General features: G+C 56.1%; 2 protein-coding genes across 14 annotated transcripts in view; one reads left to right on the plus strand and one right to left on the minus strand.

The window, feature by feature from the left end:
- The first annotated feature begins 3,686 nt into the window (after positions 1 to 3,686).
- DSCAML1 (DS cell adhesion molecule like 1) lies at positions 3,687 to 99,374 on the plus strand. Of its 4 annotated transcripts, none has more exons than XM_035346120.1 (33): positions 3,690 to 4,145; positions 11,618 to 11,935; positions 14,386 to 14,532; positions 70,884 to 71,030; positions 72,124 to 72,402; positions 73,170 to 73,445; positions 73,899 to 74,195; positions 76,343 to 76,615; positions 79,609 to 79,887; positions 80,060 to 80,179; positions 80,312 to 80,488; positions 84,783 to 84,982; positions 85,387 to 85,483; positions 85,666 to 85,794; positions 86,222 to 86,389; positions 86,525 to 86,595; positions 87,730 to 87,970; positions 88,714 to 88,860; positions 88,930 to 89,085; positions 90,129 to 90,268; positions 91,715 to 91,868; positions 92,044 to 92,161; positions 92,267 to 92,430; positions 92,508 to 92,606; positions 94,017 to 94,205; positions 94,621 to 94,908; positions 94,992 to 95,147; positions 95,291 to 95,321; positions 95,535 to 95,653; positions 95,918 to 96,070; positions 96,237 to 96,431; positions 96,702 to 97,013; positions 98,507 to 99,374. In XM_035346120.1, exons 1-33 carry the CDS (start codon positions 4,103 to 4,105, stop codon positions 98,956 to 98,958), a joined length of 6,135 nt encoding a protein of 2,044 aa, XP_035202011.1. In that variant the 5' UTR covers positions 3,690 to 4,102; the 3' UTR covers positions 98,959 to 99,374. The 4 variants fall into 4 exon arrangements, with proteins under 4 accessions (XP_035202015.1, XP_035202011.1, XP_035202012.1 ...); XM_035346121.1 differs by lacking the exon at positions 3,690 to 4,145 and adding an exon at positions 6,583 to 6,782; XM_035346122.1 differs by lacking the exons at positions 3,690 to 4,145; positions 11,618 to 11,935; positions 14,386 to 14,532 and adding an exon at positions 21,582 to 21,765.
- Positions 99,375 to 108,049: 8,675 nt separating this feature from the next.
- CEP164 (centrosomal protein 164) overlaps positions 108,050 to 138,233 on the minus strand; it is a 38,329-nt gene continuing 8,145 nt past the window's right edge. For 5 of the 10 annotated variants that reach the window (XM_035346126.1, XM_035346130.1, XM_035346129.1 and 2 more), the window contains 25 exons: positions 135,590 to 135,694; positions 132,831 to 133,271; positions 131,200 to 131,283; positions 129,449 to 129,532; positions 126,243 to 126,328; positions 124,477 to 124,626; positions 122,176 to 122,394; positions 120,828 to 120,959; positions 120,154 to 120,370; positions 119,477 to 119,554; positions 119,085 to 119,216; positions 118,702 to 118,824; positions 118,130 to 118,273; positions 117,839 to 117,922; positions 116,895 to 116,963; positions 116,362 to 116,540; positions 115,794 to 115,920; positions 115,307 to 115,374; positions 114,904 to 115,111; positions 114,377 to 114,484; positions 113,140 to 113,254; positions 112,548 to 112,901; positions 112,025 to 112,091; positions 111,375 to 111,497; positions 108,050 to 110,453 (listed from right to left, as the gene is read on the minus strand). In XM_035346126.1, coding sequence (XP_035202017.1) covers positions 110,354 to 110,453; positions 111,375 to 111,497; positions 112,025 to 112,091; positions 112,548 to 112,901; positions 113,140 to 113,254; positions 114,377 to 114,484; positions 114,904 to 115,111; positions 115,307 to 115,374; positions 115,794 to 115,920; positions 116,362 to 116,540; positions 116,895 to 116,963; positions 117,839 to 117,922; positions 118,130 to 118,273; positions 118,702 to 118,824; positions 119,085 to 119,216; positions 119,477 to 119,554; positions 120,154 to 120,370; positions 120,828 to 120,959; positions 122,176 to 122,394; positions 124,477 to 124,626; positions 126,243 to 126,328; positions 129,449 to 129,532; positions 131,200 to 131,283; positions 132,831 to 133,271; positions 135,590 to 135,694 — 3,597 coding nt within the window. In that variant the 3' untranslated portion in view covers positions 108,050 to 110,353. Of the gene's footprint in view, positions 110,454 to 111,374; positions 111,498 to 112,024; positions 112,100 to 112,547; positions 112,902 to 113,139; positions 113,255 to 114,376; positions 114,485 to 114,903; positions 115,112 to 115,306; positions 115,375 to 115,793; positions 115,921 to 116,361; positions 116,541 to 116,894; positions 116,964 to 117,838; positions 117,923 to 118,129; positions 118,274 to 118,701; positions 118,825 to 119,084; positions 119,217 to 119,476; positions 119,555 to 120,153; positions 120,371 to 120,827; positions 120,960 to 122,175; positions 122,395 to 124,476; positions 124,627 to 126,242; positions 126,329 to 129,448; positions 129,533 to 131,199; positions 131,284 to 132,830; positions 133,272 to 135,589; positions 135,695 to 138,233 lie in introns of all 10 variants that reach the window. The other 5 variants (XM_035346127.1, XM_035346128.1, XM_035346131.1 and 2 more) reach the window with 5 other exon arrangements.

Here is a 138,233-nt window from a genome sequence, read left to right on the forward strand (position 1 = left end):
GTAATAACACCGTGGGCAACCGGAGTGCCCTTTGCCTCGGGGAAGGCGCCCAGGTGAGAACGGCTGCCCCTGGGCACCGACTGTTTGCCAGCCTCTGGATGGAGAGGTGCAAGGGAGAGGGGCTCCGACCAGCTGCTTTTGTGCTTAATTCTCTGTAAACGCAAGGAGAGGCACCAGGACACGACAAGGAGCAGCAGCCGGAGATGCTGGCTGCTCATCTCGCCCTGCCGAGAGCCAGCGCTGCTCTGCCATCTCCGCCATGCCAGGGACGCAATTTGGCCTGGGAGGAAACGTGCAGCAAAATGTCTCCTCGTTAGTTAAAACAGGAGAGCAGCAAATGGTGACTAATGGAGCCAAAGAGGAACACTTGACGACGTGGGGAGATGAGGCCGGGCTGGCGGGGAGCCAGCCACTTGCCTCCTTCTCCCTTTGTTCGGCTCTCGGAAAAGGCAGCGCATCCATCAAGAGCAACGGAGCTGCCAAAGCAGCGGCTCTCCACGGTCTTAAATTATCCTCCCAAGTGAAGTAAATAACATCTCAGCCCCCGTTTCCCTGTTGCACACGCCCCGGAGCAGCGGTTACGGGGAGTCGCCGGTGGCGCCCTGTGCGCTCCGGGCACCCCGGGGTGGGCGCACGGGGCCGGGCCAGGGCTGGGGAGCCCGGGAGCATCCCCACGGGGCCGGGCCCTCCAGCTCCGTGCTCGGCCCGGCCGGGACGAGCCTCTCCGCTCTGCGACGCTAGGGGGAGGCAAAAGCCAAGCGAGCTGCGGGCAGGCGCCGAGCCGGGCCGGGGAAGGGCGACGGACCGAGCCCAGGGGGCCGGGGGTGGCGGCGCGGGGGTGCCCGGTGCCTGCTGCTGCGCCCTTGGCCCTGGAGGGGCCCTCGGGACGGGGCCGAAGCTGGGGACTGCAGCTGGATGTGGGTGCTCTGGGGGGCTGGCAGCACCCTCTTTTGGGCCGCTTTCTCCGATACTCCTCTGTGCCAGCAGCTTTTTGTTCCTGCGGGAAGAAACATCCCAAGGAAAGCAGCCGGTGAGCTAACAGGGTGCTGAGCTCTGGGCACCCTGCAATCCCCGGGGCTCCGGGGCACAGTGGGTTTGGGAGCTGAGTGTAAATGTGATCCAGACCCAGGGTAAAAAAGTTAGAGCCAGAAAAAGCTGCTTGGGCTAGAGCTACTGTGGGAGCATTGCTCCATGTGCTAGGACAGAGGCAGAAGTGTGTGGGGGAGAGCCCCTGCTGTGCTCGGGGCTGAGCGGGGACTGTCCCTTTTCCTGAAGGGAAGAAATCCGCCAGGGACCAGGACATGTGTTGCAGTAATTTCCCGTGGGTTTTGTGGAGTTTGGGCCAGGGAAGTAGTATCATGGTGTGAGCATCACCTTTAGCTAGCCGTGCAGCTGTGCATGCTGCTGGCTGTGGCAGGCTGCTCGCTCTCTGTTAGTGGCTGAGGGGAGTCTGACACGCACGTGTCCCAGTGTGTTGGTGCAGGTCGGAGCAGCCCCAACCATTCCTGCAATGAATTCCAGCCCTTCCCGATCCCAGCTGCACAAAGCCCATGATGCTCCCAGCCAGCTGACGGGGTGCTTGGTAGCAGGATAGCGGCTCTCCGGGCTGAGCCCTCATGCAAAGCAGATGCACAAAAGCTTCCTGCGAGCGTTCAGATGTGGGAGCTGTGGGAAGTCCAATGTCCCTAAATGGTGGCTGCTGTGCATGGAGCTGGAGTCCCAGGTGTGGGCTCACAGGAGCCAGCTCCGGGAGGGCCTGGCTGCCTGCCCTGCTGCCAGACCCGCGGGGCTGGTGCAGAGCGCGTCTGGCGCGGGAGGCTGACAAATGGCCTTGGCTGCACAATCAGTGGAGGAGCACAAGGGCAGGAGTGAACAGCACGGGCAGCTCGAGGGCTCGCCATGGCTCCCCAAGTGTGACCCAGGGCTGGTCATCTGCCCCACTGGGCTCTCCTCGTCTCCTCCTGAGCTCCCTCCAGTCTTGCAGGCAGGTGCTGCCTTCCCTGGGAGTAAGGGGCTGTAGGCAGGGTGAGGTTAGTGCTCTCGGCGTGGGCTAGGAGTGATGGAAACCCCCTGGGGGTGCTGAACAGCCAGGGGAGCTGACAACGAAGCACTGAGTGCATTCACTCCCCCTGCACGTGTGCCTCAGAGGGAGATCTGTGCGGTCCCATGGGTGCTGCTCCACTGAGCATCCTGCCAGCCCCGCACCCCTGCTTCATTCGGTGCTCAGCTCCTGGCCACGGTGTGCAGGCAGCAGGAGGCTCTGGCAGTTTTTGTAGCTGGAAGATTCCCGTTAGCAGGCTCGGCTGTGCTGCTGTCCTGCAGCAGCTGCTGGGGAGGGAAGGGGCAGATGCTTGGCATGTGGCTGGCACTCCCCAGAGCCTGGGACTTGCTCGTGGCCTTGGGAACGGGCCTGAATACCAATTTCCTTGCTAGGTGTCAGCTAACATCTGCGCATGGATGGAGCTGGCTGTTGACACCTCGCTTCCTGGAAGGGTGCGTGGGCGCAGGGTGGGCAGCACCCAGTGCTTCGTCACGTCTGGGGATGCTGGTGGCACGGCCCCAGCTGGGGATGAGCTGGCAGGGGAGGTGCACGTGCACGGGTGGGAGGGCTGCGAGCGGGGACACCCACGCACGGTGACAGAGCTGCTGAGGCAGCCCAGAACGGCTGTGTAGGGGGTGGTGATGGAGCTCGCAGCACACGGGAAGGTGAAGCACTGCCTCAGGGGGAGGAGGAGGAGGAGGAAGGGCTGTGGCAGCAGGCCAGCCCTGCACGATGTTCTGTCCCACCTCTGCTGTTGACTTCTTGGCACCGAGGTCTGGGTGGGCCTCATCCTGCTCACCAATAAAACAAGGATGGGGGAGTCTGGTTTTGGGGAGGGGGGAAGGGGGCTGTGGGGTGGGTGTGCTTCAGCCCTCCTGGCTTCTGTGTCCCTCCTGTGCAAAATGGCAATGGCCTTCCTGCACAGTGCAAAGGGCACCTCAGTGGCATGGTGAGGTCTTCGGCTGTTCCAAAGGACTCCCAGGTAGGAAGGACCCCAGTGAACCGGTGCAGGTTGGAAATGGCCAAGGAGGTGGGTTTTTTTCCTAGTTGTTTTTACTGAGAGATGAAGTTACGTTTTCAACCAAATCTAAACTTTTTTAAAAAGTCAGTACATTTTTTTTTCTATCATTGTTCTCTTTGAAATCAGAATACTTCAGTCTTTCTGTTCATTTTCCAACAAATTACTACTGAAAAGGTTGCTTTGGAAAGCAAAGCAAAACACTATAATCAGTTCACTAAAAGGCATTCTGAGCTCCTCTAATGGTCCAGACAAGTTGGTTTTGGTGTGAACATGACTCAAGGAGTATGATCCTAGGCTCGAATTAAGCCTTAGATAAACATACCCCAAAGTAAAGCATCGGCTGGTATTTGTTACCCACCGGCTGGAGCGATGCTTGCACCAGGAGGTCTGCTGGGCCCTGCGGGGAGCAGCAAGGCAGGGCTGGTGTCACCTCATTTCTGTCCCGGGGCTGCAAAGAAGTTTCCAGGAGGCCCAGGGCGGAGTGGTGCTGCACACCTCGGCTGTCCTGGGCACAGCACTGCACACACAGCCTGGAGGAGCAGCTCTGGTGCTAGGGCACAGCTCCCCGGAGGGAGCAGCCTCCTTGGCACGGGTGAGGTCCGGGTTTGCAGAGGATGGCCAGCGTACCTGGTGCGCTCCAGGCTCGGCTTCCCGGAGCGTGTCCGGCCCCAGCTGCCTCCTCTCGACCCCCGTGCGCGCCCCCGGCCCCTGCCGCCAGCCGGGGAGGGCTGAGGAAGGCTGCGAGCGGGCACCCCCCGTGCACGAGGGCCCGGGGGCGAGCGGCGGGGCGCGGGGCGCGGGGGCGGGCAGTGCGCGCAGCCCGGCCCACCCGCCCGACGCCACTCGCCGGGAGAAAGGGGGGGAGGAGGAGGAGGAGGAGGAGGAGGAGAGGAGGAGGAGGAGGAGGAGGAGCGGCTGCGAGCTCGGCTCTGGGCATCTCAACCTGGCTGGCAGCGCGGCGGCAGGGAGCGCGGCACGCCGGGGGCACCGCACCGTCCGCAATTGCGCCGCACCCCGGGGCCATAGGTGCTCTTTATGGCATGTGGCTGGTAACTTTTTTCCTGCTCTACTCTTTGCCGAAAGGTACGTGGCGCCCGGCAGCGGGGACGCGGCGGGCTCCCCCCGGTGCCCAGCACCCCCCCCCCCGGTGCCCAGCACCCCCTCCGTGCGCCCCCACGGGGCTCCGGGGCCACGGGCGCGGCGCCCCCCGCGGTGCGCTCCGGGGGTCCCGGCGGGGAGCTCGGGGTGCCGCCCGCCCCCCGGGGGGGCTCAGGGGCTCTCGGAGCCGAGCCCGAGCCCCCAGCGGTGCCGGAGCCCCCCGGGGTGCGGGCTGCCCGCTGCCCCGACGGGACCTGCCGGGGCTTGCGGCGGTACTTTGGAGAGCTTTGTTGTGGTGTCCCCGCTTTTCCGGGACTACTTAGAGCGATATCCTAATCCCATAAGACAGGCTAAACCCAGCGATGCTTTAAAAACCCCATCCTTTCCTCCAGGAGGGCTGTGTGAAGTGCAGCCCGGTGGTTTGGTATAAATCAGATCGGGTGGGAAAAAAAATAATCATGAAACAAGTGTGTCGAGGAGATGCACACCTAAAGATTAGGGATTAAATTAAAGTTGGAGATGGAGTGAACGCTACCCGAATCTATGGAGGTAATACTCTAAACCAAGTCTCCGCTGTGGATGCAATTAAAAAAGAAAGCCAAGGAGCTGCACGTAACATGCATAGTTAAATCACAGGGCGTTTGTTACAACAATCAATCGATGTTACATAAAGGAATCGCCCGTTTCCAATTCTGTGGGAATTTTTAATTATGTCCCTATAATAAATTACCTCTTTGTGTATCACCCGATCCGCAGATGTAGCGATGGAAGTGCCCACCTTTTGGAAAATTGTGTGCTCAGAGGATATAAGGTGACATTTGCCCTAATTATCTTTTTTGACATTTGAGAACAGCAAAGGGAGAATTTTAGGCAATGAGGAAAGAGAAATAAAAGGGAACAGAGCTGGCTCCTTACAGGAGACTTCTCTTGCTGTCTATTGAATTACACATCTATCCTAATGCTAATCCAATGAAAAATATTTACCAAGGTTTAATAGGGCATCCTGCCCAGTGGCATGGTGATGATCAATTTTTCCATCAATTATTAATTATGGAATAGCTGCTTTATTAGAGCTGGACTAAAACTGCATTTGGGAGCTTTAACCAAAATCGCTTTTGTTTAGGATCTGCTGAGCTGAACGTGCCAGCGTCTGCTTTGCTTACATTTGCATTTTTACTGTGCTAAAAGGAAAAAAAAAAAAAAAAAAAAAAAAAACAGCCAGCACCAAAACCGGAAACAAATGGCCATCGAGGACACCACAGTTCCCCTACCTCCACCCCCAGTAGTCAAAATAATAACCAGGTTTATTGCTTGTGCATGTTTTGAGCCCCAGCTTCTTTGGAAAAAGGCTCTCTTCCCACAGAGCTATCTCTTCTGAGAAGAGCAAATTAAAAGCCTCCATTAGCACAAGTCCTTGTGGCCTCATTTTTTCTTTTTTTTTTTTTTTTTTTTAAAGAAATAAAATGTATCTTCAGTATCGAGCCGTCTTGGTGATGGAAAGTGTTAAAGTGAAATGGTTCCAAAGAGAGGACAGCAATACAATGGAAGTTTCATTATAATAATAGGATAAAAAAAAATGAATTGCTTAATGCACGATAAACCTTTCAGATACTTAATATTTCTGGGCATCGAAGCACAACCTTTTAATATGTTCCTGCTGTAGAACAAGAGCTTGAGTAGGAACTAAAAGCAAATAAACATTTGATCCAGGGGACCACTGAAGTTTAGAAGCCTCTGAAAGGGCTGCATCTGCTTATTTCTGCCTTGTTCATAAAAACAAAAACAACAACAAAGGTGCTTGGCAAGCAAACGAGCAGGGAGTTGAGCAGAAAGAAGGTCTGGTGGTGTGAGTGTGAGCAGCCGCACCGAGGAGGAGGGGATGCGAGTGGCGAGCAGTGTGATGAAGAGCACAGTGGTCAAAACTGAGAGGCTTCGAGCTGGGAAAGCATCTCCCTGCATGTTCTTGCTGGGTCTCTCTGCCTGCTGATTTATATTGGCATTATATTTACATTATGTGCCTGTATTGGGTGCAGTGAACTATGCAGCTTGCATTTTTTAATCTCTCCCCATCTCGGCCCCCCAGCGTGGCACAGCGCTCGTTTCTCTGAAATGAAACATGGAAACCTCATTAAATGCACGGAGGAGAAGGCTGCAGCACTGAGCTCCTCGCCATGCCCGGCGTGCGTTTAGCCCGTGGATAGCCAACATTTCCCAGCACAAGGAGCCACGATGGCAACTTGCCCGGAGCCCTTACCTGCACCCGGCGTAGGCTTAGGGCTGCTCCTGCTTTTGGATGAGAGAACCGAAATAGGCAACCCTATATTTCTTGGTGCGTTTGCTCTCCGGAGGAGTAGAGACTGCCTCGCTCGGGTTGCGAGTGCCAGGGATGTGCTACCGAGCAGCCCTCGCCGGAGACGGAGGCTGGTTGGGAGCTGCAGGCTTAGGTCTGGGCAGCGATGGCACGGGGCGCGTTCTGCTGCAGCGCCCGCGGTTCTGCCCATATGGTCCGAGGTGGAGGGATGAGGAGCGCTCTGTCCTCGTTTGAAGCAGCTGACGAAGCGAGAGCAAGAATAAAACTGGAAGCGTGTCTTTGTGGCAGGAATCCTTCTGACATGGCAGCATGTGAGTTTTGAGCTGTGCCGTGGATAATATGAAGTCATCTCACACCCAAATAAGCAGGCTGCTAATGAGTGCGACTTCCTAGGAGGGCATGAGGGAGGAAGGTGTTTGGATGTCGCAGCAGCTACAAAGCGTGCTTTAATGGGAAGCATTTGCAGTGGCTGGTTCGGGTCCAGAATGTTTCTTGTCTTTGAAATCTAAATTATAGCCAGAGACACATTTTTGTGTTGTAATTCTGTGAGTTACCCTTCCCCTGCTCGGAGATTCTTTAGGAATAAACCTGAAGGCATACGATCTGCATATTGCCATCGTCACCTGCTAGCAGAGCTGTACCAAATATTTTGGAAATCCATTTCCTGACTTTTGCTAGCAGCAGCTGCCTCTTGGAAAGGCTGTTGGGTTTCGTTTCCGTGGGAGAGAAGGGAGCAAGCACAACTTAAAGGGGAAGGGATGAGGCGTGCGAGCTCCCCTTCACCGCTCGGTTTTACTGACCCGTTTCCCACATCTCTCCCTCTCCTGTCACCCACGGGGCAAAAATCCTTGTCTGTGCTTTTTAGAGTGAGCGTGCAAGCTGGGGTTTGCTGGAGCCCTGGGCTGGTGGCTCTGGAGGAAGGCCAGCAGCAGGTGTGCATGGCCACTGGTGCATCCCCCGTGCTGCCCAGCCTCCCTGGTGGCACCTTGCTGCGACCCACCTGGGCCATGTCCCTGCTGTCCCCTCGGGACCTGGACGCTGTATTCAGCACGGATGCGGCTGCTGCCTGCGGTCCCTGGGTTGTTCCCCACCTCCTGGAGGAGCTGAGGGAGGGTGAAGGGAGCTGGTGCAGAGCTGGGGACGCGTCCAGCCCCGCGGGGATGGGGTGGTGCCCGCTGAAGCTGGAGGTGACCCCAGCACCACATTCCTGGGGCCAAGCAAATCAGCGGGGAGCGCTGCTTTTCCACGCAAGGGTTACAGCCTCTGCCTGGGTGCTGCTGTAATAGCTGGAGGTGGTTCAGGCCTTCATTTCCATGCAGATGCATTAAGGAGCAGGCAGCAGCACTCCGAGCCCTTCCCTGCGGAGGACTGGAGGCTGGGCTCTCCTCGCTCCATCTATCCCCCCCCCCCCCCCCCCCAGACAAGGTGTCTGCGAGCTCGGAGGCTGCCCCAGGGTGGGATTTGCTCTGGGGCTGGAGTGCCAGGCCTGGGGAAGGTGCTTGGGTCACTGTCCTTGGGGTGCTGGGCTCCTGCCGAGTCCCCCTGGGTCATGTTGGCATTTTGGGGGCACTGCTGTCACCCCCAGCGGGGGTCCCTGGGGATGCTGCGTGGCCGGGGGCACGGCTTCATCCCTGGGGGCTGGAAAGGTGCTGGCATGGGGTGACACCCGTGTGGGAGAGCTGTGCTGCTGGCGGGGGTGCGCCTGGGCTCTGCGGGGTGTTGGAGAGCTTGAAGGGCACCAGCTGTGTGCTCATCCCCTTGCCCTGCTGCTCCTCTCCCCGGCCCTTCCGTGCTGCCCCAAGGTGTCACTTCTTGCTGCCAGCTCCAAGGTCACTCCCTTCGTTAGCAGAAAGGTTATTAAAGCCTCCTGAAGATGAGGGCTTGATGGAAGCTCGTTCCAGGGAAGGCCAAAGGCTGCCCCAGCACTACAAGTGTGCAGGCAGCGAGTGATGGAATTACTGCCCAAGCCTCCAGCAGCAGGGAGGAAAGGCTACGACTTGCCACCTACCCGTAATTCCCACCCTGCTGCGTGTGCCAGGCTTCAGTTCACCTTCCCCTTGAGCAGGGCAGGTGTCAACCACCCTTAATGAGGATAATAAACGAGTGATTAGCCCGCAGTTCTTCCCAGCCTGCCTGCAGCCCATCTCAGCCGGGGGCTGGAGAAGCCCCAGGGGCTCGTGGGGTCCCTTTGGCTGCCGCTGGGCTGCCTGAGGCCAGGAGGGACGGCTTGGGCAGGGTGCTGCTGGGGGGATAAAGAGAACTGAGAAAAAGCTCTGAGAAGCTGTGTTTGGGTTTGGGGACAGCTGAGGGGTCCTGAATGCTAACACAGGTGATGTGTGTGCATTGAGGGCAGGAAAAAAAAAAAAGCATCCTACTCCAGGAGAAACGTCTCTAATTGCACTCACGTGCAGTCGGTTGTTGTCTGAGAAGTCCTAAATCCACCTGGTGACAAAAGGACCAGCTCTTCTGTGAGGTTTGGGGGTGAGGAAGGGTTGCATGGCTGGGCTCTCGTCTGCGATGGCATTTCTCTGCTGCTGCAGCCCGTGCTGCCTCTCACGCAGGGCTCACACCTACATCTCAGCTGCCTCTCCCGAGGTACGTGACTTGCTGACAAACCCCGGGGTCAATTTATGGCCGCTCTGCCTGAGCCACTCGTTAGAGTAAATGAGCGCCTTCGGTGCAGCACGTGGCTCTGCAGAGCTGCGAGCGGCCGTGCTTCGGCTAGTTCTGGAGTTTGGAAAGTCCAGCCACCGAGACTAGTAAATATTCCTAAGGGATGATAGCGAAATGACTTGCTTCTCCCAGCTCAGAAAGAGATATTAATATTTCAATACCTCTAGGCTGCAATTTAGTACAATTTAAGAAGATTGCACTTTGATAACTTAAAATACCTGCCTTTCAGAGCAAGCCAGGCCGCGTCCGGCTACGTGGTGGGCTTGGTGCGGATCTGCCTCAGCAGCAGCCTGGGCTGCGGTGTCGGGTGCTGCGTGCCTGCCTCGCTGCGGTTCCCCCAGCAGAAACCATCGCATGTGGAGTCCTTCCCCTGTCGCTGCCTCTGCTCGGGCTCCTGTGAATTAATGCCCTCGGTATTTAGGTTAGGGTCAGCACATCTGACCAGATGTGAGCAGTGATTTCCGCTTTAAAAATATATTGCGGTGCTATTTCTAAATATTTAATCTCCCGGTGATTTGGAGGCAGTTTTATGAAACATGGAATTAGGATGGTGCTCAATGCTAAATGGTAAAGGAGATTATCTGGATTTAACTCTACGCGTCTGTCACATAACTATTGCCAATCCCATAACTTCCATTTTCTATTAAAAATCCCTTTCCCCCTTTGACCTGAAAAAGCTTCGTGGCTAAGCTGAATTGCTGTTTATGAGGTATTTTTCCACTCTTTTCCCCCTCCTACCTCCAAGCCCCCCGGGGGGTGCCTGGGGAGAGGTTTCCCTTTGGTGGGTGGCTGCTCTCCCATCACTGCCCCAGGACGGACCCAGGACCCCTCCGGAGGTGTGGGCGAGGGGTGCAGGATGGGTGCCCAGCATGCTCCGTGTGCTGGGACCCCTGTGCTCGCCTCGGGAGGGGGGCACTGCCATGGCCAGCCTATAAACGGGGTGTTTTGTGTGCGGTGCTGGTGCTGGGCCTCACTTCTTGCTGATCCCTTACATCCATGGCTTGCAGGGCCGCTCTGGCTGCGGTGTCCTTGGTGCCGTTGGGCTCTGAGCAGGAAAAGGAGGAAATTTGGCCGCTTTGGGTGACGGTTTAGTGGTGCTGACAGAGGCACGTGGACATCCAGCTGGTGGCAGGACGGGGGCTGTGTGCAGGAAGGGCCAAGGGGCTGTGGTGCCCATGACCTGGCGGAGAAGGGTACCGAGCACGGAGGGGACACAACAGGAGAGGGGTGTGCTCGCTGATTCCACCTGAGGAAAACAAAACTCTTTCCCTTGGATGTGGGCAGCTTGGTGCTGCGGCCAACTGCACCTCCAGAGCCTTTCCTTGTCCAGCAGCTGCGCTGCGCTGTCCCGGAGGCACGGCCACGAGGATGTTCATGGCAAGGAGACTCTTCCCTTCTCCCCCCTGCTCCTGTTCCCTCCTCCCCAAGTTGAGGAATCGAGGTCAGGGAGGGTCCCCGGTGGCTCGTTGGGAGCCAGCAGCGTGGTGTTATTTGCGTGTTGGCTCTGCGGCACCACGAGCGGTGCTCTCAGCCAGAGCTATTAATACACCCGCCGAGGGCCGCTTTCTATATCCGTGTCCTGCCGCCCACGCGGAAAAGTGTGGCTAAAAAAAGAAAAAAAAAAAACGAGCAAAGTGACTGGGGGCTGCCTCATCCATGTTTATAGGAGGCTTTGCTGGCTGCGGTGGAGAAGGGGAGCTCGTGGTCCTGGAGTGGGAAGGGGAGGCAGGAGGAGCTGGGCACAGCCATCCCCGTGCCCTGGGAAGCTTCTGGGCACCCAGGTGGCCGTGAGCTCCCCTCGGATGGCAGGGCTGGAAGCTGCTTGGCTTGGGGGGCGTGGGGATGCCTGGAGCAGGGCTGCAGCTCGGGCTGAGGCTGGGCTCCCCCTGTGACCCCAGGAGAGGACAGCAAGGCCGAAGGCAGTTTTCCTGCTCCTCTCCTGGGGCGGCTGCAGCACCTGGGGGAGCAGTGGGCTAGCAGCAAAGCTTCCTGCCCTGCTTGGCAGAGGCTCAGCTGGGGCTCACCAACATCCCGGCGCCTTCCCTGCAGAGCTGCCTGCAGGATGCCGGTGCCCCTGGGTGTTCCTGGCCCTGTGGGTGCCGAGGCACGATGTGGCCGTGTGCTCAGGGCCACCGGTGCATGCACAGCCCCAGCTGGGGCCGCACATCTGGCTGAGGGGCACCCATGCGTGGAGGCATCCTCACGCCGTCCCTTCTCCCCGCCGGGGGGGTGTCCTGGCACCCCGTCGTGCGTGCACAGCCCCCAGCCGTCCTGGTTGGGCACTCGTGGTCCATGATCCGTGCTGCCAGCAAGAGCGCTGGCCTGTGAAGGTGGCCTTTATGCTTCCAGCTCGTGCACCCATGTCCCTGCGCTCCCTCCTTCTGCTCTGCCGCGTGTCAGGGCTGGGCTCGGGGCAGCTGGCCCGGTGGGGAGAGGTATCTGTAATAACCCCCGGGCTCTGCTTCCCCCGCAGCTCTCGCTGAAGATGTTGGAACCAGCCTCTACTTTGTGAACGACTCCATCCAGCAGGTCACCTTCTCCAGCACAGTGGGGGTGGTGATCCCCTGCCCGGCCGCGGGGTCACCCAGCGCCGTCCTTCGGTGGTACCTGGCCACAGGCGACGACATCTACGATGTGCCCCACATCCGGCACGTCCATGCCAATGGGACTTTGCAGCTCTACCCCTTCTCGCCATCAGCCTTCAACAGCTTCATCCACGACAACGACTACTTCTGCACCGCGGAGAACTCGGCTGGCAAAATCAGGAGCCCAAACATCCGCGTTAAAGCAGGTAGGAGCTCGGGGTTCTGGGGGTTCTGATGAGGTGCTGGCTTCTCTCTGTTTTTCCGTGCTGTGTACCTGGTGTGGGGCAGTGATGCCTGGAGGAGTGCTGAGCCAGGGCTGCGCCTGCTGCTGCAAGGGGAGCAGATGGGAGCAGAAGGGGAAGGTGTGGGACAGATGGAGGCAGCCTGAGATGTGTTTGTAAAACTGCACCCTGCCCCTGATAACACCAGGTTCTGCAGCTCAGGTCTGCTGCCACCTCTGGAGCAAGCAGCAGGGCCATGGTGCGTGGCTTGGGTGCCTCCGGCAAGTGCCCGGGGTGGTGGTGCTGCTGCATCCTTGAGGTCACCCCTCGTGAATCAGCACTGTCACATCCAGCCACACTCGGGGTGTCCACGGCTGGGGGAGGACCTGGGCCACATCTGCTCGGAGCACAGAGCCCCCCTGCGCCCCACGGCCCCTCTCAAACCTGCCTGCTCCCACTGCAGCATCCAGCCCAAGCATGCCAAGGCCTATTAAGCAAAGAAAAAAGGAGGAATATGGCAAAGAGCTGCTTCCAGAAGCCATTATAGTAAATTATTGACCAGGCTGAGGAGGGCTAATAGCCCAGGAATGGCTTCATTATGTAACCTATTAAAAGTGGGGCTAGCAGAGGGAACATGACAGAAGTGACTACAGGGTTTTTTTATTTTAATACCTTGTACTGCAGAGTAAATTGTTATTAACCCCCCTCCCCGGAGTGAATTATTTACCAACATTATCAGGTTACCTATAAACCACAGCGGAGCGGAGGAGGGACAGCAAACGGTGAGGGTGTAATAAATGGGGACGTGCAGCAGGGAGCTGCTGCCCTCCTCGTGCCGGGGCTTTGGGAGGGTCCCTGCATCCCTGGGGAGCCTGGGGTGAAGCATGGTGCGAGGTGAGCCTGTGCTTCTGAGGTCCCGGAGCTGGTGAGCCTGGGCTCGGATTTGCTAAAAGTGGGGATTTTCTGCAAACTTGCCTGGCAGGGAGTGAAAGGGGGGCGGTGGCTGTGCAGGGCTCACACGTGAAGATGCTCTGGGGGTGCTGCAGGGGACACATCTTGCCCCTGCTCCTCGCCTGCCCCCCTGCACTCAGCCTCCGCTGCCCTTCCCCATGCTGAGGGCTTTTTTGGGATCGCAGCAGGCTGGTGGCAGGGCTGAGCCTTGGCTTAGTGCCCCCCTGTGAGCAGGCCTTCAGCTGGCAGCCTGGCCGGCTGTGCCCCATTAGCACGTGCAATTAGCAGGCACAATTAGCAGGCAGTTCACAGCGGGGCCACGTGCGGGGTGCTGGGGCCACCAGGACAGCCCGGCTGTGGTGGTTCCCGGGGCTTTGGCTTCATCCTGGTTGGAAACGGCTGCGAATGTCCCCCTGCTCCTGCATCCACCCAGCCTCGTGTCCCTGTTGCTCTCCCCTGCTTTGTGCTGGCCGTGCAAGTAAAGCCATTTAAAGCTGTATAAAGAAAGCAAATAAACCCCGATTCAAAACATGAGGAACTGGAAAACTCTCAAAGACTTGGAAAACATGGTAGTGAGCGCATGGGGTAAATGGGAAGCTTTCAGCGTGCCTGTGGGGGCTTTAACTCACCCCTGGGAGCAGGAGGCTCGGCAGCAGCGGGGGAAGCCGGGGCTGGCTCAGCACGGAGCTGGGTTTGGGGATGCTGGGGGCAGCGGCCGGGCTGGATGGTCCTCGTGCTCCCTGCTGGCCTTCAAAGCCTGTGAATAAGCCTCGGCTCCATGTGATTAAGGACGCTTTTGCTACTTAATCTGCTTCGGTGCTGATGCATCCCTTTGTGTGGGCTTCTCCCCTGCAGCCCCAGCTCCCTGCCTCCCCTCTGGGGCACCCAGGAAATAGCCAGGGAGCTGGGGGGTGGCACCCGTGGGGCATCTCCCTTTGTCTGCTGCTTTTCTTCTGGCGGTGGGGTGTCGTTAAATGAAGGAAATGGCTGTCCCCCTCGTGGTAACGATGCCCAGGTGTCCTACGGGGCACAGTTACTGTCCCCAGGTGGAGGCACCTGTGCCCCTGCGTTTGCATACTTGGAGTTCCTGGTGCCTGCTGTTGTTCTGGGCAGGGTGATGGTTTCTAGGCACAGCATTGCCTCTTTTGTGCTGACGAGCCTGGGGAAGACCCAGCTGCCCTAATGAGAGCTGCAGGAGGGTTTGTCACTGGGGAGCACCCTGCTGTTGGGGCGTGCATCACCCCGGGGGACTGGGCAGCTCACAGGCACCCCGTGACAAGGACGAGGCTCACAGCACCCCTCGGGGACTGGGAAGGTGAACAGCAGAGTTACCCCGTGCTGCCTCTGCGTGGGCCAAGCGTTGTGGATGGAAGCGGTTTATGGCTGGGTGGGTTTGTTTGTCTGGGAGATGTGGGATTAAAGCGAAAGGAAGCGTGCTTGCTCCCAGCGCCGTCACGCCACCAACCATCTGCTCTTCTCCGCAGTTTTCAGGGAGCCGTACACCGTCCGGGTGGAGGACCAAAGGTCGATGCGTGGAAACGTGGCTGTTTTCAAGTGCCTCATCCCCTCTTCAGTGCAGGAATACGTTAGTGTTGTGTCCTGGGAGAAAGACACCGTCTCTATCATCCCAGGTAAGAGAGGCACCGCTGGGAAAACGCCTCGTGCTCTTGGAACATCTTGGCCTGCTGTGCCACGTCGGGCTGAGCGTCGTGGAGAATGCTTTTGTGGCTTATGGTCTGTGCTGCCAAAGCCAAGGTTTTGTGGATGGACATGCTGGGGCTTCGTACTGGAGAAGCCTGCTGGTGCTGCCTTCGGGGTCCGTGGTGCTGCGGCTGTGCTCTGAGCATCGCCATGTGTGCAGGTGTCTGGTGTAAGCGTGGCAGCGTGCGTCCTGTCCTGGTGTCCCCCACGTGCCTGTGAGCCAGCTCACCTCGGTGGCTGTGTGGCACCTGGGGCTGGGGCAGCAGTGCCTGCCCGTGCTGTCGCTGTGCTGACCCGCAGCCAGCTGGCTTTCCCTGCCGTCAGTGGCACACAAGTCAATATCCCAGCCTTCCTCGTGTGTTTCCACAGCAGCTTCAGCCGTGGGAAGAGGAACTCTGTTAAAGGCATCGTGTGCCTCTGTGTTGGCACGGGAAGGCACTTGGCCACCCTGGCTGGCTGTGTCCCACCCAGCACCAACGCTGCTGCTGTGGTTTTGGGTTGGGGCCAAGGGAAGGAACAGCAGCACCTGTGTCTTTGCAACCCTTGGGTAGTTCCTGGAGATTTTTGGCAGGCACTGAGCACCCCGAGTCCCGGTGAGAGCAGAGAGCCTCTAAAAGCAGAGTCTTGCCCCAGCAGGTCCCCTGGGTGGGACGCGACCTGGACGCCTTGGTGTGGCCAAGCAGGAGGGGAAAGGAGCAGGGGACATGGGTGTGCTGTGCCTCTCCTGGTGTGCTGGGTCCTGCCAGGCTTGTCACAGGCTGAGAAGCAGCACCGTGACAGTACGGACAGGTGCTGAGCACTGCGTGGAGCCACCAGTGTCCCCATGTAGCGGGGTGACCTCTTGGCTCCCTCCCTGGCTGTATTGATGGCAGCGCTGGCTGCCCTGCGCAGCGCGTGTAAGCTATAGCAAAGCAATCGATGCCGCTTTCCCCAGGGGATCCAGAAAGAATTAAAGGATTTTGCCCAGAGTGAGTGCTCAGCACTTGATGTTTGCTCATAGGTCAGTAAGTCCCGATGCTCCTCTGGGGCTGGGCATCGCCACGCTGGCCATGCGGTGGGGACTCACCCAGGGGCTGGCACTGGGGGGCACGGGGGGGTGGCAGCTGGGGGGACAGCCTGGTGCCAGCCGCTGACCATGCAGGGGAGGGGATTTGCTTTAATCCGCCTTGCGGGGATGTTTCCTAAGGAGCTTAAGGAGCAAAGTGCTTCACCTGGAGGGGGACGAGCTTCCTGAGGGCTTCGGTGGCTCTTGCTGGTGGTGGCCCCTCGGGGCGCAGCCGACCTGTTGGCACAGCACTGCCCGTTCCTCCTGCCATGGGGCTCTGTGGGGTCTGTGCAGCACCGGCTAAGAGGTGAGACCCGGAGCGGTGCTGAGCCGGCGGTGGGGGCAGCAAGGACACCTCTCTGACACCCGCTGTGCCGGTCCTGGTGCTGGCACCGAGCCTGTGCCGGGCGGCAGAGCCGGGGCGCTGAGCCAGCTCCCTTGCCGTGGTCAGGAGCTGGGTTTATGGTGCCCCTCCTCCCCAGCAGTGACCCACTTCTGACAGTCTCGGGATGAAATATTGCATGAGACTCCTCGCCTCCGGAGCACGGTCTTCCCCGGGCAGGAGCTGGAAAGGATGCTCGTGCGTTGACGGGCAGCTGCTCCATGCCTGCAACAGCCTTTTGCCCAGGAAGGGAGATTTTGGTTTAGCAAATAGCCTCCTCGAGGTGGGGTTTCAGTGCCCTGATGCCACTGGCAGGGCTTGCGTGGGGGATTCTAGCACTGCCGTGCTGCTTTGGGTGCTCCCGAGGGTGCTGAAAACCCCAGGGACTCAAACGGCCGCCCCGAGGAACTTGCGCTGTGTGGTGGAGCTGGGTGGGCCATTTTCATGCCAGGTGTTTGTTGCTTCTGGTGGTTTCTTACACTGCTTTTAGTAACTAAATGAGTAGTGCTTGGCCAGGGCTGCTCAGCCCTTGTGTCCTCCAGCACCTCTCGGGAGGACGAGCGGTGGTTCCCGGGGCTGGAGCGCGCAGACACCTTGCAGCACGTCATCTGCTCGAGCCGCTGCCTGGGCTCAGTGCTGGTAATGAATCTGCAGGCTCTGCTGTACTGCAGCTCTGCTTTCAGGAGCAGAAGGCACAAAACTCGGGGCTTTGCTTGGCACCGTGTCCCTGTCCCCAAGCAGCTGGCAGGCACGGGTGGTGCAGACCCCGCCACCGAGACCCCTCAGCGTGGACCGAGCCCCCGGTGAGCCTGGTGCCGTGCTGGCATTCAGCTCCGGGGACGGATCCCCGTCCCAACAGCTCTGCCCTGAATTTTCTTCTCACCTTGCAGCCCCTGGTGCTGCAGTGCATTCCTGGCACGTGGGAGCAGTGTGGTGTCTGCTCTCCGTCTGAAGAGCAGCGCGTTCGTCACCCGGGCACCCGTGCGCTTGCATGATCTTAACCAGACTTGTTCCCAAGTTCGCTTTTGCGGTGGATTTTTTTAATATGATGATTTAATTAGAGTGGAACAATTTTAACATTCTAAAGCAATAATTACCCTAAAGACAGAACATATAAATCGTGTTACAGTGCAGAGTCAACACAAGCAAACATGTTTTGCTGTTGGATTACAAATATAGTATCTGCCTGAAGCTTATTTTTTTCTTGTGATCGCTAGAGCTAAAACTGGCTCTGCTGTTACCAAAAACATGCTCTCCTCCTGACCTCCGGTGATCCTTTGATTCTGTCCTAATTCTTAGCGAGGAAGGCAAGGAGGGGCTTCCTGCTGCTCCGAGCGAGCGGTTTCGGCTCGTGACCACGCTGTGCCGGGGTGCTGAGCGCTGCCAGCCCCCTCGCGCCAGAGGAGCGCTAGCACCGAGCGTGGGACCGACAGCTCTGCGTAGTGCTCCCCCAGCCATCCTCCGGAAACAAAAGGTCTGTGGAGGTACTGCAGCTCTTTCAGAAGTGAATCCAAGCCTTACTTCAGACTGGCTTTTTTTTTTTTTTTTCCCCTAAGATCGGTGCATGCAAGCCACTGCTTTCTGTGAAACTTTTGTCTAGGCTTGGTGCAGGACTGTGCATCCTCCTGCTAACCCACGGTGCGTCAGGGCACGCACAGTCCTAGCAGGCTCCGTAATAAATCCTCCATCCAGAGCACTCTGTGGCAGAAAACTTTCATTTAAATGACTATTTTCACCCGAGGTGCGTGCTTTCTGTAGTGTCCCAATTCCTCTCCCTGACCAAAACAACATTTTCTAGCCCAGAAATGGGGAAAAACCCTGTGTGAAAGGGAGGGCGCGCTTCCTGGTCTTGCAGGGGCAGCCCCGTCTCACCACGTGTTTCAGAAGCTTCATGGTGTGCTTTCTGTTCTTTGTGGGGGTACGGGGCTGAAAATTGCCCCGTCCCTGTGGGCGATGGGTGGGGGACTTCTTGGGGTGTGCCTGGGGCTGGTGTGGGCTGCGTGCTGCTTCCTGAGCGCTGCTCCTGGCGCAGCAGTGCGCTGCTTTCGGCGGGTGCCTCTGCCTGGCTTCCCTGCATTTAAGTTCCTGACAAGTCTGTTTTTTTTCCAGGAGCACCTCCTGGGTCTATTTCAGGAGGGATCTTAAAACAATTGCAGAGAAATGCCTCGTGTCTGTATTGCACTGCTGCAGTGGGGGGTTTTGGTGGGGACTCGCGTTATTTGGTTAACTTGGCAACACTGAAACTTACCCTGAAATCAACGATAAATTCTTTATAGAAGGTTATCCTGCACGTAAATCATCATTAGTGCAGCTCATTTTTGTTTAATGCCTACCTAACTGTGCCGTAGTCTAAAAATGTGTGTTTAGTGAAGTCAAGGGTTGCAGAGAAATTACAGGGTTTTCAAAAACCCATTTGCTTTGCTGGTGCTCACGTCCAAATCAATCTTGCCTCTCGTTCTCAGCCTGGTAGCACACGTGCAGCACCACTCACAGGATTCTGGCATTTAACGTGGGCTAGTGCTTATTCAGAATAAAGCAGCAGCGCTTACAGATTTGGGGGCTGTGTACAAGATTGCACTTCACGCCGAGGCTGTGATTTCAAACTCTGTTGCTATTGATGAATCTTGATGTATACTTGGGGGAGAGGGGTGGGAGGAGGCCGGGGAGGATGCAGCTGAGCAGCATGCTGCCCGCGTCCCTCTCCTGCTCCGCGGGGAGGCAGGGGGAAGCTGCTGCCACGAGCCACTCCAAGAACTCGGCATGGTGAAGGGCTTTATTTAAAGCCACATCTCCAGGCTGGGTGATGCCAAGTCCAGGAGCACGCGCGTGGTTTGGGTTTGTTGGAGATGTGTTGCACGTGCGGCCGAGGGTGCCGTAGAGTCACCGTGCACACAGGAATGGAGATTCCTGGCACTGAGTTGTCCTCGCTCCGGGTACTGCAGGAATGCAACTGGATTTTGGCACTGGTGGGCTCTGCAGGGCTGGGCACGCAGCAGTGCTGCTAACGTGGACCCGACGTAGGTGGGCACCATCGGGGTGTACATCCAGCAGCGGCTTACAAAGGCGGTGATGAGGGTAGCACATCTGAGATGCTACAAAGGGTACGTTTCTGAGAAACTGGCAGCCCTTCTCCAGCAACGAGCTCGCTGCTATTCCTCAAGTGTGCTCGCTGGAGCTTTGGCTGGCTTTTCAAAAACTTCATGTGTAACCTTGGGAGCACACGTCTGTGTGCAGTTATACCCAAACCATCCCCGGCGGGGTCGGAGGCGTATTTACACCTCGGTTTGCCTGTTCTGGCACAAATGTGTCGTCTGCCCAGGCTGTGCTGAAGCGTGCTGCTGGGTACGCTGGGCAGGAATGATGTGCTTGGATGTGCTGCTTTAGTCGTCGGAGAGCCACAAAGCCTTTTCTCTGAAAGCTGGACCATGAAGCTTGCCAGAAGGATGGAGCTGGGGAAAAAAATTCACAGTTTAGTGAAGTTTTAATTGTTTTTGTGAATGTTCTTGTTTGAATGACGGCCTGTTAGGAATCCAGAAAGTATCTATTGAAGCTGCTCTGTTTGCAATGGCTCAGATACGAGCTTAATGGAAGGAGACCTTGCCGTGCCACCTGCTGCAGTGTCTGACCCTGGGATTGTTGAGCTCACCCCAGCAGCTGGAGAAGTGTGACAGCTTTCTCATGGTTAAATTCGGCCATCCGCCCCAAAGCGTACGCTCTTCTCTGCTCCACCTTGCAGCATCGTCCACCCGTTCTCTGAAATATTAGAAGTGCAACCATACGCTAACTCCACCTGAATCTGTCCAAAGCACAATGAGTGCTGAGGCGCAGCGTGAGGCTACGGGCAATTAAAAGCCCACCGTATTTATGGGGGCACTGCTCTGGAGCTGGGCTGGGGGCTGCCAGTGCTGCCTCGCCAGCAGACGTGTGCTGCGTGATGGGGGCACGGCAGCTGATGCAGGAGGCCGGCCAGCCCGGACCTGGATAATCGAGCGTTGTCCTTCCATCAATGGCCTTGTGCTGGGGACATCCATCCCGTGTTACTGGGGAGGAGCTGGGGGCAAATAAACACGGCGAGGTGACAGGCAGCCCTTGTATGTGTGCTTATCTTTGTTGGGGGCAGGAGAGGAGATGCTGAGGACAGGTACGGGCTGTCAGCACTTTTGTTTGGTTTTGCTGAGTGCGGGATAAGCCCAGCTGGCTCAAAGTGGTCCAGGACCAGGCACTCTTTGGCTTGGCCATCGCTCAAGGCACAGCCCTGAGCCTGCAGCGGGCAGGAGCAGTGCTCACGGACCGCACCGAGACCTGAGCTGGGACCGCTGGGCTAAGGCCTGGCGAGGAGCTGGCCTTTTCAGCTGCATTTCCCAGCTTCTCCCTGGTGGAGCATCCTGATGTGATTCAGAGGAGCGTTGTCCGGCCCTGCTCTGGCTGGGGGTGCTGCGGGACCTTTTCTCCTGTCGGTCCCGAGATCTCCGGAGGTGTCCTGGCGTCCCCCCGCCCCTCGCCCCCTCGCTGGCTGCGACATGTGCCCAGACCTGTTACAGAGGGAAGTAGCTCCAGGCGTTATTCTCACCAAGTGGGGTGAGATTCTGTCTGAAATCATTTCATCCTTCCCCAGAGACTTGGCGTGAATTTTATCTAATCGCCATGGCAACAGATAAAAAAAGGTGTGAGCACATCTCCTTTTGCTGTGATAATTCAGATTTATATATTCAGATCAGATTGGAGTTAGAGATTTTAAAAGGAGCAGATGCAGCAGAAGGTGTGACTGCAAATAATGTGGTGCGAACGTTTGATGATCCTGCCCTTTAAGAGGGGAGAGAGCTTTCCTGCAGGTTTTTTTTCTGGAATATAATTATTCCATCAAATCCATTTTAACAAGGACTCATTATAGCCCTGATAATGCAGAGTCACGTTGGAGACGATCTCACACACATGCACACACGCACCAAAAAAAAAAATAATAATAAAAAGGGACTAAAACAAGTAAATAAAATGCATGTGGAGAGCGAGGGACGAGCACCCCATTGCCTCCAGATGCGCCGGGCTCAGCGGGGCTCTGCCTGCACCCGTGTGGCCACGGCCACCGTCTGCCCCACTGCTGTGTCCCCGCATGGGACAGCTGCAGGAGGTGGCTGAGGGTTGGGATCGCAGCCCCTCGGCCCCACAAGGCCCTTGAATCCCCGGAGTCCTGCGCAGCAAAGCGCTCAGGATGGGAGGGCAGGAGGGCTGCACCTGGCAGGGTTCAGCCGCTTCCCCTGGCTGCATCCTGACTTGGCAGAGCGGCTGTGGCTACCAGCCTCGCCTCGCGGATCTCAAATGCTGATGTTGCAACCAGGAGTTGCCTGAGAGCGCCTGAGCTGGGGCCATCCTGCAGGAGAGCTGGTGGCGGCTTTTGCCGTGCCGCTGGAGCTGCGCGAGGGTCGCTTCATCTGAGATCAGAGCAAGCGAGTCCTTGGCTGCTTTCTGGGCAGGGCAGGGAAGAAAGGATGCAGACGGTTGCCTGCGGAGAAAGGTGCCGTTGATCTAGCACCTGGCGTCCCATCCCCACGTGATGTCCTTGCCCCTGCTCCAAGCCCTGCGGGGTGACGGAGCGCGAGCCAAAGGCGGCTTGACAAGCTCCAAGGCGTGAAATACAGAGGGGCGTCCGTGCTTGGAGCTGCCATCTCTCTGCCTACCTGTGAGCGTAAATCTTCCGCCACCCCGAGGAGCCGTGGTGCTGGAGGGAACAGAGAAATGGTGCGTGCGGGATGGGATGGATGGCTGAGGGCTTGGAGCAGCAGCAGGAGGCAGGTGGGCTGCAAATCTCTGCCCGACGCCTCACCGCTGTGCCACTGGCACGCTCTGCCCCAATTCAGCCTCCACTGCTGCTGGCCTGAGGTTCGGGACAAGTTTCCAGGTGGGGGAGGCCCTGCTGGGTCCCTGCGGCGCAGAGATACTGAAGGAGCCCTCGCAGCCCCCCAGTGCCAAGCACAGCCCCTGGGAAGCCGCTGGGAGCGGTGGGGGGAGCATCTGCAGGGGGCTTCGCTCGCTGCCTCGCAGGGGAGCACCTGAGTGCAGCACCTTCCTGGAGGCTGCAGCCCTGATACCTGCTGGGCACAAACTTCCCACAATGAGTCTGGCACAAGGACGAGATGATTTATGTGAAAGAAATTACGCTGAAGTGGAGGGAGCAGAGGGAGGAGGAGACGCATGGAGGAGCACGGTCTGCTGGTGACAGCAGGATATGCTGCGCGGACTCTGCCGAGTCCCAGGGTGGCTCTGCACGCTGGTACAGATTTTCTTCCAGTTATGCCCTGAATTTCAAGTTGTCGTTTTGCAGGAAATTGCCAAGAAGCTGGGATGAGGAGCAACATCCTCTGGAGCAGCCCTGTGCTGGTGACCAGGGTGAACCTCAGGTGCTGGCACCGCGCTGGGCTGGGCTGGGGGAGCTCAGGACCCTTGGGCTGTGCGCTGCTGGTCTTTGGGAGGTGCTGCTGTGGGAAGCACAGGTTGGAACCACGGAAACCTTCCTGAAACGTCCAAGCCGGCTCTGAGAATGGTTTAGAGGGAGAGGTTTTGCTCCACCAGCTGTTTGCTGGCATGTTCTGCTTCAGTCTTTTTCCCGTTACACCTCCCTTTAATTGCCACCTAATGGAGTGAGGGTGGTGCTGGCTCAGCCCTGTGACCCCGAGGTCCCCAGGGAGAGCTGCGCCCACCGCGGCGGCCGGGCGCTAATTGCTGCAGCAGAGCCAAGCGATGTGCAGACCCTGCGGGTCAAAACTTCCCTTCAAGCCCCGTTTCCAAGAGCTCGAGCCCCCCGCCCTTGGGCTGGGGATGGAGAGGAGCTGAGGCTGCTCGTGGCAGCGCCGAGCTCAGCCCTGCCTCGTGCCACCCCTGCTGGCCTGGCCACGGGGAGACTCACACGCATGGGGACAAGGACACGGCCACTTTTGGCTGCAGGAGCAGGGCCGGTGCCCCCGGGGAGCAGCGGTGCTGGGGCTGTGGGTGTGCTTCTTCCTCCCCCCTCCGTGCGCACCCGCGCGCGTACGCAGATGCAGAAACAATCACGGTCATTATTCCTACCATGGTGACAGTGACAGTGGCAGAGATGCCAGCTTCCTCACACAGACGGCTTTATTTCATCTCCTCTGTTTTTCAAAGCCTCTTTCATTTTGTATGAGGAGACAGATGTGAAGGGCTGCAGGCTGATAAATTCTGCTGTCTTATGAAAAGAGAGGGTGGGTTTTTGTTGTGGTTGCTTCTCTTCCTCCCGCCCCAGCCCCCTTCCAGCAGCACCGCAGCATCCCCCTGGGAAGGATGCTCCCTCCTGGAGCGGGGCAGGGACGGCTGCTGCTTCTGGGGGCTGTGGGGCCAGGTTCTGCTATAGGGGGAGACCCTGGGGCTGTGGGGATGGCAGCAGGGGAGCAGAGATGGAGCCTGGTGCTGTGGCTGTGTCCCCTGTGCCTGGCCCTGAGATGCTTTGGGAGACCCTGGCTCCAGCTGTGCTCAGGAGGAGCTGGTCCCAGCTGTCCAAGCCCAGGTGAACCCCTTCCATAGGTTCACGACCGTTTTCTTTCCTAAAACTGCATTTGGACATGCATTGATGCTGAGAGCTGCTCCCAGCCCTGCCTGTCTGCTCCTGCCGGCCTGGCCGTGGCCCTTGTGCCTGCTCCTGCTCTGCTGACGATATTCCTAGTTTAAAAATAAATTGCTCCATCTTTAATTGTGGTTTAAATAACTGCTTCATTTTTATTTAAATGTGGCTCTGTAAGGCTTGGAGAACAATTAGGAGAAAATACAGGGCATTGCTCTGGTGCATGTGTTCAAGCATATAATTAATTTTTTTTATTATACTGATGTTTGCCGAATCTGGAAAAAGATCTTATTGTTCCTCTCGATTTAGTCACGCACCAGATCTCCAAATACACCAGCCATTTCGGGACTCCATTTCGTGAGCCGTGGTGCTGGGTGCTGAAGGTGGGCTCCTCGGATCCCTTGACCTTGCCACTGGGGCTGGGGTGGATATGCAGAAAACCATGGTCCGTGCACCGAGCGCTTGGCAGCCTTAAAATATGGGGATTTGCTTCCTTCCCAGCCCGGCAGTGGGGGCTCTGCACCTCTCCAGCCCCTGGATGTGGCCTCAGCCCCTCTGCAAGGCTTTTGGTAGCCCTGGTGCTGCTATTGCACCGCCTCGGCCGGCTGGCTGTGCTTTTTGTCGAGGAACGGTATTAAAAAGCTAATAAATGACTTGGGGATGTCGGGTGAAATCTCTGAAAGGCTCTACATGACCCAGGGACCTCTCTCACAAGTGAGCTGGCCATTCAGGAATATAAATCTCATTCAGAGTCGATAGGGATTAGGTTCCTAAGTGGCCAACACAGCTAAAGTGCTTCTGAAAATGTTGCTTGTTAGAGGGCTGCGGAGGGAGCCGGGTGGGGTCTGGCAGCTCTAAGCTCATCAGTCAAAGGTGCTTTGGGTGACAGGAGCCACTCGCGGTAAACAAGCTGCTGGCCCCTTGGACTGGCGACAGTTTTTTTTAACCGTTTATTAAAACAGCTCCCAACTCTTCTTGGAAATGAAATCTTTAATAGCAAGCATGGCGTAGATTTTTCACAGATGGCAGCACTGCCAAAAGCAGGCATTCAAGAAAACGTTCATCAAAAACATTCATTTCTTTCAAAAAGAAATTGACGTTTATAGCGTAGACAAATTTGGGACTCATTTGCTTTGCCTTTCAGTTTCTGGATTTTTAGAGGTCACATTTTTCTGCACCTCTGAGGGCTGGAAACGGGTGTTATTTTTAACTGGGAACTGAGATTCCTGCCTCGCCACGTGGCACCAGGGGCTGGCACTTGTGAAGGGGCTGTGTGGTGTGGGGCTGGATGGATGGGGAGAGGGGCTTGCCCCCACCTTGGGCGCTGTGCTCCGGGGAGAGCTCAGCCCCTGCCCAGTGCCTGGTCCTTGTTGTGGTGCCTGCCTGGCTCCCCTTTGGCCCCTGGGGCTGGCCATGGTCCTTTTTATGTTGGCGCATCAAGGGAAGATGCTGGGAGGGCACTTTTGCCCCACGCTGCTCCTGAGCCAGGACTTCCCTTAAGAGGGAGCAGTTGGTTCCCAGCTCATCTCCATTTCATCTGAAGGCTGCACCACGCTGGGCTTCAGCCTTGTTATGTTTCCTCCTGAGCAATACCTTCTCTTTCTGCCCTGTTTGATATTCGTTTCCAGAGCCCCCGTCGCCTGCTCTGGGTCTTTTTGCTGGGAGCAGCTCTGAACCTGCAGCCTGTCGCCGTTGGGCTGCTCCTGCTCCTTGCCAGTCACGGCCACCCGGTTCCCTCTGTGCTCCCACCTCCCTCTGCCCGGCTGCTGTGCCCCGCGTGTGGTGCTCAGCTCGGCCAAAACCCCTCGTGCTGCTTAACTCAGGGTCCAGCCTCGACCCTTTGCACAACAACCCAGCTGCCGGGCCCTGGGGATTCTGACAAGTCAACCGGACAGACCCGGCACGACCGCACCGAGACCTTTGGTGTGTCGTTACGGGGAAGCACAGGGCTTTTTGCCCCCGTTGCTGGGGAATTTTGGTCGTGGCTGAAACCAGAAGCGCTGTGCTGGTTATCGCCGGAGCCTGCTCCAGCCCCTGACTGATTACTTGTAGCTGCTTCCCCTTGCAAAGCAGCTCTCATTTGCATCTCGGAGGAGCAGAGCGCTGCAGGCACTGGAGGCTGGTGACACCACTGGAAATTGCTTGTTGTGTGTCATTTAATGTCCGCTTGCCTCGGATCTCTTGCATTCTCTTTGTGGCGTTACACGATGGATGTAATGGCATTATGCGCTAAATGGGGGCCTGGAATCATCGCGCAGTGTTTAACATTTCTGTCTCTTAAATGCTTCCCGAGCCCACAGAAGAGTTAATGCCTCTGTGCTGTTCTCCGTGCTCTGTGCAGCCCGGCACAAACCCTGCACAAAGCCCAGCGTCCCCAAGCAGCTCTGTCAGTATTTTCTTGGGCTCTCGATTTGCCTCCTGATGTAAGCAGCCATCCTCTCCCCGCTGGGGTGGTTGGGGGAGAAACCTGGAGTATTCACTGAGAAATGAGGACAGCGAGGTGTGGGTGCCCCGGGACCCTGTGGGATGCCCAAAAGCAGCCACAGCACACCCGCAGCCAGCCTTGGAGCTGTCCCTGAGCCCTGCCCGCTGTGCCCCGGAGCAGGAGGTGCGTGGCTCCCGCTGGCTCCCCCAGGTGATGTTGCGCTGCCTCTTGGCCCACTTCCACGTGCTTAGCGGCGCTCCCCGAGCCCTGCTGTTGTATAATCGATCAGGCATCCTGGCACGGCCCCTTGTTTAAACAAGAGCTATGGCTATTGCATGCAATAGACGTACGGCGCGCGTGGTGGTGTCAGGAATTAACTTCATAATCATCGCTGTGATCTCTCTTGGCAGAGCTCTGGCATAACCTGTCGTGTCGTATCTGGTGATTACACGTGAGTTATAGCTACCCCCGTCCTGCCTTGCTGGATAAGATCAATTGCAGGCGAGGTTTTATGATGGCTGTGTCAGGATTCCTCCCCGCCATCCGCCAAACGTGGGGGCAGCCGCTGGGCTTCTCCGGCGCTCTGGATGCCGAGGGCACCGGCTCAAGGTTGCAGCTGCATCGTGTGTGCTGGAAGCTCGGTGCAGGATTGCCTGCTTATGTGCTGGGAAGGGAGGGAGGCACAGTGCGTGCCCCAGAGCTGTGGACACCGAGCTGAGGAAGTGCTGCCTGCAGCCCTGCACCGTGCTGACTGGTGCCGTGTCCGTGTCTAAGCCTCTGAGACCTCCAGCACCACTTCCGTACCCTGAGCAACGTGGATCCAAATCCTTCACAGGTCCAAATCTCATTGCTAGAAGCCGTTCCACAGGCACACGCATTCCTCTTTCCCGTGGGGAGAGTTGTGCTGTGATTATGCTCGTTGTAGCAGAGACCAGGGTCAAGCAAATGCCCACCTCCACTGTGCTGGCAGGAGCTTCTTGCCCGGCCAGCATCCCACAGAAAGGGGGCGGCTGGATTTTTCCTTTATTTGTATGTATGTAGACAATGCATGAAACAAAGAAGTTAAAAATGATGAATTGCAACTAATGCTGCTGTGTGATGGAGATAAGACTGTAATTATTTGTTTGGGAAGCATAAATCAACACCAAAGGCCTGATGGAAAACCAGGCGATAATTTAAATCTCTTCGTGTGGGTCTCCTGGGCTGTGTGGCCAAGCATGAACTTGTGTCATGGGCTTGTATGGTTTGTGTTCACGCATGGTTAAAGCAGGTCATTTCGGTGTCACGTCCTGTGCTTGGGCCTGCGTCCTGGCTTGTTCCTGGCAGGATTTGGCACCTCTGCGCCGTCTCCGGCTTGGAAATTGGCTATTATCACTGCTATCATTAGTGCTGCAGATAGGATGGTCTGGCAGAAACAAACCGGTCCTGTCCTCCCGATGCAGGCCATGAAATCAGCTGGGGCTGCGTTATTCCAGCGTTAGCTCCTGCTGCCTGTCCTGGCCGTGCATCTCGCCCCGGTCCCTGGCTGGTGCTGCTGCCCCTGGCCCCGCGTCCTGCCCGGCCGGGGGTCCCTGCCCCTCCTGGCCCTGTTGGCAGAGATGAGAGGGCAGTGCTGGAGGTGTCTCAGCTGAGGGTGCATCTCTACCCGTGTCAGAGGCTGTAAATTTTTACGTTCATTATGTTTGCTTTGTTTCAATTTAATTAATTGATCAATGAAACCCTCTCGAGCTCTGACCTCTCTTGCAGCCGCCATAAATCAGCTCCTGCTGCTGGCGGAGGGGCCAGCCCCAGCCCTGGCTGCCTCGAGCCGTAGAGAAATCCTTCCTGGCCACCTTCGAGATTCCCGACCTCTCCCTGTTCTCCCCTGATGCACTCTGTCCCTTGTTCTGGGACACTGGATGCCTTCATTTCAGTGGAGGTCCCAGAGAGACAATTTCCCTTTCAGGGAGGCTTGGCAGCCCTCTCCCCCTTGCTCCTGCTGCTGCGGCTCTTCCAGCGCGTCCCGAGACCTGTTGTGATGTGTGTGTTGAGATGCCCCCAGCCTCGGACACGTTTCCACCCAAAAAGCCAGGACCATGGGTTGTTCGCGTGCCTGCAGGCTCTGCAAGGGGCTCATTTGTGGGAACACGGCCTTTCTCTGTCTGCTTTGCTTGGCATTTAACAGGGCCCACTGAAACCCATCATTTCTTGTTGGGAGAGCTGGGTACGTCCCAGAGGTTACAGCTGGAGCTCTGACTTACAGGGGCTTGCATTTAATTAGAATGAAAATTTCAATTCTTTAATCTGTGTTTAAAACCAGGCAAAAAAAAAAACCTCTCTTGCTCCAGCACCGATCTCTCCTGTCGCAAGGCCGCTGACACTCAGAGCACCTTGGGGCTCCGGGGTTGCTCCAAAGGCCCCCCATTACCACGCTCCCTCTGCCAGAGCACTTGCTGCCTGTGCTATTCCCTGAATAGTTGTTCTACTGATCCGGGCTTTTTTTTTTTTTTCCTTCTTAAAGATAAGGATTCGGCAGCTATGGCTCGAGCCATTAGCCCTGTATCTCCTCTTGCGAACCGAATCTGTTTTGCTGAAATCTGGAAAAAAGCAAACTGCGGCGTGTTTGGGGGATGTTTCTGTTAATCCAAGCTTTTATTGCGATACTTCTTCCCGAGAAAAGTGTTTTGGAGAAGGAAGGAGCTGCAGAGGAGATGGGAGGGTGAACCCAAGGGTCAAGTAGAAGGATCCATGGTAGATCTCTGTAGTAGAGGGAAAGCTTTTGTGTCCTGCATTACCACCATGTATTTATATTTCAATGTAAAGGGGAAAAATGCACATATTATCAAACGATGCACTTTTTTATCTTCTTTATGGCTTCTAATGCTATAGCTAGTTTTTTAAAACCACTAAAAGCATCAGCATTAAAGCAATTTTCTAGAGTAATATAGCAAGAGGTCTACAAAAGCTCTGCAACATTTGATAATAGTTGCCATCTTCAGCTGAAGATAATGATGTTAACAAATGTAATGGGAGTAATGAGTGGAGATTCAAAAAGCAGCTTTTGTTTAATTTTTTTGTAATGCAAATGAGTTTGGGAATAAAGAAGGAGAGCGGAAAATAATGAAAACTTCATTTGAAATGAGTCTTAATCCTCGCAGCCAACTGTCGGGAGGAAGAGGGGGAGGCTGGGCTGTGTCTGAGCAGGGCAGGGTGCGAGATCCTGTGGTCTGGAGGGGGCCGGGGGGGAGGATGAGTGTGCAGGGGTCTTACTTCCTCACCTCTGGTGTCCCCAAGGGAGGGGAAGGGGATGGCTGTGCCCCAGGGCCCCGCTGCTGGAGGCAGAACCGGGGTTTGGGCACAGTTCCCGGGATCTTTTCTGTCCTTAGAGGCTGGGTTCTCTGCAGCCTCGGCCTGGGGCTGGCTGCTGCGTCCTGGTACCCGGGCAAGTCACTCAGAAACAAAGTAAAAGTTCCTTCCTCCTGCTCCCGGGAGGCTGAAGTGCTTTGTGTTTCTGCAGCACCTTCCACTTTAAAAAGATGCAGGCTGAGTTCAAGCTTATGACAGCCCAGTGACTCCCTCTCCCCATCAGAACGAGTGAATTTGCTTTATTTAGATTGACTCCCAGCCAAAGTGATAGGTATGAGGCTGGCAAATAAGCATCCTTGTGATGAGGACTGGCACTTATGCATGTGCAGAAGATTCGGGTCTGTCAGCTTGTGTCAGCTCGCCTTCTATGGAGTGTTTAATCTCGTAACCCTTGGCCAAGAAATGCATTAAGAGATCCGCGGCAGGTAGGAGCTCACGAACTGAGCAGTGCTGGTGCCTGCCTCCCTTCTGCTAACCCCCCCTGGAGCGATGGGAAGAGGGCAGGGAGGCAGCAGGAGGGGCTCGGGTGCTGTGTCTGGAGGAGGGCTGCAGGGAGCGGAGCTGGGGGCTGGCAGGAATTGGAGGGACCGAGCCAGAGCTGTCCACAACAGGCTCTGCCCAGGCGGAGAGAAGGGAAGGGAAATCCTCACATCCCTTTGTGGGGGGATCTGGGGAGCACAGGGTGAGGTGTGTGACCCCCAGCCTGTTTTACACCACCGGGGGGCTGAGCTGGGCAGTGCTTTGTCACTGAGCAGACCGTGGTCCCGGCTACTTGGATGTCCTTGGGCACTGCTCGTAATGTCCCTGGGGGCAATTTGTGTCCGTCCCCTTCCAGTGCTCAGGGTGACACCAGAAAAATGCTTTAGGTGGATTTTGACGTAAATCATGGCATACACCAGCTCCTAGGGCTCTCGGAAGGCTGCAGCACCCCCCTACTCTGTAAACATGGGAGGCCTTCATGTTCTCCTCATCGTTTTTTTTTTTTTTTTGGAAGGGTGAAGGTGTGAGTTAGAGCATCTGGCTACACAATTTACAGCTTTTAATTAATCTGAAATTTCGACATAGATTTTTATGATAAGCAGAGGCATATCTGCAAGCAGGGAAGGAACCTTAACGATGATCCAAGATGAATCCACAGGATGAAATATCAGCGCAATAAACAAGGCCATATAAAACAGAAATGCAAAACAAAAAGATGCCTGAGACATCAAAGCAATGATCTATAAATGAGATTTCTTTTTGGAGCGTTTCCCTGTTGCAACAAGAGCTGTCCCTGCTTGGGCATTTGTCAGCTGCTCGTCACTCCATCACCGATCTCTCCGGCAGCACAGTGCCCATCTTCTTAACAATTTGTTAGCTCTGCGGCGGTCACAGCAAAAGCGTTTGTTGCTCCAGTAATGATGAAAACGGAGTCAGCAACACCTTAACTGTCTGTGTGTGATGGATGCTCAGCCCAGGGTGGTCGAATAGGGCTGCCTGCTGCGGGGCTGGGTTCGGATGTGGTGCCATGGCTGCACCTTCCCGTCCCCAGCCTGCGATACTGTGTGCCCCAGCCTGGGGCCGTGGAGCAGGCGCAGCAGTGAGCCCGGGCGTTTTGGACCCGTCTCCCTGTTCCCTCAATTTGTACGTGGCTGCGGTACTTTGCTCTTCTTTCTCGCTGTCTGGGGTCTGAGTTGCTCTCTTTCTCTGAATCCCAGCCCAATAATTTGTCTTCTCCACACAACAGGGCTTGTCTAGCTCCTCCAGAGGGATTTTCGCGGTTACTAGATAAAATGTTCTCATTTTGGTCCTGTCGCTGCCAAGCTCCTTATTGTCTGATTTACCCTTCCTGCTGACCTGTGTCTGCGTCCCCTGCGGAGCAAATCGTGGCCCTTTGACCTGCCGCACACGCCGTGCTGGGGCGCGCTGCTCTCAGCAGCCACGTGCATTTTGGTGTCAGCCTCGCTTCCTAAAGCAAAGGGCAGGCTGCAGCATCGCAGCGCCAGCGGGGACCTTGAGCACGCTCCTGGTGCACCCGAAGGGAGCTGGGGCCGTGCACTGCAGGGGGGCTGCACCCCATGGACCGAGCCGCAGCACCGGGGTGGGTGCTCCTGCAGGAGCTCAGGGGGTGCTGCCTGGCAGGGCAGGCACCCCACTGCATGCAGCCAAGCCCCAACCCACAGAGATTTCTGTGCCTGCTCCAGGGGGCTCCCCGCGAAGCTTGACCGAGCTGCAAACAGCTTAATTTGCCCAGCGGCGGTGGTAGAAATGTGCTGACATCTACCTCGCTTGTGTACGAGCACAGACCCTAATTGCTGCTGCCGGTGCTGCGTGCCCAGCATCACCAGCATGGGGTCAGCGCATGCAGAGGTCCTGGGCTGATGGGGCAGCCTGCTGGGGACACGAGTGTGTCCCAGTGGTGTACTGCATCCCCTGGTGCGTGCTAAAAGTGGGCACAGCCCTGGCAGGTGGCCGGTTTTGGGCACAGCAGCCGGGCAGCGTTGAGCACCGCTCGTGCCCTTCCTGCGGGTGCAGCCGTGGGTGGCCTCCAGGGAGCTGGGGGAGGAAATCGGCTGCAGAGGAGGTGGAAATGCTCTGGTCGGAAGGCTCCGAGTTCGGTTCCTGATTGTTCTCCCTCTGTTTTCGCTGCTCTCGGAGTGGCGTATCATCCTCTGCTTTCTGTCTCCAGCCACCTAAACTCTGGAAAATTGCAATAATGAAGGGTAATGATACAGTGTGGGGAGCAGGCTTCCATTTAAAGTCTTTTAAAGTCATATAAACAGAAGCAGGAAACACTTATTTACAAATATTTTCTTATAGGAAAGGGAGGTGGAGAACAGGCTCCCTTTGGCTCAGCCCTTTCTTCCCCACGGTGCAGGTGGGCGGCAAGGGGGCAGCCCCAAAACCTGCGGGAGGTGGTGGTGTCGGTGCGGGTGTGCACCAGGCTGGGCTGAGGGGGGAAAGCAGAGCTCCTCAGCACGAGGGAGAAGCTCTGCTTGGTGCCATTAGCCAGAAATAAGCCTTGCTTTTACACGCCCTGGCCAGGGGCTCGGTGACCGGCAGCCCCTAATGGCACCGCGGGAACTGGGGTCCTTGTGGCGTGAAAACCTCATTTGAAACGCCAGTGAGGGGCAGGCCGGGAACTTGCTTTTAACATCAATATTCAGAAACAGTGCACGTAAATTATTGATGGTGCTGGGAGCTGGGGCCTGTCCGTCTGTCACAGCGAAGCAGAGGTGGCAGTGACAGGCTGGGGCAGGGGGAGGCTCCCGTCCCTCCTGGGGCACCAGCCGTGCCTCTTGCCCTCACCCCTGCGGGCAGTGGTGTGGGGCTGAATCCTCCCTTGGTGCCAGCTCTTCCCGCTGCTCTCCGGGTCCTGCTGGGCCGTGGGGGTCAAGTCCCTGCTCTGCCTGGTCGAGGTGACAAATAATCATAACAGGATTTGCCTGACCTTAAATTAGAGCTTAACCCTCCCTGTGCTCCCCCGGGCCAGAGCCTCCTGCCTCCAGGTCCCCACGGCTCTCAGCTTCGGTGTCTCTCTGTTTTAATAGCTATTTTTACTCCATTTTCCGCGCACCCTTTGTGGTGGAGGTGTTAAGATCGGTTCTGCTCCGAGCAGGCGGAGGCTGCCATGTTTTCCCTGAGACGCTGGCAATTAGAGCAGAAGAGCCGTCTCCCTAACGATAACGGATTGGGCAATATCGCCGCGGTGCTTACAGCCGGGCGCGAGATCCAGAGAAGTTTTGGTGCTGGGGACGTTGGATTCATGCCGGGGCTCAGCGGCGGGCAGGGGGCTCGGAGCCGCTGCCGGGCTCTGGGTGCTGGAGGGACGGATCCAGAGCGTGGTGCTGTGGGTCTGGTGCTGCTGGATTGCTGGAGCCCCGGCTGCGCAGGGCATGGGGCTGCGGTGAGGGTCCCTCCACGTGTGCGCCTGCCGTCGGGACGGGGATCTGCTCAGGGGGCTCAGAGGCAGGAGAGCCTCGCAGCTCCCCCTTCAAAGCTCCAGCACTCAGTGCGTGGAGCAGGAGGATTAAAAAAAAGCACTTCCCCCAGCAAGAAGTGCGAAGGAGAAGAGAGAGCTGGAGCCTTTCTTGCACAGACCCTGAACGGGAGGGAGGAGCAGGGCCTGAGCTTCCTGCCGTTCCTCCGGGCTGCTCCACAAAGCAGCCTCCCCGCCTGGCCAGCAAGACCCAGCGAGAGGTTTTAAAGTTGTGACCTTAGCAAATGTATCAGACGGGAGAAAAGAGCTTTTTTTTCCCCCCGTTACAGTGTCAGCGCAGCCGTGGCTTTTAAACCACATTACCCAGGCTTGTCATCCAAGATAAAATGTTATTAAGATAAAATGCTACGCGGGGAGCAGGAGGGGACTTCCCGGCGCTGGGTTTCGGCGCAGCCGCAGGGCCGGGGGAGAAGCTGGCGTCAGGCACAGGGGCTGCGTGGAGCTGACAGCCAGCATGTGTGCGGCTGGGGGCAGCCCCGGGCCCCTCCTTCACGGGTCAGGGGAGCTCTCGCTGCCGCTGCTCCCCCTGCTCCTGCCGGTGCTCGGCTCCCCGCGTGCCGCAGAGGGTACCCAAAGGTGTGCCGGGTGCCCGCACCGAGCAGCGCAGTGCCCGCCGAGCATCAGCTCTGCCTGCTCTTGTCCCTCGCTGGAGGATGGTGAAGCATCCTTAGCTTGACTGGCAGCACCTTGATAATGTGCTCCAGCCCCTGTTCATGTCTGTGGAAGTCTCCTCCTGCCCCTCGCCATCACCTCTCCGTGCTGGGTGCCGGCGCGGCGGGGCTGTGGCATGGAGCTGTGCGTGCAGCGGTCACCGTGGGAGCACCGGGAGGTGCAGGCGGGTGGCACTTGGGTTTTGGGGTGCTCCTGCCAACTCGGGGCCCCAGCAGGAGGTCCGTCGGTGTTAAGAAAAAGCAGGTGTGGAGGTGATGCTGTGTGAAAGTCTCCATGATTTAGGCTGTGGGGCTCTGCTGGCTGATGCTGGACCTTGCGGCCAGGGGTGGGTTTGGTGCAAAGCCCTCGCAGGCAGCCCAGCTCTGTCTGGGGAACTTTGGGTTCTGGATGTTTTTGATGCCCTCTGTGCAGCATCACTAAGGGGACACTTCAAAGCAGGACTGTCTGTGCCGCCTGATGTCCATCCCCGCTGTACCCCAGCCATGGTCTGAAGTGGCCCCGGTGTCCTTAAGTCCCAACGCACGGTCCTAGGAGGACCCCGAGCCTGCAGATGGGGACAGCTCCTGCCCATGTGCTGCAGGCTGTGGGACAAAGACAGGCTCCTCCCAGGACACCGTGCTTGGCAACCCCCTGGCAAGGCTCAGCCCTTCTCCACTTCCTCCTCCTGAAGTGTTTGGGAGCATTTTACACCACTTGGTTTGTCCCTGGGGCTTTCCAGAGCCATCTGCCAGTGGCGAAGACATTTCCTTGCTTCCTTGAAAAGGACTTGAAATAAAGCAGCGCCCCAGTGCCCTGCTCCCGGGCTGCCCTTCCCCAGCAGCTACGGGAGGCGAGGGCAGGAGGCATCTCGCCTGCACCTCCCCGCGGCTCCAGCCTGCAGTGAAGGAGGCTCCCCCAGACACACGTGTGATCTGCAAGCCAAGCACAAAACAAAACACGGAGAGGAAAGAACCGCTTTGACCTGACACCAAGCAAGGAACAAAAAAAGGGGAAGAAAGAGAAAAAGAGGCGAGAGCGTGCTGTAGTTACAAGGCTGGGTAATCCCCCCGTTGAGCCCAGCGAATGCTGTAGCTGGAACATTAACTTGTCCTGGGCATGTTCAGCTTGTAGCAGGGATGAATGTAAAAGCAATGCTGTTAGCTGCCTTATTAAAGGCTTGGGTCTAAGTCAATATGCGCATGTCCCAGGTGGCTTAGTGCTGTAATTCCTAAAGCTTCACAGTTCTCTGGCAGCACTTTTTGCTTGGAAGCTTCCCCGTGTCACTTAAAGCCTCCCACCCCTCCGCGGTGCCGCGTTCCCATCTCACGAGTGGGGAGAGGGCTGGTGCGGCCGGGGCAGAGGGTGGGGAGCACATCAGAGCCCCGTTTGGGGGTGCAGAGCCCCATCTGGGGGTGCAGAGCCCCGTCTGGGTGCAGAGCCCAGGTAGCCGAGCCCGACGCAGACCACGCCGCCTTCCATCACCGCACGGGCTGTGGAGCTGCCAGGGTGCGTGTGGCTGTGTGTGAGGCTGAACGCTGGGCTTGCATCTGCTGTATCCGCTCCGGTTAGCAAATATTTGCAGGCAAAAGGAGATAATCCCTGCTGATACCACTATTTACCCATCGCCAGCAGCTTCTTCCCTGTTCCCTGCCTGCCTGCCTGGGCCAGGGCCGTGCATTGCCTGTCCCGCCTGGGAGGTCACCTCCCTGGGAGCAGCAGGGTGAGGCTGTCCCACAGCCACACAGTTTTCATGGCCTGCTTTTTTTTCAGGGATTTTCATCCTCTCCTGTCTTCTTCCGTCCCCAAACCTCCGCACAGTGCTATGTAGTGCTGCTGAAAACAGCTCCATCCTCCGGCACGAGGTGTGCTTCGGCACTGGGGTCCTGCGTGCCCTTCCCAACCAGCTGGGATGGCTGTCACCCTCTGACGCCATCTGTCACCCTCTGCCTGCCCCAGTTTGTGGGGACGAAGGAAAGGAAAGGACTAAGCCCCGTGCCTGCACTGCAGCTCTGAGCCTTTCCCTGGGTTTTGCCGGTCAGCACTGCTCCACCTGGACAGGGCCCAAAGGGGACAGATGGTTACGGTCCCTATAAGTGCATAACGATGGCATAGATGGGAAAAGGTGCCCTGGTAGTACCGGTAGGCCCCAAGGGTGCAGGCGGTTGCAGCGCGGGGCATTCAGTTTTAACCCAGGGACCTCCCTTAGAGCTAAAGAAAACCCTCACGGTGTACTCTGCCCCCGTATTTGCGCGATGTTCCTGAGCACCCCTGAGCACGATTCCCTCAAAGGCACACAAAGGGAGCAGCCCCTTCCCCGGGGCTATGACGGGGGGGCTGGCAGCAGGGGCAGGGCGCTGGAGTGGCCATGAGGCACCGATCGCCCCCCGCACAGCTGGTGCCAGCCAGCTGAACAATAACGCTCCGCTCCGGGCTGATGGGGCTCATCCGGGCTGCGGAGCGGGGCCTGGTTTCATTCTTTTCCCCGATCACATCACACTGCCAGAGCACAGATCCCATTACGGGAGGGGAGACCTCCAGCATGCATGTCCTGTGGCTGCAGGATGCCGGCCAGGGCTGGCGGTGGGGGCCGGCGGGCGCTGGCACGGCAGATGGGGACACCAGGGACCCCTCGCTGCTGGGGACCTTCCCCGGGGACACAGCCTCTTGTCCTTCAGGGAGGGAGCTCCCACCCCGCAGGTGTGCCAGTCCCCAGCACAAAGCATCGTCCCCGAGCCCGCTCCGAGCTGGCTCCTGGCCTGTATTAATTTAATTTCATTTTTGACTCCCCCCTCGCGGGCAGGGCAGGCCCGGCCCAGCTGCGAGCTTTGGCACCGCGCTCGCGCGCTGTGTGCTCGGAATAGGAGATCACGCTGCCCCTAATCCTGCTGCGTGTTCCCAGGGCCGGCGTTTACACCACAGATACGTGTAATGGGATTTGCACCTCCTTGAGATACACTTACCAGCAGCGATGATTGATCGGGCTATTGATTACCTGCTATTGATTAGCCCTGTGTGGCTTTGAGGCGGCTGGGGCGCAGCGCGCCCGTACCCCACCGGTAATTCCTGCATCCTGCCGTGAGATCCGTTCCTGCTGCGGGCTGCTCGTGTGCACGGGGTGCTGCAGGTCCAGGATCAGCCAGGTTTAGCCGGGAACTTCTGCAACCTGCCCCTCCTGCCTTGTGGTTGCAGCCCAGCACCGGCACAGTCGCTCCGTGGAGCTGACGTGCTTCTCCTTGATTGCAAAAGAGGCAGCGCCGGGCGGGGAAGTGTCCTGGCAGCATCATTAATAGCAATTTCGCTGCTCTGCTTATTGATTCATTGTGGAGTTTGCTCTTCCAGGAAGGTTTCAGCTGTTACATTCACGGCGTTATTTTGCTGTGTCTGCGCTGCAAAGCAGCCCTGTTCGGCCAGGGGAGTATTCACAGCACCGCCTCCTGTGGGTCCTGAGCTGCTCAGTGTCTAAGCTGATGCTCCCAGGGCTTGGACCCTTCGTTAGAAAGAGGCTGTGGGTCTCTCAGCTGCCCCACACAGAGCAGGATGTGGCCCTTGGGTGCGCTCGGGCCGGGTGGGTGCCACCCCGTGCCCGGGGTCCAGCAGCAGCCCCGGGTCGCTGCCGGGGACGTGCAGCGCTCGCTGCAGCTCACCAAGAGGCGGCTGCTCCGGGTAGCTCAGCGTAGGAATAAATGTTTCAGTTGTGCTATAAATAATGGAGCGAGTAAAGATGTTGTGTAAGTGGTGCTCTGGGTTTTGCCAGAAGGTATGTAGTTTGTTGTTGGGGTTTTTTGTTTTGTTGTGTTATGGGTTTTTTTCTCTGCTGTGTTTTACCTTTCCCCCCCCCCCTCCACCTTTTATTTTTTCTCGCGTCCAACACAGAAAGCTTCACGCCAGGGACCTGAGGGAAGGCAGCTCTGCTGCGAGGGAAGAAGATTAAACTGTTGAAACGAAGTAAATCAATTCTTATCGGTGTACTTTGCAGCGCCGCGCAGCCAGCAGCGGTGCCTCCCCGCGGACGGACGGGTCCTGCTGGGGGCACGGAGCCCCTTCCTTTCTGCACCAGGGCATGCTGCTCGCTTGGAGCACCGCCTGTGCCCCTGGGAGGGTTTCGGAGGGGTGAGGAAGCGTGCACAGGGGGGTGGCATGCACGAGGGGCTGGTTGGTGGCAGGGAAAGGCTGGCAAGGCCACGGGTCTGTTGCAAAGGGAGCAGGACCCAGGTTTTCTGCTCTGCCCCAGGTGGCTTTGGTGCTCTATTTTTCCATTTTTGCTGGCTGCTGCATGCAGACCCTGCAGCGTTGGCTTCATTTAAGGAGAGAAAGAGCCCCCCCAGCCCAGTTTGTGCTTGATTTCTGGGGGCTGGTGGCAGCCCAGGTGTGAGCAGCAGCGGCTGTGTGCCCTTGGCTCGGTGCTCCTGAAATGAGAGCGATGCCGCGCTCCCCGGCAGCTGCAGGGCAGCCAGGCTGTGTCCCGAGGAGTGTGTGGGTGCTCTGAGCCCCCTTCTTGGTGTGTCCCAAGAAAGCTTCCCATGGTGTGTTGCTTCAGGTGCTGCAGAGAGGCTTTGAGGGCTGGAGAGGCTGCGGGGAGGCACCACGTGTGGGGCTGGAGCCGCTCGGTTAGCTGGGGAAGGAGCCTGGGCGCAGTCACAGGTGGGAGAGGGCACGGGCGCTGTGCCTGCAAGTGGCAAAAGCTTAAAGCTGTCTTCTGATCACGGGGTTTAAGGCAGAAGGGGAAGCAACACAGCTTGAGCTTCCGAGCCTGCAGGTTGCCTCTAAGTCAAGGCTCGGAGGCTGCCTCCGCAACACGGCGCGTGCGAGACCTCGGCTGTCGCGGTGCCCACGCGCGGAGTCGGGAGTGGGCAGGAGGCTTGGCTGCTCCGGCTGCCGCGGGCGGGAGGCCGTGCTTGGTGCCACTTCGTTCTCTGCACCTCGTGTCGTGGCTTGAAACCATCCCGAGGCGTTAATAGAGCACAGAATCCAAGAGGATAGCCCGCAGAAGGGCTCAGGAAGATGTGCACGGAGCAGGGTGCCCACGGGGCTGTGCGCACTGCTCAGCACCTCCCCATTTCTCTAGGGAACTTTGGCAGGGGATCGGACCCAATGATCTCTTGAGGTCCCTTCCAACCCCTACAGCTCTGTGATCGTGTCCCCGCTGGGGGCATGAGGAATTCAGGGCAGGCTGAGGCCGTGCATGAGGTTTTGGTGATGCCCAACACGGCTGGCGCAGTCCTGCGTGAGGCCTCAGAGTGTGACTGGAATATACGTGCTTAAATGTAATTACCCCCAAGAAAAAAATATTGCTTAATTGTGGCTGGTAATGCTATGCTGTTAGAGCCAGAAAACCCAGCTGTGGGCACGCAGGGGGCTGTGCGCGCGTGCTGGGAATGCGCAACGACTTCTGCGGGGAGCTGGGGGGGGCGAGGCAGCGCCGTGAGGGTTTCTGCAGGTCTGGGGACACCAGGGGAAAACGTTATTTGTTGTATACGGACAGGGGAGCCAGCAAGCCCTACCTGAATTTTATTTCTCAGTGTCTCTCAGCGGTGAGGCACTGTCCCAGGTAACACAGGCCAGGCTGAGCTGGGAGCCTCGTGGCCCAGGTTTGGCTGCGAGGTGCCGAGCGGGGCTTGTTTCCCTGCCCGCTGATACCTGGGGCTGGCCAATTTGGCGTTTTGGGACGCATCCAACAGCTCCCGGCTTGGCAGAGATGCTGGAGGTGCTGTCAGGCTGGAGGTGGCTCTAAGTGCAAGGCACAGGGCTTCGGGGGTGCTGGGTTTGGCAGAGCAGCTCCCAGCAGCTCCACGCCTCCGCCAGGGCCAGCACCAGGAGCACACCCACCCCGGGGAGCTGGGGGCTGAGCAGCCCCACGGTCGGGGGGAGTGGATTAGGAAGGGGCTTTACTTCCCTCGCCGATGACCGATGAGTGCTTTTAAGCACTCGTGTTGTTGTGTGTCCTGCTGAGAATAAGCCAAATGTTCGGACAGCTGGCCAGACCCCAGACTGGGTGGGATTTATCTGTAGGTGTTGTTGCAAACAGGATCTTAATTGATTTATCTGGGCGCACGACTTTTAATTTTATGGCGGAGTTGAGCCGTGCCCCAAATCCGGGGGAAGGAGAGAGAAATGAGATGGCAGAGTCTCTGCACCTCTAGGCACAGAGGATCAGGGTTTGGATGGGACTGTATGGCACGCAGTCCCTAAAAGCCCCGCTCAGAAGTCACTGTAAGGGTGCAGCTGGCGAGTCCAGGTCATCCCCAGCAGCTCTGCTCGGCATTGCCCTGGAGGGATTCCCGAGGAGGAAGGAGGAGGAAGACACAGGGCCCTGGAGCGCACTCCAGAGCTCAGAGGAAGTCAGGGGGCTCAGCAGGGCACATCCTTTGCTGTGTGCCCAGCACAGCCCAGGGCACTGAGCCCCTCCGGACAGCCACTGCCCTCCAGTTCTGCCCCACAAGCCGCAGGCTCCCTGCCTCCAAACGGTGGGGGAGGAGGGGAAGCACCCAGAGGAGACCTTCCTGTGTGCACGGCAGGAAGCATGAATATTTCACAGCTCTCCCCAGGCCTGGCGGCAGCGGATGGATGTGGTTATAATTTTGCTTGACAGGTGCCACGCTCCCAAGGCCTCCCGCTCCCCGCCGTCCCTACCCGAGGCCCCGGGGAGGGATGAGCCGCATCCCCCCGGGACCCTGGGGGGCTCTGCAGGAAATCTTGTTTCCTTCTTGCTCTCTTTGATGGCAGGCCCCTTAGTGGTGGTCGCAGACGGTCCTGGCCCCTTGGCTCTGAGGTGCCACTCTCAAATCTGGGGGGTGCTTTGGCTGCGCTCCCCTCGCCGTGCTGCTCCCCGGTGCCCGGGCAGGGTCGGGGGCTCGATGCCGCTGCTGGCACACGGAGCGGGCAGGCTGAGCGCCTCATCAGCTGCAGGCAGCGGGGCCGGGGCTCTGCTCTGGCCTCCATCACTTTCTGTAGGAAATCACTTCACTTACCCAGATGCGAGCTTACAGGCGCGCTGCCTTCGGGCTGCCCTCCTCTCCCCAGCAAAGCCGGCGTCTCTTACGCAAATCGCTTTTCACGCTTCCCTAATTGAAACTGTCAGATGGGCTTTACCTTTTTTTTCTTTTTTTTTTTTTTTTTTTTTCTTCTTCGGTGGAGATGCGGACGTATTAATTCCACTATGGACATCCCAGCAGCTACGAGGGATCAATAAAATGAGGTTGCGTCCGTGACACACACGCTGCAGGAGCGGCACCGGCAGCATCTCGTCAGCCAGTTCTGCGCGTGCAGAGCCCGAGTCTGGCCACGTAAAACGTGGGGCTGCTGAATGGCGTTAGCAGTGCTGGCTGTCATGCAGGCTTTGGCCATGGCACATGTTGCTTTTGGCATGCTTGGGGTTCCCTTCGCTCTCGGTGTGATCACGGCAGCGGGCGTGTGGCCAGCTGGGGACGGCGGGCAGGGAGCCAGGGGACGCGGTGGCACCGGGGTGGGGGCTCCGGGTCCTGCTGCCGCCCCCCCAGAAATCCCCGCAGCAGGGATTTGCGCTTTTGATTATTTTCAAACACCGGGTTGTGGAAAATTTGATTTGAGGAAACGTTTTTTTTTTTCCTCCCGCATGCTGTAGGATTGAGGGCGTGTAATCCCTCCTAAATCGCATGGACGAGGTTTGTATGGCAATGCCGGTATCAGAGCTAACAAAAGGGGATTAGACGGGAAAATTCTGCGTGAAAACCTGCCACTCTTTGAGGGCTTTTAGTACAAAGAAGATAAGATAGGTAGAGCAGAGCCATTTTTAACCCAGTTTTTAATGCACTCGGAGCCTCTCCTTTCAGACGGAAAGGAGAGGGGAGATGGCACTCACTTTAACCCTTTCGCAGGGCGTTGCCTGCCCAATGAACCCCCAAACCCCCAGGTCAGGCACGCCAGCCCCCTGCCAGCCGTGCTCTCCCCTTCCCAATTGTCACCCCGGAGCCAGGCACCCCGCGTGTCCCGGGGACCTGGTCCCACGGCGGGGCTGTCACACGGCGCTTGTCACATCGCCGTCAGTCAGAGGCGGCATCGTAGTGGAGACAGCTGTCAACCTCTGCGGGTGGATCGCCGCCTGCAAATAGATTACAGGAGCTCGGCGAGTGCCACGGCACATCAGGGCAGGGGAAGAGACGCTCCGGGGGGAGATGAAAGGATCCCTTCAGTGGAATTCATGTGGAATAAGCTTTCCACAGGAGATATTTCCTCCTAATCCTCCTTAGCGCTCAGCTGATGCCTTGAAGCGTCAGGGGGTTACGTGCCTTTTAAAAATTCATTCTTTCTGGTAGAACGGTGGGTGTGCGTGTTATCACCTGGCGTCGCCAGGCCTTTCCCATGCACGCCCCAAGTCTTGGGCTGTGCGTATCCCGTAGCAGTCCCCAGGCAACCTGCACATGGGACAAAAACTTCCTTTCCCCATTGCTTTCAGCGCACCTCCCAGCGGGGGTTTGGGTGAGCCGGGTCCCCCAAACGTGTGGCTTTGGGGCTGGGTCCGTCAGGAGACGGGTGAGAAGAGGCACTCACTGCTGCCTCAGCCCCCATCCATCTGCTCTGCTAATTGCAGCTGGACTTAAAACATAATATTCCACTTATCTGGTCAACGGATGCATGTTCGTTAATACAATTGATTACCACTAAAACCTGTCTGATACCCAGATTTACAGCGGGGCTGGAGAGCCAAGGCAGGCTCCAGCCCTGAGCAGCCAGCATCCTGCACGCTCCCCCAGCCGCAGCCTTCCCATGCTGGGCAGCTTTCCCTGTGGCACCAGGGGGTTTCATCCTGCGTGGGACCCCAAGCAGCCCCCAGCCCAAAGGGACACGGTGCTCGGGTCATCCCAAGAGAGCACTGTGCTTCACCTCGTGCCGTGCGGTGCTTTATGGTGCAGGTTTATGGTCCTGGACAGGGTGAGCACGGAGAAGTTGCGCGAGCTGCCGGTGCCAGGTTGTCTTTATCCTGCCATCTGCACACGAGGTTCGAGCTGCCCGTACGCCCAGCCCCACGGCAGGATAAGATCCTGCAGATGTTGGTGCTGGCGGGCTGGGCTTCGGAACGAGCGAGCCACCATCAATCTGTCGCGCGTTAACAGCCACCAGCAGGTCAGGCTCTTGGAGGGGACATTTTCGGAGCAGTTGAGCAGAGATCTTTGTTACCGGTGATGGCAATGTGCTGTCCTCAGCACCTGGAAACTCCACGTGGCTCCAGGAGATGGGAGGGAGCTTGGGGGATGCCACGCTGGCTCCTGCAGCGCGATGCTTTGGTGGCAGAGCAGGAGCAGGGGCTGAGCACCCCCTGTGCTGGAAAAGGGGCTCCGGTGGCCGGTCCCTGCGCGCAGGGAAAGCCCCATGGCGAGCAGCGTGGCGCTGCCCTGGTGCCTCTTCCTGCCCATTGAAATGGGGTGGGAGGAAGAGAGGAGCCTGCGCGCCGCCTCGGCTTCGCAACAGCTCGATGGCTGCATGATAAACAACTTGACAAAGTGCTAAAATCCTGAAGGCGGGGCTGGCAGGGAGAAGGAGAAGGGAGGTCATAATTGCATGGGAAAATAATGAACTGCGCTCTTCTTGGAATATGCAGCGGTCTAACAAGAATTAGAAAATTAATTATCTTCTGTAATTAGTGTAATGACCTACACTATTAGAGGTTATTTACAGCAGGAATAAAACTTCCCCCTATAAATGTCACGCTGCGCTGCCGGAATACAAAGGCCGGAGCTCACCCCTGCGCCGGGTCCAGCCAGGGGCTGGCGGCCACCGCGTGCACCCGGCGAGCTGGGCACAGGGCGGCCCTGCTGCTCCCAGCAGCTCCGGGGACCCCCAGGGTCCCTCCTGGCATCGTGTGGAGCTCCTCGTGGGGCAGGGGGTGGCCTTCATGGCACGGGTGGCACCGCTGCTCCCTGCCGATCGGCAGCGGCGTGCCGGAGAAGTGACGGCGCTGCTCGGAGGCCCTGGCGGAGGCACGCCAGCTGCGCGTGCACGGCTCAAAATGGAGACATTAGGCTGCTATTGTTCGTCTGCCCTGAAGCCTTCACGGTTCTAAAATTGTCCTTTTATGCGGCCGGGACGTATTAAATTGGTCTATAAGCAGTGTGTTTGAGCGCGCCGCACGGGGAATGGAGTGCGGCACACGGCTCCGGGGGGGGAGCTGCTGCAGCCTGGCTCCAACCCTGCTCACTCCTCACTGCGTCTGGGGGCAGTTCTCACCCGTACCAAACTCTGACCGTTCCCTGATTCCTCTAACGCTGCTGCTGCTCTAACTCTTGCCGTGCCACTTCTCACACAGGGGGTCCAGGCAGGTGCCGTGGGGAGGGCACCATGAGCGTGCCGGGGGCGCTCCCCTGGGGCCGCAGGCAGCAGCTGGGCACCGGCAGCACGGGGCAGGACGGGGAGAGGTCCTCAGCACGGCGAGGGTAACCTGAGAATTGCTTGACATTTTAGCGTGAAGTATCATGACTCCTGCATTATTAAAGATGCACTGATAAAATGCCTCACCTGTCACTGAGAACCTCCATCAATAATTTAGTTTGGCACCTGGTGATTAAAATGAAATAAGCTCTGGCCCAGTTCTCTCCCAGGGAACTGCCTCGGTGCTGCAGGGGCCGCAGCCTGCTGGCGTCGTCGTGGTGTCCCTCCCAGCTCTTGGTGCTTTCAGAATGGAACAGCCGAAAGAGAGATGATCCAGCCCCGTTCTTCAAACTGGGAGCTCTCGAAATGGTCGGGGTGGGGGTCCTTGACCATAGCGTGTGTTAAGGAGCTTGGGAAAGATGCCGAAAATGCCAGAAGTTTGGGGAAGGACAGGCAACCTGTGGATGACTTGGCACAGTGCTGGGGGCACCCTGCAGCACCCCGGGGGCGCGCTGGGTGTCATTCTGCAGGCAGCACCAGCACCCAGTGCTTGGGCTCGCTGGTTCTGGTGGCCACTGGGCAGCTCCGGCACCCGTGTGGTGCCCCAGCACTGAACCGCTCCGGGGGCCGGGGGCTGCTGCTGACATCCCTGATGGAAACTCATTGTATAAACAGAACAGAGCTGCGCTCTTGAAACCGAGAGCATATTCCTTCCAACAGACCCTTAATGTAATTTGAATGTACAATCGAGGGTTTTTATAGCTTAATATTCCAGTGTTTGTGGTGCATCCTGGAATTTAAGTGTCTTAAACGTAATTATTGTTAATTGCTCACACGATTCTATAAACTCATCCAATTAAAAAAAAGTTATTAACTTTATAAAATATCGCAGGCATCCCACAGTGCAATATATTTGCAGGAAATAACAGCTCAAGCAGGCAGAGCTGATGTGTAACAAGGTAAACCAGGGATACCTTTTATTCATCCCTGTCTTCTTAAAGTCCCCCTCTCCTGAAAATCCTTTGGAAACGTGTTGTGTCTGTGGAACCCACGAGACCGCTGCTGCCCTGGGTTTTGTCCCTTGGCCCTGTGTGGCCGGGTGAGATGCTCTGTGCTTTGGGGAGCAGCACCAGGCGCTTTGCCAGGGACCCTGGTGGGATCTTTGCCCCTTGTTTGCACTGAAGCTGACTGAGAGGTGCACGGAGAAGCTCCTGAAGCAGGACTCAGAGTGAACAGACATCTCTGGGGACCGTGGTCAGGGCTGGGAGGTTGTGGCAGGGCAGGACCCGAGCACAAGCTGCTCTCTGGGGCTGTGCGCGGCCCCAGCTGGCCAGGGCAGCCTCATCGTCCAGCCCAGAGCCACGATTTATAACCACGGATTTATTTATTGTCCCCTGGTCGCTCTGTGCTGCCACTTGTGCCCTGCAAGACGTATTTAACGTGCAGTGAGCAGAGTTGTCCTAGCGCTGCCCTGCGCACACATCTCCAGCCTGCTGCTTTTGCCCTGTTCACAGCCCAGACCCCGGCTGCCAGCGGGCACAAAACCTTTTGCTTTTGGTGCAGCACTGGGGGAAGGTGGAAGGGCTCTGTCTTGGTTCTTCCGCGGTGGCGGGGTTCCCTCTGCCCATCAGGAGCTGCTGTCCCGGGGGGCTGAGGGGTTTTCTCAAGTTGTTCCTTGGGGAAGCAGGCAGCAGCGCATGTTAGTAGCTCCATGGTCCACGTCCTGTTACCTGCTCCTGCCAAAATATCGCTCGGGCGAGAGCTAACTGGGGAGGGGAGGCAGAAGAAGGGTGTGCTGGGCAGGGTCTGCACGCTGGGGTGCTGCTCCCCCTCTCCAAGGAAAAGTGAGCAGCTTGTAGGAAGGGGGAGATGGGGAGAAAGGAAAACTTTCTCTCAAACGAAGAGAAAATTGAATTCAGCTCGTGAACAAAATGAGAAATTTCCACAAAAGCTTCATTTTGGTGAAGAAGCATTTCCCGTGGGATTGATTTTACACGAAAGCTTTGGTCAAATGCTTTCTCTGAGAGCTATTTGAGATGTTTGCCTTCTCTACCTGCATCCCGCCCTGGGAAGCAGCACCCACACAGCTCTCCAGCCTGCCGGGGGGTCTGGGGGCTCCGTGCTGCCCCCCGACACAGGGCAGGGACAGGGGCTGGCACGGTGGGAGCAGGTGGCAATTAATCCATCATTTACCCGGCAGGGCTCCGCAGGTGGATTTTCCATCTGAAGTGGCTGATGATAGAGCGGCTTCTGGGACAGTGACGGGCTGACGGAGAGCGCGCACGAGGCGGCATTTGTCAAATTAATGAGGCATTATAAATTATATCCACAATTTTCTCTCCCATTTCCCATCGCTGGCAGGGGGAGAGGACTGCGCATGGCAGCTCCCCGAGGTCCCTCAGCACCGGGGCTCCCGGCTGAGCACCCTCCGGGGTGCGGGGCGCCGGCACGGCCACGCCGGTGCTTGGCGGTGCTGGAAACACGACCAGCTCCCTGATTTTCCTAGGAAACTTGATGTAACTAGTATTGATCTCTTTATTACGTCTGTGAAGGGCAGCTTCATTTTTCAAGGAAAACAACCTTTGTATCTGAAATATAGAAATTGATTTGGAAGCGGGGGCAGCTTGCGTCGGCGGGGAGGGGGCGGATCAGAGGCCGGCAGGATGAGGCTGAGCTGCAGAATGAAAATAGAGTCCTCCCAAAGTCATGAGAAACGTCGGGCTTGTCTGATTGCATTACCTGCGATCCAGCGTGGAAATAATGGGGTTTGAAAGTCAGCAAATAAACTTTGCCGAAGCTCTGCTCCCTCTCCCACTGCAGGGAGCTGATCCTCGTGCCTCTCCCTGGCGGCAGAGGGGGGAGGCGAGGGGCTGGGGGGGCTCGGGGGGTTGGTTTTGGGGGACCCGCCTGTGCTGGGGGGGCTGAGCAGCTCCCGGGTGGCTGCTTCTTGCTGCAGCCCAGCCGGGATGGATGGGGTGAGGGTCTGGAGCAGGGCAGCAGCTTGACACTGTGAGGAGTGTGCCTGCTCCAGCTCTGCAAGCATCTTGGATCTGATCTACGCATGCAGCTTCATTTTAGGGTTGTTACAGCCCTGCTTAATTGGCTCTCGGGCTCCCTGTGCAACTCGACCAGCACATCTTAATGAGGGATTCTCAAAGACTGTTTTTTTTTTTTTTCCTTTTTTTTCCTGGGACCGAAACGAGGTGCTGTTTAATATTCATGTGTAGCTCCGCTCATCTGAAAGGTAACAGGGGAGTTCGGTTCCCTGTCGGCTACAAATTGTGGTGGAGCTGGGCTCCTAAATCACCTGAGCATCCCTGGGCTGGGCTGGGCTGGGGGCCACTGCCCGCAGGCACGGTGACAGCCAGGGCTGTGCTGCCAGCACCGTGCTCCGCGTGGCCCAAGGGCTTCCAGCTCCCAGCTGGCCCAGGGGACACCTCTTCCACCCTGTCCATGCCTTGCCCCAAGCAGTGATGGGGGTCACGTTGTTAGCACGAAGCAATGGATGCTGCTGTGCTAGGGGGATGCTGCAGAGGGAGGGTCGGTGACGGCATGCATTTTGACAGAGCTGTTAAACCTGCGGCAGGCAGGGCTGTAGCTGGTCCTTGGCCGCTCGGGTTAGCCCACATCTGCCCTCACTGGGATTCCTGGTGCTCTGCTGCTTGTATCAGGTGCTGGATGCTGGAGGATGAGATGCTGGAGAGGCTGGGTGCAGGCAGCAGTCTTGTGCTTCCAAAATGCTGACATCCGCCGGTATCATCAGCAAAATGACGGGGTGCCTGTGTGCTGGGGGGGATCGCCAGCAAAGGGCCCTGGTCACCCAGGTACAAACCTCCAGAGAGCTGAGCAGAACACTTGCGCCTGGCTTGTTAGAGACCTGAACTCTTGTTTATGGAAAAGATGCTCTTCCCCTTCCCCTCTTCCTCCTTCCTGCTTTCTCTCATTGTCATTTTAGCCTAGATTAAAGGAAATAGGGTGCAGCGCTGTGCGCATGTTCCGAGCGGTGCCTTTTCACAGCGCTGTACTGATGCCAAGCAGTAATGACAGGTTCAAGCTTTTCTGCATCACAAATGAACTGCATGCAAATGGCTAGTCCCAACCGGAGCTTAATTGTTGGCGGGGAGAGTCCTGGCACCAAGGACCCCACCGCACCTCGCCTCGGAGCGGAGAAGTCTCCAAAGGGTTAACGGGAGTGGAAGCACCGAGATAGCGGGGAGCCACGGCGTTTCCACTCTGGTAGAGCCTAACCTGTTAGTGCAGAGCTGTGTGAAGAATGTCAGGGATTTGTTCCAAGCGTTATCGAGATGTGGCTTTACATCTGTAAATCCCTTTACGCATCGCAGCCCAGCCGTGAGGCTTCCCCACGTGACGGCGCGCCGCAGCCGGGCACGGCACCGCCGGCAGCGCCGGGGCCTCGTGCGCACGGCCCCGGGTTTGGGGAAGTGCCGGGGAAGTGTTGCAGGTTTTTTACGTAATGCTGGCTAAAGATCCACCACGACGGGCTTGTTCTGGTGCATTAAGGTGTCTTTCTCTCTAAGCTACTTCGGTGCTTTTCATATTGCCCATTGGCATCGCATCAAGCACGCGCTGCCCCTGCCTCGCGCACGTTGATTACTTCCAGTAGCATCGTGTTTCCGAGCAGCCCAGGGTGAGAGGCACACAGCTGATTTTAGCCGGCCCCTGGGGAGCTTTTCCAGCTTACACCGGCGGAGGATTTGACTTAGTGCTGCTTGTTCTTGCTTTTTTTTTTTTTTTCACCAAAATATTACTAGCTGAACTGGATTTAGAAAATGATTGTGACAATCTCCAGCACCATCAGAGAAACATGCTCTATCATTGCCTGTGATGTGTGCTGATGAAGGGGGAAAAAAAAGAGCTTGTTCATCCATCAGCGGTTTGGTGCTGCTGTCTCTAGGTGAGCAATTTGCCAGCGTTACCTGGTGTCACTCATTAGACACAAGATGTAACGCTCCCATTTACTCCTCGGGCTTCCTGCCACTTATTTACTTTTGCATTTGACTTTGCATGTGGAGCTTCAGCTCCTTTTTAGCCTCTGCCTAGCTTTGCTTTCAAATTGCAGCTCGTTAAGCCCGGTCCCAGCGTGTGGGTTACGTGCACAGGGGTTGGAAGCCAGAGGAGCACCCTGGTGCCCATCGCCATCAGCCTTACCAAGCAGCCCGTGTGCGTTTCACAGGCAGAAAAGAAGCAATTTCTTCCCTTCCATCACTGTCTTAACTTTCCAAAAAGCCTTGACTTTCGCTGGATTTTGGCTATATTTTTATAGATTTGTGGGTGTATAATTTTTGAGTAAATCTACATTTTTGCATTGAATTTGACTGATGCTTTTAGTGCCTTTAGGGTTTTATTTCACTCAGGCATAAGAGAAGGAGGGGGGAGGGGGGCAGAAAATGCAAAGCCTTAACAATTCCTCTGAGGAAGCAGGACCAGGGGCTTCAGCAGGCTTTTGGTGAGGGAGCTTTGCTGGTGTTTGGGGGCAGAGACTCCAAGAGACATTTACATCTGGTCCTGGCGGACTGACGTGCCCTGACCTGGGATGGATTTCAGGCTTGACACAGGCAAAGGACCAAGTGACTTGGGGAACATGAAATGGAGCTGTGGGATGTGTCCGCAGTGACTTGGGAATGATGCTGCTGGATGCAGAACAGCGAAGCAGAGCTCAGGAGTGCTCGGCGGTGTGCAGAGATGGCGAAGGGGACATCCCCGGGGGGCTCTGCACGAGGCTCTGGAAAATCAGTGTCTATCTCGGGCACCCTGGAAGGGGCTGAGCTCTTTACCCTGAGCGCCAGGAGAGCCCCCGGTGTTCAAGGAGGTGTAGAGCTTGTACTAGTCACGCTGCAGGGACTGTTGTTGAGATATGCATTACAGTGATAATTCTGCAAATTCCAGAGCATTAGTGTTATTAACGTGTCAGGCTGATATCTTCCTCGGCGTTAAAACTCTTAATGCACTTTATCCTTTCAAACTTACGGCGCTCCAAGGTAAAGCGTGAGAAAAAGGTTGCAGAGCAGAGGATTAACAAGAGAAAACGAGGGATGCCCTGATGCAAGGCTGTCGTGCAGATTGCTTCCTTTAACACTCGTGCCTTTCAGGCAGGTTAAACTCCAGCAAGACCCGTTCACCTCTGTGGCAGAGGTCTGAAACCTCGAGTTGCCCACGGGGAGTTAGCAGCAGCACCGAGCTTTTGATGGTGTGGGGAGGAGCTGCTTTGTTCAGTGTGGCCCCCGGTCCCCAATGTGCGTGCGAGCTCGCCCTGCCCCACAGCCACGAGGCAGGAGGAAAGCTTTGCCCTGCCTGCAGGGCCAGAGCTGGCCCTGGGCTTGTGGCCGTGGGGGCTTCTGCTCCCATCCGGGTGGTATCGCGGAGGAGAAACCGCTCCGGGACGTGAACTGCACCGACCGCATCCCTTCGTGTCCCTGGTGCCATGCTGCTCCCTGGAGGCCTTGGGCTCTGCACAGAGCCATCCCTGCACCCCGGCCCTTCCTCCCCGTTATTTTACTGCCTTTACAGCAGTCCACCTGCAGGCACCCTTTGCTCCACGCCCTGAGCACGGGCACGAACCCAGCTCGCTGCTCTCCCGCAGCAGGGGCTCCTCCAAGGCCCCGTGGGCTGTCCGCAGAGAGGGCTCCAGTCCCCAGGCAGTGAGCTAGGCGGTCGGAGCCGCTCGTTTTTCATCTCTGCGATAAAAAATCTAATGCAATCATCAAAAAATAAAGCAGCATTTTTCATGTCTGCACCATTAGGAGCGTCTCTTGCTGCTGCTCTCTCTTCCCTCCTACCCCCAAATTATTGAGGCCTCAGCAGTGTTTAAATCTCACGGAAATTTACTTTTGGATGCCAGCGAAGGGGCGGGAGTTTGAGTAATCCCTGGGGCCATAAAATTCCAGAAGTGTTGTGTTCCCCTAATAAAAACATTTTTTATTTGGAAACATAAATGTTATTTTTCCAAGAGCATCATCCTGAACAGGGCGATTCTTCCTTGTCCTTCAGCTTCAGGTACTGCAGCTCTTGGGAGACGTTCTCCCGGTTTAGCAGCCATAACCTTACATTTATTACGCATGTGGCCGCAGCAGCCCCCTCAGATAATTTTGTTTAGGACTGTGAAATTTGCCTTCAGACCTGAAATTGAATCCATTCTCTGCTTTCAGCGGTGTGATGGGTTTCTGCGTGTCTCTCTTTCCCAAGGATGTTTGCCGTTATTGATGCTGAGTGCGGCTATTTATCACAGACAATACAGAACAAAGCAGAATTTATTAATAAGTCTCCCGTTCCCATATGCTTTCCCGAGGAACCTCAAGCATGCTATTTTCTCCTTGCCCCGTTTATATCTACATGGTTTTGCTCCTGTCCAGTCAGATTAAATGCTCTCCGAGAAAAGGGGCAGCTCACGGCGTGTGCCCTGCTTCGGTGCATTCAGAGTCCCCCGGGACTGTCACCAAGGTGCAACCCGGACGAGGACCGGTGTCCCCAAGGTGTCCCCAAGGTGTCCCCGGGTTGTCTCTTTGCTCTGCTCCTCCGATGGTGGCCTGTGACCGGGAGGACCGTGGTGCTTGCCTGCCCTGCGGGGAGCCCTGGGGTCCTTGGGCAGTGCCACGGGGGTCAGTGGCAGGGCTGGGGCAGCAGTGGCACCCCTGGCTCCTGCCCGAGTGTCACTGTACTGGGGACACCAGGATTCCTGCTGCGCCTAACAAAAAGGTGCCCGGGGAAGTGGTTTGATCGGTTTGGGTTGCTTTGGCTTTGTTTTTTCCTTTTGCCTACTTACGCGCTAATTAAAGGTCAGTCTGAGTTTGCATGTGGCATTTTCTTGTCCGGCTCCGGGCTGCTGCGTGCCCGGGCGCTCGCTTCCCCCGGCTGCAGCAGCCACCGCGGGGTCTGGGTGCCTGCACCCCCTTTTGAAGCCCAGCACCCTGCCACCGCCGCCTGCCGCTGGTGGGAAGCAGCCCCTCTCCTGCCGCTCCCGCCCCCCAGCCCCACAAGCCGTGTGTTAGGCATTTATAGGTTTTTCTCCATGGATACATAAGCGGGCACGCTGGTAAAAATACCCAGGCGCACGAGTATATTTATCTGTAGTGCAGAGAAACCCGTGCAGCCTCCGAGCTGAGTCCCCAGGGTGAGACGCCACCTCCCTCCCAGCGCTTTCAAAGGGGAGCTGTGCTGATAATTAGTGCAAATATTTTGAATACAGAACTCATCACAGGCCTTTGTCATGGTGACAGGCGGTGACCTGAGATGCATTTCTCCTTCCGTAATGTACCCGGAATATGTAATTAAGAGGTGACTAAAAGATCCTTTATCAGGCTTTGTTTGCTGATGTGGCAGGCTGTTAGGAAACGCTGCCCCCTCCTTCGGTGGCGCCCAAAGTTCCCCGTGGCAAGCGAGGGGATCGATGCTTGCTCTGCTCTCCCACTTCCTCCAAGGCTTGGCCCTGGTGCCTGCAGTGCCCAGGAGACGGCAGCCACTTGGCGGGGTGCTGGAAGGGTGCAGCAAGGGGAGCTCGGCGGTGCCTTCACCCCAAAATTCATCGCCGGGTGGCTGGGTGCAGGCTCCGGCACCGCGGGGTGGGCAGCTGGGGGTGTAAATAAGTCTGAAAGGCCGGGCAGAGGAGGCAGAGAGGCACAAAGATCCCAGCACTGCCTTCCGAGAGGCGCAGCATCACGGGCGTGCGGGTGCCAGCACCCGCGGCCGGTCGCTGCCAGGCTGCGGTAAATGCGCTGTGACAGCACCTGAGCGAGGCTACGTGCGGAACAGATGTCTTGGAGCAGGGGCCGGGGCTGGGGCTGTAGCACATCGTGATTTCATCAATTATATATCGCTTCCCTTGCTGTAAGCAGGCACTCGGAAGCGGGGCTGTTAAAGGAGACATCACCAGATTGGGGAATAAAACGGAAACTTGGGGCAGAAAGCCCCAGGTTCGGGCTCGGTCCCATCCCTGCAGGCTGCGCCGTGCTCCTCACCCTGTCCTCCCGAAGGTCCCCGTTGCGTGGTGCTGGCACCGGGACAGGGCACGGCTCCTCCTTCCCCTCCTGCTCCCCGAGCCCACGGGGCCGGATCCTGCTCCTCTGGCCGCGCCAAGCCCTGCCCAGCTCCAGCCCCGCTTCCCCAGCACCTTTCCCTGCCTTTCCCTGCAGGGCTGGTGCTCGTGGTGCCTGCAGGAGCCCGGCAGCCCCCGGCACTGCTGGCACCGGCGGGTTTCTGCCCTGCTATTTACTTGTTTGTTGGTTTAATTGTTCGAGCGGGCTCCTTTTACCTGGCAATCCCGATTCATTAAAGGAGACGCAGGGCTTTTATTATGACTGTAGAGTGTCGTCTAGTGTTTTCACTGAACGTATAATTTGCCATGTATGAAAACCATTTCCAGAATTAATTTACCTACTGCAAACAGTTTGTATTAATGAAAATGCATTTTTCATGTGGGTTTGCTGGAAAAGCTGGCTGGAGCTCAAGAGCTCACTTTATCCATCCGGCGTGAGTAGGAGATGGAATTTGTTTAAAAATTAAATAAATAACACACCCACCCCCCATTTTTAATACAATATGGCCCAGCAATAATCTCCGAGGCAGACTGCAAGGGCTGCGGAAAGCTCCATCTGTGGTATTTTAATATGCAGCATTGTCTCCCTTTTTAATATACCCCCTTTCCCAGGCTCGTGTTTGTGTAACTGAGACGTGAGATGCTGTCATCCTCCCAGGTCACATTTTGATGCTCGAAATTAACAGAAGTGGAGATGGATGCAGCCGCGGAGCCCTTCCCATATTAACACGCATATTTTAGAATAATTGATGCTGAATTCATTTTGCAGCCTGGTTTCTCCCCAGCCTTCCCCCGCCCCCTCTCTCGTGCACGCATGTAAAAAATCCGGTTATCTGCCCAGATGGCAGCTGGGCGCTCGCATCCCAGCGGGGCCGCGCCGCGCGCACCCGGAGGGGCCGGAGCAGGGCTGGGGCTGGACATCGACCATGGCGCAGCCCTCGTGCATCAGGATCCGTCCCTGGGCACCGTCCCCTTCTGATCCCACTGGGTTTGGCCACACATCTCCACTGGCCGGAGCTGGATTCTGGCTGCAGGCAGGGCCCGGGATGGGTTTTTTGTTGGAATTCTTGCCCCCACTGAGTTGTGTAACTCTGCAGAAGTGCCGTCGTCAAAACGCCGCCCGCAAACTTCCAAGCAGCGTGGGGAAGGGTGGAAGGAGGCTGCCTCGGATAAAAAATAACAAGAGCTGGAAAATATTTTGAGGCTAGGCCACTTTGAAAATTCGTTCTTGTTTTGGGATCGTCTTCAATTATTGCATGCTATGAAAAAAAAAAAAAGAAGCTCTTTTATATAACTAACTGAAAAGTAATACGTGGTGGTTTGTTTTTTTCTTGTAAGAGAACGGAGCAGAACATTTGGAAAGCGCTGGGAAATTTTCTCCCAAAACACCAAGAGATGCTCAGCATCCCCGCTCTGGGCCTACAGAGCAAGCAGCTGAGCCTGTGAATAATCCCCTGGGGCTCAGTGGACATTTCATGTGTTTCAAGTTAAGCCCGGGCTGAAACAGGGGCAGCCCGGTGCCCGTGGGTGGCAGTGGATGGCTGGGCCACCCGTGCCGGGAGCCAGCAGAGCCCCTCGTGAACGTGTCCCGGCTCTGCCTCCGCGGGCACGCGGCTCTCCAGAAGCCTGCTGGCTCTCTCCCCCATCGCTCACATGTGAAAATTGCAGCTAACTAATTGAGGACCATCGCTAAGCGAACGTATCACCTGCCAATCTGCACTTGTATTATTACAGCCTAACCTCATGCGTTATGTTTATCTCATTCCAGGACTACCGTCAGCAAAGCCACTCTAGGCATAAACTTAATTATATCTCCTCGGGTAGCAGCAGGGTAGTGATTTATTGCTGGCTTTTGTTCCCTTCCTCACCTCACCTATATGTGATTATGCTGTGCGCAGGGGAGGTGGCGCTCCAGACGACGTGCGCTCCCGTTCCCCTCCGCGGAGGCACCGCTGCTTGGTTCCAGCTTTGCTGGAGGCGCAGACCCCTCGTGGGCGCTGAGACGAGGGCACGGGGGGACCTCCATGGGCCGAGGAGGTGACACCTGGGGGGGTCTGGGGCTGGCTCCTCGGAGGTGCGAAGAGGTTGGGGAAGTCGGGACGTCGCCCTCCCGGCTCTCCTTCCCCGCACAGCCCAAGGGGAAAGGCTAGGTGCTTTAATTATTCTCACCCTCTGGAAACGCCGTGGTAATTAGTGCTGCAGAGAGCAAGGACTGGCTGGGCTCACGCAGCGCTCCGAGGAGGTGAGGGCTCCTCGCTGCTTTCCGAACCCTGCGCCCATGCCATGGGGCTGGGACGGGGATGCTCGGGGTGCAGGCAGCAGGGCACCTTCCTCTGGTGTGTCCCATCCTGTGCCAGCCACCCATGTCCGACGGGGACCACTGCACCCTGCCCAAAAGCCCGGCAGCGGGCAGCACCCCGTGGGTAACAGCTCTCACCCCGTGGGCTGCAGGTGGGGGCTTCAGGCACTGCCCAGCACTGAGCACCGGCTGAATACGGGCTGCTACGTGGAGTGCAGTGCTTCTGTACGCACCAGCAGCACGGCTGTCGGGGACACGTCTGCTCCGGGAGGCTGTACGCAAAGCAAAGAGCTGCAGTAAGGCAGCCAGGGCATCTCGGTGTGGTTTTGAGCACATCGCTGATTTTTTTCCCCCCTCATTATTCACCTGGCGGAGCAGCAGGTTGAGTAATTAGTGAATGCGCATGAACTTTGCAGCGTTTTTATGAATAAAATGTTTGTGAATTGGCGGGGTATTGGCTCCGCTAGTGTAGCTCGTGCACCCGTTACAGCGTGGCGGGGAGGAGCATCGCCAACCCGCGCCCTTCTGGGAGAGCTCCTCAGAGCAGCGAGCGCAGCTTTGTGCACCAAAACCCTGCTCGCCCTGCCCGGTACAGGCACAGCTCTCTGCTCTGCTGGCTGTGCAAACCCTGCTCACGTTGCAATCCTTGCTGCTTTCGGATTAGGAGCCTCTGTGCATCGCTGCTGCGCTTTGTCCCCTGTGCGCCCCAAATCGAAGCGCTGCCCTTTGCCCATCCCCGCAGAAGGGCTTTGGAGGCACGTACACGAGGCAGCAGCTGCTGGGGACGGTGGCCAGCCAGGCTTGAATAGCAGCTGAAAGTGATGAATAATTTGTATGCCAACAGTTCTGACAGGCTTTTTGGATGCTGCGTCTGGCTGCAGCGCCGCAAGCGCAGCAGGACCTGGGCAGGGGCTTGGGGGGCGATGTGGGAGCGTTCCCAGGCTGGGGAGGGTGGAGGTCAGGTCCTGTCCTGGGCAGCAGGGCTCTTGTTTGAGGGGTGGCCTCTCACTGAGACCTTTAGGGCTGCGTGTCCTGCTGTCTGTGTGGCCTGCGGAGCAGGACATGAGGTCCCTTGGCATCTCTGCGCTCCTGGGTCGTCCCGGCCCCAGTGGCTCCCTGGCTTTGGTGCCCCCTTCCTCATGGCAGCCAGCTCGGGCAAGGGCAGCCACAGCTGCTGAGGCCAGTGCTGAGGCGTGGGGCTCTCCTGGCACGGGAAATGCTGCAGAGGCACCACTGAACTGTGCAGACCAGGAGGGAGCCTCGGGCAGCAGCCCAGCGGCCAAGGAGGTGTCCTCCTGGGCCAGCGGTGACAGCATCTGCACTGTCCCCTCATCCCTTGCCCCGAGGGATGTTCTGAGCTGGCATGGCTGGGGGGTGGGCATCTCCCTGGCACCCTTCTAATCTGCCCCAAAGGGATGGTGGCACCCTGAGCGAGGGAGCAGACTGCCTCAGCCAGATTCCCACATTTCATGGCCGAGGCGCTGGCCGCCCTGCCCTCCTGCCCGGGGTGCTCAGAAGGCAGATGAAAGCACATCATAGAAAAATCCCATCTCATTTAAAGACTCCATGCAGAGTCCGCCAGCCCTCCTGGTAAGCTGCCCCAGCATTTCATTACTTGTTGCTAGGAAATTGCATCTTATTTCAAGGTTGGATTTGCCTAACTTCAGCTTCAGGCCCAAGGTGCTGCCGTGCAGCTGGAAGGAAGGCGCTGGACATCTCTCGGTGTCCCGGGCCGGTGCGGTGACCAAGTCACCCCTCGCAGATGGACTCAGGCAGCCGTGCTGCATCCCACGGGACCTGAGTAACTCCTCCAGCCCTGAGTCATTTCTGTGATCCTGCTTGGAGCTGTCGGTGGTGTTTCCCCAACATCCTCAAAGCATAAGCTGTTACTCACCCGGTCCCACGGCGCTGGGACTGCAGCCGGGCACAGATAGCAGCGAGTTAGGCTGGGAGCATCCCCCTGTATCGCTGGGGATCTGCTGGAGGCGAAATCCAGGTGCACAGTGAGCCCCGGCACCCCGCTGCTCCTGCCCCCGGTTCTCAATCCCCCTCCTCCTGGGGCCTGGGCAGGAGCCGTCCCCACCGGGCGATGCTCGCAGTGCGCGGCTGCGTGCTCGGAGAAGAGGGTCCCCACGTGCCGAGAGGGGTAAGCGGCCCTCGAGCGCCGCGGTGCTTGTCGCCCAGCTGAAGGAGGCAGGGCAGCGCTGAGTGTGCTTCTCTGTGAAAGCTGCTGCCTCCTGACAAGCGCTAAATATGCTGACAATGACAGTAATCAGCTGGCCTTGGTAGCACGCTCTCAGCCTTGTTCACCGTGAAAGAGATCTCTTCAGCGGGATTACAGCTCGGGTGGGATTTACTCGTGCCGTCCTGGTTTGTGTGCCCAGCACCTCTGCTCCTTCCCAGTGCCCCGCAGCGAGCACCTTGGGTCAGGCTGCTGTGCTCGGCATGGCTGTAATTCATGGTCCAGGTGCCAAAGCCCTACCCCAGCTCTGCCAGATGCACCCGGGCGTTGTTTGGCCGGGGGGGCCGGCCAGCTGGGCGAGCTGCAGGGGATTTAACAGGGCCCCCGCCGCTGCTTTTTCTCTTGGACTTGTAACTAGGTCAACATACATTTGCCTTGTCTTAATAATTATTGATAAGACCTGGCTGATTGTGCGCCATGCGGGAGCAGGGCTCCTCCTCCCAGCCACGCTGCTATCGCTGGAGTCCCCGCGTAGGGAACCGCTGCTTCTTTATTTAATTTGTGCCTTATCTCTGCGGCAGGGAGCAGCGCGGGTGCAGCCAGCGCGTTGCTTCCCCTGCTGAAGGCACCCAGCTCCCCGGCCGCTCTCTGAACCTTTCCAACACTAAAATGTGGGTGAACGGAGGAGGGCTCGTGGCAAACCGCTGGCGGTTTTGTGGCTGCTAAGACACTTCTCCCTTTTCTTCCCCTTCAAAAGAGATGGCTCAATTCACCCGTGCCACACACTTCGATCCACGGGCTCATTACCAGCGGCGGTGCTCGGGGAGCAGAGGGGAGGCGTGCACAGCCGATGCCTCTCCTCACCCCACCGCCAGCTCCATGAGCCTCGGCCAGGAGGGAAAGGCAGGACGGGGGGAGCTGCCTTGGACACGCTGCTGCCAGAGGTGGGGACAGAGCAAGAAGGATCGGCAGTGTGACACAAGCCGGGCAGGGTGACTGCATGCCGCCTGTGGCACGGGAAGATGGGGTCTTCCCGTGCCGGTGCCCAGGGGAGGGCACAGGTCTGCAGACATCTGCCTGCCCACGTGCAGGGTTTTGCAGAGCCAGCACGCAGGCTAAGTGTTTTGGGAGCACGCTCATTGGTATGGGCTCGCATCCGTGCTTTCTTAATAAAAAATGTGCGCACCGACTCTTTGTGGAAGGGGGAATGCAAAGAATAAATGTAACCGCTCTCCGAGCCATTCAGACTTCACAGGCAAAGAGGATGTTATGTCCTGGGGATTTTTTTTCTGCTGCTTTTCCAGTGCTAATGAGCAGGGAGGAAGGTCTGCGCTTTGTTCGAGTTGACTTCGCTTGTTTTTTCCCCCTGTTGAGCAGCAGGGAGGGAGGGAGGGCATGCACCACGCTGGCCTGTGTCTGTGCCTGGACACACGGGAGAGTGGCACAACAGCAGCACAGGGTCATTCAGCTGTAATCCTGCACGTTAGGCAACGGGAGCTCCTTGTATGAGGCTTTTGGCTTTCCTCGTCAGATCAAAAGGTGGTCTTGGCTTTTGCAGGATTCATTCCAGCCCGGTACAAGGCAGCACTTTGCAGGGCTCTTGCACATTTCCATTTTGTAGTGAGAGCTCCCTGGCCTCCACATTTCCCTGTGCAAGTCCTAGGAAACTTCTCGCTCCATTTTCTGGGAAGTCAGAGCATCCCCAGCATAAACATTTTGGGCTTTGCCAAGAGCTGCTCCCCTCAGGCTCCATAGGTCAGTCTCATTTTCCCCCCTCTTGCTGCATCTCACGCACATGCCTCTCCTCCTGGCTGGTCCTGACGGTGGGGGCTGAGTTTTGCTGTAAAACTTCCTCCCCTGCTCCCCATCTCAGGTGCTGGCTGTCCCTGTGAGAAGCATGGCGAGCATCTCCGAGCGAGAGCCCTGCTTATGCACGTAAACAGAGTGGGAGGACGCTGCTGCAGATGCCCGAGATGACGGCAGACTTGTGCTAGTGAGAGGAAACCGAGCGCTGCGTTCACCTTCCCTGGCACGCTCGTCTGCTCCTCACCCTCATGCTTTGTGGCACCTTTCATCCCAAGGGATGCTGGCATGCTTGGAATCGGGACGAGCACGCGGGAGGTTTCCACGATGACCTTTGTCATGACCCAAATGCAGGCGCCTCCGAGGCGGGGGGACGGTGCCATCACCGCACGGCCCCGATGGTGCTTGGAGGTGGCACAGGGCCGAGGTGCATGGCCTGGTCTGCATCCACAGAGACCTGCTGGAGGAGGCCGTGGCAAGGCATCTGCATTCGCTGGTGCCCTCGTGGGACACCCAGTGCCTGCAAACAGCGGGGCTGGCAGTGGTGGGGGTGCACCGCTCGCCGTCCTTGCGCCCACCACCCCGACTTCAGCGCCCGCCCGCAGCTGCTTTGGCAAGCCCTCATCATAATGCAGCATGAATTTCATTAGCTCATTTGTTTCTGGCTCTCCGAGCCTGGAGATAATTTAATCCAGAAGTGGCTTACAACGCAGAGTGAGGTTGTAGTCTGCAAAGCTTAATGACCCCCTCTGGCTGCCGCTCGGAAAGCTGAGCTCTGGGGGCGGCTGGCAACTCGGGGTCGGGGCTGACACTGGCGAGACCAAGGGCTCCACTCGGGAGCAGGACGCGTGTCTCCGCGCCCGTTTTGTCTCGTTAGGCAGATTTTGTAGCGTGAAATAACAGCTGGAGCTGCGCCGCCAGGCTCGCAGGAGCTGCTGGGGCTGGGGCTGGAGGTGAGGTCAGGAGGAGACGGCTCCGCTCACACGCGCGTTTTATGTTTCCTGCCTCTCATCAAGGCAAGGTTTACTTAGCAAGCTGCAAAAAAATCATTACATATGCTGCTAGTGGCCTGGTTAATTAAGATACACAGTTCTCCGGGTAGGAAAAGCCGACCTATATTTACTGTATGTAGGAAGACATCTGTCAGCTCGAAGCGCGAGATATCCCAGCGCAGGTTTGTCCTGCTTTTTGCAGGCTCTGAATTGCAACTGTTTTAAGCTCTGATGCAGACCAAGTTAATTTTAAGATGACTGTTACTATTCTCAACATAAGGAAGGGCATATTTAGACTCTCAGTACTCAAGAAGGCAAAACCCCCTGCATGTTTCTAGTAATTTTTCCCTAACAGTTTGCACAAAAACAACAACAACAAATCCTATTTGGTTTCTGCAATAGAATATGTTCGAGGGTGATCGTAAAATAGATTATTTTTAAATCTGCAGATGGTTTCCACATATTCCTCCTCAGCTCACTGCAGCTTTCCACCTCAGTAAACCGGTTTGTAATTTAGCCGAGGGCTGTGGAGCAAGCGTTCTGTCGTCTTGTTTTTCTTGTTCCCGTTCTTTATCCCCCCCGCCCCCCCTTTTCTGTTCCCTTTTTTCTCTTTTATTTCCCCTCGGTTTTGCAGCTCGGTGCAGGGGGTGCTGGGGGTCTGCAGGACGTCCCGGCGGGGCTCCCGCACAGCCCCGCTGGGAAGGGGCCGGGGCTGCCTGGTGCTGGGACCCTGCTGCTCCCCAGCGGCCCTAAACCCGTGGGATTTACGGGGAGGGAACCCCGGCACGGTGGGCACATCCTGGAGCACGTCCCCTCCACCTGGCCTCGCTGCTCCAGAGCTCCTGGCTCAGCCGACACGGACACCTCGCCGCCGATGCGCGGCGCTGAGTAAGATAATTAGAGAAAGATTGCACTCAGCCCCGTGATTGCAGTTGTACCCCCCCATCCCTCGGAAAAAAAAAAAAAAAAAAAAAAAAAAAAAAAAAAAATAAAATGCAGCTTTTTTACTTCTTTGTTCTTTCATGGTTCGGCATTATAATTATTGAGATTTCACTGCAGGGCAAAATGATCATTTGACAATGTAAGTGGGGAAAATAATTCCAGTGTTATCCAGCAGCCTCACTCTTATTATAATCACGGCGAAACTCCTGCAGACTTCAGTGGGGGGAACAAATTTCCTCCTATGTAGGTATTTGTCTTTTTAAGATTTCTCCCAATTTGATTGCAAATGTTAGGATTTTTTCCCTCCTTTATTTTTAATAACCCGAGTTTGTTGATGGATTGGAGAGGACCGAGGTACCTGTTGTTTTCCCCATTGTTTTCATTAGGCATTTTACATTTCTGTCATTCTCTGCAATCATGATGGATTTTTAGGAGCAAATACCTTGGTTGGAGCTATTCAAAACTGTTTGTATAGCAACGTCGACAACAGCAACAAAACCCAATTAAAAAATCAGGGCAAATTCAATGAAAAAACCTACAAATTGGGGGAAAATCACCGCTGGCTCTGTGCTGCAGCTTTCTGCTGGCGGCCGCTGGCAGGCAGGGTGGGCTGGTGGCAGACGGGCTCTGCCCGGGGGTGGCCAGGGCTGTGTTTTTTATCCCTTTGTGCCCAGGCACCTTGTGCTGGGGGGGCTGGGGTCCATGCGGGAGCTCCCCAGGTCACCCGTGTCCTTTGCAGAGGGTGCCCAGCCCCGCACGGAGCAGCTCCAGGGCACCTTGGTGCCATCCTGGGCGAGCACGAGGAGGTCAGCGCTGACCCGGCACCGTTTTTTTTGCAATATTTTAATCCTTTATTTATTTAAGAGCCTGGGAACACACTGATGCACACAGAGGGAAGCAGCCCACCACGGGTCAGCACGCGCCAGGCCAGTGGGGATGGAGAGGGCTCCAGGTGGGCAGGGGCTGAAGTCCCCCCTGCAAAGGGCTCTCCGTTGTCCCCCGTCACCCCGAGGCTGATGGAAATGAGCTGACAGAGGCAGAGGCAGCATTAGCCTAATTATGGCCATAAACGATACCTCGGCGCTGGATTTTCCTTTCTTAGCGACTTCCTGTTTTCCTCTTTGAGATGCAAATTTTTGCACAGTCCTCGATCCAGATTCTCTTCTCATTAGCATGAAATTTGACTAGTTCCATGATTTTTTAAATAGCAAATTAAAAAAAAAAAAAAAATCGACGCTGCGCGCAAAGTTCCAGCAAAGCCCCAGAGACTCCAGGGGGGCAAAAACGGAGCGGCTGGTGGGGAGCATGCCCGGGGGGGGGGGCGGTGAGGTTTGGGGAATAAGAGAGCCCGGTCGGCGGTGGCAGTTTGCCATGGCAGGCTGCTCTCGCACAGCTGAAGGGGAGGAAGCCGTCGGCGGAGTGGTGGGCAGGGGGGGCCCGAGCTCCCCAGCCCCTCCGGGGAGCCCCCGGCCACGCAGGAGCCCCCGCTGCCTCCCCCTGCCAGTGCCAACACGAGTGCACGTCGTGGGCTGAAGCCTTTCATTTCGCTTCCTGCCGGAGAAGGAGGCTCGTCGTAACAGGAGGTTAAAAAAAAATTACGCTAGAAAAATCATTTTTTGCAATGAGTGTTATCTCTATGGATTTTTATTTTTTTTATGCCTGCCATAATCTCTACCCGCTGCAGCCGAGCGCTGGGAGAGGACTCGTAATATATCTGAAAGCAGACGGCACTATTTTGCGGTAAATGTCATTCTAGTAATATTTAGCTGTCCTTGGAAATGAAAATACAATTTTTGTTGAAGCGACGCGGAGCCGCAGCGTGCCGGGCTGGGGGAGCCGCTCGCCTCCCCGGCCCCCCGGTGCTCCCCCGGGGGTGCCCTTTGGCTCGGTGCTGCCTTTCCTCCCCTCCTCCCCGGCCGCCCTTCCCCTCCGCTTTCTGCCACATAATGAGTTTGATAAGAAATTGTCTCGTTAACAGGATTAGCCATGGAAATCTCTAGTCCCCTCCTATTCATTTTGTAATGCTCTTCATCCCGTTCGGTAATTTTCTGCTGGCATTAGGCGTCTCCGGACCACCTCGGGAGCTGGATTCCTCCTCGTTCCTCGACAGCGCCGGCTGCTGTGCCCGGCCCCCCCGAGTCCCCCACATCCCCCCGGGGATTCCTCTCCTTTCCTTTGGTTTAACACGGGTGTTTTGTTTCCGAAGTAACTTCCACGAACCAACACAACCGGCCCCAAATACTCTTGATTTCCCTGCCCATATCCAGCTCCTATTTTAGCAGCCTCACTTCCACAAAAATCTCCCGGGACTCATCGGCGTCCTAAAACCCACGGGGGCGAGTTCTGCTCTCCTTTACACCCCTGTGGATCCCATTCTGTAGGTAGCATAATTCTGGATTTACTCCTACGAAAACGAGTTCCAGGACTGGCCCTTTGGTAAATAATTACTCTTGATTTAATAACTCCTACCAGCCCTGCAGGATATGCTGCTTCCAAGGGAGTTAATAGAAAGAGATCTTTCTTAACATCTGTTTTCCCAAGTTTGCTGACTGCCAAGCCCGTGTCTGGGAAGTTGCATCCAGATACCAGCTCGATAGATCCACACTGGCCGCACACTGCCAGCGGATAAACCGGAGCAGGAAAATGTCTGAGGCAGCTGTGCATGGGAAGCAAGGCAGGCACAAAGCGGTACAGTGACAGCTACATTTTGCATTTCCTCGTGTTAAATGAAATGAACGTTTCTGCAGACGATTTCCTTAAGCATCTAGCAGGGCTGTGTTTGCAGCTTTGCCATTTTAAAAGGCTCCCCATGCACAAAACCGAAACCCCTCCGTGTGCCTTCGTTGCCCAAAGAGAGAGAAACGCAGGAAGCGAACCCGCTGCACTAATAAAGTGACGTAGATGCTGATTGCTGTTTGGCCTGTAAGATTTCGGGAAATAATAGGTGATTTGTGGCAGGGAGACCGGGGCCACTTGTGGGGGAGCTCTAACAAAATGATTCTCACCTGGCAGCTTCCTCGTGCACTGAGTAATTTATTCATCGGCTTCTGCTCCCCCCGATTTGGGTGTCCACGCACAGATTAACTCCCTCTGCCTCGCCTGAGATGATTCGCCATGCTGCAGGTGATTAATTTGTGCAGATTGCATCCCAGCAGCTGGTGGCCGTCGTTAGCAGTGGCTGCGGTGGGCTGGGGGCTGCTGTGGTGCCTGCTGCCGCCGGCTGCCTCCCGCACCCCACGTTTGGGGTGTCCCGGAGCTCTGCCCCCAGCCTCGGTGGGCAGGGAGTGGAGGTGCTGGGTGCTCCGCGGTGCCCACGGTGCCGCCGCTGCAGGACAAGGGCAGGGGCACGGTGGGGCACCCATGCAGGAGGTGATAAATATCGGCTGCCAGCTGGAGGCTGTGCGCGCCTCCTCTTTACAGCTGGTGTTGGCAGAGGGTGTCCATGCACCACCGCTCGCCCGGCTCTCCCCCGGCCATAAATCCAGTGGTCAGAGCCAGGCGCGGAGCTGGGGGAAAGCACGGCGTTCCCTTCTGGGATTATTCCCCCGTCCCCTGCAGGCTGGGCTTCGGCAGGTAATTCTCTAAAGCGTTAAGAGTTAATTCACCAGAAAATTATCCGCTGCCGAACTTCAGCTCTGGAGTGCACGGGGTGGGATTTCTCAGGGGATTTAGCCCCCACAGGGCAGCCCCAGCCCCGGCTCTCGGCCCCGGGTGCGCGGGCACAGGGCTCGCCCCCGCCTGCGCCCTGGGGTGCGTGGGCACGGGGACGCGGCGCTGGGGCTGCCTGGCAGCTGTGTGACAGGGAGGTGACAATTACATCCGCTTCTCAACCGCTCCTGCTTCTTTCTTCTCTCCCTCTCTCTCTCTCCGTGCTTTTTTTTTTTTTTTTTTTTTTTTTGTTTCATCTCTTCCTCTCAGGAAACCCATTTAAATGCAATTCCATTCTTAAAACATCTCCCTCATGCATGTCTAATGAATGTCAGGCAGACGCGCTGACAATGGGCCCAAGTAGGATCCAATCTCGCCGAGTGTCTACAAGTCATTTGGAAGAAACCCTGGGAGCGCGCCCAGTTTTATTACAGCGTAATTAGAAATAAAATCTTGTTGCAAGAGGAGAATGAGAGATGGGTGTTAATCCTGTAACAGGAGGAGATAGAGCCGTGCTTATAAAGGAGATTAAGGCGGGGAGGCGGAAAGCCTGCCATGACTCCCCAACTTTCATCCCTCCTTTGTGGATCTCCCCTCTCCGGCTCAGCAGCCCCGGCGAAGGGCAGCCGATGGTTTTGGGGTTCAATTCCCTGCCGTGCCCCACGGCCGCCGTCGTGATTCAGTGCTTCTGCTACTGGCACGGGGGGACGGTGCCTGGGAGCGTGCGTGGGAAGGGATGGATGATATTCAGGGCTGCAGGGGGAGGGTCCTGCCGGAGCCTCCACCGCGTGCACTGCAGCTGGATGAGGCAGTGATGCAAACCAGCCTGCTGTGTTGGTTTTTTTTTTTGGGGGGGGGGAGCTTTGTGAAGGAGGCTGGCGCTCGGTGCCACCATGCGCTATGGCTCCTGCGTGCCCGCAGCCCGCTGGCACCTCGGTGCTGCGCTGGGCACTGAGCTGCCACCCAGCACCGGCGAGCAGGATGGGCAGAGCGCACAGCCCCTGCTGCAGGGCTGGGCTCTTCCATCAGGGAACCTTTCCCAAAAAGTGCCCAGCACCCCACTGCTGGCCCCAGGACGTGGCAAGGCCGGGGCGCTGCAGGCGCAGGTACCGCAGCCTCCCCAAGTCGACGTTTCTAGGGCAGGGTTTTCGTGCTGCAGCGAAGCCCCGTTCCTCCTGGATCGAGGAGGAGGAGAAAGAAGCCAGGGAGCCCTTTGGTACAAAGCGTGACCCACTTACTCAGCTGGAGCTGGTTATTTTACAGATGCCCACGGAACTTCAAGGTGGAAATGTTCTGCTGGGTGCTCGGCTGCTCTGCGCTGCTCAGCTTTGCATGGCTGTGTAGGAGAAATGTGTTTCCTTTGAAAGGGCTGGGGAGCCTGTGACTGCCTTACACGTCCCCTGGGATCCTGTGTGCAGGGAAACATGTAAATAAATCTGTCAGATATCGTGCAGCTCTTATTAAATTTGCATTGGGCTTGAGTCGCGGCTCCTATTTAACATCTCTGGGATGGATGGATGGATCTTTAATCTTCACGCCTAATCCCGGCGCTCTCTGCTCTAGGTATTTGCTGTGGCACCGAACCTGGGGTCAGGCAGCGGGGATGAAAGGGACCCATGGTGCGTGGCCACGGCCTCGCTGCCTCCCAGAGCCATCGGTTCGGCAGCTGGAGCAGCCCCAAGCCACAGGACCGGGGTCCCTCCTGGCTGGGTTTGGTGAGCCCAGGCTGCTTGTCCCCGCTCAAGTCCCATGCTGGGCAAAGAGTGCTCGGGGACAGCGGACACAGCAGCCGGGGAAAACCACAGGCTTTGTACTTTGGGGCTTCCTTCTCCATGGCTGTCCCCCAGGGAGGCATTTGTCACTTTAAACGTGGCCAGAAATAGCACCAAACATTTATTGAATTTGTCCGGGATGCCTTGGGTTGCATATGCTCCAAGTATGGCTAATTCATAAGCGCTGGCACCTATTGATTCTCCTGCAGTTAAAATAGACTGCGTAAGGAAATATTGGCCCCAGAGTACCGAGGGAAAGTTATCTCATTAGTCTTATGAACTATAAAATGTGCTCTCTCCTGAAGCCCTGACCCCATTGTTTTTATAAATCTATATTGGATGGAGCTGTAACTGGTAACCTGCATCGACTGTAATTTTTCTCTTGAAATTGGAAGGCCCTTGGGACTGACGCTGAGGTTTCATGGCCGCTACAGGCAGCTGGACGTGGAAGAGGCTTCACTAACAGAGAACGCGTGTGCACGTGTGAGCACACACAGCAGGAGACCCCCCTAATGTTCTCCATGCCTTCTCTGTGCTCTCCCCCCTTGTTTCTCCCTTTGGGGGGGCAAGGTCTGGCTCCTGGGGGCTCCTGGCTGCCCTGCTCCCTCCAGAGCCCCAGCTCCCCAATTGTGGCACCCCATAATTTTGGGGAGAAGGGAGTGGGAGGCTTGGAGAGGCATTGCCTCAGCAGCAGCAAAGTCTGCCTGGAAGAGTTATTAGAGGCACATCGCTCCAGCCTGGCTGTGGATGTACTTAATCCTCTGCATCCCGTAAAGCTTCTCCACCTCCTGGCAGGCAGAAAGATCTGATTTTATTCCGCGACCTTCGACGTTAATCTCGCAAGCTAACTGAGCCATAAGTCACTTCGGTGAGGCCTCTGTCAGAGCCGTTTACATCAATTATTGCCCCGCATCTTTCCCTTGAACCGGCGCAGCGCTCCTCAGCCAAGTTATTTGTCCCTTGGTGGGAAAAAAAAAATTAAAAAAAATAAAAAAATAAAAGAATTGAACCTGTGCTGTCAGGTTGTGTAGACCTTACACTGAACGCAATGGCATGGCTTGCAAGGGGGCAGATGCCTCCTGTCATTGTGCGGCAGCAAGGCCGGCACTAAAACCTGCAGCTTTTCTGCCCGTCTGGAAGCTTTCAGCACACGGAGGCTGCACAGGAGAGGAGCCCAGGGAGTGCCTTGCCCCACGCAGAGAGGTATCGGGGTGGGTGCTGGTGTGTCGGCTGCCTTCCTGCAGCTCCTCTGGGCTCCAAACCCATGCTCGCGTTCTGGCTCAGAGGCATGACTTTGGGCACGGGGTCTGTGAAACCAGCGAGCACCAGGATCCTGGTGTGGTGCCCCAGGTGGGCTCAGACGGGGCTGGTTTTGTGTTCGTGCTCAGCAGTTCTCTCGTCCTCGTGCTGGTCCTCTCGCACATCTCCTTCCAGGAAGCTGCCCGAGGGCCCTGCGGCGGGCGGCACGCGGTGCCCCTGGTCCCTGCGGCCCCTCGGCCTCGTTGCATGCCTGCTCCCGTGTGCCTTTGTTTCTGGAGGACGAGCGAAGCGCCTGGGAGCGGGGCTGCAGTTAGGGCATGCACAGAAGGGTCTGCGCCGGGGGGAGGCCAGCTGGGGCTGCGGAGCACTTTGCAAAATGCAGCAGCTGTTTCCATAGAAACTGTGTGTGTGTGTCCCCCCCCCCCTTCTCAAATTCCAGTGCAGCCAATGCTCTTTGCTTACTGGTTTGATGGGAGATGAAAAATTAATGCTTGATTTGCATGCGGTTTCGGTCGCCTTGCAGGACTGCTCCCCCTTCCCTTCTACAGGGGGTCGCATTAAAACCTCGCTGCCGCCGGTCGAGGGCGCGGAGCACGAGGCTGGCACCACCGTGTGCTTGTGTCCCGTCGCACAGTGGTGCAGCAGGCATGCTGCTGGCGGTGTGAGGAGGCAAATCTGTGCCCACAGGCGTTGGCTGCAGAGCCCTGACCCCTCCAAGCCCTGTCCTGAGCTTGCAGGATGCTGCTGGTGGTGTGGGGAGCATCGCGGGGCTGCTCCCTTCCCTTCCAGGGGCAATCTGAGCAGGCTTTCCAGCCTCTGCCTTCTGTTAGCTACGGCTAGGCTTGTGTCTTATTAAGGCTGCTATTTCTTCTCTGTTTAGAGTCCCTAATGCTCTCATATCAAACAATTAGAGTCAAATACATACATCTAGCTAAGCTGCAGCTGGAGTGGGGTAGTGCCAGCAGGGCTCAGGGCTGCCATCAGCTTGGCTTTTGCGGTGGATGTGCTCCAGTTCTGCAGAGAAGAGCCCTGTTTTGTGTTGATCTGTAGCCTCAAGTGCTGCTGCAGCGGGCAGGGAGAGGCTTCTGCCATCCTGCCAGGCGGCTCCGCGAGGGTTTTCCTTTCATCCCCGTATTCCACTTGCGTTTCTCCTGCTGTTAAGGGTTTGACCACGGCACCGTCCTCCACCTAAATCAAGAATATCCAGGTGCTTCGGGAAGAAAAAGCAGCTGTTTGTCCTCACCATCTAGATCCTGGTTTACCCATCACGGTGTGGGATTTGAAGGAGCTGTTTGCAGCCGTTGCTGACTTAAAATCTAGGTTTAGAGGTTTCGACTCCAAACATTTGGCTCTGCTAATTACATTCTGCTGATCTGCACTCGCTGTGTTTCAGCAGGGGGTGGCTTGGCTGGCAACGTGGTGCAGCCGAACAGATGTACCACCCCGTCCCAGCTGAGCTTCTGCCAGCTGAAAGGATCCCAGAGGTCCCACAGAAACTGAGATCAAAGGCTCGCTCTCACTGCTGGCGCTGGTAGGAGAGCAGGATGAAAGGTGTCCTCCAGGTGGGAAGGGGAGCGCGGGCACCCAGAGCTTCTCCCCGGTACCTCCGCTTGCCCTGCTTCCCACGTTGCTGCTCAATTGCGCCACAGTGCAGGCCTTTCTATTAATGTTAATTCCTGTTGATATTCATGATGAATTATAGAGGTCAGGCCTGACAGGGAGGCTGGCTTCATAGGAGAGTGAACAACTCCTTTCCCCCTGCGCACACCGGCCCAAAGGCTGCTGGCCAGCGCCGCGGGGTCCGTGCTGCACTACCTGGTGGCCTCGGCAATCTCCCCCTGGTGCTCAAATATCAACTCAAGCCCTTATTTGTTTTCACACGCTTCTAAGTAAGTTAAGCTAATTATTAACTCAGCAGGATGGATTCACTTTTAATTGCAGCGTTGCTATGCAGCACACGGAGATGGGTTTCGTGGTGTGTGCTCCCCTCTCCATCCGCAGCCTCGGAACCGCTGCGAGCCCATGGCCAGCCCGGGGCCGTGCCCGCTGCCCTCCTCGTGCTGCTGCAGGGCTCTGGTGGGACTCAGCTGTGGCCTGCGGGTGGGGACAAGGACGCCCTGCTCCTGCCTCGGTGCCTGGGCAGATGTGTGTGCTGCAGGATGAGTGCCACCGCCCAGGCAGTGCCCAGGGACATGCGGGCTGCTGTCACAGCCCCGTGCTGATATTGCACACACGTTGTGCACACCCCCATGGTGATGTTGCACATGCGTAGGATGCTGTTGCAGCCTGGCGGGCTGATACTGCACACTCACAGGCTGCTGTGGCACACCCACGTGCTGATACTGCACACGCGTGGGCTGCTATTGCAGGCACTGCTGCTCGCCCATTTTGGCCTGAGGTTGCCAGCCAGCCTGAAACTTTGGCCCCTGAACAGGCTGGCAGATATGGTCCCAGTGGGGAAGGACCCACGTTGTGTGCCTGGCCCCGAGTACGAGGCTCTGCCTGCCTCGGGAGCTGGGTGCCTGGGAGGGGACGTGTGGCTCCAGGGCCACCTCGCTCACCCTTCCCCTCCCTTTCCTCTTTGTCTCTGCAGAAAATAGGTTTTTTATTACTTCTTACGGAGGTTTGTACATATCGGACGTGCAGAAGGAAGATGCCTTGTCCACCTACAGGTGTATCACCAAGCACAAGTACAGCGGGGAGACGCGCCAGAGCAACGGAGCCCGGCTCTCCGTGTCAGGTGAGCACGCGGTGCCAGCGGAGCTGCCGAGGCACCTGGCGACAGTTTCCAGCCTCCCCTCCACCTCCCCGGGGTGCAGGAGGCCACGGTGGCATCCCCACCTCCCTTCCTAGCAGCGGGAGGGTGCCCGGGGGTTGTGCAGGGGGTCCGTGCCGCCCCTCGCCGTGCCGCGCGGCACCCCGAGCTGAGCGAGAGGCGACGGGGCGCGCGGCGATGCGATGTGACAGCCCGTGATGTGAGCAGCCTGACGCGATGCGACGAACGGCAAGCGATACTGCAGCAGAGCGGCGCAGTCCGTAGTGCCGCCTGTCTCGGGGCGCTCCCGGCTCCGCTGACTGCCCAAATTACTCTGCTCAGGAAGGAGGGAGCTCGCCCGACTCGCAGCCGCATCGCCTCTCCCGCCGCTCAGCTGCAGCTCGCCTGCTCCCCGCCATATGGCTTTCCCAGGGCTCCTCTCCTGCTCTAACTCCTCGATTTAACCCCGCAGAGGGTCAGGGATAGCCGGGCTCGCTGGACCTGCTCGGTCCCGCTCCCATCCAAACCATCCCGCAGCGTGGCCGTGGGGTGCATCGTCCCCTCTCCCTGCGCGCTCGCGGTGCCTCGGTCCCCTCCCGGTCGCTGTCATTATTTACACGTCACGGCGTTTTACTTCTGCTTGGGAGTAATGAAAGAGGTTTCTTTCCCCTGGAATTTAATTTCACGCCTGAGACTTGGTGATTAATTTTCTCCTTTCCCAGCTGCCTGATGGGCCCCTTTGCTTGTAAATTTTGAAATGTGCCACAGAATTTGTGTATTTTGCACCAATTACGTGTCACCTTGAGTAATTCCTCCGGTGCCGTGTTTATCCGTCCCACCAGCTCCTTAGCTGCGTTTCCCCGGGGAGGGGCAGAGCCGCTCAGTGCCGGCTGACGCCGAGGTGGCCCGGTGGTCCCTGTGTCCCCGGCGGTCCCCGTGTCACCGTGCACAGGCGTCCCCAGGCGGCTCAGACAGCTGTCGGCTCCTCCCCGTTGAAACCAGCTCAGCCTGCTGGCTGCGGGGCAGGAGCCCGTCTCCCCTCCTTCTCCGGGTGAGTTTATTCCCTCTCCCAACCCAGACCCGGCGGAGTCCATCCCCACGATGCTAGACAGCTTCCAGTCCCGGGAGGTGAAGGCAGGCCGGCTGGTGGAGCTGCCCTGCATCGCCTCGGGGTACCCCAACCCCGCCATCCGCTGGCTCAAGGACGGGCGCCCGCTGCCCGCCGACGGCCGCTGGGCCAAGCGCATCACAGGGCTGAGCATCAGCGACCTGCGCGTGGAGGACAGCGGGACCTACATCTGTGAGGTGACCAACACCTTCGGGTCCGCAGAGGTCACCGGGACCCTCACGGTCATAGGTGAGTGCCGGTGGCGGGGAGAGCTGCGTCCTGCCGAGCTTTGTAAATATCCAGCCTCGAGGCCTTTCGGAAGCCGTATAAATTACAAGCCTTATATTTCAGCGTGGCGTGGCGCGCGCTGGAGCCCGCCGTCGCGCTCCACAGCGTGTCCGATGCGGTGCTCGGAGCATTCGGAGGAAGTTTATAATGCTGCAGCCGAGGATGTGCAGACAGCCCCTGATTTACCGCTGTAATCGGGGCCGAGAGAGGGACCTCTGGAAAAGGCAGAGCGATACCAGGGGATGTAAATTGCTGGATGGCGATGTTCTGTTAGGTGCCTCTGCGCTTTGTTTTGCTGATCTACATAAAATAAGCTCCAGCCAAACAGTAAATACCATCTGGGCAGGCCAAATATTTACTGCCTGCTCTGCTCCTGGGGGTTCCTGCTGTCACCAGCAGCACCGGAGCCTCCCTGGCACATCCCCGGCTCGGCACTGCCCCATCGCACCGGTCACGTCCCCGCTGCGACGGCTGCTTCCAGCCACCCTGCCCCTACACCGGGGCCAACATTAAAGGCCGGGCTGGCAGCACGAGGAAGGGCAGGGAGGCCACCTGCCTTGTTGTGCGGTGACATTTTGCATGTAGTCGGGCTGGCACATCCAGGGATGGAAAGGTGGAAAAGTACAGGAAGGCTGAGAGCTGCGCCGTGTGTGCTGGCCTGCAGCTGCCTGGCCCCACAGCCCGCCACGCAGCCAACACCTCTCCTGCTCTCGTCCTCTCTTGCACAGACCCTCTGCGTGTGACCCTCACACCAAAGAAGCTCAAAACGGGCATTGGCAGCACCGTCATCCTCTCTTGTGCCCTCAGCGGGTCCCCCGAGTACGTCATCCGCTGGTACCGCAACACGGACCTGGTGGTGGTGGATGACTACATCTCCATCCGCGGCATCAGCAACGAGACCCTCCTCATCACGGCCGCCCAGAAGAGCCACTCTGGAGCCTACCAGTGCTTTGCCACCCGCAAGTCCCAGACGGCACAGGACTTCTCCATCATCACGCTGGAGGGTGAGCTGGCTTCCTCGGGGCGGGGGCCAGCTGGGGCTTTTCTCTGCTTGCCTCTGAGCTGCCGCATCCCCGGTGCTCACCAGGGCGCTTTGTGCACGGATGGAGGAAAGCAAGCACTACTGGGGTACAGGCTGCAGGGGCAGGCTGCACCCAGCCCCTAGGCTGTGCAAACCGTCTGCAAGCAGCTCAGGGATGCAGGGGCAAGGGCCAAAATCAGGGTCCTGCACTGACCTGTCCATCCCCTGCCCCCGTGCCAAGGCTCTGCCTTCCACGAGCTGTCTTCTTCCCCTCTTTGTGAGCAGGCGTGGGTGCAGGGCACTGGGTGTTTGGACCAGGGATGGCCACTCCTGAGCCTGGCGTCTCCTTGAGCCAAATCAGCCAAGACACGGGGGTGTGGGTGACTGCTGCCGGAGGCTGCCGTGCCCTAACCCCCCTCCCCCTGGGTCCCCCCAGATGGGACCCCCCGCATCGTCTCCTCCTTCAGCGAGAAGGTGGTGAACCCCGGGGAGCAGTTCTCCCTGATGTGTGCCGCCAAGGGCGCGCCCCCCCCGACCGTCACCTGGGCCCTGGACGACGAGCCCATCCCGCGGGACAACGGGCACCGCACCAACCAGTACACCATGTCAGACGGCACCACGGTGAGCCACATGAACGTCACCAGCCCGCAGATCAAGGACGGCGGCGTGTACCGGTGCACCGCGCGGAACTCGGTGGGCAGCGCCGAATACCAAGCGCGAATAAACGTAAGAGGTGCCTGTCTACTTTTAAATATCAGAATAGGACTTTGACTGGGCTTTTGGTTGTGTTGTTCCCTGGCAGATCGTTTCTCTCCCCGTTCCCCCCCACCACCATTTCCCAGCTCTGCAGGTCTCTGCAGCCCCTCCTGCCCCGCTCTCCCCCAGCCCTGCCCGTGGCATCCAGCTCCCCCACAGCTCAGAGCAGGGAGCTGAACTGAGAGCACGGCCATCCTCTAAACCCCGGAGAACCAGAACAAGGCTTCCAGAGGGGCGATGCCTCCCCGCTGGGGTCTGCTGTCACCCCATCCAGCCCTTGGGTCTGTGCAGCAAGCACCTCCCATGAAGGACCCTGGGGAGGAGGTTGGGGTGGTGCAGAAGTGACCTGCCCTGGCCAAGGGCCACCCTCTCCTTTGTACCTGCCTGCAGTGTGTCCCCAAAACTGCCCCCACACCCCCACACTGCCCCCAAGCCCCCCACACCGCCCCCGGTCCCAGCCCCTCTCCCTGGCAGGAAGGTGCCCGCGGGTGCAGGGATCCTACAAGCAACGATGAGGCAGCACGGGAAATCGTGGAAAATGAGCTTGGATTTGTCATGTCTGTGTTTTTTTTGTCTGCTAAAAGCCATGGCCGCGTTAATCGCCGCGTTGTTACGGCTGGAGCGTGTTGTTCTGTGCGTTCCAGGGCGTTCTCCAAGGCACGGGGCACGGTGTAAGCCTCTGCCCATTCATAACCACCAGTTAAAGCTTCTAGTCTTATAGGTGGGAGCCAGAGTCAAGGTAACATTAATTTATCTACCGAGGAAGAAGCTTGAAGGGCTATGTTTGTCTGTGTCTCAGGTTTGAAATGGATCTAGTGGCTTTTTGGCTGGAATCCCAGGAGAGTCTGAATTTTGCTGCCACTTACCGCTAAATTTGGAGCAAGTTCATCTCCCAGCCACGACAAACAGGAGCAGCGTTCTGAATGAGGCCGTTCCGTTGTCTTCTTTTTTCTCCCTCTTCCAGCTCCTGACTGCCTGTCACTAGATAAGATTCAGGCTTTTTTTTTTTTTTCTTTTTGCCCTGGAATTGAGCAGGTCCCTGTGACAGGCCCGAGAGCAGGCTGCTAATTTCTCTTTCCCTGCTCTTTCTCCTCGTGCACCCCAGGGTGTGCTGGGGGCTCCCCGGCACGGCAGGTCCCTGCTGCGCCTCCAAGTGCCTTCCCTCTCCGTGAGGCCGGAGCAGTCAGGCCACATCTTCCAGCCAAGCCCTTCCAACATGTGATGGGCACGAGGGCAGCCCCCCTGTGTCCCCCTGTTCCTGGGACCCTGGGCACTGAAGGATCTCGGGGGGGAGCGTGCTTCACAGTCGGGATCTTACCCTGAGTATCTGCTCAGCTGTTATCCTGCCATGCACGTAGGGTGAGGAGTCAAACCAGGGGTAATCTTTAGATCAGTTTGCTGTTTTACACAATGGCCACGAGAACAATGTAATTACTGAAGCGTGAAACCTCTCCTTGCAACGCTCACCTGCAATACTCTTCCAGTCCTTCAGGCAGCATGAGAGCCAGCCAGAAGCGGAGGGCTGCCTGCCTTTTTGGCACTGCTTGGGATGCCCGTGGGAAGCTCAGAACGGTGCATTTTAGTAGAGATTAAACAAACTGTCGAATGGGAGTCAGGCTCCTGTATGCAGTTCTCTGCCAAGGGCATGGCAAAGCGCAGACAGCTTCCTCCTGAGAGGGGCAGAGCGGCCGTAGGGCCGGGGGGCTCTCCCCAGAGGTCTCCTGCAGCTCCCTGGGGAGCCCCGGCTGGATGCGCTCCGCGGCAGGAGCAGGGAGCTCCCAGGCAGTGGCTGACGCCCCTCTGAGGGGGGGCAGCACTCACAGGCTGGGCTTCCCCAGCACCGAAGCCTGCAAATTCACACCTAGGCACGGCGCCTGCAAGATTGGGTGGAGTTTGAGGAAGTTTGGCTGCAGCCAAGGGTCGCAGCCCCCGCTTTTGCAGCTCTTCTTTTGTAGGTGTGCGCGAGGGGCTCTCGCTGGAGGCTGCTGCTGGGCAGGCTGGGTCCTGGCTCTGCTGTCACCTCACTCGCCTGCGCAGCTCGCTCTGCACTAGCAGATCTGTGTGCAAACAAGCTGCCCTTCGGAATTAACCTAGCCTGCCTCTTCCTTCCTCCCCACTATGTAGGTCCCCCGAGCATCCGGGCGATGAAGAACATAACGGCGGTAGCGGGTAGGGACACTTTCATCAACTGCAGGGTGATCGGGTACCCCTATTACTCCATCAAGTGGTACAAGGACTCTCTGCTGCTGCCTGATAACCACCGCCAAGTGGTCTTTGAAAACGGGACTCTCAAGCTGATGGACGTCCAGAAAGGCATGGACGAAGGGGAGTACCTGTGCAGCGTGCTGATCCAGCCCCAGCTCTCCATCAGCCAGAGCGTGCACGTCACGGTGAAAGGTGAGCGGGTGGGGACTGCCTGGCTCGGACGGTTCCCTCCCCAGCCCAGGGAGCCCTGTGCATCCTGCAGGAGCTTCGTCAGCTCTGGCACGTTGTAAGCAGGAGCTGTGAGCCCCTTTCCCACCACCCTCCCACCCAGAACGGGGCAAGGCACAAGCGTGCTCCTCGGGGCAACTCCTTTGGGATGGGTTGGGGCCATTCCTATCATGCTTTGGGGAGTGTTGGGGCTGTTCCTGCTGTGGGCAGAGGCAGGGCAGCACCGTGCAGGGTGCTCTGCATCCAGACACTGGCTGTGCTCCCCCGGCACCGAGGAGAGGCAGAGCTGGCTCAGCCCGGCCACCTTGCACCCACCTAGGTGCCTGCTGCTGCCCCGAGCCGCACCAGATCCATTTCTTGTTACACGCAGCGAGCAAGGATTTGCGGTGTAAACATAGCGTATTAAAACATCTAACCTTTGCTCGGATCACCTTCACCGATGTTTTTCTCTGTGTGTTAGCTTTTAAAAAAATAATACTCTCGGTCTTCCAAGCGCACAGAACATCTTAAAAGCTTCTCCAGGCCATCAATTATTCAGCCCCATTGAGGGAGCTATCAGTCCTAATGAATTGAGTCGGATGCATTCCCTCCCAGTGACTTGCTGAGATTGTGTTATGAGCGCGCGGAGCTATCGTATCTCCCGTCCTCAGAGTTGTCGGGTCGGCTCTGCCTGTCGCCAGCTCAGTGTTTGCAGTAAATCATTCAGACAAACACAGCCACGCTGGGGACGGAGCCGGCCAATTGTCTTTGCCTCTGTCTCACCGAGCCGGGTATTTATGGACTGGGTTTTATGCTGATCCCCCTCCCTCCCCTTCCAGCCACCATTTTCTTATTAGGAATCAGGTTAGCAAGAGAGTGCATCAAGCTGATTATAGATGCTACCCCTTGATTAGCTAATGCTCTTCTCCAAGGCTTCGCAGGCGGAAGCGTGGGCTGCAGCTAACCTTGGGGCAGCGCCGAGGGGACCCCTCTCCCCTCGCACCCCCGGCGCAGGGCATGGCCAGCCTTTGTTCTCCTCACCTTAAACCAAAATCCTCACGGAGGGAGCACCTACAGCGAGGTGCGCGCACGAAGTTGAATTACATGCTGCACTTTTGCCAGTTGCTGGAAGGCGGACGCAGGATGCTGAAGTTTATCCATATATTTTGGGAAGCGGCTGTGGTGCAACCCCCCCCAAGCCTGGATTTACTGCCTGGGCGAGGGGATGGTGACAACCCCAGCAGGGCGAGCACGGTGCCGTGTGGTGCTGGCCTGGAGGCTCGCAGCTCTGGCTGTGCCAGACGTCTTCATCCCACCTGCAGCAGGCAGGCTGCAGATTTACACCCGGCCCTGCCTGCCTGGGTGTTTTTATGGCCACCGGATAAAAGCATAGGGAGGAAAACCGAGAATGCCCTCAACTACGTTCGGAGCCCGCTCCGAGGAGCAGAATAAAGAAATAGAAGTGCGCAGAGATGGTATGAGCGCCGTAAAGCTTTTAGTGCCACAAGTGCCTGGCGAGTACACTGCGTGCCACAAGTGAGTTACGCCACAGGTCTTTCCAAGCAAGCAGTAGTAAAAGCTTTACGGCCCCCTCACGCCAGCGCCTGGCCCGGTCACGCCGTTCAGCTTGATCTCTCTTTCTGCCCCTGTTGGGAAGTCCCTGAGCCTCCTCCCCGGCTGCCAGGTCCCCGTGTCCCACTCGGATCCTCCCTGCTCCCCATTGCACTTCTGGGGTGCACTGGGGTGCAGGAGAGCCTGGGAAGTGCTGAAAAGAGGAGAATATGCAGCAGGAAATCAATTGGGAAGGAAACGCGCGTGTTAAGCCCCGGTTAAGGGGAGCTGGAACCGGGAGAGCTCTTCTGCCGAGAGGCTGCGAGTGCTGGAAGTGGCCCGTGGGGCGTTTGGAGATGCTCAAGCCCAGCCCCACTCTGCAATAGACTGCAGCGCATTCCCAATTAATTATTCATTAATTATGGAAAATGGGCAGAGCCATCTCCATGGCTCCGGCAGCTCAAGCCACGTCGCTGCAGTTGGCAGTGGGGCAGGCAGCAGGGCCGGACCCGTGCACCCATGGGCAGCATCCCGAGGGGACGGCGAGCAGCCCCCAGTGTCTTCTGCTCTGCGGAGCTGCCCGGCCAGGCTTTGGACCACCCAGCAGAGCCAGCCCGGTTCTGACCCGGCCCTGGAGCCCCCAGCAGCCTGGTCTGAGCACTGGGAGCATTGGAGAGCACTGGTCGAGGTGTGGGTGGAGACGGGGGACGGCGTGCAGGAGAGCGGGGGCGTGCGCAGCGGCACAGTGAGCCCTTCCCTGCTGGGGCTCCCGCGTCTGTACAAGAGGGCATCTTATTTCTGCCGAGGGGACAATTGGCAGCCTGCTAATTTAATTATGGAGGCTGCGGAAAGAGGATCTCGTCTACCAGGTGCTGAGCCTTGTTAAGCTAATTGTCTCCCTCTCTATGCTTTCTTCCCCCTCCCACATTGCCAGAGATGCTGCGGTTGCCTAATTAAGTTATCAGAAAGATAATGGCTGGTTCTGAATCCAGTGCCTTTAAGAAAAGCATCCATCTAATAACTGCTTTTCTGTGAGCAGATAAATGCTGAGGTGGAATTTCAGCTGGTGTGCGCAGAGGGGGTCGGGGCGGCTGGCAGCTCCCGGCGCTGGGCTGAGCGCAGTGGCTCTCCCAGGTGGGTCACATCCTGCTGTCACCCCCTCCTGGAAGCGTTACTGGCTGGAACAGAAGCCTGCCTTAGTTTCTGGGCAGCAAATGGGGATGCAATGGGTGTGTGAGCTGTTGTGCTGATGGCAAGCAGGCTCGCTCCTCCATAATGCTGTGCCCTGTGGTGAGATGGGGCTGGTGGGCACGGACCCACTGCGAGGACCAGCAGCCAGGACCACTTTTCCTTCATCCCCCTGCCACCAGCCTGTCCCCCCTGGGCAAGGGCTGGGATGTACAGCGTGTTGCCTCTCCCCTCCGCAGTCCCTCCTCTGATCCAGCCCTTCGAGTTCCCCCCAGCCTCCATCGGGCAGCTCCTCTACATCCCCTGCGTGGTCTCCTCGGGGGACATGCCCATCCACATCACCTGGCGGAAGGACGGGCACGTCATCCTCTCCGGCTCGGGCGTCACCATCGAGAGCAAGGAGTTCATGAGCTCCCTGCAGATCTCCAGCGTCTCCCTCAAGCACAACGGCAACTACACGTGCATCGCCAGCAACGCCGCCGCCACCGTCAGCCGCGAGCGGCAGCTCATCGTGCGGGGTGAGCGCCCCCGGGGCTGCCCCCACGTCGGGTCGGGTGGGTGGGCAGCGGTGGGTGTAGCACGGCTGGAAGCAGGCAGGGGAGCCAGGGCAGCCTCGTGCAGGCGGAGATGGTCCCCGAGAAGCTGTGGGGTTTGGGCTCTAACGGCCGTCTTCGCGTTCTCGTTATCCAGTGCCTCCTCGATTTGTGGTTCAGCCCAACAACCAGGATGGCATTTACGGTAAAGCTGGGGTGCTGAACTGCTCCGTGGATGGGTACCCGCCTCCGAAAGTCATGTGGAAGCACGCAAAAGGTACGTGTGAGGCGACACGGCAGCGTCTGGGGATCTCAGGTCTCTCCGTTTCGGCTTGGCCTCCCCAGCATCGAGCCCTCCCCCCCCTGCTTGGCTGAGCTCTCATGGCTGCGTGTCTGCGCCCCCTCCTAGGAAGTGGGAACCCGCAGCAGTATCACCCTATCCCGCTGACGGGCCGCATCCAGATCCTCCCCAACAGCTCCCTGCTCATCCGCCACGTGCTGGAGGAGGACATCGGCTACTACCTGTGCCAGGCCAGCAACGGGGTGGGCACGGACATCAGCAAGTCCATGTTTCTCACCGTGAAGAGTAAGTAGCCAGGCCTGTGCCGAGCTGGAGGGGCTGGGACATGGCACGGTTGCAGGGGGGGCTGCAGGGGGTGCCCCCGCCGGAGCACAGCCCGCTGCACACCCAGGGACCGGCCTGGTGCTGCCCCGGCACCGCACAGCCCCTGATTCATGCAGGGCACGGGGGGCATCGATCGCCCTCCTGCAGGGACCGGCTTCCCTTACGCGATTATAAACACTTAGTCCTAAATAAAACCAGGCAATCAATCTACATCATACGGGAGGGAAGGAAATAGCTCCGCTAATTTGACAGGGATGGGCTGGGAAGTGTTGTTAGACACCGTGTTTGAACTGCGCTTATTATTGGATTCCTCTCCCGTTGCTATCAGCAGAATGCATAATCTCCAGCTCCTCTTTATTTATTTTGATTGCTGCTGCCGTAAGAGTTCCAACCTCCAGGAAGCGGTGCTGGAGGGGAGGACAGCCCGGCCCTGCTGGTTCCTGTGGCAGCATCCTCAGGGTGCCAGAGCCGTGCCCGTGGCTCCGCTCTGTGCTGTCCTTACACCTGGACTGGGCTTCTGTTGGCTCCACGCACCCCCTGAGAGCAGCAGGCTCTCGCTTTCTTGCTGGCTTCCTGTATTAGATTTATCTTAAAATCATCGTTTCCCTAACAAAGAGGGGAGGGATGGTGCCGAAGAGGCAGGAGGGAGCTGGGGCTGGCAGCGGGCGCTCCCTTGAATGCCCAGAAACCGCGGGCACGTGCACAATGCTGCATCCCGGCCAGGTCTCGCACCCGGCGCTGGCAGGGAAGAGAAACCCTCCGAGTGGCCGGGGCTGCAGCCCCCCGGCAGCTCCCTCCTGCAGCTCCCCCTGGCCCAATGCCCACCGCCCGGCTGCGGCAGCCCCTCGCTCCCTCTCGCTCCCTCTCTCTCCGGCGTCTCCCCTCCCCAGCCAGCGTCTACTTTCCCGTGTTTCTTGCGGGGAGGGTCGAGGGGAGCCTTTTCCTCTCCCTGTCAGCTGTTTAATTTATCCCGCTGATTGATGAATTGAAACGAGCGACTTCAAACAACACACTTCAATAAGGCACAGGTACAAAGTCAAGGCGATTAATCCCGAGTGAGTGTGCAGAAGTCTTGGAGCCTGAACTGTTGCCTTGTCCCTGCTATCTGGTATAATTGCATCCCAGGACAGGTTGCTTGCTGACTTGAATAGCACATAACCTTATTATGCATGTGCTTTTACATTTCCCGGAGACCTCAGCAGCCTTTGAAAAGGTTTGAATGAATAGGTAGACGAAGCGCCACAGCCAATTAAGCATTATATGGGGCTCTTTGTTTTGTTTCATTTTTTTGATTTTTGTTTGTTTAGCGAAATGTCAGGCCAATTAAAGCGAGATCAGCACCGGTGTTCGTCTAAAGCCAGGCCACTGCAGACAGTGTTAAATGAATGTTAATCAGAGCCCAAACCCGCGGTCAGCCGGGGAGAGGGGAGCCGCCGGCCCCACGCCACGCGGGGCAGGAGGTGCAGACCACGTCCACACCGCACGTCCCGGGTGCTGCCGCGCCAGCTCCGCGGGGCTAACCAAGGCAGGCAGGCAATAAATCAGAGGAGCGTGCACAGCCCCGCCAGTGCCAGGAGCAGTTAGCTGCTGCTCGTCAGGTGCCGAGGAGGAAACCGCAGGGCTCTGCGTGCAGATTTAACCCTCGGGGCCCTGGCCAGGCCAGCCTTTTGCTGGGGTGCCATCCCTTGCAGGGCGCGCAGCGCTCAGGGCATGCGCTGGCCCTGGGACCACGTCACGAAGTTGCTCTGAGCACGGGCACTTGTCTGGGAGCGGTAATACCTTGCTGCCGTGCAGGGTCGGCGCATTCATCCGTGCTGCTGAAGGCAACTTGTTAGCGCCAGGTCGGGTGCGCTGCAGAGCAGGAGCCGTGGGGTGCCGGGGGCTGGGAGCAGGGCACAGGAGCGCGCAGCCACCCGGGGGGCGGCTCGCTGGCACGGGCGCAGGTGAGGAGATCACAGCGCGTGATAAATGCCATTTAGCACATGGCTGCGTCGGGAGCAGAGAGCCAGGGATGGAGCGGGTCGGGTCCCCGGGGGCAGCGGGGGCTGCGGGGGCTCCTCCAGCCTGGGGGGTGCTCGCCGGGCACCGGGCAGGGCCAGAGGTGCCAGGGCGTTGGGTGTCCTACTGCAGGAGCATAACTGATTGCTTCCATGCAATTTGAATTAATCTCATGCTTCAGGTGAAACTCAGCTAATCAGTGTAGAAAGGAAGCTGAAACGGGTGCAATCAAATTAACATCACAGAGCTGGCTCTAAACAAGGAAGAGGGGGGCGAGGGAGGCAGGAGCAGCCCTTGTCACCGGTGTCACCGTTCTCATTGAGTTGTCACCACCGGGCTGTGAAGCTGCTCCTGCCCCAGCCTGGCTGGGGACTGCAGAGCATGAGGGGTGCTGGCAGTTCCCTCAGTCTTATCTCTCTTATCTCTGCCCAGCCACAGGACCAGCCTCTTCTTGGGGCTGTGTTAACACGGCCCATGGGCACGGTGGGGAGCAGCGAGGCAGTGCCGGGGTAGCCGAGCAGGATGGGCGCAGGGGACGGGACGTCAGACCATGCAGGAGGCAAGCTGTCCCCGAGGGAAGTCATTCTGCACAGGAGCAGGATGCACAGGCTGGGTTTGGGGTGCTCAGCACCAGTCCCACGCACGCCCAGCACCCGGGTTCAGGTGTGCAGGATCCTGCACATGTGAGGGGGCTGAAGGAGGCTGCTTGAGATACAGCCATGAGCATCCTCCTCCCTTGTTCCTCCTCCCTGCAGCCGGTCCCGTGCAGGATGCTCACAGGGCTCGGAGCACCCCATGGGTCACTGTGGGCCTGGGGCATCACCAGCACGGGGTGTGGGGGTGTGCCGGTGGCACGGGGCAGCACCGGGGATGGTGTCCAGGAGGCTGCTGCCTCCCAGCCCCGGTCCATGCTGTGTGCACGGCTGGTTGGGGTTTTCTTCGGGTTTGTTTTGCTGCTTCCTCCACGCTGGGCTACGTGCCGCTCTCCTGGGACCCCGGCAATTGAGGGAAGTTGATATGTTTACATCCAAGGAGCTGCTTTTAATCAAACATCAATAAGTGCATTTCAGCAAAGCAGAGCCTGAAACAGAGCTCCTCTCCCGGGGCCACCGCGTGCAGGGAACGGGCTGGCTCCTCCGAGGAGAGCCGGGTCCGTCCTCTCACCATGGGTCCCGGCCTTTGTGCTCCTCCGCACACTGGAGCAGGTCAGGCTCTGCTATTTTCTCCCCGCTCCTGCCCCTCCGTGTCAGCTCGGGGTCCTCGGGGCTGGCCGCAGGCAGGATTTCCATGGGCTCCTGAAGAGCTGTCACGAGGCGGAGGAGTCCCCGCGGCCGGGCTCGCGCCTCGTGCCAGCCACGTGGGCGCATGCCCCGCACCCTGAAAATGCCGGCAGCTCGGGAGGAAAGGTTTCCTCAGCTGCTAATTGAATTACATTGCCACAGAAAGCCGAGAAGTCGTAGCTCATTAGAGCCTCTTGTGTCCCATTATAACAGTGTGTGTTGCCTTTGCGGATTGTCATTATCATATATTACTGCGGGACTCGGCAGCGCTGTTTGTTTATGCATTACATTTTTTTCAGCTTACCCAGGCTGCCCCCGCCCCCAGCCTGTTTTCCTGCTCCGGGGAGCTGTGGCGGTGCCGCCCCACGCTGCCAGCATCCAGCCCCGCTCGCCCACCCCAAGCCCGGGTCCTCCTGGCGGCGATGGCACCCCGCAGGCTGCTGCGCCTGGGTGGGCGGTGGGCACGGCTGGGGGCTCCCCTCCTTTGCATCTTCGGGTGAATCTTTGAGGGTGGGGGGGGGGGGGGGGGGCCGGAAATTTCTCCGGCATCTGCAATGCAAAAGCTGCCTTGCTGATGTGGAATCGCGCTCTATATTCTGCCCAGGTTTATACGAGTGAATTATGCAAATCTGTGATGGAAAACATTCTTCCTCTCATCCTCGGGAGTGTAAAACCTTAGTCAATAATTCATACTCGCACGTCTCAGACTGGAGGCTTTCTCTTCATTATAGTGTGCACTTGGTTATTTGTCTTTCACGTTTTATTGTCTACCCCGGTGTAATGCTATGCATTATAAAATTTATCTGCTTCATTATTTTATGATCCTGAGCCGTATAATGCAGCGAAACGATTCCACTTCGGGCTGCGCGGCCGCTCGGTGAGCCCCACACCCACCGCCTCCCCGCGGGGCGCCGGGGGCTGCGGCCGTGCCCGCGGGGCGAGCCGAGGGGGCTCTGACCCCCGTCTCCCTCCCGCAGTCCCCGCCATGATCACGTCCCACCCCAACACCACCATCGCCATCAAGGGGCAGAGCAAGGAGCTGAACTGCACGGCGCGGGGCGAGCGGCCCATCATCATCCGCTGGGAGAAAGGCGACACCGTCATCGACCCCGACCGCAACATGCGCTACGCCATCACCACCAAGGACAACAGCGACGAGGTCATCTCCACCCTCAAGGTGAGGGGCTGCGCTCCGGGGTCTTCGTCCCGCTGGCATTCCCCAGCATCCTTGCATGTCTGGCACAGGGGCAGTTAAGGCAGAAGAGCTGCTTGCAGTGCCTTGTGAGGAGCTAAGAGCAGCCACTCTTCTCTTGCTGTGATGGCCCTGAAAAGGAAATCCAGTGGGTTACGTTTTCCTTGTGCTAAATTTCGCCTTCCTGTGCAATGGGATCTGGTTCTAAAGGTGCTGGGCAGCTCCAGGGATGCCTCAAAGAATAAAAGCTCAGCGCACATCTGAGCAGGGGATAGGGGTTTGGGGCTACCTGCACCCGCAGGCACAGCTCCCCCGGGGCAGGAGCGGGCTGGGGGCTCGGGGCCACTGAGGCTGAGCTGGCTCCTTTCTTCTCCCCACAATATTCATAGCTGAAGCCAGCCGACCGTGGGGACTCCGTCTTCTTCTCCTGTCATGCGATCAACTCGTATGGTGAAGACAGAGGCCTGATCCAGCTCACTGTCCAAGGTACGTGTCCCTGTGTGTGAGCCCCAGCGTGCGCTGCCCGCCACCGACCCCACGAAAGGAATGGGAACTCGCACACGGGGTGTGGGATGTGGCAAAGCTTCCCAGGGTCCTGCTGTTCCTGGGGTTTTTCTCTCCCTGTCACCCCGTGCTTCGGCTCCTGACCCCCCCCGTGTCTCCCCAAGAGCCCCCTGACCCTCCGGAGCTGGAGATCCGCGAGGTAAAAGCCCGGAGCATGAACTTGCGATGGACCCAGCGGTTCGACGGGAACAGCATCATCACCGGCTTCGACATCGAGTACAAGAACAAGTCCGGTAGGTGCCCGCGGACCCCCCCGTGCCGCCCCGTGGCCGGGGCTCGCTGCTCCCTGGGGCTGGGCTGTGCAGGCAGGTGCAGAGCTGGCCCCATCACCCCCGTAAAGGGGATGTTCTGCACCCCGGCTCCTTTGATGAAGAAAGGAGAGAGCGGCATTCATGGAATATGTTAATTTATGTTAGATGGGAGCATTTGAAAGGGAATATTTAAAGAGACAATGTTTGCAGAAAGCCAAACCGAGAGCCACACAACAGCAAGGAGGGGGACGCAGCGTCTCTAGTGGGGGACCCTGCTATGAAAGCCTTTGGGGACTTCAGCATCCACCTGCCCAGCACGGCCAGGATGGAGCACATCCCTCCCGGTGCCGCAGGCCAGGGGATGGCAATCGGGTGCTCGTTCCCCTTTCTTATTCTTCTGTTTTTCCAGATTCCTGGGATTTTAAGCAGTCCACGCGCAACATCTCCCCGACCATCAACCAGGCGAACATCGTGGACCTCCACCCTGCCTCCGTGTACAGCATCCGCATGTACTCCTTCAACAAGATCGGCCGCAGCGAGCCCAGCAAGGAGCTCACCATCAGCACGGAGGAAGCAGGTGCTGCTCGCGGCCTGGGGGCCGTGTCCTTGATGTACATCTGGCTGCAGCGGAGCTCTCTTTTGGATGAGTGTGTTTGTGACAAGGGGGTCCTTTCCCTTCTCAACACCCTTTTTCGGGTCTGTTTTTCCCTAGCTCCCGATGGGCCCCCGATGGATGTCACCTTGCAGCCGATGACGTCCCAGAGCATCCAGGTCACCTGGAAGGTGCGTGGGGCTGCGGCTCTGCTGGGGCTTTCCGTGGCCACGCGATCCTACACAGCACAAAGACGCACGAGGGCACAGGGGGAGAAAAACCTGCTCTCCCTCCCCGTGTCGGGCACATCACCTTGCTGCTTCCCTTGCCCTGGGATGGAGCCGTGGCACCCGCGTGCCCGTGGGGCAGCGCAGTCGGTGCTGTGCCAAATGCAGCCCTGGTGCTGGGCACACAGAGCAAACTGGGCTCCTGGTGCAAACCCCATCCCAAGCCCCATGGGGCAGGCTGCTCGGGGACCGGGACGTTTCCGTATGAGGGCCAGGACAATTTCTGAGACAGCACGAAAATTTGAAGGCTGGGCGTGCGCTTGGCTGCATCATGCAGGGTCCGTATTAATCATGTTTGGTAACAAGCTAATTATCTCATAGGATATCCGCGGGGGGCAATGGGGAAAGAGAGGATAAATACGGAAAAACGGAGACATTTAGTTGCTAACTGTTCAAGCAAAGATCAATACAGTTCAGAATCAGATTTATTTTTCAGAAGGTGCATAATGAAAAATAAAATTGATTGTAAAGTTAGGACTTCAGAATGAACTGGTAAGTCAATAAATTTAGGGTTCCTGCTTCTCCCCCCTCCTCTCAGGTCCTGAAAAACAGATTAATGAAAAATAATATTCACTTGAAAGATAAGTCAGTTCATTTTAGGAGTGTTTCAGAGAGATGGATGGCGCTGGCTTTGTAACATAAATTTGCAATCAACCCTATTGATTTCTTAATGCTTCAGAGGAATATTGTTAAGATTGATTTAAACCTGGCCTCGTGCGTTCCTAAGGCTGGCTCAGGGCTGTCCCCTCCTGCTGCCAGGCTCTGCCCATCACCTCCCGTTGGGACCCCTCTGGTGGCCCTCTCGGAGCTGGTGGCACTTTTGTGACTCTGCCTACGTGCCCAAGCAGCCCAGGGCTCCCCGAGGCCATCCTGTGTGCCCTGCGCTGCACTGATGATGAGGAGCCTTCGTCCTCCATCCTCTGTATGAGCAGGAGCAGGAGGACTTGCCTCGCCTCCACGTCCCCTCCTGTAGAGCCTGGGGGAGCTGTCAGGGCAGGGCCGCGACACCACCCCATCTCCTTACCCCCAATTCCTCAGGCCCCAAAGAAGGAGCTGCAGAACGGGGTGATCCGCGGCTACCAGATCGGGTACCGGGAGAACAGCCCGGGCAGCAACGGGCAGTACAGCATCGTGGAGATGAAGGCCACGGGGGACAGCGAGGTCTACACGCTGGACAACCTGAAGAAGTTCGCCCAGTACGGGGTGGTGGTGCAGGCCTTCAACCGCGCGGGGACGGGGCCGTCGTCCAGCGAGATCAACGCCACCACGCTGGAGGACGGTAAGGCTGCCGGGGATGGCTTGCACCCAGCAGGGCCGTGGGCAGCCTCAGGCGCCTTCAAAACAACGGGAAAAAGTTTTGCAGCGCGTTTGCTCAGCAGTTTTTCATACTTAATTAAGGCTCTCGTTAGCCTGTCAAACCATGTTCATTTCCTGGCTACATTAGCACTCCTCCTGGGGTATTCAAGGGCCCCTGTTTTAGCAATAGTGTCTTTTCCGTAATTATATTACCTTCATTTTGTTCAAACGGACTATCTGTATTAGTTTATTATACTCAGTCCCTAATTACATGGTGCTTGTATTTTTACACCTAAGTAATATGAAACAATAATCATTTTCAAAGAGGATCGTTACGGTGATGTATTATCATTTAAACGCTCATAAAAATTAGAGTTACCTCTTATGGGGCAATGGGATCTAATTACCTCGCATCCAGCCAGCTCTCCCGCTCGCCCCTCGCTGGGAAGTGCAGCGTGTCCCGGTGGCCCCAGTCCCCGGGAGCACGGCGGCTGCACCCGCTGCGGGGGTCTGGAAGGAGCAAAGCGCCTGTCGGAGGCAGGATCAGTGCTAGGGGCTTGGGGAGAAGGGCAGAGGGGCTGTGGCCAGGGGTCCCGTGGAGAGCCGAGGCGCTGGGGAGCCTGCTGGGTGTGGATGGGGTGGCTCGGACGTGGAGCACGGCTCCTGGAGGTGGGCGCGAGGGGAGAGGTGCTGGCATCGTCCTCCTGCTGACCGCCCCCTCCTCAGTCCCCAGCCAGCCCCCCGAGAACGTGCGGGCCATCTCCATCACGTCAGACGTGGCCGTCATCTCCTGGTCGGAGCCCCCGCGCAGCACCCTCAATGGGGTGCTCAAGGGGTACCGGGTCATCTTCTGGTCCCTCTACATGGACGGAGGTGAGTGTCCCCGGGGCACGGGGCGCGCGGGGGGAGGTGGCACGGTGCTGATGGGTGCTGTCCCCACAGAGTGGGGCGAGATGCAGAACATCACGACCACGCGGGAGCGAGTGGAGCTGCGGGGCATGGAGAAGTTCACCAACTACAGCGTGCAGGTGCTGGCGTACACCCAGGCTGGCGACGGCGTCCGCAGCAGCGTGCTCTACATCCAGACCAAGGAGGACAGTGAGTGGCACTGCCCCTGGAGCTTTCCCCTGGGATCCCGGTAATGGGACCGCAGCTGGGGAGGTGCAGCGGGATCCGGGGTTGCACCCAAAACCCACCGGCACGCAGGGAGGTGGCACAGGCTAGGAATAAAGAGAAGAGGTTTGCAGCCCCTGGAGCCGGGCTCCTCCATCCTTTTATTCCTTGCTGGCTTTGCAAAAGGCTCAAGCCCAAGGCTCATCCCATGCCCAGCAGAGCTGCTGCCACTGCCCCCAGAACAAGGTGTCCCCCTGCAGCTCCTGCACCTGCCGCTGCCCCTTGCAACACCCCAAGTCCAGCCCCGAGCACCCTTGGGTGCTGCCGCCGGGGCTGGTGCGTGCGCCCTCCGCTCAGCGGGCAATCGCTTTATGGGTCGGACGCGCTGCCAGGGCCCTTCCTCTGTCTTTTGCCCACCTCAGGCTGCAATCTGCCAGAGGCTGTGCGGGCAGACATATGTTGTGGGGCTGATTAGGCCGATAGGCACGCTGTAATCCAGGCACAAGGCGCCAAAGGGCCAGCGAGCCTGCGGAGGGCCGGGTGCGCCCGCGGGTGGGTGCTGGTGAGGGGCGCGCAGGAACGGCTGTGGGTGTGCAGGGAAACCCCTGGAGCACAGCCACTGTGCGGCATTTCCCTGTTTATTTATTTTTTTTCTTTTCCTTAAGTGCAGATATTTAAATATTTACACCCCTGCCTGCCCTACTTTAATGCCATTATCTCCATAGCAGAGCAGCCCCTGCCCAGGAGCCGCCCGGGGAAGCAGCAGCTGCTGGGGCAGCGCAGCTGGGCAGGGGAAGGCTGAGGCCGGGCACTTAGCGGATTAAGGAGCCAGACACCAGAAGCCAATCACTGGTTCTAAACCTGAGCTGCAATTAACCCAACAGCCTGCACATGGGCAGGGGGCCAGAGCCACCCGTGGAGAAGTGGCCCTGACCCAGGGCCGGCCGTGCTGTCCTGCAGGCAGGGGTTGCAAGGGGCTCCCGGGTCCCTCCTGTAGCCCCGGCTCTGCCACACTCTTGCTCCTTCAGTTCCAGGTCCCCCGGCTGGCATCAAGGCTGTGCCGTCCTCAGCCAGCAGCGTGGTGGTCTCCTGGCTGCCCCCGGCAAAGCCCAACGGCATCATCCGCAAGTACACCATCTTCTGCTCCAGCCCCGGCTCGGGGCAGCCGGTGAGGGCACGGGGCTGGGGACGGGGCTGGGGCCGTGTCCCGGTGTCCTGGGCAAACGTGGGGCTCCTGGCACGAGGCAGGGTTAGGATTACGGGGACCTGCCCCAGCTGCTGCAAGGGGGATGGTGCAGGTGAGGCCGTGCATCCAGCCTGTGACAGCACAGGGGGGTCTGGGGAAGGCCCCCATGGGTGCTCTGCTAGTCCCACCATCTCGCTGTTGCCTCCTGCCAGCATTTCCCCGCTCCTCACTCACTCCAGAGGGGGAAATATGCAAGCAGCTGACCAGAAATAAAATAGAAATTAAACCTGGTCCCATCCCTCCTTCACGAGGGAGAGGTTGATGGGAGGTCTGCAGACTAGTGCTTATCAAAAGCTCCTTCTCAAACTCATTTCACTATCTGAGCCTCTGGTTTCCAGGGCAACATAATCTTTTCATCAAAGCAACTGGTAAAACCGCTGGGATCCGATATTGTTTTCTTGGCATCTTGTCAAAACTGTCATTTGGTTAAAAAAAAAATTATGTATACTATACAATATTCATATAGGTGTCTGCTTGTGGGGTACATTTACATCCGCGGGCCCCACAGGGGTGAGCGGCTGCAGATGATGAACGTGCGGCTGCCTGCGTGCGGCCGTGTTGGCACACAGAGAGCTCCTCCATCCATCCCGAGCAACTGCGCCCCTGGGAGCGAGCTCCTGTCCCCCTGCCTCGTGCCAGCAGGCTCGGGACGGCAGGACGGGGCTCTCCGGGTGGTTCTTCCCTTCGTGGCACGGTTGGTGCAGGGAGATGTGGCCCCGATGCGATGCAAACGAGCAGAGAGCTTGTGTTCTGCCTCGTCGTGGCGTTGGGAGCCAGGCTGTGCTGGAGGAACCCCCACGGGGCCGGGACAGTCGCTGCGTTGGCTGCGGGTGATGCTGAGACAAGCCCCGGTGGGATTTTGGGGACCCCCTCGCTGCCGCCCCCCCACTGCAGAGGGGTTCGGCTGCCCAGCGGGGGCCTGCCCCCGTGCCCCGCTGCAGCCCGGGGCAGCGTCATTTCCCTGGAACAAACCACGCCGTCGCAGCCATCTGTTCCTCGCGCTCTGGCCTGGGCTCCCTGGAGAAATGACGACACCAGCCGGCTCTCGCTGGCACTGAGAAACGCCGAGTGGGGCTGAACGGCTTCTGGGGAGCAAAGCCCCAGCACCTCGAGGAGAGCTGGGTGGGGTGGTGGGCACCCCGGGGGCCTCCTTCGCCCTCTGCCAGGCGATGGAAGCGAGGGCTCGAGCCTGCCGGCGGTGGGGATGTGCTGCTACCAGGGCCGTGGGGATGCTGGGGTGCAGGCAGCTGGCCCACGACCAGCTTTTCTCTGCTGACAGCCCAGGTTGTTTTGCCCAGGCTGGTTATGCTGCGGGTGGTGCAGCCGAGGGTCTAACAGAGGCTGTGCCATCTCCTGCCCCCCTCCCAGGCCCCCAGCGAGTACGAGACCAGCCCCGACCAGCTCTTCTACCGCATTGCCCACCTGAACCGCGGGCAGCAGTACATGCTCTGGGTGGCCGCCGTCACCTCCGCCGGCCGCGGCAACATCAGCGAGAAAGTCACCATCGAGCCTGCCGGGAAAGGTACGGGGGGACGGGGACCCTGCAAGAGGCTGTGCCTGGCGCCGGGGCAGAGGGGACACGCCGGGGCCACCGGCTCACTGCGGGGACGAGCATCCTGGGCCCCGGCAGTGCCTTGGGGCTCAGCTCTCGGTACCAGCCTGGGGTCTGCCAGGCTGACCGCCTCCTTGCCCCCCAGCCCCGGCCAAGATCATCTCGTTCGGAGGCACGGTCACCACCCCCTGGATGAAGGACGTGAGGCTGCCCTGCAATTCAGTGGGGGAGCCGGTCCCCGCCATCAAGTGGACCAAGGACAGGTACCGAGTGCCGGGCAGCCCGTGCCACGGCGCAGGACGGGGACCGGTGCCGGGTGCCCCGTGCCTGTCCCGTGCCAGGCTGAGGCACGCTGTCCTCTCCCGCAGCGAGGACTCTGCCATCCCGGTGACGGTGGACGGCCACCGGCTGATCCAGGCTAACGGCACGCTGGTGCTGCGCTCGGTGAAGGCCGAGGACTCCGGCTACTACACCTGCACCGCCACCAACACCTGGGGCTTCGACACCATCATCATCAACCTGCTGGTGCAAGGTGAGGGGCGCAGCGCCGGCTGCGGCGGGGGGAGGAGGTTTGGGGCAGGTGCTCACGGGTTTTTGTGCTGTCCCCAGTGCCCCCGGACCAGCCGCGCCTCACTGTGTCAAAGACCTCGGCCTCATCCATCACGCTGGCCTGGATCCCTGGGGACAACGGGGGCAGCTCCATCCGAGGTACGTAATAACGAAGGGCACGCCATCAATTACTCAGGTGCTGGTGGCCAGGGCTAGCCCCAGTGTTGCCTCCACGTCTCCCAGTGCTGGTGCGGATCCGACCCCCCCGGAGCAGGATTTGTGCCCCGGTGTCTGCCATCCCTGGGAGGCTGGGGGGCTCCGGGAGGGCTCCAGGACCATCCCTGCTTTCCAGAGCCTCCTTTCTGCTCTGATTCATCTAATGAATTATACTTTGAAACAGCTGCACACTGAGGGGGGAGCAGGGAGAGGGGAAGGAGACCTCGCTTACAATTAATTAAAAGCATGAAAGTAATTACAAGCAAATCTCCCCAGCCAGCAGCCTTTCACTCCAACGGACTCTGTTGATAAATTTGGTTATAATTGGATTAGAAATATTAAAAACATGCTGCATCTACTAAATAAATAAATACCAGGTGGCAGGCACCAGGGGTGCCGGGTGCTGCGGGGTGCCTGGGTGGGCGTCCACGGGGCTGGGAAAATGTGAGGGGGGGGACGGAGCCTGCCCAGGGCAGCCCCAGGGACACCCCCAGGTACTCCCGGGGTGCCTGAGCTCAGGCAGGTGCGGGAAGGCCCCGGTGCAGCGCACAGCGCTTGCTGCGGCTCCTGATGCGTGCACAGCGGCAGAAAGCCTGCTCCTGCCTGCTGGTTTTGCTGGAAAAAGGCAAAAATGGCCAAATCCGGTGATGCAGCACGGAATTTGGGAAATTTTTCATAGCCAAAAAGGTCAGAACAGTCAACGTCGTGGTTCCCGCAGCAACAGGGTCAGGCCTGATCCCCGCCTGCTGCAGGGCGTCCGCGTCCTGGCTCCGTGGGTGTCCCCGTGCTGGGCAGGCAGCGCCCGCAGCCGATGCCAGGCACGCATCCAGCGCCGGGTGAGCGGGTCTGTGCCGTGCCGGCGTGCTCGGCACTGCGGCACCTCGTCCCAGCTGCTGCACACGCGTGTGCCTCTCCCTGGGAAAGCCCAGAGAGCCGCTACCAGGCGTCTCGTTGACGGCAGCGTAACAGGTTTGTTCATCTAGGACACGGTGTGCTTCCTAATACTCTTAATCATGTGAAAGGAGGCGGCGTTCGATGGCAGAAGCAACTTCCTAGCAGCTTCCCGAGGGAGCTAGTTAATTCTGCCTTTCCCTTTATAGCCTCGCACCAATCAATCACGGTTCGCGCTCCCGTGCAAAAACAAGTAATTGGTGCGGTGCTGGTGGTGCTGGATGCGGGCACGGCCCCCGAGCTGCTCCCTGCAGCCCCTCGCACCGGGCTGAGGAGCTGCCTCCAGCCTGGGGAGGGAGCTGGGGATGGGGCTCCCCGGGGAGGGCGCGGGGCACTGCAGGAGCTCGGCGCTGTCCCCAAGCCGTGGCTGCAGGCGCCAAGCCCCTGGTTTCCCCCCCGCAGGCTTCGTGCTCCAGTACTCGGTGGACAACAGCGAGGAGTGGAAGGACGTCTTCATCAGCTCCTCCGAGCGCTCCTTCAAGCTGGAGAGCCTCAAGTGCGGCACCTGGTACAAGGTGAAGCTGGCCGCCAAGAACAGCGTGGGGGCTGGCCGCATCAGCGAGATCATCGAGGCCAAGACCCACGGCAGGGGTGAGCCCCGTGGCGAGGGGGGGAGCTGGGATTTACTGCTGGCTGGGGGGGCAGATAAACCCCGCTACCCTCCGTAACCCTTGGCAGGGAGGTGGCAGCGAGTAGCTTTGACCAGAGGTGACAGATTTCTGCCCTGGCCGATGACCTCTGCCGTCATACATCACTGCGCCGCAGCGCCAAGGAGCTGCCTTTGGCTGGGAAGCCCCAGGGCTCCCTGCCGTGCTCTCGCTGGGCAGCTCCACATTTCTACACTGCACCCTGGGGCCCTTTTCCTCCCTGCTTTGCTTCTTCCTCCGTTGTTTTTGGTTTTATATTTCTGTCCTGATGTAAAAAGCTGGGGATGGGGGGTGCCGGCAGAACGGGGATGCCGCGTCCTCATCTCCGCGGCGGCATGGTGACGGCTCCCCTCCCGCAGAGCCCTCCTTCAGCAAGGACCAGCACCTCTTCACCCACATCAACTCCACACATGCCAGGCTCAACCTGCAGGGCTGGAGCAGCGGGGGCTGCCCCATCACCGCCATCGTCCTGGAGTACCGGCCCAAGGGCAACTGGGGCTGGCAGAGCCTGCGCACCAACAGCTCCGGGGAGCTCTTCCTGACCGAGCTGCGCGAGGCCACCTGGTACGAGCTCCGCATGAAGGCCTGCAACAGCGCCGGCTGCGGCAACGAGAGCACGCAGTTCGCCACGCTGGATTATGATGGCAGTGAGTGGGGGGCCGGGCCGGGGGCCGTGCTGCCCGGGGGGGACACGCCGGGAGCGCTGACCGCCCGCCCGCCTCTGCTCCAGGCACCATCCCGCCCATCAAGTCGGCCCAAGGGGAGGGGGACGACGTGAAGAAGCTCTTCACCATCGCCTGCCCCATCATCCTGGCCACGCTGGGGGTGGCCCTGCTCTTCATCATCCGCAAGAAGAGGAAGGAGAAGCGGCTGAAGCGGCTGCGAGGTGAGGGGCGCGGGGCTCAGGGGCTCTGCCCGCAGGATGGGGCCCCAGACCCGTGCACACCTATACCAGTGTGTTATGGCCGAGGTCTCAAAACGCTTCCTTTTTTCCCAACCCACCTTTTTTTTTTTTTTCCTTCCCCACAGATGCCAAGAGCCTGGCAGAAATGCTGATCAGGTGGGTCCCGCTCGCAGGCCGTTGTGAGGGGGTGCCGGGCAGCCCTGGGCTGTGCATAAAGCCCCGCAGGGAGCCGAGCTGGCTGCTCACAGGGCGCTGGCGGGGGGCGGAGGGGTGCAGGGGCTGGGGAAGAGCCGCTGAGCCCGTGCCAGGCTTGAGCTACAGGGGCTCTCCCCAGTAATCGCCGGGTCTGCGTCCCCTCTTACCTCACAGCAAGAATAACCGCAGCTTCGACACGCCGGTGAAGGGCCCCCCGCAGGGCCCCCGCCTGCACATCGACATCCCCCGCGTGCAGCTGCTCATCGAGGACAAGGAGGGCATCAAGCAGCTGGGTAAGCGCCCTGCCCTCCCTGCCCACCCTGCCCTCAGCAGCAGCTGGCTGGGGAGGGATGCGAGCCGGGGACGGGCACTGTCCCTGTATGGTCCCCTTGGCACAGCCCCGTGGGTCTGGGGGCAGATCTGGGGGGGCTCTGGGGTGCAAGAGTTGCCCCTGGCCAGCTGGGGAATGCCTTGGGCGAGGTGGGAAGGGGCTGGCAGGCAGCTACAACAAGCACCTTGCTACGGAAAGAGCTTTGAGCCGCTGCTGCTTCCCGCAGGAGATGACAAAGCCACGATCCCGGTGACAGACACCGAGTTCAGCCAAGCCGTCAACCCCCAGAGCTTCTGCACAGGCGTGTCGCTGCATCACCCCGCCCTGATCCAGAACACGGGGCCGCTCATCGACATGTCGGACATACGCCCGGGCACCAGTAAGTGCTGGGCCGGGGGCACTGGGGGCACTGGGGGCAGACAGCGCTGGGCACCCCCCGGGTGCTGCCGTGGCTAAAAGCAGCTGCAGGCGAGGCAGAGGGAGCAGGGAGGGCTGCAGTGAGGTGGCTCTGACTGAGCCAAAGCGACCTTGCCATCATTTCCCAGACCCCGTGTCAAGGAAGAGCGTCAAGTCCGCGCACAGCACCCGCAACCGCTACTCCAGCCAGTGGACCCTCACCAAGTGCCAGGCGTCCACCCCGGCGCGCACCCTCACCTCGGACTGGCGGACGGTGGGCTCGCAGCACGGCATCACCGTCACCGAGAGCGACAGCTACAGCGCCAGCCTCTCCCAGGACACGGGTACGAGCACTGCAGGGCGAGGATGCACTATCAGGGGAATTAATAAGCCCTGCAGTGGGGCTGTGCCCAGCCCAGCTGAGGCAGGGCCCTGCTGCCATCTCCCTGTCCTCGCCAAAGGCTCTTTGGTGGCTCCTGAGCCCCAAGGGGATGCCAGGTGCTGGGGAGGGCTGTCTGGGTGCACCACAGCTGGGACACGTTCCCCAAAGAGGAGCAGGGCAGGCAGCATCAGCCCCAGAGCAGGCAGGTATCTGACGCGTCCTCCCTCCGCAGACAAGGGCCGGAACAGTATGGTGTCGACGGAGAGCGCCTCGTCCACCTACGAGGAGCTGGCGCGCGCCTACGAGCACGCCAAGCTGGAGGAGCAGCTGCAGCACGCCAAGTTCGAGATCACCGAGTGCTTCATCTCCGACAGCTCCTCCGACCAGATGACCACGGGCACCACCGACAACGCCGACAGCATGACCTCCATGAGCACCCCGTCGGAGCCCGGCATCTGCCGCTTCACCGCCTCCCCGCCCAAGCCCCAGGACAGCGAGCGGGGCAAGAGCGTGGCCGTGCCCATCCCGCACCGCGCCAGCAAGAGTACGTAGCAGGGGGTCTGGGCACGGCCGATCAAATACCAGCACAGAGCTACCACGAGGTGGTTCCTGCAAAGGGACAGGGAGAGGAGCTGGGAAGAGAAGCCTTTTTTGGGGTCCCTTTTTTCCTCCCTGCGCAGTAACCAGGCTTTACTGGCATGATTTTCGTGTTTATTTATGTGAAAAGCCAAATTCTCCCTATATTGTAGTACACGCGTGTCAGAATCTGTTGGGTTGTGTCAGACCCTAATTGACGTTAATACGGTCTGTCAGCTTCTGATGCACGCCAGGAGGCTGTAAGAGATCCTGCCAGAACCCAGCAGAACATTCAGAGGTTGAGACAGAACCCAACGGGACCGCAGAAGTTCTTAAAACCTCCTGTCTTTTAAACAGCTCTGTAAGACTTTTATTGCAACCTGTCAGACCTTGAATCTATAGAAATCCTTCAGAATCCGTCAGAATCTCTTGCAGTCTAAGGTTTTAATAGATTCTGACAGATCCTACTAGGTTTTAAGTGTCTCTGTCAGGTTATGAACCAAATACATTAGATTCTGACAGACCGTGTCCCAACCTCTTGCAACCAAACGGAGTAATAGGTTCTGACTAAGTCTGCCGCATGCTCCGGCTTCCAGACTCCAGGAAGACTTTTAACGGGGATTTTTCAAAGCTTGCAGCAGATTATCCGAGACATTAACAGAGTGTAACGAATCCGCCCGAGTCTGATGCATGATAGCAACCGTTTCTTCGTATGTTAAATCTAGCAGAATCCGTCGTGGTCATTCCAAATGGAAGGGGGACAGATTCTGCCAGGTTCGAACAGCCCTAGCGAAATGTGGCCGGGTGGTGCAGGTGGGACAGAGGTGGCCAGGTGTTTGCCACCGCTGGGCTCTGGTTCCAGATGTGGCCGGGTGTTTACAAGCTGTGTGGCTGGTGCAGAGGCGGGCCTGTTTGGAGCTGCAGCCAGATGTTTGTGGCAGCTGTGCCTCCACCAGATGTGTCCAGATGTTGCCCAGCATAGCCAGAGGTTTCCAAGATGACCACGCACATTGAAGAAATGCAGCCAGGCGGTGAAACAGGGGGCTCAGCCACAGATGCCCATGGGTGAAACCACCCAACCTGGCGTTGCTCTGAACTCGACGCCTGCCAGGTGTCAGAGCTGGAGGCACCAAGGTGGTGGCACCAAGCTGGTGGCGCGAGTCCCTCCTAGGGATAAGGCACCAGACAGGACGCGTTATTGAACACAGAGTACATTTGACATGGTGTCACACCAAAACCACTACATGGCATTGAACACTGCACTACTACACGGTGACAATTGTTACTGTTCAGGCCCTTTTTTATCACTACCCCAGCTGTAGTGGAACACGGCAGCGCATGCCCCTCGCCCCAGCCATAGGACAGTGCGCACCACGGCGTTACCGCAGCATGGTCCCAGCGCTGTGCGGCCTTAGTTAGGTACCTGTGGGACCTCAGCCTCACCCCTCTTTCCTCTTGCAGGCGACTACTGCAACCTCCCGCTGTACGTCAAGTCGGAGGCCTTCTTCCGCAAGCCCGACGCCCACGAGCCGTGCCCGGTGGTGCCTCCCCGGGAAGCCTCCATCCGCAACCTGGCCCGGGGCTACCACCCGCCCGCCCGGCACCTTACGCTGGAGCCCGGCACCAAGCCCCCGGGGCTGCCGCCCCCCACCTCCGCCACCACCTTACCTCAGAGGACTCTCCCCATGCCCACCTCGGCCGGCACCGCCGCCGCACCCGCCGCCGCGCCCACCGCTGCCACCGCCACCGAGCCCCCCGCGGCCGCCGCCGCCGCCCCCGCCGAGCCGCGCGCACCCACGCACTCCAAAGTGGGGGGCTCGCGGGACTCGCTGCTAGAAATGAGCACGTCAGGCGTGGGCAGGTCTCAGAAACAGGGGGCCGGCGCCTACTCCAAGTCCTACACGCTGGTGTAGGGCAGCGCGGGCACCGCCACGGACTCAGCTCCTCCCCGGCGCTATTTCTATTTAAGTCACGGACCTGTACATAAGGAACTCTTTTGTATAAATGAAACTATTTTCTTCTTCTCCAAACAGAAAAAGAAACCAGGGCACAAAGAATTTGATGTTACAGATTAAAAAAAAATATAATATATATGTAAACATATATATATATTTCACATCATTTTGAAAGGGGCACAAGGAAAGACTCAGCGACTTTTTTTCCCTGATCTCGTCGGTGGTTTTGACAAAGGAACGTCTCAAAGACATTGCATGCTATTTTACTGTTCTGAAAACAACAGGAGTTGCTTCAATTTGCAAATGCTTATGTGTTAATACCTTTTTCTATGAAAAAAAAACCAGCGCTGTGTGCAATAAAGGTTATGTTTATATGTGGGTGTTTCTTAAGTGGCTGGAGGAGCGCTCGGTGGCACTGGGTTAGGGACAGGACACCGCGGGAGGGAAGGGGACAGCGAGCAGCCCGGGTGCCACGGAGCCAGGGAAGGGCTGGGAGCAGGGTGCCGGGCTGGTACCCACAGCAGGACACCCCAGCACCCGGTCCCCCAGCACCCAGCCCAGCACACGGCACCGGCGAGGAGCCACAGGCCAGCTTAGCACAAAGCAGCGAGCCACCAGCAGCTCCCCCGGGTCACCCAGATCGTGGCACAGCACAACACGTGGATGCAGCACACCGTGGTGAGCCCACTCCAGCACAGCAAGGCAAGAAGCGAGGCGAAGAGCCCCCCATGCAGCAACAACGTGCAGTGAAGCGCTGCGCCAGGTCAGGGCGCACGGCGGCACAGCCCGGCACCATTCTGCCCGGCTCCCTCGAGGCCACAGCTCACGGGGATGTGGAGCACGGTGCCCCAGAGCCTGGCTGCACCAGCTCAGAGCGGCCAAGCACAGCACAGCATCCTGCTCCAGCACCTGCCCCGACGAGAGCAGCTGGAGCCGAGGCAAGCAGCACATCAGCACCACCACCACCCGCCGGGCTGGCAGCCTCCCGTGCCTGCCCCTGCCGCCCAAGAGCAGAAGGCTTACAAACAGGCTGCCCCAGACTAGAACCTGGCCATCCAGGGGAGGTTCTGCTGCTATTTTAAATCTAATCCGCTCCCTGCCTTTGTTTCCTCAGCCTCTAGTTTATCAGCCTGTACTTTAAACAACCGTGCACTTCTCCATGCTTGTTACCCACCGGTCCCATTGCTCATTTCTGCCTTACAGCGACCAGAGGAACTGGGTTTCACCTTAACTCACCTTTTTCTCCTTTAAAGCAAAGCAAAACACTCCTGAAGGAAACGGTGTTTAACAGTTATAATCAAGCTACAGCTTTACCTTTGTACCTCTAACAGACTTTTATTTTAAGTGAACCAAGAGATGGGCTGTGTGCCCGTGCTGGTGCCGTGACCTTCCATCTCCGCTCCCAGCGTGCAGTCCCAGCCCCTGCTGCTGTCGCTGCACCGCTCAGCAGATCTTGCCCTGCCCCTTGGTTCTTCTATTTTTTTTTAATATTAATGCCAAGATCTGTTGTGAATAGGATTTACTTCTACACGTTTTCTTATTCATTCAATTTTAACAGGTTTTTGGAGACAAAAAAAGGCAACTTTCCAAGTTAGCACGCACGGAGGGCATGGATTTTGTCCAGCGCTTGTACACACAACGTGAGCAAGGCAATTTAATGCTGCAGATCGCGTTATGCAGCTCCGACACGGTCTCTTAGGACCTCAAAGAGTTTATTTGGCTTGCTGCAAGGTAAGTCATCAAGGGAAATGCTAGGGAGCCAGAGGCTGGCAGACGTGCAGCGAGCAGTCAGCGGTGACTCGGCCTTTCCTACGTCCATCGGTTCCCAAAAAGCGCCCGGCTGCACCTCCTCCTGCCCTGCCCTGATGCCCCCCTCCAGCCCTCCAGGGAACCCAGGGGTCCGCACGCAGCGGCCGTGGCTCTGTCTGGAAGTGGGGTCTGTCTGGCAGCACCTGCCTTCAGCCGAGGGAAACCAGCCCTGCCCCTCCTGGCTCTCCCCACCATCAGCAGAAAGCGTTGACAAGCAAACCAGCACGTTTCTAAGGCTGCAGGAATAGATCAAGTGCACGTTAAACGTCGGCCCCTTCTCCCGGCACAGACTGTACGTGGAGCCAAGCCCCCCCATCACAAAGCTGTGGTACAGCGAGGCAACCGTGCAGCACCTCCGAAACGTCAGTCCCAGACTTTAAATAGAAGAGGCAAGAAGAGGCAAGTGTGCTCTCAGCTGTGAGAGTAAGTGGATTAGCGAGATAAAAGGAACAACAGATTAACATGTCTTTATTGTAATCGGCTAGCACAGATTTTCTTCTACGTCTTCACAAGAGTTCTCCACTTTACCTTCCCCAGCAGCTGCAGACCGTGGCTTTGCACCGTTCATTAACAGAACCCAAACTCCCAGCACCTGACCAGCATGAGACCCCAGCACGGCCTCTGCTCCTCGTGAACCCGCTCTTTCCTCTCCCCTGGGATGCACCAGAGCTCACCACAGCGCTCAGCGATGAACCAGGAGCTGAAGAACACGGTTATTTTGAGGCATGCTAGCCAAACTTTGCCTTCAGCAGGAAACAGGCAGCTACCCCTCCCCGGGCACCTATTGTGCCACGGCACACTCCATCTCCTCAGCAGCCTCCCAGACAATCCCTGGTGGCCCAGTCCTGCTCCTCCCATCTCTGCTTTTGTTTTCCCCTCTTTCTCAAGAACTCTGCACGCTGTGAAAGCCAGTACTTAAAAATAGGTGCTAAGAAACATGATCACCTTGGGCCCTGACCCTGCCAGACCCCGTTCAGCTCATGGTCTCTGTGATGTTTGGGAGCAGAAGACCAGAACGGGACGGCGGCTGCAAACAGGTATTTAAAAGCCCAGCGTTAGCAGAGGGCTGCCTTGGGAAGGAAAAGCAGGTTCAGCCCCAGCACGTGCAACCACAGGAGACAGTCTGACCCCCACTCCAAAGCCAAGACACCCAGCGCTCCCCAAGAAAAGTGAAAATCAGCTCTCACCCAGCACGTGGCACGCCTCCCGCTCCTCTTGCCTGGCAGCACCCCATTCCCAGGCAGCTTGTAGGCACCGTGTGGGGTCGGGGAAGAAAGGTGTTGTTCCACCTGGGCTCCAGCTGCACAGCGGAGGCACGGGGCTGTTGTGAGCAGAACGAGCCCCAGCTGGGAGGCTGGCTGCGCACAACGGCTCTCAGCTGGGCAGCCCCAGGGCCTGGCGCCGTGCAGCCGGGGGTGCTGCCACCAGCGCTGCTGGGCACTGAGCTCCCAGCCGAGAGCCCCTTGCTGGTGGTCCCTGGCTACAGGGCAGGGCTGTCTGGGGAAGGAGCCACCGGGACCCCACCGGCCCGCAGCCAACACCAACAGAGTACCTACAGCTGTGCATGCACCGAGAGCTACGTTATCAGGTTCATGGTCACCACGGGCACAAATCTCGCTGGGGTACACAACAGACAAGAGGAGGGACGGTGCGGGGCATGGGCGGCCAAGGCATCTACTTCTTCTCCTGCTTCTGCTGCTGGTACCTCCTGAAGTGGGTCTGGATGGTGACAGCCGCCTTCTCCGAAGGGTCGCTGAAGAACCTGCTCTCGCTGCTGGCGTCAGGGGTGACGTTGCCTAGGATGACAACCGAGCGTCACGGCGAGCGCAGGCGGTGCTGGTGGCCCTGAACACACCTCCTGCTCGCACCAACAGGGCTCGGCCCCGGCTTCCAGAGGCAGCAAGAAACCACGGCTCCACCAGCTCACAGAGAGCAGAGGGAGACGGAGCAGGGGAACGGGAGGCATGGAAAAGCCCAGGCTCCCTGGCAGCTCTAAGCCCTCTATTTACACAGCTTTACTCCCCGAAGACCTCAGCTTCCCCACGTTTAATCACCAAGTATGATACTCACTTACTTTCACACACACAAATAAGATTAGAAAAAAAGCCCGGCACTGTACAGCAATAAAGCTCTCATGCTGATAAATGGGAGCCCTCCCCACTCCATGCTTAATGTGGCATTAGGGAAGTATTGTGAAATTCAACAGGAACTGAATCAAAGCCACTCAGCAGTGCTCCTTTAACCAAGTGTGTCACTGCTAAGCACCCCCCGAGCAGCGATCAGAAATCCTGATGCCAGATGCTGCTGTATAAACTCACCAATGTCACCTGAACCCATTTTTATTCACATCCTAAAAGAAATTGCAAAGTAAAAAGATACATAAAAAAAAGTCCACGTTGGGAATCGGCTCCCTCCTGCCCTGCTTAACAAGAAGCATTGTCAGCCGTAAATCCTGCCCGCTGCAAAAATCAAATGCCAGAGGCTGGGGAGCCACTGGGGGCATTTACTGCTCTGTCTTTCCAGAAACAAGCCCCCAGCTGTGCGGGCTGCTGACAGCTCGGTGAGAAATGCACCGAGTAAAGGAGCTCGGCAGGGCTCAGCACTGGCAGGGCCCATCAATAACCCCCCGCCACACAACCACACGAGTGCCACGCCAGCCCAGAAAGCCCCGGGGACCTTCCCCTACTCCTGGGGCACTGAAAACGCCCAAAGCAGCGGGCAGGTCAATCAGGGCTGCTGGCTAATTGCGAAGGAGAATGCCCCACGCCACCACAGCGAGGTCTCCAGCCGCTCAGCACCCTGCCCGCCTGCTGCGCCCGTCCCAGCCCGGGGCTGCCAGGCGTCGCCGTGCCTGCCTTGATCCGATTATGGCCAAGGTGCTCTGAGAAGAGACGGGGACAAATCCCAGTTGCCGAGCAGTAAAGCTGTCAGACTTAGGAAGGAGAGCAGAGAGGAGAAGGGACAAACTCGGGGTGGTTTTGCCGGGCCGAGGAGAAGACGGGGGCTGTTCTGGGGACAGCCCGAGCGCTGTGATTCAGTGGGGCAGGGACTGGCTGCTCTGTATGCCACTGGGGGACACGTGTTTTAACGGACATGCCACCTTCCTGTCCTTGCTCATGCACCCCCCTGGGGGTGGCAAGCAGGGTGCCCTCCCCGGGGAGGGGAACGGACTGAAAACACAGCCCTGACAGCAAGCCAGAGATGCGGCCACAGAAAGCGAAGGGAAGGAAAGCAATAAATAAATAAATAAAGGGGGCAGGGGGGGAGGGAGGTGACTTCCCTCACGCAAAGCTGACTTCCAAAATACCCCTTAATAAAGTCGCGGGGACAGATCTTCTGGAAGAAGAGACCCCAGGAAGGGCCTAGGTACTGCCATGCCTGTTCTGTCATGACCCCCAGTCTCACCAAGAGTTTCCCCTTCTGCTTAGGCACGACTGCCTCCCCACCGGCCCCACACTCACCTTTCTCTCCAGAAATTGAGTAGATGCTGTTATGACGAGAGCTCCTGCCTTTCTGGAAAGGTGGAGAACAGAAATGCAGTCAGCTCGAGCTCCAGGCAGAGGCAGTGGGAGCAGCCCCCTCCAGGCCAGCTGCAAGCCCTGAGAGGGACAGGGCTCGCTTCCCTCAGCGTTCTGCTACCCCTTCCCTTTGGGAACCTTGAAAATACTTACTGCTGTTCCCTTAAAGAGCATTACGGAGCACCGATTAATTAATTTGCATTTGTAAGAGGTCCTCCAAGGAGAACCAGCGAAGAGCTTTGTATCGAAAATCAGATCTGTGGGAACTGCTGGTAACATCCCAGGGCGTACGCTGGCACGGCCCGGCCTCACCGGGTCTGCCTTGGAAATCAGCACGGAAGCACCGTGGTGGGTTTGTTCCAGCCCCCAGCGCGACACCGCAGCACCTGGGGTGTCAGGTCAGCCAGGGCATGTTGTCAGCCCTGAGAGGTAGTCGCTTGTTCATCTACTCCTACGTTTTTCAGCTTGCCCTGCCTCCCAGAACTCCCGTTCTGTCTTTCTTTCAGCACAGACCTCTCCCCCTTGCCCAAGCCTTCTGTTCTGAGCAGGCTGTTTGTCAGCAGACGTTTGCTGCTCTTCGCTGAGCTCTGCCCCAGTCACAGCCAAGCCCCCGCTGACCACTGCTATCTCCCTTTGTGCCAGTCGAGCAGGACGCTCGGGGACCCTTCCCTTGCAGTCTGATCCAGGTGTCCCAGGCTGGCACTGCCTTGCCAGAGAACGGCCTGGGGCTGCGCAAGTCCTGCTGGCACCAGCGGGCACAGCACAGGGCACCGCACCCAGCGCCTCCCAGCCCAGCACCAGCACACCGGGTGCTGAGCATCTGGGGCTGCTGCGGGTGGGAGCCAGCACATCACAGCCAGCCAGGGCTTCACGGAGCTGGCCCCAGCAGCTCTCTAGAGGCAGGCCAGAAGCACGGGGGTGTCCCCTCGGGGACAGCTTGCTCTCAGTCTGCCGAGGCCGCGGTGCTGCTCTCAGCGGGCACCCTGCAGAGTGAATAACCCATGGCAGGTCCCTCCCGAGGCAGAGGGAGCAGGAGAGGAGAGATGAGACCTGGAGAGGCTGGGACTCGCTGAAAAGTCCCACTGGCGGAGCTGGCAACCAAGTTGAAGCTCTGGGACGGCCAGCAAACGAGCCCTCTCTCCCCATCACTTGCCTTGGCTGACCACAGGGGGAAACGGGGAAGGCAGCACTCACCTCGCTGTCCCGGCTGGTGCGGCGGCTCTGCGTCACGCACTGGATCTGCCAGGGCAGGGGCTGGTACACGAGGTAGGGCAGGGGCTCTTCACGGAACAGGCTGGTCCCGAGCTGCATGGAGAAAGGATGTGCAGCAGGGAGGGCAGGGGAGAAGCTGATGAGCGACTCAAAGAGCTGCAACTCAACAGCACCAAGGCCTGCTCCTGCGTACACAGAACCAGGGATCACGGCCCCTGGTGGCCTTGCTAACAGTGGTGATGCTCAGCTGCCCTTCCTGGCACCACGATGGGTGTATTTTAACAGCTGCCCTCAGAAAGCAGGTGGCCTGGACCCAGGAAAGATACGGAGGTGGCGGATCTTGCTGCTGAGCTCTTAAGGGACAAGAACAGAAACTAAGGAAATTGGCAAAGCAAATACAGCCATCGCAGGTAAGGCTGGTGCCATGTAGCACCGTGTTAAGTACAGGTGGCCCAGACCTCATCCCGGGGCGGTCTGGGTTAGGGATGACAGAAGGATGTGCCCACCAGGGCAAGGACAGAGTTCTCTGCCTCTTCCCCCAGCCCTGAGTTGTTTCTCTAGGGCCAAGTGCTTTGCTACAACGACAGAAACCAGGACGTGCACCCAAGCCACCACCAGTTTGTGGAGGACAAACAGAGCCCCGGGGTCACACAGCCACTGCCAGGGCCGAGAATCAGCAGCAGCTCGTGGCACAGCCCCAGCTGTGCTGCGGGGAGCTTGGGGCACCCCAGGCCCACAGAAGTAGCTAAGCCTGGAATCTGCACTGCCCACAAAATAACACAGCCCTCGAAATAAGACAGAAAGCATCAAATCCTACCTGCTGCCTGGCCAGCCCAGACTCACCTGTCCGAATGCTCTCACCACAAAGAACAGCGCTGTCATCAGGGTCGCCAGCATGGCTGGGATCTCCGAGGGGCTCCCACCGTCCTGGGAAGTCTGAGCTCCGGGAGGGACACACAACGGGCTGAGCAGCCGGCGACTGAAACGTCCCCTTCTGCAGCAGGCAGACTCCAAGCCCCTTAATGAGCTTAGGGCTCATGTTCATCCCGGCACAGTAATCACCCACTGTCCTTTTGCTCTTCTAATCGCCGAATTTCTCCAGCATATATGGTGCTGGCATTCCAGGAAAAGCAAATCCTCTTCTTCCCTACGTGCATTTCAGGCCAGTACGCTCCCACATGAACACAGCCCCCCCACCTCAGAGCCATGGCACGCAGCAAACCTCTGCTGCTTGGACTGCTGCTCAGCAGGATCACAGCAAAACCCCCCAGACCCAGAAGGCATCTGTATTTCAGATGGGATTTGGGGTTTCTCGGGGCCATCATGTGCTCTGGGTAGGGGACCAAGTGACTCAGTCGCTCCAATTATCACCTGGAAAAACCTAAAGGATGGGCTCAATTTCTGCAGGGCCAGCAGAGCCACCCGCTGTTCTTCCTGCGCCTGATCTGTCCCTCAGCTCCAGCAGCCCTCCTCTCCCCCCAGCAGGTACAGCAGCCATCCTCCTTCCCTCCCAGCCCTCCGCAGGCAGACAGCGGTGCACAGCAGCATCCATCCCAGCCCCTCCGTGTCCGCGTGCCCCACGCAGCTGAGGACCACGGTTTGTGTTTTTGGCTCCAAGCACATTGCAAACGCCAGAGGCCCCCAGCCCCCAGCCATCTGAACGTCGGGTTTCCAGCTAACAGCACGCTGCCCAGAGTGGTCAGGGCTGGACAGAAGCACGGGAAGAAATAAGCAAAGGGAAGAGAAAAGCACATCTCCAGTCCTCCTTGATGGAGGGAAGGTTACGCAGTGACCCAGCCACCAGGACTCCAGCACGCACACCACGGCGGCAGCCGAAGCTCAGCCACCACCTGGGGGAAATCCCCAACTGCTCCACAAGGAAGCAAGGTCTCTGCAGCAGCCACCAGCCTGCAGAGAGAACCAATTCTCACACACCCCAAGTTACCGGGGAGCGGCTCCAGAGCAAGGCCGTTTTCCACCGGGGTGACCCAGCTCCGTGCCCCACGGATGAGCCCCCGCCAGGCACGGCAGAGCCAAGGGGCATCGGGAGAGCCCCTCCACCCGCTCTCCTCCAGCCCCAGCTGAGCTGGCCTTGGTCTCCTCCGGCACAGCGCCCGCCTTGCAGCCTTGACACGAAGCTCAGGAGGGAGATAACCATTGTAACGGGTCAGGACGACTGCTTTATGAAAAGGGCAGGATATGAGCCCATGAAAAGCTGTCCTGCTGGCTGAAAGCCCCATGAAGAATTGCTTTTGTAGTTTTGTTTTTAGCTTTCTATCTGCCCCTGCATTTGCTACCGTGGCCAGACACTTAATAGAATAATGGTAATAAAGCTACAGCGAGCTGAAGTGGTCTTGAAAAATTGCCAGAAATGACCTTGACAAGACAAAACATGAAGCAGCCTGGAGACGAGTGAGGGGAAGATGTGAAAGGTAAGTACAAGCTGGCTATCGAGGGCTACAACAGCACAGCTCGACAAGGAGAAAATAAAGCTACAAATGTCACCATCATACAAAACAGACTCATGTTGATTTAATTTGCTTACAAAACCAGATACAGCAATCGCAAGTTTCAACAGGAAAGATAAACATATTTCAAAACGTGTTATTGCTAAGGAAGCGGGCATTTCTCCACACTGCTAACCCTGGGCTCAGCTACGTGGCTTTGCGGACGGTGTCCAAGGGGCTGACAACCTCCCCGTGCTGCAGGAAGCCAACACAGCGGGGTTGTTACAAAATCAACTGGAGCTCCTGCCATGAGATCCCCCAAGAGCTGGGAAACTAAAAGCAAAATCCCTGCAGACGGGGATTGGTGTAAATCCGACAGTAGACAGGAAATCTGCGTTTTGATCCATCCCTTGCTACGGAGGAGGGATTCCCCCGGCCAGCTGCCGTTCCCCTGTGGTCACCTGGGGTCTCCTCATTCGTCCAGGGTCAGTAGGAGCTGGCTAGGGTTTCTTCAGCAAGGACAGCAGTGTGATGGGGCTGGCACGAGGACTGCGAGGACTACCCCTGCTTTGTTGGCAAGCAGGGGGTTCGAGGATCCATGGGGACGCCTGAAGCCTCTGGTCAGACCCACGAACAGGAGCCCGGCCACAAGATCCCGGGACAAGGGTGGGAGGAGGAATTCAGAAAAATTTAAGGAGTCCAGCAAAGAAAAAAAAAAGTAAATACAGACATTCTTCTCGAGTTTTAAAATGTTCATCAAAAATAGACTTCTATTTGCATGTAAACATTCCCCTGCCACACTCACAGCATGAACTGTTCCAATGTCGGGCCAGTATACAACAACCAGGAAGCAAAGCAGGAGGGGGAGTTCTGCCTCGCTTTGCTGCGCATCATTAGCCACGCTGAGCAACACAAACAGCACTGAAGGGTGAAGAACAGCAACTTCACCATCCTCCCTGCATCAGCTGTCTCTAGAGAGAATGACTTTGAAGATGATTTCTCACAGATGGGATCCCTTGAAATGCAGACTTCCTCATCAGACAAAATGGCAAACGGTACAGCGTTTTTTAAAGCATTAAATATTTAAAGTCAGCTTGGAGGAAAGGCTGACAAAACAACCAAATACCACTTTTCCCACTTAGCAGTACGAAAGCCGAGCCTGACTTCTCCCCACTGGCTCGAGCAGCACCACCTGCCCCCTCGCAGCTCTGCGTTCCGGCAGGGTGCTGCCATGCTCTGCAAGAAGCCCCTCCAGCACCACAAGTACCTCCACCCGGTGAGCAGAGCAGTGTGCCACCTCCTCGTATCTGAGAGCAACTCATCCCAAGCCCTCAGCCTTGCTCCCAGCCATGCAAAGTCCTGTTTCATGGCCTCAGGAGACTGCTCCCCCCAGAGCCCAGCAGAGCTGCTCCGGGGGCTGCTGCCCAGGTCCCAGGCTCAGGTTTGCCTGCACAGCCCTGCTGCGTGGGAGCAGACCCCAGCTGCTGAGCTCCGGATCCTTCTCCCCAGGGTACGGAAGGACGCAGGTGGGGCTTTGTCTCCTCCGAACATTCACACTAGGCTGAGAGCCCTAACAGCGCCTGCACCAGCAGGAACTGCTCCGTGCTCTCTTGCCATCCCTGCTCTGCGTTGCCATCAGCACATTTGTAATACATGAGACGAGCTCCCCCAGCACAGCTACGCTGTGCAGTTCTGGCCAGCCTGGCAGAAAAAGGAGGAAGCAGGGAGCTCTTTTCTAGAAAATCTGCCATGAAAGCCATCCTTGGTTTTGTTCCTGTTGCTTCCATCCCACAAGACAGGAACATTTTCCAGAGAGTTACAACCTACTATTCCCTAATTGCATCCCCAGCCTCCAGCCATTTTGCTGTTCATTCTCCCCTCCTCGTGCGCTTGCCACAAAAGCCAGATGACTTGGCTCACCTGCGATTAAGCATTTGTGGGGCATCAGCGTGGGCTCATTTCCTGACACATTTCCTCTAGCAAAGTCTCAGACAGATTCACCTCCTCCCCCTTGACCAGTTACTCAAAGTCCTCCATAATTCACAGCTCTGCTTCATGATTGCTGGAATACTAATGAGAGAACTGTTGATTTATTGAAGCCCTGATATTTCACCACTGGATTAAACAGTCTATAAAGTATATTTGGACACATTACAGGATTAGAGGAATCCACCTGGGAAGTTCACTTCCTCCTTCCTCCACTCTCTTGTAATGAGACTTTATTTCAAGGGCAGAGCACAAAGAACAGTGTAGGCTGGGCATGAGCGAACCCCACCAAATTGTCAGGGGGACTACACAGGCCCCAGCTACCATCTCTCCAGGTCCTGCACCCCGAGGCTGAGGGCTGAAAATGCCAAGTCCCACCTTTCAGTAATGGTACACTTTTATTTGCCTGTTTTCATCCAGTCCTAGCTGAAGTAGGCTGGGGCTGCTGGCAGGGGGCTTCTGTGCACCTGGGAAGAGAGGTCTGGCAGCTGGGTGAAGGAAAAGCGTGGCTTACACAAGGGATTAGCAAGCATGAGCCAGGAGGCAGGACAGGTACTGAGGGGCAGGAACCAGCCTCGCGCACACGTGCTGTCTTTAGCCTGCTGCATCCAAGTCAAATGGAATTAAAGAGGGATTACGGAATTCAAAGGAGCACTGTGCTCAGGACAGCATGCGCTATCAGAGGCCCCGAGGGATTTGCTGCTAATGTCAGTGTACACTGCAAAGGAGATACTTTCAGCCCCAGCATAATGCTGTTACAACACAAACCTGGAAACACTCCCATGAATAGCACTGCGAGGTTCCACTCGTTTGATCCAACTACACGCAGCTGTATGCCTCAGAAAACTGAGCTGGAGAGGCTGAGCCCGGACCCTCCCTGCACGGCCACGTGGCCACCCCGCATGTCAGGTCCATGCGACTCCTGGCGAGCCTCAGTTCAGGCACTGCCACCTCACCAAGGTGCTGCACCACACACGGAGCTGCCTCCACTGTGCCTCACGGCTCCCTCATTGCAGGCTGCCTGCAGCAAAGCCACTGATGCTGGCTGGGATTCTACCACCAGCACCATGCCCTGCCTCCTCCTCCATTCTGCACTTCATTTTATTATTAATTTATTAAATTCTCCCATTACCAGCTCCAGCTGCTGTGTATCACAGAACAACTGGGGACAGGGAGAGAGAGACTCTCCATCAAGCACAGCTCGAAGATGGAAAAAACAGGTCACTCGTGCTGTAACTACTAAACAACATTCTTTTGCAGAACTGGACACTAAAATAGAGGCTAAGGCTTTGAAATTGCTGTTCAATGCTTTAGAGCTCCTGATTCACTCACCTCCTGCTGTTCCCTCCTACCTGCTGCAGGAAGCTGGAGTGCAATTAGACCAAACTCAGGCAAAGGATACACCTTTGAATCCCTCTTGAAGTCTTCTAGCCATTTCTTGTTGGTCTCAATCATTCCTTGAATACTCATCTTGTCTGACTCACAGCTCTGGAACTGGGAGTGCTGGAACAGGCGAACTTGCTCACTGTTGTCAGAGAGAAAGACGGTGGAAATGGGAAAGATGCATAGACAGAAACAATCCTAGAGCTGAGAAAAAAAGTGAAGAACCTCTACAGAAAGAGCCACAGTTAGCAAGAATTAACTTCTTATTGGCTCCAAATCTTCTGCCCAACCACGTTATGGAGAAGACCTGCGGCAGCCACCCACTTGGGTCTGTGTAGCATCAGAAAGGCTCAGGTGGTAGCCTCCAGGATCACCTGTCACAGCAAAGCCAGCCTGAGTTCCACTTGGCCCATGGCTGGCACCCTGGGATCCTGCTCCTTTAATTAGGGTTCGCAGCACAGCTCTGGCTTCTGCAGTAAAGCTGCTGTTACAAGGCAGTGCTGAGCAGATGGCAGTGAATTGCTAACACCACCTAACTTACCTGCCTCATAGCCAGCTTATGTCATATAACAAGTAGGTAAGAACAAAATCATACCTGATCTTTAAATTATTCCAGAGAAGTAAATGCAGCACAATGAAACAAGAACACTAGAGGAAAAAGACCCTTACCCTGCAGGTACGTATCCCAGCTTGTTGTCCAGAGTACCGGAACTTCCACTGAGTGATGGGAACCCACCTGGAAAAACAGACATTAAAAACAGGTCCCCCCGATCCAAACCAATAGTCTTTAAGTCTGGGTGCATTTGCTTTCTTGTGTTACGGACACACTATCCCTACAAGCTGAGCCACCAGCCAAGAGCATAGTGGTGTTAAGGAAACTGAGATGGTGAACTTATCCCCAGTCCACAGGACGCTTCTAGTGGAGCACGGCTGGCTTCTCTTTTGCTCACTTCTTTAATAACTTTTCTTCTGTGTACATCAGAACCTAAACTGCTCTGGAAGCAGGATAACATGGTCAGGCGTATGTTGCACTGGAATGTTCTCATTCTTGATCTCATTAGCACTCTTCCTAAGAGCACCACCAGCTGATCTGGCTGTATCAGCACTGGCATGATGAGCTGATGAGAATTTGCAGGACTGAAATCAAAAGTTGTAAGCAAACAAACAGATGGACTAAGGATACAAGACCTACCTGGGAAGTACTTGTGCCACTTTTCTGCCAGGATGCTGTCCACTGTCTGCCCAGCTGTGAAAGAGCGACTGGAGCTCAGCCCAGTGCTCCGGACCCACTGGTCCACCAGAGACACCCCAGCGGGAGGCACCACGGAGCCACCTGCCTGAAGTCCTGCCAGGGATGCATACGTAGAAAGAGGGACACCATTGGAGGGCACCTGTGTCGAAGTGAAGAGTGGAGACTGGCGGTTGTTCAGAGAGCTCAAAACGCCGAGGACCCCGTTCAGTTCTCTGGTGATGAGCTGCAGAGAGTCTGTCAGGTATTGGATCTTGTCCAGCTGCGGGCCAACCTGTAGATCCGTTCTCAAGTCAACTAGCAGAGGACAGAAGAAATAAAGGGATCACTGGGAAGGTGAGGGAGACACTGCCTCCCTGGCAGGAGACTCACTTTCTGGAGTGTTACACTGAGCTGAGTTTGATCAGTCTCTTTAAACTCAAATGAGCACAAGTGAGAAAAACATCAGGTACATCAGAGAGGCAAGAGGGAATGGCAGACACTGTTTAAAGCATTATACATTGGGTACAGCATCTCAAGCCAAGCAGGCACTTACATTTAGGCTGACCTAAGCTTGCACTGGACACGCTGTTTGTGTCCTCAGAGTTGCTGAGATCAAAAGTCACCATCTTCTTGTATGCAGTACTCTTCAGTGTATCTTCATCTGAAAGCTGATCAGAAGAAGGAAAACGTTGCAAATAAAACCTGTTGTTCTGTCCCTGGAACAGCAAAGCCACGGGAATACTGCCTACAGCTCATCTACACAGGCTGGACTGCACTGTCAGGCACAGACCAAGTGAAGGTAGAGATATTCATCCTCGGTCTCCAACAGCAAAATTTAAAAGAAAAAGACTGCCTGGCCTCTGGAAGAAGCTGTGCATGCACTGGAGGCCAAATTTAACAGTTGCGTGAGCTGGCCCTTCCAGGCAGAGGTCAAAGTGTTTTGTGCAATAAATACGCCTTCTAATTCTTGCATGGCTGGGTTCTCTCTTTGCACCAACAAGTGCTTGACCATCTAAAGCAATGTACACTCACATTTCATGCTGCCCTAAGGCTACATAGTCACAGGCACAGCTGGACGGATTCTAAGGCTTGCACTGAACAGGAAAGCACACTAGATCCTAGCTCACATGAGGTGACCCGCCCTTGCTTTCTCTAGGCAGAACTCAGGCAGATTTTTCAGGTTGCTTTCTGTATCTACCCTGCGGTCATACGCTTAATAGTGAGTCCAGATGTCATCAGCAGAGGGAAATATTTGCCACCTTGCCCAAGACACAAACAGCTAATAAAATATATAACAATTCTAATGCAAGAGTTCAGTTTATATTGTAGGACACTTCAGTATATTGGTGTTAACATGCATTTGTTTCTGGCCTGAGAAGATCAAAGGCTCATTCAGCAGGTTTTCTCCAACCAACTTGATCCCTGAAGCCTGCCTGGCAAGCTGCCATCAGCCAGAAACTCACCATCCCAAGGCTCAGCCCACGTTTATTCAGTTGACTGCAGACCTAGTGAATCATGTGGATTATAGCCTAACCAGGTTTGTCATTCTCTCTGGCTCTGTGACCAGCCTATTCTCTCCTGCAGTTCTCACAGACAGACCATTCTGCTCTCAAATAATGTGTTTCTAATAATCCAGCTTCCCTTGCAAACACCGGTCTTCTGCCACCAGCTAAATAGCCCCCATTTGTACCAAAAGCTCTACAGAGACTCCAGCCCAGGGGAGAAGGTCAAGAGCTCTGGGAACTGGGGGAGTGCAGCTGGGCAGGTCCAAGCAGGATGCTGGTGCTCACCTCCTCCAACAGCGATGACTCCAGCTGGCTGAGTTTCTCTTCCTTCTTCTTCAGCAGCACCTGTCCTTTCCGCATAACCGACTTCATCTTGTCCAGCTGCTTTGCTTCCTGCAGGGGATCAAACAGCCAAGCTTTAGTTGTCACGATGACTTTCACTGTCTTGCTTCTGCTCAGCATAGGAAATCATGCTGCTGGAATAAAACTGCTTCCAAGTCTTCCAGAGCATAGGGAAAGGGGTATACAGAGGGGAGAGCACATGCCTCAGGCAAGTTCACCCCAAGGAAAAGGAGATTTCACTTCCTAACGCTGCATCCAGCAGGGTCAACAGCTTTGCAGCTATAGTCTGCAGGTAGGAGTGCTCTGTCAGCAAAGGAAATTATCTTTTCCCTGTCTTTAGTTGGTATATCAGCAGAACTGACAAGTACTCTGGAATCCCTTTCCATGCAATAGTTAAACCACTGCAGAGCTACAACTGCAAACTTGTACTTAGTGATGGGATGGCTACCTGCCAGCGCCCAGTGACTCACCTCTTCCAGGTTCTTGCGCACTCCCTCCAGGAGCTGGGAGCTGTCAAGATCCTGCACCACCTCCTGAGCTTTCTGCATATCTTGGTGCCACCGCTGCTTGGCAGCTTTCAGCGCCGTGTGCCTCTTCCTCATGGAGCGGGTCTGGCGCACCAGGAATTCCTTGGCATTCCTGATGGAGATCCCTTCAGCAGAGATGTAGCTTCTGACACTACAAGAAAGAGACAGGTATGCTCCTGGCTTTCTGTGCTCTCTGTTCCATCTGGCAAGCCTCATGCAGCGCCCTCCCCAAAAATAGATTGTCTGCGTAAAGTACGTAAGCTGAAGCAAAAACATTTGCTTGTAAAACTCAAGAAAAGAAAAAGCAAAACCCATTTTCTGAAGTAGCTGGTATACAGATACTCACTGGTCAAACTGCAAGTTGCTGTCCTCGTGGCTTTGAGAAGGTGGGGAAGCAGGCTCTCTAGATGAGTGCTGAGGAGTTGAAACATTTCAAAAGCTAATAAATATAAATGGAAAAACAGAACCCTAGGGCCCCCCTTAGAATCAAATTAGGGGCACAAATTCCAGATGAAGTCACTATGCTATCATCCTGATCCGAGATCAATGCTGGAGATATTCTTCATGTGATATTTTAAAATAAAGAATGAAGACATTTCTGTCCCTGACTCAAGTCCTGCTTTTGACTCCAAGGACACTAAGGTATCCTCCATTCTATTCCCCTAATATACAGAAAGCAACAAAAAGTACAAAACACTGATATCTCATGGAAAAGAAAAATGCATCATTGTATCTCAAATGAATTCAGGCAGAAAGAACCAAAGTTGGGATTTTCTGGGAGTTACAGACTCAAATCTCACAAGGCAAATGACTTTGCAGCCAGGTTTACTCACAGCTTGAATAGTTTCTCTCAGGTCTTCAACATGGAGCTCAGATTTCTTTCTTGGAGACTCCACGCTTTCTTCTGCCTCCAGTTCTTTCAAAACCTCCTGCTTGCTCCTGACAGCTGCCTCAAGCTCACTGTCACATGAAAAGGTAACAACGGCAGCAGCTGGTTAGACTGTGGGTCCACCTAGCCAGTAATCTACCTGCAAGGGTCCAGAGCAACCTCCAGTTTCCAGGAAGGAAAGGACCGGATGTGCAAGACAAGAGGGAACACAAACATACTGATGACAAGGATTCGCAGCAGCTTACAGCAGCTGTGTCTCGTACAGTTTCCCCCCCCCCCCACAGGAACAGACACAAATAAGAGACTTCACACTACAGCAGCTGGCAGACACCGACTAGATCCAGGGCTGGGGTACATCAGACAGTGGTGGCTGTCGAGCCGAATAACCAGTAAGACAAGCTTCTACTGCCCCTGGCTGCTAAACACAGCTGAACTGTTCATGCAACACCCCCAGACAACACTGGGATCAGGTAGAATTTGTACACTAAAGGAAATTTCTCACACATACACACCTGATACGTTTCTGCAGCCTTTGGCTTCGGGTCTGCAACAAATCCACCTGGGCCTCCAGCTCAGCCTTCTGGTCTTGGAGCTCTTCAAGAGCCCTACGCAGCTGCCGGATGGACTCAAGAAGGCTGGTGTGCTCCTTCCGATTCTCCTCTAGGCGGAGTTGAGAAGCTAAAGCAGCTTCCTAGAAGCAAACAGAAAATCCCTCAGACTTCCCTGACAATGAGTGAAAGCGCAGAGCGTGCAAGAGACTTCTGCTATCTGCACAGTTCGCAGGAGATCCCAGAGCTACAAACACACAGACCACGTGCCCTCCTAGGGGAACAAGACTGTCTTCTCTTTTTGAGAAATAGCTGCAAGCTAATCAAACTCCCAGCAGGATGGCACTCCAGGCTGAGGCAAGGTGGCGGGGAGGGATTTGCAGACTCACAATTAAGGAGCAACATAGCTTGCTTTTATAAAGCCATGGTTCTAGCGTGCCCACTCTACCCTCCCCAGAATAAAAGCAGCACAGCTCCTCTCCAGAGCTAAGACATACATCTCTTTCTAGCTCAGTCCGTCTGTCTTCATCCAGCAGCTGCTGCCTTTTCTTCCTCAGAGATTCCTCCTAGATATGGTAGACATCATAAGTGTCAGAGCATGGGGATGCCAGCAGAGGAGACTGCTGATGCTCAGCAGTTTCAAGACCATTTCAAAATACCTGAGCATTGTCCTGAGCTTTGCTTTATCCCATCCCCATCCCACTCCCTTCCCTTTAACTTCAACGACAGAAATACTTGTGGGAATATTTTATTACATTAGCTAGGAAAATTTGTATCCCTGTGGAAAGAACATCCCCTTTCTGTTCAGCTGTGAGAGCACTCAAGGTATATAGCCGTGTCTGCAGCACCGCACTTTGCGCAGTTTATGGTTGCATCCAGCATTTCTCTGCCTTTTCCCTTCCTCACTCTGGTGCTCCTTGGAAAGGAAGGGCTAACAGAAGCAAGCCATTGCAGCAAGACGGGACTTAAGAGATCTGGCACACAGAAATATCAGCCAGTGATTTTTGCCAGCTCCACGGGAACATCTGGAGAGCTTCCCCCTCCCACTCTTGTGCCCAAGATTGAGAAACGCTCTTTTCCTTTTCATTACAGAAGAAAGGAGGAGGTAAATCAGGAAGGGGTTGTCTGAAATCTGAAGTGACACTGAACAGGACATGCTGCCATGACAGGATTTTATGAGCCCTCTGTCACAGCCACATACTGCCTCCCAAAGCAGGAGAGTACACCCAGATCACCAACTTTCACCACAAATCCCACTAGCCATGAGGCCGTGCCACTAGGAATGCTTAGCCCTGCTCTGACTCACAACAGAAGTTTTAAGCTGTAATTTGGATGGTAGCTAAAACCCTGGCTGATCACTTCTCAAAGTCACCCATGGGGAAGCAGCCAGAGGAGCAGCTCAGGCTAGGAAATGTCCGCAGCTCCAGCATGGCTGACTCACCTGGCTAAGAAGCTGCGCTGATCTCGCTTTGACATTCTTTGCACGTATTTCAAGCTCATTTTCTGAATCCTGTAGTTTTCTTTCCTGCACAGAGATGTCAACTTAAAGAGAGAATGACACAAGTTCCTCACTTACCAGGCAGAGCTCTGCCACCAGAAGGAACGGGGGGGGAAAAATAATGGGAAATTGTGACCTGCCTCTTGTACCACCCCTGTCTGCAGAGGGCGATGCACCACAGTACCCCGGGAACCCAAAGCAGCCAAGTCACAAACTGCTAGGCAGTTTCCTCACCTTCTCCCTGTGCCTATTCTGCAATAGGGTCAGCCGCTCATCCAGCTCTGCCTGCAGAGCTTTCACCTCCACTTCGTGAAGCTGTCGGAGGCGTGCCATCTCACTTCTCAGGCCCTCCAACAGTTCTGCTCTTTGCTTTCTCTCCTGTTACAGAATAAAAACAAGAAAAGCAGCTGAGTGAAACATGGAGTTATCCAGTGAACGACCACGAGCATGCAGGACACACACCCTCTGGATAGCCATCACACAACAGCTCCTTCGCAAATACCAATTTAAGCAGGATTAAAACCTCTTGCTTATAGGCGCAGCATTGCTAAGAGAACTGGCCCTGCTAGGCAGAAGTCAAAGTGTGCGTGGCTGCACAGAATGTTTTGACAGGTTAACCTCACAACCTGCTCTAAATTCGCTTTACATAGTGGCAACAACAGCCAGTTCTCTTAAAACAAAGGAGATCCCCCAGTTTTTTGGGTGGTTGAGACAAGCAGGCCTGGCAAGCAGCAGTGCCAGCCCAGGTACAGTCCAACCGAGCCATTACAGTGACCTCCCAATCCACTGCTCTCCCCCAGCAGTACCTCCTCTTCATACTGATCCTGAATCCTTGCCAGGACCTCCTGGTGCTCCTCTTTCATCCTCTCCATTTTCCTCTCATGGTCTTTTTCCACTCCCTGGCGTTTCTCTCTCATAAGCTCACTGAGCTGCAATGATGACACGAAGAGGTTTCACTGAAGCACTGCATCGCACTGCAGTGGCTCCCCGGGAGAGCAGCTTCCCCGCAAGTGGGATCAGGCCATGGCCTGGACAGTAGGAAGCAATCACCCCACTGAGATGAGGTGGTGCAGGAGTGTCCCTTCCCCTGAAACACCAGTCACCCTTGGGCAGGGGACTCGGCATCTCGGACCTCCAAGTGCCAAGGAGAGAGGGTGAAGAATTTTCAGCATCCAAGACAAATACTTGCCTCGTGTTCATATGCCATTACTTGATATGCTTTTTGCTGCATTTTCTGCTCTGCTCTCTGTAAGTCTTCATGCAGCCAAGTCTCCTTACTCCTCTGTGCCTCCGCTGCCTGGGTTTGTAAGCTGGAAATGGCCTGCCATGAAAACCACCCACAGAGACTTGTCACCCTTCTGACAAGATCCGTTTAGTGCCACCCCACAAAGAGCAAACAGCATGGCAAAAACTGGTGTATTCAGTCTCACCACCCCCTACTTGGAGCATGTCCAAATGCTGAGCCAGACCAGAACCATGTTTAGGAAGTGGAAAAAACTAGTGCCACCCGCCCTGGCCACATTTGGAGACACTGTGGGAAGAAAAAAAAACAATTTACATTCTAGGGACACTATCTTTTACCTTCTGATGCTTCTCTTCTGCTGCAGATTTCAGCTGCTGGAATTCAGTTGCAAACTGCTTCTCCAGCTCCTCTGTTGCCTACAGGAACACGAGCAAAACAATCTGCTGGAAAACCTCTATTTGCAGGGACATGCTGTGCAAGATGTTGTTGCAATTAACATCTATCCATAAGCATCAAAAAAGCACAACAGTCAACCCCCTTCAAACCAAGTTACATACAAGGTGCTTTTACTCTGTATGGGCTTTCCCTCCTAGAAGACCTCAATGGATCTCAGTCATGCTGTGCTGTGCTGGAAGAATTACAAACTGCCTCCATTCAAGAACCCCAAGCTTTCTGGAGGACTAAAGCAGCAGCCAAAGAGGTATCCTAGCCTGATAAAACAGTTTGCTTTAGCTTGGCAAAGGCACAGTGTTCTTCCTCTCTTCTGCAGATGCAATGTGGCCACTTAGATAATCATTACTTAATCAGCATTGTAATAAAAATGGGGGAGTACTCCTCCTCAGCCCGATCATACCTCCAACAGCATGCCAAACATCTTTTCTTTGGGTTTTAACTGAGTCATTATTAAAGCACATGAAGGAGTTATTTATTCTTATTTAATGTTAGCATTGCAATGCAAGCCAGGTCAGCATAAACAGCATGGGTCTGACCCCAGCTGGTAACAAACAAGTCTCACCTTTCTCTTTTCTGTTTCTAATCTCTCCTTAAGCTCCCTGAGGAATTGTTCCTTCTCTTGTTCCAGCCTGACCATCTCTTTCTGTTGAGCTTCCTCCATCTCCAGCTTCATTTTCTCCAAAACAAGTTGCTTCTTCCTCTCCAAGTTCTTCTTCTCCGTTACCTGCAGTGATTCCCACTCTTCTCTCAATTTTTGCAGCATGAACTCTTGCTCTGCCCTGACAGGTTTGCAACAAAAAGAGAGAGAGAAGCAGGTCAGAATTTGGTACTTTTAACACTGTGCTCCATTTGGGAACCAGAGCTAGGAAAACACACTGCTACAGGACAGGACGTGCAAAATCCAGAAGAAATGGAGAACCAAAGCACACTTTGGTTCACAAGAGTATCAGCTAAGGTTTTGGAAATAAACAGCAGAGCAGTCAAGTAGAGCCGTATCTGTCAGCCATTACGGCCCATCAGTTTCACCTCCAATCAATACTCAGCTCCCCAGCACATCCAGCATCGCAGGCCCTCATACTTACTAACCAGGCCAGGTAGCAGCTATGGGAGGCTCAGGCTGGCTAGTACATCCTCTGCGTGGCTGCTGGTGGCATGCAAGGTGCGTCCCTCCCAAACCCCCCGAGTTTATATCCCTAGGGATGGCAGCTTCCTACTATTTGCAGGAAAACTTCTCACCTTATCTTCTCCTCCTCTGCCTCAGTCTCTGAGGCGATTTTGGCTCGCAGCTTTGAGAGTCTCTCAGTTTCTTCCTTTCTCACACGCAACTCTTCTTCCTCAGAAACCTTTGCCAAATCCTCTTTCAGAGTCCTGAGAAATGAGCAACAACAAAATAAAAAGTTCAGGCAGCTCTAGTATCTTCCAACTGCTTCCCCAGGGCCTACAGATCGGCTCCCCCTACCCGTGCCTCCTGAGTGATGCATCCCCACGGCTCTAGCCAGTTAATTCTCTCCCATAACTTCATGGTCTGGCTGCTGGCACAGGAGACACAGCCCCTGAGCATCAAGCTTCTGTGGTGTATTTTTACAGTGTACTGCACCACCACAGGTGGCACTTTCTTCAGTAAGAGAAATCAACTGCTATTAGGGGAAACCAGACTCCCAGCCAAGGTACCTGGAAGCACATCTGTAAGCTTCCTACTTGCATACAGCACCTTCTTTTCCCACTGCTTTAGACATCTCTCTCTCCAGGTGCAATTTCTGTGCTGCCCCTTGCAGCCAGGACAACATTCCCACAACATTTCACACCAAGATACCTTTCCTGCCTCACTGTGTGCTGCCAAGAACTTATTTGGGGTGGCCCCGGTAATTCTAGTACAAGTCCTGAGAGAAAAATCTCCCAAATAGAGGACACCACTCCCATTGCTGTTCTGCTCCCTGGATTGCTATGAGAACTTCAGGCGCTGGCTGGGTTTTACACAGGAATCCATGCCCTATTCCTTAAAGTCTTGTTTGGAAGTCCCTCTTTAAAACATACAGTACCAGAGTTTCAAATAGTTCCTCTGGGGTAACCTCATCTTCTCTAATGCTCCAATTTCCAGTCCTATTACTACTGTTTAGCCCAGAATCTGAAAGCCTGCCAGGTGGTAAAGCTCCAAGTGCTGAACTGGAAACTTTTCCCAGGTTAACAATAAGAGACAGGTTCACAGCTACATGAAAGCTGCACGTGTACCAAATGATAGCTCTTTGTGCAGGACAGGAGGAAGATGCTCTCGTCTGTACTGGAGAGAGATTTCCTCAGGCAGACTGCATCCTCTGCATAGCTGCTTTGAGCATTTACAGCACTGACAGCAGACCACTGTTCATTTCAAGATGTGCAGATCCTCACCTGCAGAACTGTCAGGGCCAGGACAGAGTCCCATGCTCCTTCCCACCCCGAGAGCCCTTTTCTTGCCTCCTTCACCCACAACTCTGCAAAGTAGCACCCGTTTCAAGGTGGTGGCCTCTAACACAGCACAAACCTGCTGCCACCAACAGGGAATCGCAGCTGGGAAAGGCTCAGGAGAAACAGGACAAAAGAAGAGTACCTGAGGGATTTTTCTTTTTGCTGATGAAGCTTCTGAGCTTCTTCTTCTTCCTGCTGCCGCATCTCCTCCTGGAACTGCTGAATTTTCTCCTCCTTTGCTTGCAGTAAGTGCATTTTCTCTTGTTCAATCTCCTTCTCCAGCTCCTTGGCTATTCCCTCCAGGGATTCTTCACTAGGCTGGCTCAGGGACTGCTCTTGTTTTATTTCCTTTTCAGGTTGTCTACCAAAAAAAGAAAGTTCCTTTGGCAAAAGGGTGAGAGAACTGAGTAACGCGAAGAGAACAGCAACGTTCCCCCACACAGTATCACCTCCAAACCAAAAATCTCAAAGCCACCTACTCCACAAGCTTGCCAGTCTACGAAGGGAAAGGATGTGCAGAAGCTCCCCTAGCCTGCAGCCACTTGCAGGCTGCTGCAGAACACTTGCTGTTTAGCTCACAGGAGGTGAGGAGCAGCAGTGTAGGCAGGTGGAGGACACGGAGGCAGAAGACAACCTTGTTACAGAGCTCCTCCTGCCAGCATCCCCTGCAACATTCCTGGAGAATAAATCCATTCACCTGCCTGCCAGCCAGACTCACGCGCCTTACACCCTCAACTTTTTCAGCCGCAGATCCAGGAAAGCATTTCTCACAAGGCTACTGAGGGCTACACGGCCCAGGCTCCAAGCTTCGTGTAGCATGATATCTCAGGTAACAGCGTGGGGTGTCCCCAGGCACCCTGGTTGGAGCTCTCATTGACTCCCAGAGAAACTCGGACTGATAAATTACTAACCCTAGCCCTAGCAGCACGTAGGTCCTGAACGACTCTTCTTTTGGCACACTACAGCTCACCTTGTGAGGGTAACACAGCCTCACCTCGCGAAGGACCTAGCAGCTTTGAAAACCTGGATCTGACTGCCAGGCATAAAAGCAGATGCAATCAGGACTGGTTTCTAGCCCAGGGGTTGGCAATACTCGTCTAATGGACCAGGTATTTTTCTGCAATTGTAATCTGAAGTGTGCTGGGAGTTTGCCAGCCCTAGGCAACAGATAGCCCTAAGCTCTCCAAAAATACAGAACCAATCTGTTTATAATTAAGGTGGTTTTTTGTGTGTGCTTTAGTTTTTTTCCCAGACATAGAACAGCAAAATTATAAGGTCTGTCTGAAAGAGGGTGAAGGGGAAGGAGGACAAATGAAGAGCAGTCTAAGGACAACATTTTTATTCTTTGCTAGTGAGAACTGAAGCAGCGAGGTTTCATCATGCTCTGAGACTCCTAGCATAAGGCAGAGAGACTTCTGTCTTGCCAAGAATCAGGGAAATAATAGCTCTAGTAATATAACCTTGAGTCAGAGAGAAAAGGTTACTCATGCAGCCATTAGCAAAAGAACGAGAGAGAGGGAAGGGTAGTAGGGTCCTGAAAAAATCCTGCTTCCCCAGCATTCCCCCGTAACACCACATGCTCTGGGCCAACTGCACAGATGCCTACAGAAGGTACCATTTATCAGGCTGCTCTGCAGAGCAACTTGGGCATTTCTACCCTTTTATCTCTGGTTTTTGCCCTAATTTTTGTTTTAAAAGCCATCCAACCAACACACACACATTTACACAAACAAGCCCTAATAAAAAGGGAGGTGCTGTGCTTGTCCTCACACCAAGGGTTGCTACTCCACCACTTGTTTTGCCTATTTTTTCCCAGTTACATCTGCTGATCTGTCGTCTGACACAGAAAGCAAAGTCAGCGTGCTCGCTCCTATTGCAGTGGGACTGCAGGAACAGACCAGCAGCCAGCACCAATTTAGTACCATGAGAGACCACTGGCTTTTGCAGGGAAGCCGAGCTCTGCCATCGTGTGCTCTGACTTCACCATCTCAAACCAGTGATCCCAGTGTCTCTAAAAGTGAAGTGGTTGCCTCCCCCCCCACGCACACTGAGACCTCAGCAGTACTCAGCATGAGAACTGAGCAAAGTCTTTACCAGGGCGTGTGAGTGCTGAGCGTTGTTAGCGACACCGGTAAGGCTTTTCCAAGAAGAAAGCAAACAGATCTTTCTCCGTACCAGAGCCCTACGCCCCAGGCCCCAGGGGCTGAGCTGCTGTTCGCACCCTCGCGGTACAGACTGTTACCTTGGCACTCTCGGCACAGAACAGCTGCGGGGATTTGCACACCGAGATGTTCTCAAGCTCTGTTGTGCCCACCAAGCCACATCTCCTGGCGTGCTAACATCACACGGTAACTTCAAACAGCAATGGGGTCGGGGAGGGGAGGACAAAAGCTGTTATGCTTACAACACCAGAGACTTAAATGAACTTAAACGGAGCCCTTACTCTTTCTGTGGGGCAGCAAGCTCTTCCAGATTGATTAGGCTATCCAGCGATCCCTCCGCCAGCTCCAGGGCCACCACCTCTTCTTGTTTGGGATTTTCTAAAGCAACACACTTCTGTCCTGACGTTTCACAACCACTCTGATCCCTCTCACTTCGCAGCACAAAAAAGGTAACAGAATATCAGATTAGCACAGATTAGATTCTCGTGGCTGTTCCAGGTACACAAAGACAGAGGGAAGATGGGACGTGCAGCTGACTTAGATGCCTGCCAAGGGGACTCCATTGTCCAATATAGGGCTGCCAAAACCCCAGCAAAGCTCCCAAGCTCCAAACCATCCACACCACCTCAAGCCCTGCCAAACTAAAGGGCAGCTGAGGATTTAATGCGTCTGTCAACCTCAAAATACTGAAGCTCGTTGCTGGATTACCTCCCTCTCTTTGCAAGTTCTTACAGGATTTCCCCAGGATACATCAGCCCTATTAGTAATACGTTGTTGTCTAAATTAGAGATAGAAATATTGGCAGGCATGTCTACTTCTACAGTTCTACTTCATCTTGGAAGCACAGAGAAGAGAGACTAGGCAAGCACAAAGTAGCTTTGCAGGCAGAGCAAGAGGACACATAGCTGGGAAGCAGGTACCAAGCGATAAGGAGACAGTTCCTGGGGGCAGAACACATTTTCAGGGACCTTCACGTGAGCAGCTCCTCCAAGCACAAAGTTGTGAATCCCAGGTGCACGCAGCCAGTCATTAAGATGGACTGCAACTTCTTCTGTTCACAAGTTTTCCTGGCACCAACAACAGCTTCTTGGTTCCCCATGCCCCAGAGTGCTTTGTAGCTCTGTGTGGAAGCTAAGAGTTTTGACACAATTCATCTATAAATGCCACATGCTGCAACTCTCAAAGGCAGGGTGAGCTCAGGAGACCACGGAGCTCGCTGCTCAGCACAATATTCCACTTGTTTTAAACAGATCTCCACAAGCAGGAGGAAAATAGCTCCCCTAGGCAGTCAGTAGCTCACAGGCACTAAGGGTCTGGAAAGCCTGCGCTGCTCTCGGGGCAAGAGCTGTTGCATTCTAGCCATGTCCACACACCAGGTCAATACAACAGCTTCCCACTTACACCTGGCTGAACAGTGACTTCCCCTGTGCCGCCCCTGTGGAAGGAAGTGGAACAGAACTGGTCACACTGGAGCTGAACTCCCCTGCCATCAGGAACAGGAGCCAGGCCCCAGGAGCCTCCAGCTATGGCTCTTCCCAGCGAAGAGCCGGCAGCCCAGCAGAACCAGTACTGACCGAGACTGGGACCTGCCTCAGGACCTGGAGGTCTGTTAGCAGGCAATGGCTAGTGCCTGTCTCCTCTGGGTACATGACATAAGGCACCACACAATGAGAACAAAGTCAGAACATCTTGGCAAGAGACTGACTTTCCCAACCTTGGAGCAGTCGGATAGCTGTAAGGGAAATGGAGAAGCCAGCTCCACGGCTGGGGGTAGTCGCAAGGAAGCGGAAGGCAGGCAGCTTTGTTGCCTTCCCAGCCAGAAGCTGAAACGAAGCTGAAATCTGTTGAGACAGTACTAAAGAGGTGGTGGGAGAAAGACTGAATGGAAGAAATCCTGTGAGAAGCTGCAGGGTCTCAGGATGTCCTACGGGGAGCTCCTGTACAGGTCACAGTGACTACAGCACAGCAGAGGCAGACAAGACAGGAAAATCATCTGGAGCTAAAGCTGTCCATGCCTCCTTTCTAACCCTGACTGGTGGTACCATACCTCTCAGCAGCTTTTGTTCTTTTGCTTTGCTCTTCTTCTATACTGGCTTTGCTTTGATCTTTTTCTTCTTCTCCCAGCTCCTGGGCCTGCAGGTAAAAGCAAACAGTGTGGAGTTCGCTGGTCCTTTGCCATCAAAGCCTCTCAGGACCTTACAGAGGCTCCGCTGAAAAGCGGTGCCACCCTGGTCCAACACACCAGCACCAAGCCCACAAACCAAACTCTACCACAGAGCACTCCAGAACGCCCAGCTGAACGTGTTATCTTCCCCTCCTGCAACGGAACCAAAGTCTCGAGATACCGCAGGAGCGCCTTGGAGGTAGAGATCCATCAGCCCAGAGACATCGGGGAGCTCAGCTCTGGCTGTGGTGTTAGACTGTGGGCTCTTAACGTAGCCAAGTAACACTAAAATTGAGATATTGTGACCAGAATCACAACAGGGCTTGATCCTGCCTTGCATCCTGGCTCTCAAACAGATCACGATGGGCAGTACACTTCCTGCAGCCACAGCTACCTGCAGACTTCTGACTACTCCATCCAGAAGAAATCCGTCTGGGTGCTGTAGACAAAGCCAGCTCCCTTGGTAACACACTCAGCGTGACTTCAGGTGGCTTACTTATGAAATAGGAAACACTTTTATATTCAAGTACTTGCTGTTTCCATAGTCAGCTGCTCCTTTTCCCACCTGCCAGCTACCAGGCACCTCTGTTCCTCCAGCAGGGCCACACAAACACGCGTTGTGTAATTCACCTGGGGAGAGGGAACAGCTTCCCTCTTCAAGCTCTCAGTCCCACATGAGAAAGGATTAACAGCTCATCCTGCCTGCTGAGGCTTCTGCATATCAGGTCTCTTGTCCAGAGAGGGGTAGCCCACTCTTAAGCTCTTGGGGACCACAGAAACTGCAGGTGAGCTCTTCCCTTGCCATGCAGGAATGTACTGTGGAGCAGGGCCAAAAAAGCAATTAAAACAGCAGTAATTTATGCAAATGTTCAGCAGAGCAAACAGCAGAAGGATTCCCTGCAAGTGCTGTCACCTTCCATCACATCAGCCTGGTCAGAGCTCTCCCAGCCTAAATAATGGCTTAACTCCTGAGAGCTGAGGAGCCCTACAAACATCTCCTGGCTCAAACCAGGCTGTGCCGCCTGGGAAAGGAGAGAGGCCAAACAAATGAAGAATGAGATCTTTCGGGGAATAAAGGTAACCGGTTACAGAGTAATGCTGCTGAGCTCAGACCTGGGGCCACCATGACACTCCTGCCCAACATGCCTTCCCAGGGGCAGTCCCTCCGCAGAAACCACCGACTGCAGACACCTCCAGACATACTGAGGAGGTGAATGGAGCCCTGCCTGCAGGGAACAAGGGCTGGATTTTAAGCCCTGTCTGTGAAATTGCTGGAGTCTTGCCCCTCTTGTTGCCTCAGGATCCCCAGCAGTCCCAGAGGAAGCACCAAATACTGCTAGCAGCTTGGTTTTCTGTCCTGCTTAAACACCAGGCTGAGTCCCACAGGAAAAATCTCACATGCTCACAATACAAAGCCAGGCTCCTGGACACATGAAAGCAGGATGACAGATAATAGGCCGTCTTCCCTCTGCAGAGCATAGCCCCCAAGGGGCCTCGACAGGAGGATTTCCACGGTCTCCAGCACACAACAGCTCAGATCCCATGCCTGCTTCCAGCTCCTCACCGCCATCGCAGCAACGATGCCAGCAAAGCAGGATGCCAGCACTTCAAATGCCTGCTAAGTGAAGGGTGAAAGGATCAACCTCCCCATTGCCAGCAGAAAAGTCAAGTCTTGCAGGCAGCAGCCCACACTGCCTCTGCAATCTACCACAGCTCCTGCCAAAACCTGCTAACCAAAAGCTTCCAATGCTGCGCACGTGTAGTGTCACAGAGGCAGTCTCTTTTTTGAGAGTATTTTGCCAATATGTTTAAAGCAAGGCAAGCTCATTGCATGAAAGTAAACACGTTGCAACAATCCAGTCTCATTTCAAAATAGCCTCTGTCTTTCAACAGAAAAGAGCAGCTGCAGTTCTGCAGGGGGCACCATTTCAAACCTACCTCTCTCTCTTCAAGACAAGGCTGTAATAAACTCAAAATGTGCTGCTCCAACAAGACATTTGTATGCACGAGGACTGTGCTGTAGCAAGAGGGAGAGGGGGAGAACACAGCAGGCATATGTTTTGTTTTCCCTTCACATCTGATTATGCTCATTATTAGGCACAAGAGGACAGGTGTATTCTCCAGACAACCTAACAAACTGGATTGCTCCTCTCTGCTGGACAGGTGGTGAGTTTGCCACTCAAGGTCTCCTCCAGTGCAGCTGATCAACTCACTTACAATCAGAGCAAGGCTGAGTAAACCCCAGCTGGAGCCTGACCCTCTGCCTCCCCGTGCAGCACGCTCTTCCAGCCAACACGCTGATGAGCTGAGAGGATGGTGCAGGAGAGGGGTAGCTGGGATGGCTCGATAGGAATGTGGGGCTGCACAAGACAACTCAGTAACATGCTGAGAAGACAAGATAAAACCTCAAGAGGCACAGCAATCTTCTCCAGTCAGGACTGCCCTAACATAGCTACATATGGGGCCGATGTGATGTAGGAAGCAGACACGTGCAGGCGTATGTACACTCCTCCATATGCCACAGGCACACTGAACGGATCCTATTTCGCAGCTACATGAAAGCAGGCAAGACGAGCAAATGCTCAGCAATAGGCTTCCCTATAAGAAAACCTGTCAAGGGAAGGCAACCTCCTTTTCTTCATTTTACACTATTGTGTTCTGCCACGAGTCCTCTTCATTTGCTTAAGAGAAAGAAAAGGATTTAAAAAAAAAAAAAAAAGTAAAATAGACTCTGCCTCCCATCACTCTCTGGGAAAGCCAGTTGTCTACACTGGTACTGGGGGCAGTGGAAGGACACCTCTGTGAGCCTGCACACACGCACCACCCAAATCACCTCAATTCAAACAGCATGTTCGTTGTATAGCTTCCCCTCATGGGAAGGACTGCAGCTACCTGCTTCTCTGCAGATAAAACAGTGCACCAGAACTGCTGCTCCCATCCCTGCCCCAAAGGCAGGGTGCTTAACATCTCTCTCCAGTTTGCCTCAAAACCTGATGCCAATAGCTTCATCCTGTGCTCAGTACACCACGGTGCAGTATTTTAACCTGCTCGTTCAGAGGCTGGTCCCTGATCACATGTAAAGCACTTACCTTGCACATGGGGCCGTCTAAAACAGGAGACAGAACACCCACATCCAATACCTGCTCAGAAAACCGACTCTGGAAAGCCAGGTCCTGAAGAAGAAAGAAAAGGATCAGTGTCTGACAAGCATGCACTGGGTTTGCCAGGGCTCCTGAGAGACTAGAATAAAATCCAAACACAGTTTGGAATCCATGCTCATCATTCCACTGATAGCAAGTCAGTTCAAATATCTAGTGCTACTACAATTAGAAGGGTTTACAGGACACAGGAGATGGCTACATCAAGACTCAGGCCTGCATCCAAGAACAGATCGTATCTGTACTGCAGTCAGATGGCTCCGGTAGTGGCTTGACCAGCAGCAAGCTGCCTTTTCTGCTTCCCGTGCTGTCGGGGCACAGGCAGACACCATGGCTTACACAGAGCTACCTGCGTGGATGACGACAGGTGGGGCAGTGGCACAGGGCTGCAGTGAGGCTCTTTTCACTGATGATCCCGGAGGAAACTCTCCCTGCGATGCCAGGGGACTGCAATTCCACACAAGGACGTTGTGGAATTGCTGCAGGGCAGTGAGCTCGGCCATACCACCCCATGCACCCCTCCATGCCGCAGGTCACAGCAGGCAGGCTGACACACAGCACGTCGACAGCAAGCAGCAGATTTCCCCCCTCGGCCCCCAACCCAGTTTCCAATATTGCTGCAGATTTTCTCAGATTTTTCTCTCCCCTAAAAGCCAGCTCCTGCAAGTAGCCCACAGGCTGGTCACTCGTCCGGTCCTCCCGGCTGGCAGTCTGTGGGTTCGTGCACCTGGCTGCAGACCCAGCGTGTGTGTGTGTGCGTACACATGCCCACAAGCAAGCACCAGAAGAGGTAGCGTTTGATGCAGCAGCCCCTTGCCAACACCAGCTCGTACTAACACTGGTAAATAATGATATTCTCAGCCATTTTCTGGCCATGCTGCCTCTGCTCCCAGTGGCAGATGGCAGCGGCAGTTTCCTGTAGAGACAAAGAGATGCTGATGGGCACTTCACCCCCCATCTCAGGGCTACCCTCCTGCATGTTCTCCCTCTGGGACACTCAGAAGCCAGGTCCCCCAGCCATACACACTTCCAATAGGAAAAGCTGTTTAGTCCCTTAAAGCATGATTTTATATTGCTTATTATTTTCCATTTTGCAATTATCTGAGTGGAGTCCCAGCTATGAGTGACCTACTTTTGCAGGGCTATTACCTCACCCGCAGAACGAACCTGCACTTTTCTGCAATCTCTGCTCCCAGTCGGTAAAAGCCTGTCATCACCCCTGACCGTGGAAGTACCACAGCCTCCCCACCACAAGAATACCCATGTCAGGACCTCACAGAGCAGACCTGTGAACAATTCCGAGTGCCTGACCTGGGGCTGGCCTCTCCCTGGGAAGCATAGCCATGGAGTAAGAGAAGGTTTGAGAGTGAGAGCTGGTTCTGCCCACACTGCTCTCTGTACACAGGCAGTTCTTGGTCAAGTCTCTTCATCTGGTAAAGCCTGTGCTCACTCAGGAATTTGCTAGCACAGCTGTGCTTCAGTATCTCAAGAACACCCCTGAGTACCAAAGGAAGCTACACAAAGGACGACACTGGTGGCCTGTGCCCCAGCTGTAATGGCACTGCTTAGCAGGGAGGCAGGGCAGTAAGAGCGCACGAGATGGCCGTGATCTCAAACTGGCTGCACGTTCCCAGGGAATGCAAAGCCCACGCCCAAGGAACGAGGGACTTTTAGCGACTCACCATATGCTGAATCAGCTCGTGGTCTGAGCGGTTGGAAGCTTGCAAGTCCTCCACACATTCACTGGTCTCAGATGCCTTGGAAAGCTGAAAGGAGATACGCATTACGGCCTGCAGATGCGCTAGCCCTGCCGCTTCATTTAGGCATTTCCAACTAAAAAGAAGACAAATGATACTCGGAAGACAAATCTGGTCTCTGTACACCATAGGGAAGTAAAACAGCATGTGTGTGAGGTGACTGAACATCTCAGGAAAGATCAAGGGTGTGACCCACAAGACAATCACAAAACACCACAGAGAAAGGACTGGGGAAGGAGGGCAGGTGCAGAGGATGGGATTGGGGAGGGCAAAGAAGTGCTCCTCAAATATCCCCAATAAAATGAACTTGCTTATGGTCCTGTTCCTTCTGCAAGAATCTCCCCAGCTCTGAGAACCCCCCAGGCCACCAAGTGAGGTGTGAAGCCGCACAGGACAGCGGCATGCTTCCTCAGTGCCTGCAGAAGTCCAACACCTGGCTGCGCTGTGCCCCGTGCTGCGAGGACTCCTGGGTTTCCAGGCACCGTGAAACAGCGCAGAGCTGTTTACCACTGGCACCCATGCAGTCCTGCTGACTTCAGCACAACTACCCAGAAATGTAAAGGAAGCATGCAGATGGTGCTTATAAAAGCAAAGACTTCAGCTTCAAGCTCTTCAGGACAGAGCATGGGTTTTTTAGACTCAGTTTTGCAGTTTATCATTTCTTAGACATTACCCACCAAAGGAATGAGATAAGTCATCAAAATTAGCTGGAGGAAAACTGAATTGGAGAGACGTCATTTATCAGGTCTCACATTGACACTTCTGCACGGCACTGAACAAACCTGGAAGGTGTGCACCTGACCCCCCAGCTGCAGGGTCCAGCCTGTTACCCCTCCTGCACCTCGTGATGCAGAGCAGCCCACCTCCAGCCGGAGCCTGCACGGGGAGCACCTCATTACAGCCCGCTGCAGCCAGCTGCCTGCCCGTTTCCCTCTCAGACAGCACCACAGAAGCACCGCACAGACTGGAAGGAAGGCTCCAGGCTCGAGCTGCAGCTCTGGAGCCAGCCCCCAGGTCCAGTCCCACAGTCCTTCCCCACGCTGACCTCACGCTTCCCTCTCAGCATCCTCCCGCGGAGCTGTAAACATCACAACTGGCAGCTCACTTTACACTTTCGCCCCATCTCTACATAAGCTGAGAGAAACAACAGAAGGAGAGAAACAAAGCAGCACGGACAGCTGGGCTTGGTGTGAACTTCATTATAAAACCTGCTTGCTTCGTACAGATGGCAGCACTGAAAGCTGAGACTTATTTCTCCTCTAAGACTCGAAACACACAGCCCCGTCCAGGATTTTTGCCTGTCAGTTGCTTTGGACAGCACTTTGTGTACGCCTAGAAGAATATTTCCTAGCTCAGTACTAAAGTTGCCGATCTGGGAATTCAGAGCACTCGTGCCCCCCCAGGAACAGGCTGCTGATTAGGAAAGCACTTATGCTGACTTAACAGAAGATGAGTAAGTGTTCCAAGTGCTTCCCTGAATCAAGGCCTTACAAAGCAATGGGAACAGCCACAGCAGATTCCACACCAAACCCAATCCGTGCAGGCAGGTCTCTTACTTTGCCAGCATCCAGCCTGCTGTCTGTTTTCAGATCAGCTGCTTCTTCCCTCATCTCATTTACTATATTTTCATCAACAGACACGGTGTCAACGGTGACAGCCAGGCTTGCCAGCTGATCTGCCTCAGCAGCTTCAGCATCTGGAGATGCAGCTCTAGGTTGCACAGGACTGCCGGGCACATCTGTCCCTGGTGCTCTCCTTTCCTCCAGAGACCGTGGCAGCTCATCAGCTGCCGAGACGTCACCTTCCACCTCAGCATCTTTCTCGCCCAGTAGCTCATTCCCAGTGAGTTTCCCATCAGAATCCTCTTTGTTCTGGCCAGAAAGGCCACAGTCAGCATCTCCGGAAAGGACTTTACCCGGCGTTGGAGGGCATGCATCATCAGCATCCAAGGAAGACTCTTGTCCTTCTTCAGCATGTCTTGATTTTAAAGACTCCTTCTAGGCAGCAAGTCAAACACAATTATAGCTACAACATTCTTTAACCCCTTCTCTGGGAAGATGCTGGCGTGAAAATAGTATGGATTCTTCTACAGCAAGAAGCAAAAATATCACAAAGCTTTGGGTGACTTCCACAAGACCAATTTGACTTATTTTCACACAGTCCATCTCAAAGGAAAGGCTTGTTAAGATAAACCCACTCATTTCCTGGGGTTGAGACTTTTTTTTACTCCACTGTTTTTGTATTCATGGGGTCTCAGCGTTAGCAGTGTCCATGGGAGCACCTGAAACGCTCTGCAGTAGGCTCACTCATGCTTTTACACTGAGTCTGTTCAGCGAGAGAGGGAAGCTTGCAGAATTGCCAGATGTTTAACTTCTGCCTGGAATAGCTAGAGAAGGGTAGGCAGGATGCAGCCACCCCACTGTCCAGGGGCACAAACTTACAGACAGGCACTGCCACTCTGAGCTCAGAACTAGACCAGCTAACGTTCTAGACTGAGAAATGGCAGAACCCCCTGGCCCTGGGAAAAGCAATCCCAAGTAAGAGCTTAGTCACCCAAAGGTTTGGCTGCCTCTCCCAGCAGTGGGGAGGCCCACAGAACTGACAATAAAAAGCGTGATAGCCAGGAGGAAGCAGGAAAAGGTTCCCTCATCAGTATGCAAACAAAACTGCTAGCACTTCCTATTTTCTCGCTGTTTTATTAATGCTGTGGTGTCTTGTCAAACATTAGCTGCATCCTGCGTACAGCGTGTACCATACACAGACTGCATATTTTAACGATGTATTTTTATCAAAGTGCAACTGGAATGCTGTCAGTTTTAAACATGGAGCTGCGGCAAACCGAAGGGATGTCTTGGACATGTCATTTGTCTGCGAGACCTTCTCAGGGCTGAGAGAATCATCAATCAAACCGGAGGGGAGGACAGAGAAATCAAATCACTGGATACTTTCCAAAAAAACTACAGTTCAGAGACTCACCTGCAATTTGCCAAGTAATAAATGAAAGCTTACGGCCTGTTTCCAGCCCAGTGCCTGGTTAGCGAAGGATCGCAGACACCACTGAATCACTAGCCAGCCACACGAGGCTCTCCAAAGGCCTTGATAACACCTTTGGTCCCGAACACAGACAAATTTGTGTGCAGGTGTCGTCTCCGTAGTGACCCTCCAGGCGGCCCGCCTTTGCTATGCTTCCTCTTATCTGGGGATGAGCGTGTCTGGAAAGACCAGTCACTGATCGTGCTCCCCTTTGGATAGTTGGGGTTAGAGGTTTTATGAGAACCTTCTCTCAGGACATCTGACAACGCCCAAGGAAAGGTACGCCAGCTGAGACCAGCCAGGATCCTTACGTTTAAAACCAGGAAACAGGTATTGAGGGACACACACGGCAATGTACTGACGTGTCCATTAATTCTGTGCACACAAAAAGATTTCTCTCCAGGCAAATTCACCTCAGTTACTAGAATATCCCGGAATAATTTCTTCAGCTGGTAGAACCCTATTTTAAGGACAGATGCAGACAAGAGTTTTGTTAACGTTATGCCTTAATGATCACTAGTGCAACTCACACAGTTCCCCCTTCTGGAGAATCAGATGCACAGGTGGAAGGGAAGGGAAGGGAGGTTTTCCTTGTGTCAGAAATAGATGGTGGATTTTCTATGGATTTCAGAGCTAGGAAGAGTCAGCCAGGCTGTAAATGGCTTTAGCTGATCTTTTCACAAGCTGTAACACATTTTACCTGTAGCTGAGTGACACTAAAAAATACGAAATTTCTCCCTATCAAATATTACTTCCAGACTTCAAGTGATCAGCATAAGTGGAGGACAACAAAAAAACACGTGGGGACCGGCTTTTAGAAAGGCATCCAATTCAGAGACAAACAATCAGCATAAACAGCAGACACCAAAACTGAATCCTACTCATCTCAGGAAAATCCAAACGGCACAGTCATCCTGTGTAACAGCTTGAGCATGAGACATTACAACAAAAGTCTTCACCATCTTTCTATCTCTAAAAAGGGGGGGCAAAAAGGCAAATCCTCAGTGCATACAGAATTCTTTTGAAAACTGAACGTGCTTCCTGTTTCCAGGATGTTCTCAGGCAGAGAAGTGCAGAGTGGGATAGGTCTGGCAGACCTCATCTGGGAAGCATTTGTTCTTTATGTTTGCACCCCTCTCCACACGAATCGTACTTTAACCAGCAAAAGAAACAAGCCAAGCAGCTATGAGATCCACACCACAACACTGGAAGCTGCCTACGGCATGCAAAGCTCAATGACATCATGCAAGCGGGACCGTGATGTCAGAGAGCCACTCGTCACCTCTCTCAGACTGCCAGCTTCCTCTGCGGGACTCCTCTGGTGCTGGAGACGAGCTTCAGTGGCTAAGCGGCTGCCAAAGTTCTCCTCCTCCGCTTTGCTGTTCTCCTAGTGGGTGGGGTAACATCTGCTAGCAAATATTCACACACACCTTTCCGCACTGGTAGGCTCATCCACCTGCGACAAGTCAGCACCCTGTTTGTTCCCTACTGCGTGCACCCAGACAGTGGGAACCTCTCCCGCTGAAGAGCTTTCCAGCCTGTACTCGGGCTCACAGCCTCAGGTTCCCCCACATCACACCCTCACTATCAGCACGCACACCGGCGCTGCTTTACTGCTGGCCCGCACAATGAACTCGCTGCTCAGACTGCACCAGACTCTTTCCAGATCAAGGCTTGCTCTACTTCCCGTGAGTGAGAACTGCTGACCTACTACAGCAATTCTTCCCCAGGACGGGAGAGAGCAAGGCAATGAACACACCAGGCATTCCTCCCCCTTAACTAGTCATCACTGCACTGATGCCTTATGGATGTCGTACTTGCCTTGGAGCCAGCCACGCTGCCTCCTGCACATACATCTCTGCACTAAATGCATGCTGTATTGTGCAATGTTTACTTACAGAGACTGCTCTCTTTCACACGTTTCCATCTGGTAAGAGAGCTCTGCATGTTAATTCCCCACCAATAAAGGACCCCCTTGACTCCAACTGTTTACCCAGAGATTGACCTGTACAGAAGGCAGAGTACCAAAGCTTCCCAAGCTGCAAGCACTGCAGCTTGCGGATCACTTCTGCTGTCGCTGGACCCTCTCTCCAGGCACCCACAGTGAGATGCTTCCAGGTCTTTTCCTCTACTTGCCCCTTTCAGGAGTTCCCAAAGATCTTTCACAATTTAACTGCAGTCTTGCACATCTGCAGCAACTATTCCATCGCAGGAAATCAGGAGGCAAGAAAGCTGGGTTCAGGTGACAGCTAACCCCATGAACAGCTAGGAAACCAAGCCATAGAGGAGGCCCTCTTTCTAAAAGGACATTTGAGCTGTTACATACAAACCTCACACTTCAAGTTCTCCAGCATCTGTCTTGGGTTTTGTTTTCAGTGCTTTTTCCCCAGCTAAATTACTCCTTGCTCCACAAGAGGCCACTGAAGGTGGGAGCATTTCTGCTTCCTCTCTTGCAGACAGCTGTGCCATATTCAGTGCAGCCTCTACTTTTACCCAACATCCTTGCATCTCAGTAGGTCACTAAACCCTCACATATTTCTTTTGAACATGGATGTTCAACACTGATCCACAGACTACACAAAACCAGCTTTTTTCATCCCATTACTTCTTAGATTTACTTCCTATAGGGCTTGTTTTATGAGTTCCTTCCTTCTCTCCATTTTGAAAAGAAGCTGGAGAACGGTTTGGGATGCAGGCTGAAAGCTCACTCGTAAGAATGTTTTTCTACTGCCATCTCATGGAGCTCCAAGTGAATTATATTTTTCATCGGGGCACTAATATTTTATCAGGGCTGAGATATCACCAATCTGATTTACTAGCTTTTGAGACACAGCCTGGCTGTTGGGCAGCAATTGCCATTTTATAATAGATTCCTGAAGCCCCACCATGTCACTGAAATGCCAAGACAGCTCTTTGCTCCTGGACACATTAACATTTCAGTGACAAATTGGGCTCCAACGGGCTTCTTGTTGTTTGGAGATGAGAGAGTTGAGCCTTTTTTTACATCCACTTTAACAGAAATCTTTGCAGTTCTTGCCCAGCGCTGTTCAATAGGTTCTCCAAAGTATTTTACAGCTTGATTTTTTTGTATACTGTGAAAAGGGTGAGGGAAATACAGAAAATGTTTTAAGAGAAATTAATTTGCCTTTCAGATACTGACACAGAATTTTCAAAGTGGTAAGAGAGGATTAATGTCAGCACAAACAGGCTGAATCACTAGAGCTGCTTGCAACGCACTTCACATTGTCCCTTTGTCATCTTAAGCCTGATCACTGCTAAGAAAGTGCTAGCAAAGAATGCACACCCGCAGGGAAAGCAAGATGTCTGCACAAGGCAACACATGTACCAAACTCATTGCTGATGCTCTGAGCTTGAGCAATGGAATTTATCAGCATGCAAAATAGAAAACGGGTTTCACATTACCACAAAAAAAGAGGCCATATCCAGTCCACAATGAAGAACTGAAGAGATTCTTGTGGAATTGGATGACAATGCGAGGATGGTGTTCTCAGACTAAATTCCCTTCTCCTCTCTCAAAAAAATGAGACCACTGCAATTTCAACAGAGGATGAGCCTTCCTTCTACACCGACTGAAAAAAGCACTGAGGAAACAAACCATGCCTCTTCCTCATCAATCCTTCCTCCCACAACAGGCACGGTGGTGCCATTCAGATCTGAGACCCTCTCCTTTCTGCCCTTCCTTGGAAGAGCTGATTTCTGTCTCGCCCATCACACCTATGTGACTTTAAGTTTCTCACTTTCTTCATTCAGAAATAATTAAAACTCCGCCTTGTGCAAACGTGCAGTCAACTCAAATGCCATCTCTCAGACGGGAAGCATTCTCCTTCAGGCATAAATCTGCCTTCTGATACCCACACCATGCCCCTCTACAGCCTGCATCTGGCTTCTCACACATGCCACTCATA

The sequence above is a fragment of the Oxyura jamaicensis genome, chromosome 24 (assembly GCF_011077185.1).
Source record: "Oxyura jamaicensis isolate SHBP4307 breed ruddy duck chromosome 24, BPBGC_Ojam_1.0, whole genome shotgun sequence".
Lineage (NCBI taxonomy): Eukaryota > Metazoa > Chordata > Aves > Anseriformes > Anatidae > Oxyura > Oxyura jamaicensis.

What these genes read in the sequence shown, in the direction of transcription:
- DSCAML1 (XM_035346121.1), top strand. Translation starts at nt 6,617, where the DNA reads ATGGCACGGGGCGCGTTCTGCTGCAGCGCCCGCGGTTCTGCCCATATG. An exon ending in GATCCAGCTCACTGTCCAAG is followed by an intron (nt 85,484 to 85,665) that starts GTACGTGTCCCT and finishes TGTCTCCCCAAG; the next exon opens with AGCCCCCTGACCCTCCGGAG. An exon ending in GCCCCGGCTCGGGGCAGCCG is followed by an intron (nt 90,269 to 91,714) that starts GTGAGGGCACGG and finishes CCCCCCTCCCAG; the next exon opens with GCCCCCAGCGAGTACGAGAC.